Source organism: Aethalodelphis obliquidens, unplaced genomic scaffold, assembly GCF_003676395.1.
Source record: "Aethalodelphis obliquidens isolate GAN/ISIS:26980383/991018 unplaced genomic scaffold, ASM367639v1 scaffold2, whole genome shotgun sequence".
NCBI classification, from domain to species: domain Eukaryota; kingdom Metazoa; phylum Chordata; class Mammalia; order Artiodactyla; family Delphinidae; genus Aethalodelphis; species Aethalodelphis obliquidens.
In genome coordinates this window covers 34,626,598-34,770,776 of record NW_020837946.1, presented here as the reverse complement: position 1 = coordinate 34,770,776, position 144,179 = coordinate 34,626,598, and the positions used below count along the sequence as shown (strand labels likewise).

The following is a 144,179-nucleotide window of genomic DNA, read 5'->3' as shown; positions in this document are numbered from 1 at the left end:
AAAGCCTGCATATGACCTTTCTGCTTCTCCAGTAGGAATGGGGACAGTGACACTGCCTGTGATTTTTCTGTGAGTCGTCTCCTCCCTCTGTGCCATTCCTCCCTCCTGCCCTCCATATCTGCTAACTCCCTACTGGGTTTTGCCCAGCACCCTCCTCTTTTATCCAGCCTGCAGAGTTGTTCTGTATCAGGCAGCACTTCAGTGCGTATCTCTGTCCTGGGGTCTCTAAGAAGATTCAGTGGGACTTGTAAATGGCACTGATGAAGTTACTCAGGAAGCTGGGTGTGGCCCCCAGCACTGCGGGCATTTAGAAGGTGTGAGACACAGGGAATTCCCTGGCGGTCCAGTGGTTAGGACTCTGTGCTCTCGCTGCTGAGGACACAGGTTCGATCCTTGGTCAGGGAACTAAGATCTCGCAAGCCCCGTGGTACGGCCCAAAAAGGTGTTAGGCGCGGCCTTTCCTCTTGGACCTTCCTTTGGTCTGGCTCTCAGCTTGCTGTGATGCTGGGTCCTCACTGTCTGACAGCCTGCCAGAGGACCGGCTGGCCTCCGCTACTTCATCCTCTTCATCTTCCACATCCTCTTCTCTTAATATTCCCTCCCACAAGCCTGCTGCCTTGAAAGGAAAAAAAAAAAATCCAGTGAAACTCTGAGGTGCACCTTATTGAGACTCTCATGGGAGGTCCTGGGGCACTGCCTCGAGCTAGCACCTTGATGCTGGTTTGCATCCAGTTCGTGGGTCCTGAGCAGGGTCCTGACTCAGCAGAGATCCCTTGGATTGCTTTTATGCATGAGTTTTGAAAGCAATCATACATAGCAGTGCTTGAATTACTAAGATGCTTGAGGACAGTGTTTTGCCGAAATACCCAGAGGAATGGAAGCATGGTTTGATGCCAACTTCAGAGGCTTTTCACATCCTCCAGTGGGCATTAAGCAGATTAACAATTGATTGTGTAGAGCCTTCATCCCTCCTGTTGCTAGCCCAGGAGGCCTAAACTAACCATTGTGTGCATATCCACAACGTTTAATGTGTTAGACCTGGGGATACGGTTGCACCCCAAATGTCCATCTTGTAAACTCTCTGGGCACATAATTATATCAACAAGTTTAAGCAACAAAAATGCACTATAATCTTATAGCTGGTAAAGAAATGAGCAAAGGCCCCTTCCTACACCATCCTTCTCATCCAACACACACAGAGGCTGCAGGGTCCGTGGCCCTGTTTGGGGACTGAGGGCATGGGGACTACATGAGACTGTCTTGGCACTCTCACTGTGGTCTACCCCCTCCTGCCCCCTGAAGTCTAAAGTACCCCATCTTGTATCACGTGCATGTATTTGCTTTGGTTGTGCACCTTGCATGCTCTCAAATCCTGGAGACTAATTACAGCCTTCTGGTTGATGGAGGGTGGGGAAATCCTAACTTCTTCCTCCTGCCATCATCGTTTTCTTCCCTCTCCACCTGTTTTGCGCCATTTCCCCAGCAAGTTCGGCAGGTCCTTTCACCCTCTTCCTCTCAGCTCACCCCAAAGAATGGAGGCTCCACAAGGATGGCAGGAATCTTTTTTTTTTTTTTTTTTAATCCACAGCTGTATTCCCAGCTCCACCCTCGCCTGGCACGTGGCAGGCACTCAACCAATATTTGTCCAGTGGATGAATGTTTTGTCAGTCTCTCCAGAGACTGGAGTCTTCTAGTGCTCTTTGTGACATATTCTGTACCGTCACCCCACATGTGTGCAAGCCGGCTTCACTCCATTGATTAAGAGAATGGAGCAAGTCTCACCTTACCTGTAGCCCATAAGTCAGCAGAGTCCCAGCCCCTTGGACTCCCGTTTCATGTCCGCCAGAAGTCAAAAGACCTCTCTAAGATTTGTGCCGGTTCAGGGATACGGGTGAGGCCCAACATTCTTAATGCTCACTCTACCTTCAGGCTGTTGCTCTTCCCATTTCTCAGCCCTGCACTGACCCAGACGTGAAACCCAGCCACTTCCTGTGTGTGTGTGTGTGTGTGTGTGTGTGTGTGTGCGCGCGCGCGTGCGCACCCACACACATTCAGACCATTCACGCCAAGCGTGGTGAAGGTCTGGACATCCCAAGCAAGGCTCACATCACACGCCTTACAGTGGATATCGCACAGTAGCGTATGTGGTCCTCCCGCTTCTGCAAGCTCCTTTGCTTACCCCACTACTGGTGATTTCTCCCAGCCTCTTCACCCTACACAGCTCCCAGCGTTCTCGCTGACTCTCTCTCTTTTCACCTCCTTTTCTATAGGGAATAAACATTCAAAACATTTTCTCAGGTAGAATAGCTTAGCCATGTTGTTATAATTTGGGCTCCTGACTCCAAATCTCTAGGTTCTCACCTTATCTCCCTACCAGCTTATCCATTAGCCTTGTTTTTCTAAACTAACATAGAACTGCCCTCTCCAATCGCTTGTGGCTACATTTGTGAACTTGACAGGAAAGCTAAGTTCCTCATGATCGCCGGAGCACAAGCCTATTGACTTAACTCAGCATTTCGTACAATTAACGAATATATGCTGGTTTATGACTAGATGATCTCTGGAAAGAAACACAAGAAGCTGGTGACAGTGGAGACCTCCAGGGAGGGGGACTGAGTAAACTGGGACAGAGTTTGGATAAAGACTTCCTTCTCGCCGTACACCTTTCTGTATCGTGTATTTCCTGTGTTTAAAACACACTGACATCGTATGTGTTTAATGTCAATAAATAAGGTACAATTCTCTTGATACGCTAGTTACACCAAAGTGGTTATAGCCAGTGACCTAAAACCACATGCGTCATGGGGAGAGCTGATGTCTATGCCTGATGGATTAGGCTTCGAGCCCAGTTCTGGAGAGTTTGCCGTTCCTTGTTCACGTCAGCTCTTTCCATTAGGATTTCCTGGTTGGAAAGAGCCAAGCTCTTCAACACACAGTCCTTACTGTCCACGTGTTTAGGTTACATCATTTGGATGAGGAGACCCAAACTCCTAGAGATACATCCCAGGAGCCGCTTCGTACCTTGACAAATACTACAAAATATTTCCTCTTAAGGGGAAATAGATTTTCAACACACTTTAAATTTTAAGAATACATCTGATGGAGAAAAAAATGTACATCTGTTGGAACAATCTGAGTAGTAATAAATAAGGATGTTTTAAGGATAATAATTGCAGTGTATTGAAGCACATTAAATATGAGTTCACAGTTAAACTATACAAACAAGCAAAAAAAAATCTCGTTGGTTACTTTTGGAGGAAACCAACTACCGTTTTGAAAACTGATAAATAAAAAGAGAGAATCAAGCATTTACCCTGCCTATGCAAACTGTACTTCATGATAACCAAATAGTTGATCAAGGAAAATTTCTCTTTATGGAAGTTTTCAGTAAATAAACCAAGGAGTGAGAGAATTTGAATATCCTCATTTCTCAAATCCTCTTGATCTAGGCAATGATCACCAATAGCTGCTAATATCATAAAAAATAGAGATGTTCTTTGTATTTCCTGTACATTTATTTTGAGATGTATAAAGTTGAGTACCTTCAGGTTTAATTTTTTTTCAGGAGCAGTATTTATAAGTGTGTCCTGTCATGTGTCTGCTGATGGAAGTACATAACATAATTTCTCCTGAAATAAAAAACAAATCTGAATTTAATCAAATTTCTGTATCTCATAACGAATTTATAGAAAATATAAAGGAATGGGTTACATAATACCATGGCCGTGGAGTCAGCAAAATTCAGACCTTGGACAACTCTACAGGACCTGGTTTCTTTAACAAAGGGAGGAAAAAGAAGGAAGAGAGATGGGAGGGAATGTATAGATTAAAACAGGTTTAAGAGACAGTCAACAAATTGTCACGAACAGACCTTATTTAGATCCGGGTTCAAACAAACTGTTTTAAAAAAATGTATGGGGCAATTAGGAAATTTTGAATATTGAGTAGATATCTGATAACATTAAATTATTGTTCATGTTTTTAGGTATTATAGTAATACTATGGTTATATTCCCCAAAAGTCCTTATCTTTGAGATACCTATATTGAAATATTATGGTTGAAGTGAAAAATTTTAAAATCTGGCATCTGTGCTTATTTACACATAAAAATCTATGAAAGGATACATAAGGGATTTGTGATGATGTGTTGATACTGCAAGGGGAGCGAAGAGTCAGGATGGGAGAGAAATGAACTTTTGGACAGAAAATTATTACTTTTGCAGGTAATACCTTTTCAAAGGACTAACCAAAAATATATTAAATATAATGGAAAAAAGTTAATTTAACCTTGAAAGGCTTATCTGGGGGAATGAGAAGGCATAGACTCATTATAGAGCATGTGGATGGATTGACCCAGAACCATATTTCTCAAAGTGGGTCCTAGGACCCTCTGCATCAGCATTGGGCCCACCTCTCTCCCTCCCAGCCCAAATCTGGGAGAGTGAAGCAGAGACATTTGAGAATTATAGGCCTTGATAACCTGAGTGCCACCTTTTAAATACTTATTATATTGTTCTGGAACTTCAAAAATTCATAGGGCAAAAATACTCCCAAATTGAAATTCAAAGCAGTGCAATTCTGAAAGTCTGAAAAGGCTTTTTTTTTTAGATTTGCTGACAATGATTTAATCAGCAGATGTCACTATGTAACACTGGGAGCATCCCTTCCATGTTGCCTCATTTTTGGAAAGGCAGAGTCTGCTGCTGGCAATGTAACATAGAAATATTTATGGTAATCTTGTATTTTGTTTAATGAAAATAATTTTCCTTTTACTTCCAGTGCTTATTAAAAGTTTATCTTTGATTAAGCATTCTTTGCTTTTGTTTTTGTTTTTTTCCCCCAGCATCATTGACAAAGAAGTTTCATTAATGGCAGAAATGGATAAAGTTAAAGAAGAAGCCAGTAAGTAGACACATGGTTGTTTGATTAGGAGCCTCCCAATCAGAAGTAGTCCATAGGTCAGATTGCCAATGATACAGATTCTGAGTGGGGTCCAAAAGGATGGAGTAGTAGCACCCACTGAGCGGAGGACAGAATAGGCATGCAGCAAAGAATAGGTGCCAGTTGAGTTTATTTAAAGTCCAGGGAGACTTTTGTGCCTACAGAGGACTACTTATAGTTAATTGGGTTTAAAATGACATTGAATGTAGTATTAAATCTTAAAACATAATTTTTTATGCCTTCGCACCCTACAAATCTTGCTATACTACTTATGCAATCCTTTTCACTTGTTCTTTCAACTAACTCAAGTTTACCAAGTTAAGTTCCCCTAAAAATTGTGTTCTATTTGAAAGTTACTTCAATTCCCCTTAACATTTTGAATTACATTTGTAAATTTAATATATCTTATTTTTTTCAAACACTTCAGATACCGGACAAGGCGAACTCACAAACCTAACCAGCAAAGTATTCCAAGCTCTTAAGCAACTCTTATAAGATTAATAATTCAAACTTAGAGATGTACTAAATGAAGTTCTCTTAAAACGCTCCAATTCTGTTTACAAACTCAGCCAAATTCGCTAACACCTGCCAACTTAACACCTCAGAAGAAAATCAGTTACGTGTTTGAAATCACAAGCGAGATTGCGTAATATACAGAATACTCTATATTTAAATAATGAACACACGCAGACAATCTTGATCATTGCAAAACTTTTTCTGAATTTAACACAATATATTAGTACTCTGGGTTTGATTTATCTTACTATTTTTATACCTATTTCTAAACCTTTCCACTGCTGTAAAGTTAACCCAACAGCCATTAGGGTGGATTTGCCATCTCAAATAGGCTGAGGTTCATGGGTTGGAAATTTCAACTGAGACAAGATTGCTCAGTCAGATTCAACACAAGTGTACATGCTGACCCCTCTTTTATTTTTAAATTCATTTGCTATGTTAATGGGAGCCCTAAGACCATTTTTTTTCTTTTTTTTTCCCCTAAGACCATATTTTTCGGCTGGGATTTAGTTTTACAATCCGTATCTCCTAGGCATTTTAAATTCTTCATCCTTACCCAAATATTATCTCATAAATTGGATAAATGGCAGTCTGCACCCCCAGCCAGGTTTCAGCTAAATTCCTTTACTTTTGACTTCAGTGCTTTCCTTTTAACAGTGAAGGATCAGACCAGATCCTTCATTCTTTTAATATTTTTCTTGCCTGGCCCTTGGCCATAAATTCAGTAGTTATTTTATGGAAAATAGCTATCATTATTTTTGTTAGACAATTTTTCCAGATAATTTTAAACAACATTTTAGAATCTAAAATACAGCAGGTTTTATTAAACAAAACTAAATGTGATCCAGGGTTAAGCTGTGGAATATATAGATAGTTACACAATTCCTTTGACTGTGAAATTATTTTGTTTTATTGACATTTGTTGATTTCTTCAGTAGCAGTAGATTACCCCATGACTTGGGATCTTCCCTGTTTCTCAGGTACAACTTATTTTCCCTTTTCAGTTTCATATCCTAATGATAAAAATGTAACAGCCAACACAAACACAAATGTTTCTCTAGCACCAAATAGAAAGTTACCAGCACATCACTTTCTCAGAGTTTAACAGAGGGCCTCAGATTTCAAGCGCTCATTCTTCCTTCTTGGGACAGTAGTATTCAGTCCCAAGACCTGTGGAATTTGGGCATCTCTGGAGAGCATCCCCATTTTAAAACTCATTCAATCAGTAAACATTGACTGTGTGCTTCCTTGTGTGCTAAGCACTGGCAGAGAGAGGGACAAACGAGCAAACAGATGAATCTGGGACCTGCACTCATGGAGCTTTCAGGCTAGCTGAAACGGCTAGCTTGATTGACAGGGTTCCCCTAACTTCAGGAATCGGTCCTGGTTTAGAACTGCCCAGCGCCCTGGGGAAACCAATTTGCTTACCTTGGAGGTGAACAGAAATGAAATCAAATCCAGGTTCCATTTAGTTACTGGCTGTGTGACATTGAACTATTTTGTGAATTTCTAAAGTCAGGCTCCTAATCAGAAAATAGGGCATAAGAAGAGTGTCTATATCAAATAGTTATTAGCACAGTGCCTGACACGGTGTGTATAAAAAGAGAAAAGCTCATCTTAGTAGAGAGGTTAGTCCAACCCCTCAGAAAACAGAGGTCAGGGGGGTTATGCAGCCTCTCTCAGGTGACACACCTATGTCAACCATAAGTCTTCTCCATCGATAGAAAGAACCATTGAATTTCTCCCCACAAAGTGCTGAACTGTCTTTGCAACCACCATTTTGAGCTTCCTTATCTATGGTCTCAAGAGTATTTTCCACGTTTTCCATTTCCTGCACATGATATAAACCATATTTCCCCAATTATAACATAAGCTCCTATATCCCTCATGGCACCTAACACAAAGCTGAGAAGACTGTGGGTACTTCATTGTATTTCTTAAAAGAATTATTGTAATTAATTCAGTATCTACAGGCTGTGGGATCCAATATTAGTGAACGTGAACGTAATTGCAACAAGAGGGAGGTATATTCTAGATAAATATATCTCACTTTAATAATAGTATTTGTGGGCTTCCCTGGTGGTGCAGTGGTTAAGAATCCACCTGCCAATGCAGAGGGACATGGGTTTGAGCCCTGGTCTGGGAAGATCCCACATGCCACGGAGCAACTAAGTCTGTGTGCCATAACTACTGAGCCTGCGCTCTAGAGCCTGGGAGCCACAACTACTGAGCCTGTGTGCCACAACTACTGAGCCGGTGCTCTAGAGCCCATGCACCACAACTACTGAGCCCACGTGCCACAACTACTGAAACCCACGCACCTAGAGCCCGTGCTCCTCAACGAGAGAAGCCACCACGATGAGAAGCCTGCGCACTGCAAGGAAGAGTAGCCCCCGCTCGTCGCAATTAGTGAAGGCCCGCGTGCAGCAACGAAGACCCAGTGCAGCCAAAAATAAAATAAATAAAATATATAAATTTATTTTTTTAAATTAAAAAGAATAATAGTATTTGTAGTTAGGGTTTTTTAGGGTACTATTCTAAACAATTCACATAGGTTATTTCATTCAGTTCCACAATAACCCTGTGAGGGGCATATGATTATTACATTTTACAGATGAAGAAAGTAAGGATGCTGTCGTGCTATGATCTCAAACTTTGCCTGCCCAGGGAATTGGAGGCCTAGACAGGTGTGTTCTCAGAGTGTCAAATTTACTAGAGATGGGAAGAAAACATTACTTTATATTAACAGGAACATAGATCTATTATGAAGTAAAATGCAAAATTCACAAGAATTTTTAAGGAATTAAAAGGATTTCAAAGAACCTTTGTGCTTGAAGAGCTACTTGGGCCCCAGATTCTGGCCCCCCATCCCCCAGGATTTCAAGTATACCCTCTGCTAAGACATATTATTCAAGAAGCCCTAAAATTTTCCATGGTTCAAGTAATAAGAGCAAGCTTCTAATGTGTTCCAGAAACTTGAAGGAAATTATAAATCCTACAGAGCGAATGGATTTCAGCATACCAGATACTACATAAATAATACTAATCGAGTGTTGAATGCAGTGAAAATCTAAAGCCATATGGGACTGTCTCCCTCTACAAATTTCCAAAAGGATGGTGCTTTCAAAACATACTTACTATTCTATTTGAAATTATAGGATCAATGAATTTTAGGAACTGATCTGTTTCGGTTTTGCTTTCTGTTTCTGTGATTGATGTTTTTGAGGTGAAAATGTTGGCTTCCCCCCAGAGAATATTGGCTTTTGATCTCAAGTTTTAGGACTTTTTCATAATGAAAGTCTTTGAAATGTTAATGAGACTATATGTAAAACTCATCCCAACACTTGCTGATGCAAAGTGTTCATTCCCATGCACATTTGCATGAGTGTAAACTCAGAATTTATTGGTGATCTTGCACCTGCATTTCTATTTTAGGGCCCATTTATATCTATTTCTACAAAATCTTTTGTTTGGTATGAATGCTCAAATTCTACTTAATCAAAAAGAAAAATTACCCCTAATTGTCACCAGTCCCACAAATGATCTGTTAAGAAAAGTCAGATCTGTTTATCCATGTAGTCTCTCAGGGTCTGTTGACCCCTTTACTAGCTGCTCATCAAAGCTGAGCCCTCAGCATTCTTATTTATCTTACTTTGCAAGAGGAAAGTACCTCATTTCATCTTCCTACTCAAGAATCATTTTCTCATTCTCCAGGCTTTAGTCCCATCCATATGTTGAATTATATTGGGAAATAAATAATCAGTCAAAGGTATGAGTCCTAGATATTCTCAAGTGGTCCCTGTAGAAAAGGAACTTCTGCCTTTCTTTGCATATTCCTTTTAAGTAATGCATTGATTCATTCTTTGCATATTCCTTTTAAGTAATGCATTGATCCATTCGTTGGAATCGTTCATTCAGCAAACATATTGGGCACTCACTGTGTACCAGGCCCTAGGTATCGCAGACACAAAGAACTAAATGTGCAGTTTTTGCCAGGACTAGAGATGCCTGCTGTAGCCAGAAGTAACAATATTTTAAGAGCAACCAGAAATCCAGCTTTTGAATGGAATCACTTAACTTTCAAGTGTGGGTGATTTATTTGGAAAAGTAATGTGTGGACCAAACAAAATATATGTACCCTGTCACTGAAAGTGATAGCTGGCTACCTTTTTGTGACCTCTGGTCTGACTGGGTGACCTGGGACATCACTCAGTAATACATTTTCTACGTTCAGATGAAAATTCCTTTCGCTCCCATCATCAGGACAAGTTTTTCACTAGCTGCTCTGTACTCTGAAATGCTAGCTAGGCACAATTCAGTCTGCCTAGCTACCTGGAATTGTACATGGGAGGCAGGGGGCGTCCCGGTAAATAATTAAAGCGTGATTAGAGTAGGTTGGCAGATGGTTAGGCTTTATGAGTTATAGATTCGTTATTTTCTTGACATCTCAACATTGGTATCAGCATAAAAAGATATTTCTCATCCTGTCTGAGGAATGGCTTATGGTTTGCAGGAAATCTTAACTCTTGATTGACTCTGAACTTCTTTTGGGGCTTCTGAAGCAACTATTTTTGACATTTATAAATTAAGAACTCTTAAAGTCAGAAAGCACCTTGTTTGGGCATTGGGCTGTGAATCTGGTCTAATAAAGCAGTTGACCCTTGTCCAGCCAAGAATGGAATGTGAATTCCATGTGCACATCGTATTAGTTAGGTGGACTTTTCTTTTGTTATAACTCAAAATCTTTGTCCAAAAGAAATGAAGGCAATTCATATGTGACTGGAATGAGAGAACTACAAATCTTATCTATTCTAAAACCAAACTTCTTGTTTAAATCTCACCCAATGTATTTGTATTCATTGCCTTTGAGCTCCATGGTCTTTTGGGAAACACACACACACAGACAATTAACCTGTGGGCTCCTACATCTACTTGAACCTTGAGTAGTTCATCTTGACAGGTGTGTGAAATGTGATGCCGAGAATTCCCTTGTGACTTCGCTGCATGTGCAGATGCTAGAGTGCACACGAATTCAGCTTAAGCAAGCTTTGACTCACCCTTGAAATTTTTCCATTGTGGACACTTATAACAAAAACTCTGGTCTGCAACTTCTCTCTGGTTGCAAAATGGAAACATATCTGCAGAGTAGCAAAAGCAGAGGCATTTTTTAGCTCACAAAAAGCTAATAAAGGAAAACTTCTATGTCATCTTCCAATAACACAGCTAGTTGCCCTAAATGAATATGTGTTAAAGTTCAGAGGGTCTGATGTTGTTAGAATTTGATAGTACAGCACATACAGAATAATGGTTTTTGCTGAGTGGACTCACTGTCTTTGCATTAGCATTCAGATAGGATTTTAATGGTTTTTTTTCTTCTTCTTCTTGGAGATAGTTGTTCTGAGTAATGCACAAATCTAAAAGTCCAAACTAAGTAAGTGAGATCAGATGCCAGTGGGGAAAATGAAGAAGATTGTGGGTGTACAGTGAATCCGAAAGGACCGTGTTTGGTTTGGGGCTTGGTGGATAAAGACATAAGGAAATGAGTGGTTGGTGATGAGCATCAAGGGCCAGCCCAGCTTAGTGACCAACTCAGAAAACAGCCATGGCCCAACAAAGCGATCCGTCTGTGGAGAGAGAACTGATCCAAGAAATTAGGTCGTTTAATATGTTTACATCTTTGGCCTTAATGTATTATTCCTTCTTATCTGGCAGTGGAAATCCTGACTGCTCGTCAAAAGAAAGCAGAAGAACTAAAGAGACTTACTGATCTAGCCAGTCAGATGGCAGAGATGCAGCTGGCCGAACTCAGGGCAGAAATTAAGGTCAGTTCTAAAATATCACAGCCTGAACCCTGAGCCAGAGTTCTGATCCCCATTATGTCTATTCTGCATCCATAGAGTGCTGTTCTCTGAGGATCTAACATCAGACACCCAGCTGTCTTTCACAGGGTTGAAATCAAGAATACAGAAGGGTTAAAGAAACACCTAGTCACTATATTTAAGTAGACTATGTGTTGAAGGGCTATATCATTACAGAGGAGAGGTACAAGCTATTCTTTTAGCCAGTGGAACTGACCCAAATAAAATGTATTGAACCATAAATTATAGCTGGGAAGGGGAACATTATTTTCACCATATGTAATTTATGCATATGTATATAAACACACACACATGTGAACACACACTAAGTGTGAACTTAGTATAACAGTAAGGATTCTAAAGAATGTACAATGTGTGGAGACTTCTTTCCTATATCCTTTTCTAGCTTACTTGCCCTTTTATTAAGAATACCACCCACAAATATGTATTTAGTGGATTTCTTTAGTTGCACGCAACAGAAGCTGACCCTGGCTAACCTCAAGAACAAGTAGAATTGGAAAGGACATGAGGGTAGCTCACCAAAGCAGAGTGTGCTCTGAAGACTCCAGGTTATAACTGGGCAGAAATGTTGGCAGCAGTAATTACCAGACACTCTTCAGGGCACCATCAGAGTGAGTGACCTCCAGATGTCGTCACCCCTTGGGCCACCCCACTGGATTCAAATCCCAAACAGAGATACTGATTGGCCTCCACTTGGGTCACATCCACCATTTGGCCAAGAGAGGTCTTGACTGAAAGACCCACCAACGCTGTGAATCTTGGAAACCGCATTGGGGTACAGTTACCAGAAGGAGAAATTGTTAGCAGAAAGGCAAAAACAAGTATCTACAACAAAATAGGAAGTTACAGTTTATAAATTTTCCCTTATCCTCATTTTCCCCAATACAGTAAACATACACACATGCACACGCACTCCAGCTTCTGACCGACTTCTAGGGAACTAGCGTACTTTGAAGTCATATTTGTTGCTAGCTTTATAAGTAGGATTGTCTGCTTATCCCAGCATAACCACTGGTTGGGTATGGTAGAAAGTGGCAAGTGAGTTTGGTCCCCTCCATCCTGGTTAGGCATAAAAGAGAGCCCCATGGGGATGAGGATTTCCCCTGAAGGTTCTGAGAAGTTCTGTAGGTCTTTCCCTTCTCACCTGCTCTCCTGGTCTTTGTTTCCTCCAACCCAGTCAATTGCAGTGGCATCCTGACTAGTCTTCCTGCATCCACTGTCTCCCTCCAGCCTGGTCATTCACCCTGAGACCAGAGTTATTAGAGCAGGTCTGGTCTCCCCCACTATCATCTTCTCTTCCCTTCAAAATAAAATCCACCACTGGACTCCAGTATATATTTATTATGGCCACTGCTAATTAGTTTCAGTAGAACAAAACCCTTCATCTTGTGGACACAGATGCACTTCTAATGTCACAGATGTTCCCTGGTCCCAAAGGAGATTAGAATGGGGAATGGGGCTGGTTGGCAGAACCCATCTTGATACCCAGAAAAACATCCTGGAAAGCCAAACAAACAAACACACACTTGTTTTGATAAATATGAAGTTGCCAGCTTCCTGGTCAACTGAAATCCACTCATCTTCCAAGTTTCACTTCTACCCATCAAAATCCCACTCATCGTAAAATGGTTGATAGCACAGGCTTTGGAGTGCAACAGTCCTGCTCTTGCAACCTTGGATAAATTACATATTCTCTTAGATTCTTAGAACCTCGATTCCCCCTTTGTAAATTACAGTTAATGTTAGTACTGACTTCATAATAATGTGATCAGCTGAAAATGAGATTATCTGTTAAGAATTTGGCCCATGTCTGGTAAGTGTTCAATATTTTTTTTAATGTTCCAGCTCAAATGCTTCCTCTTACATAACTCTTTACCCATTCCCCTCAGTAGGAAATAATTTCTTCCTCTTTCATATTCCTAAAGCACCTACTACATTCTACGTTATATTGTATCTTGTGGTATCTGTCTCTCTTGCCATGTGGTAACCTCCCTGGTAGATCACAGAGGGACTGACCCATAGTTATTTCTGTATTTCTCACTCTGTCATCTACACATAGATCTTAATTTTAAATGAACTGAAAAGTAATCTCTTTCCCACTTCCTTTAACAGCACTTGAAATTCTACCATTCAAGATAATGGTTTCTAGTTATCGATACTGAAGGCTTTTTGGACTTCCTGGTACCCTATTAAAATGGAGACGGACGTCTAGGAAGGATGACATGCTTTCTCATGAGGAGTGATACCTTAGGAGACCATTGGCCAGATTAGGAAGACTGCCAGAAGGCAATCCCGTAATTTACAATAGGACAGGAAGTGCTAGAAGGAGGGCGTGGGGTGCTAAAAGGTTTAAGTAGATGAGTCCAGACACACATTTTGCCTGTACAGACAGGACCCACACGTGTTTCCCAGAAGAAGAAGGTGAACGTGCTCCAGGCAGGCCAAAACCAAGCCTGCTTTAACAGAGCCTCCCAGTGACAGAGCTGGCATGCTTCCCCACCCGGGGATGCTTTCACGTCATCAGTGGTGGCGGGAGAGCCGAGAATGGATCAGCAGCATGCCTCAGTCATTTCTGCAATCATGGGTCTCCTGTCTCTTCCCTACAGCACTTTGTCAGCGAGCGTAAATATGATGAAGAGCTTGGGAAAGCTGCCCGGTTCTCCTGTGACATTGAACAGCTAAAGGCCCAAATCATGCTCTGTGGAGAAAGTGAGTTTTGCATACTTGCTAAATAATTCTGTGTGCATAAGCCTGGTGCTATTTGGAGTTGATATCAGAAATGTCAGGTGTGCGGTCCCCCAGGGGGCTAAAGTGAGGTCTAAAGAGATTTAATGATCTAAGGTCATGACACAAGTCGCTAAAAATGTCAAGATCCGAACTTCGAGTCTTCAAATGCCACTGCCCCATCAGTAAATCCCTAGGATTTATTAAGCGGAACAGAACAGGTCAACTAGTTTATATCTTTCGCAAACTTTTCTTAAGCACTGCCAGATCAACTGCCTCTCTGATTCAAACTGCCTGGTTCTATAGAGACCTGTTACAGGGAGAGGGAGTCTCCCTAACGAGTCTGAGAACAATGGGCTACTGTCGTGAAGGGCCCAGCTGTCCTGTGTGTGTGTGTGTGTGTGTGTGTGTGTGTGTGTGTGTGTGTGTGTGTGTGTGTGTGTGTGTGTGTCACACACGCTGCTCAGCAGTGCCTGACTGAGCCTCTCCCTTAATTAGAGCAGTTAACATGCAACAAAATTGCCTGATCCTTTTTCCCCTGCTCCAGCCCACCCACCGGGGAGGTGGGAATGAGCACCAAAGTGGCTTCAAGGACGCCACAAGGAGGAAGGAACAACTGGTGAAGGACATGGAATATCTACAGCCTCGTAGTGAACTGAAAAATTGAGATTTGGCTTCACTTTTTTTTTTCAAAGTGGAAATTGCATTTTTTTCTGAGTATAAAAAATATAAGCTTGATCTAAAAATTACAAACTATATAAAATAGAACATGACATTAGTTTTGTGGCCCCATCACACTTTTTATGCACATAACTCTACTGTGTAAATTATACAGTATACTTAATTATACTACATCATTTACTATACTATACAATATACATATATAGTAAGAGAATTTGCTTTTATCATTTCACAATATATGGCTGACATTTTTCCATGTCAATGTATTTAACCCGTAATTTATTTAAATATAATTGGCATAATCAGTCCCTTGATTGTGGACATTTAGGTTGCTTCCAGTTTTTCACCATTAAAATAACACTGCTGTGAGCATCCTTGCTCACATATCTTCGGCAATTATCTGAATTTTTGACTGCATTTCTTTTAAATTATTTTTTTTCTATACACTCCCTCCCTTATGAATCTACCCCACTTGCCATTCTCCATCCCCAGATTTTGCCTCACCTCTAAAAAACCAGACTCTCTGATTCACAGTTGGAAATGTAACTGCCTATCCTAGTTGCCACTCCAGGCTGATAATGGGCAAGACCCTGATGCCAAGTGACTCTGCCACCATCTGAGGAGGGGAGGGCGGTGTAGCGTCACCTGCTCTCCTCCAGAGCCCTCCAGTGCCATCTAGTGGGAGGAACCATCCCTTACCGAATCCCAGGTGTCCACATTGGAAGCCAGCCTCCCTTGTTGGAGACAGGAGTCCTTGAAAGGCCCTTTTCTTCTCAGCTTTGTTGAGAGCACATGGAAAGCCCACAGCTACTGAACCGGAAATAGTAATGACCCCTGTGAAAGTGAATCTAGTTAGCAAAGAGCTGCTAAAATCCCCTCGTCATGTTTGGACAGTACCCGACGTGCCATCACGCCTTACCTGTCAAATGAAGGGACTGGAGATTCATCCCTGTCCTTTCCATTTCTAATGTCCTGTGATCCCTATTCACACTCCAAATCCTCAGGAAGAATGCTAGGATTAAGTCTGATCCAACACAGGTAGCAGAGAAAATTGCTTTTAAAAACTGGTGACAATTTTTTAAGATTCAGAGATCTTGCTGTCCAGACGGGCAGTCAAATTCTGGTGAACTACGAGAGGAAAGTCATGATTATGTCCTTAAGTTGATTCCCTCCGGCCCTGATTCAGCATAATCGCACAGAAATATCCCATCAAAAACCACCCCTTTCAAAACCAGTGGGAAGGGTGATAATAAAAATTGAACAGACCTGTCCGAGCCCTGCCGGGGATCTGATTAGCCTGCGTGGACTTTAGCATTGGAATTGTTGCAGATTTGCAGTGGGGCTGTAGAAAATGGAGTTGATAAAAGGCCAGATAATGTAACTCTAATGGAATATAGAAGATGCTTTGAGGCATCTTTTGGGCCGGCAGGCATGGCCGTAAGGTCAGGGGATATATACCACCCCAGGGTGACAAAATTCCTGACACCTGGCATCACCCCATTCTGAAGCTCTCAAAATATTGTGGCTCTGACCAGCCAAGTGTCCGTGTACCTCTAGGTTTTTCTGCATCTCTGCAACACCAACGGGTCTAGGGATATGACAAGAACAGCAAGAACAGGTTTGGTAATGGGGAACCCAAGAGGCAGAGTACCTTTGTGGACAGGGCTGAGAGGGCACTTCGGGGTTTCATTATCCCTCTTCCCTTGGTGGTTCTTGACCTAAGGCATAATATTAAAGGTGCTCAGATCTGTCTCATTTCCTACAAATGTCTCCCAACCTGAATGATTATGCTATTCAGTGATTCTCACAGAAGACATTTGGTGGTCTCCAAGCACCTAGGTGCTTTTTCAAACGATATCTTTCCAAAAGAAAAACAAAAACAAAAACTTAATGTTTTTATGAAGCTCCTGCCAATTTCTCCATCTCCTAATGGGTTACCGAGGCACAGCCCCTAACACCAAGTGCTTTCTTGTTGCAGTTACACATCCAAAGAACAACTATTCCTCAAGAACTCCCTGCAGCTCCCTGCTGCCACTGCTCAACGCTCACGCGACCACCTCTGGGAAACAGAGTAACTTCACCAGAAAATCATCCAATCACAACAAGCCCTCCGAGGGTAAAGCAGCAAACCCCAAACTGGCGAGCAACCTTCCCAGCACCGCTGACAGCTCTCACCAGGCTGTGCCGGCTAATAAGCAGGTAAACTGCTCCAGGGAGGCCACCTTGCCCTGCTTCCAGGAGTCCCGCAGACCCTAGTGCATTTCCTGGGCAAGAAACCACTCGTTTGCAAAGAAAACAGCCACCACTGGTCACACCCAGGTTCCGCCCACCCCCAGCAGCAGCCCGACCTCCAGAGCCTCCTTCTGCCAGCCCGGCCTCCCAGAGCTCCCCCGGTCCCATCCGGTCCCCATTTCATAGGCGCTGTCCCCTGTGGAGGAAGTGGTCTTCACACACTTGACAGCATCAGCAAAGAGTCCACCTAAATGAGACGGTGCTTCTCATGCCTTGAGTGCCACCCAGGTCCTCGTAACTGGCCCACATGTGGAAGGGACTCACACAGACATGGGAACAAGATTCAGAATCTGGCCACTGACACCATTAGTGAGAAGAAATCTGACATGTTTTTTTATGATCCTTTAACTCCCATTTATGTCTAGTTTTTCTGTAAGAGGCCAAAGTTAGTTCAAACTGCACTTTCTTCTATTGGGCTTTCAGTAAAGAGAATACATTTCAAAATGACATTATTAATTCTTATCTACTATGACCCTTAAAAATAGAAGTATCCAAAAGGACAGTCTTCTCTCCTTCTGCTTCTCCACTATATCCTTGAGACGTGATTTCCTCCTTATCATTAGAGAATGACCAAGAAATGGGTTTTGATGATTCAGAAGCTGGGAATGCTATAAAGACATTTTTCCTGAGCTCTCAGAAAGAGAGCTTGAATAAAGAGACTTTTTTTTTAACGCATTCCAAAATGCTGGTTTTCTAACAAGTGCCCTGTTGGATTTTGTGGTCTTGGTCTTTTAGAATTCTCATTAGTGACTGTGACAGGCATTTCTCTGGCCCCAGATATCTTCATGAACTTTAAAATAGCACTTGGACAAGGAGTATTTCATACAGTCATAGATTCAAGATCATAACCAGATCTGTTTCACTTGTCTAAATACAGCTTCATAGCTTTTTTTCTTTGCTTATTATTGTTGTTGTTTTTTTTTTTTTTTGCGGTACGCGGGCCTCTCACTGCCGTGGCCTCTCCGTTGCGGAGCACAGGCTCCAGACGCGCACGCCCAGCAGCCATGGCTCACGGGCCCAGCCGCTCCGCGGTATGTGGGATCTTCCCAGATCGGGGCACGAACCCGTGTCCCCTGCATCGGCAGGCGGACTCTCAACCACTGCGCCACCGGAGAAGCCCCGCTGCTCTTTTAAGCTCGAGGATTCTATCAGCTTGACCTCATTTGCATGTTGTCACATTCTTCTGGGGTGTAAAAAAGCTTACCTGTGACTTAGAGATTTGGTTTCCCTGATGTCTACTGATGTCATCTGAGGTTTGTTGGCATCTAATACCTCTTTTTTTTTTTTTTTTTTTTTGGTAGAATGGGTCTTCTAGCCAAAGACGAAGATTTAATCCGCAGTATCACAACAACAGGCTAAATGGGTCTGCGAAGCCCCAGGGCAGTGGTAACGAAGCTGATCCGATGGGGAAGGGCAACAACCGCCATGAACACAGAAGACAACCACACAACGGCTTCCGTCCCAAAAACAAAGGCAGCACCAAAAACCAAGAGGCCTCTTTGGGAACCAAGACCCCCGAGGCCGCAGCCCATCCGGAAAAGCCCCGACGAAGGCAGCACGCTGCAGACAACTCAGAGGCCAGGCCTTTCCGGGGAAACGTCTCCAGGGTTTCACAGTGCAATCTCTGCCCCACGAGAATAGAAGTTTCCACAGATGCCGCGGTTCTCTCCGTCCCAGCTGTGACGTTGGTGGCCTGAGCTAGGAGAGAAAAAAAAAAAAAAGCTGTTTTCATTCAGTTTCTGTTCCCTGCCCGAGGTGCTGACCCAATTCGCTGCCAAAAGAGAGTCAATCCGAATATACAAACCCTGTACGGCTGTGTCATCCTCTCTTAATCATTTTTTCTAATTCTAATAATCAGCTCTAGCTTGCTTCATAACTTTCATGGCTTTGCTTGATATGTTGGCGCTTTTTCTCATCAAGACTTTGCAGCATTTTAGCCAGGCAGTATTTACTCATTTGTTAGGAAAATCAAGTTGTGGCTAAAGATCAGAGGCTCAGTAGCAACCTATGTTGTAGCAGTGATGTCAGTCCATTGATCGTCTTTAGAGAGTTAATGTTGAAAACAAAATTCTTATTGATCAGACAAACTTGATCTGCTGAAGACACGTGCGCTTTTCTAGAGTTTAACATCTGGTGTTTTTCTGAAAAATATATATATACATATATTGCTTTATTTGAAACAAATTAAAATATGCTGCATTTGACACCTGGCTTGTTTTTTTTCTTTTTAATTTATGCCCACTTTATCATCCAGTGTACTAGGTAGTACTTTCAAGAAAACTTTAGAGACTAGAAGTTTTGTGGCACAGAGCTCTGAACAATACTGTTTCTCTCGGGACAGGTAACCTTTTGGAAAAAACAATGCCTGACAATGGCCCTGCCAGTACGTTACACGCATATAGATGGATGTGCACCCCGATCATCTTAGACACAACACGGTAGTTTGGAAACCTTGGTTGCAAGTAATATAAACCTTAGCCTCGTGGAAACAATAAAGAAAAGGTATTGGTTTAGTGGCTGCAAAGCCCAGTATCAAAGTATGCCTTGGGTCCAAATGGATCAGGACTCTAGCCCCTTTCTCCTGGTTATCTCAGCTCTCCCTTCCTCCTTGGGCTGACATTGTATTCAGAATGGTGGCAAATAGCTGCCTCACTCCTAAGAGTCATGTCCACCCCTACACTTTCCAGAAGAAAAGAGAAGCTCTCCAGGTAGCGTCCACATGGATCAAGTGTCTTTCTCAAAAGTCCCAGCGAGGGTCTTGCATATCATTGGCCCAGACTACTAGTAGGCTTGTCCCTCAACCAATCAGCAAATGACGTGCTAATTAGCATAGACTAATCAGAGCCCACCCCCAAGCTGGGTTGGGGTCGGCTGCCCAGAAGCACAGGGGCTGTGTCCAGCAGGGCTCCTGTTACCTGAGGAAGGGAGAGGGGATACCGGGGGCCCACATCCCAAGAAGCCCCAAGTCCCCTGTCTTGGAGGGCAAGGCAGCTCAGTTTGGCCACTGCTTCCATCGAAATTCCATGTGTCCTACAGATGTGTTGGCCTCTTTCAAGTTCAAATGCTTATTTTCAACTCAAAGTTAACATTTTTTCTGGCAGCCCAGGTTCAGTGGCTCTCTTCCACAGAGCAGCCCCGAGCACCTGAGCCTGCACACCACGCAAGCATCCGTTTCTTCTTTTGCCAAGTGCAGGGAGGATGTTTGCTGTCTCTGGAGAGAACCTTCTGAGGTCTCTGGGTGTACCCAGAGATTTAATAGGAATTTTATTTTTGAATTTATTTTATTTTTTTTATACAGCAGGTTCTTATTAGTTATCTATTTTATACACATCAGTGTATATCTGTCAATCCCAATCTCCCAATTCATCACACCACCACCACCCCCGCCGCTTTCCCCCCTTGGTGTCCATACATTTGTTCTCTACTTCTGTGTCTCTATTTCTGCCCTGCAAACCAGCTCATCTGTACCATTTTTCTAGGCTCAATAGGAATTTTAAATGTTAAGTCACATTCCAGGAAGGAAGGAAGGTTTGTTCGTTCAAATAAGAAAGATGAATGTTCAGGACTGCAATCTCCATTTATTCCATCTGAGGCCCTAGATTTATATTTTATAAGACAGGAGGACTTTGCACAAATTTTGTGTGCCAAGATTTGGCTCACCACAGAAAAATGTCAGTTCAAATATAACAGCTTTAAAGATGAGTCAAATGATTATTGCAACAGGAAAATGACGGGTTTGCCAGGTCAGGAGCACACCTGCCTTTGTCAGGGTGGACCCTCCACCCTCAACCTTGACGCACCCATCATGCTGTTCTTAGGGTTAAGAAAGCTCAGCCACATTCCTAAGCACGTAGCAAACGCTCCGGGTCACTGAAAAGAAACAAAAAAGAACGCTAAGAAATATTCAGACCTGTTTATGTTTTTTTCCTAGATTTTTGCCTTTCTTGTAGACCCTGGGCATGTAAGCATTCACCAGTGTGCGTCTTTGAAATGGTAATTTCAATATTTTAGTCCCAGTGTCAGTCCACTGAAATACTATATTACATATCTTCATCTGTTCCGGTGGAATCATTGGTGTGATCCTAGGAATCTGGGTTGAATTCTGCCATTCTTTTAAGATATTTTAAACTTCTTCAAAAAAAAAATCCACGGGCTATGGGCACTCTAATCTCTCTACTTAATGCACAGTAGCCAGAAGAATAGATTCTTTTCTCTTAAACACTTCTCTAGTAGAGATTAAACCATTTTGATACCTGTGAAGATTGAATAACTTCAAAACTCACCTACATTGTACCACCAAGACTCCATCCGTTAAAGGCAAAACCTCCCTGTTGGGTTCCCAATTACATTCCAAATTTACATTTCGTTTGAGAATCTCTGCATACACCAGCTCTGTGCCGTTGACCCTATTCTAGGGGTGCTGAGTACAGCAAGGCTCAGAAGGTTAAACACAAGTTGGTGCAAAATTCACCCTCAATAAAGGCCATACAAGAGTTTGTGGGGAAGAAATTAGCCCATACTATATCCAACTTAGAGCTCAGTTCAATTCTGCTGGCATCAGAAAACGAGATTTTAATTTAACATTCTTAGGGAAGCAACATCAAATGAGGTTAATGATATAAGTTAGCAGAGGAAAGCGACATGCAGATTTTTACTGAAGTAAGAGATTTGGGAATTCTGACTCTGAAAGCCTCAATCTCGATTTAACCATGAGAAGAGGGAATCCAAGGCCCGGACAGTTCTTTTCCTAGGGCAAGGTGGGGGTGGGGTGAGGTGAGGGGCGGGGAGAAGGGGGAAAAACGGAGACAGCTAGGGAGATGCCTGAATTCAATAGTACCTTTGACTAAGCTTCCTCCTTCCCTCCATCCCTCCCTTTTGATGCTGTATCCTACGCTGTCCGTTTACAGTGCCCTCTTGTGTCTGGAAACGGGAACGTTTTCATTTCTCAGCAGACATTCTGGTGGCAGCATCCATAAAATATGCAATGGCACCTTTCTTTTAACCACACTTGCTTCAGAGCCTATACCTAGAATTCAGGCACAGGTGGGCTAGGGTTCCAGATTGCCCCCAGGTGCCAAAAAAATGAAGCAAAGGAGAAAGAAACAGTCACTCCCAAATTTCCTAAACAAACCATAAAATAGCAAAAGATAATAATAATAAATAATAATTATTCAACTGATTAATACATTGCTCTCGCATTTTCCTGAAAGTACTGAGCCACCTTAACTGATCTAATTTTGTGAGAAAAAATATGAAGAGTTGCTAGGTCCCAGGATTTCCCTTGTTAGCTCAAGAATTTGAGGCACAATTTTAATACTATTCATTGTAAACTGTTAAAAGGATTTTTTTTTCATCCTTTTCCCAACAAACCTTTATAACGCCTAAAGAAGTTTTCTGTCTGTTCTTTGTTTCCAAGAACCAAGTCCCCAAGCCTTGGAGGCAGATCAGCCCAAACCAGAGTTTAATCTCATTACAGCAGCCCCTCAGGCAAAGGAACTCCCATCTGTACCCAGTCATGCTATCTGAGAAACACACAAGTTTCTCACAAATTGTTTTTGGTGATTGATTTTCAGAAGCCCCTTTGTTTGTGAACTCTACAGCTCAGAAGAGTTTTCAGTGCTACCACTAAGTTCAAGTTTCACAGGAGAAATTACTGCACACAGTTTTTAGAGAATATATAAATTCAATGGCAAAGTTATATGCTTGAGAGAGTATGTAGATTCTGGCAAAAAAAAAAAAGTATTTCAGAACCATGACTACAACCAGGACCAAAGACTCTCTACAGAAAATAAGTGTAAAACACTTCCTGGAGCGGTCCCACCCCCTGCGCCCAGAACGGAGCCCGCATTTCCGCAGAGCTGGAATTTCTGGCTTGGGGACTCTTCCCTCTGCCGTCACTGAACTGCCCTGGAGCTCTGGAGGGGCCTCAGCAGCCGAAGCCACGACAGCCCTGGGGACCGTGGGCCAGGAAAACAGCAGAAACAAGAACTACAATCCTGCAGCCTGTGGAACAAAAACCACATTCACAGAAAGATAGACAAGATGAAAAGGCAGAGGGCTATGTACCAGATGAAAGAACAGGATAAAATCCCAGAAAAACAACTATATGAAGTGGAGATAGGCAACCTTCCAGAAAAAGAATTCAGAATAATGATAGTGAAGATGATCCAGGACCTCGGAAAAAGAATGGAGGCAAAGATCGAGAAGATGTAAGAAATGTTTAACAAAGACCTAGAAGAATTAAAGAACAAACAAACAGAGATGAAAAATACAATAACTGAAATGAAAACTACACTAGAAGGAATCAATAGCAGAATAACTGAGGCAGAAGAACGGATAAGTGACCTGGAAGACAGAATGGTGGAATTCACTGCCACGGAACAGAATAAAGAAAAAAGAATGAAAAGAAATGAAGACAGCCTAAGAGACCTCTGGGACAACATTAAACACAACAACATTCGCATTATAGGGGTCCCGGAAGGAGAAGAGAGAGAGAAAGGACCCGAGAAAATATTTCAAGAGACTATAGTCGAAAACATCCCTAACATGGGAAAGGAAGTAGCCACCCAAGTCCAGGAAGCGCAGAGAGTCCCATACAGGATAAACTCAAGGAGAAACACGCCGAGACACATAGTAATCAAATTGGCAAAAATTAAAGCCAAAGAAAAATTATTGAAAGCAGCCAGGGAAAAGGACAAATAACATACAAGGGAACTCCCATAAGGCTAACAGCTGATTTCTCAGCAGAAACTCTACAAGCCAGAAGGGAGTGGAATGATATAATTAAAGTGATGAAAGGGAAGAACCTACAACCAAGATTACTCTACCCAGCAAGGATCTCATTCAGATTCTATGGAGAAATCAAAAGCTTTACAGACAAGCAAAAGCTAAGAGAATTCAGCACCACCAAACCAGCTCTACAACAAATGCTAAAGGACCTTCTCTAAGTGGGAAACACAAGAGAAGAAAAGGGCCTACAAAAACAAACCCAAAACAATTAAGAAAATGGTAATAGGAACATACATATGGATAATTACCTTAAACGTGAATGGATTAAATGCTCCAACCAAAAGACACAGGCTCACTGAATGGATACAAAAACAAGACCCATATATTTGCTGTCTACAAGAGACCCACTTCAGACCTAGGGACAAATACAGACTGAAAGTGAGGGGATGGAGAAAGATATTCGATGCAAATGGAAATCAAAAGAAAGCTGGAGTAGCAATACTCATATCAAATAAAATAGACTTTAAAATAAAGAATGTTACAAGAGACAAGGAAGGACACTACATAATGATCAAGAGATCAATCCAAGGAGAAGATATAACAATTATAAATATATATGCACCCAACATAGGAGCACCTCAATACATAAGGAAACTGCTAACAGCTATAAAAGAGGAAATTGACAGCAACACAATAATAGTGGGGGACTTTAACACCTCACTTACACCAATGGACAGATCGTCCAGACAGAAAATTAATAAGGAAACACAAGCTTTAAATGACAGATAGATTTAATTGATATTTATAGGACATTCCATCCAAAAAGAGCAGGTTACACTTTCTTCTCAAGTGCTCACGGGACATTCTCCAGGATAGATAAAATCTTGGGTCACAAATCAAGCCTCAGTAAATTTAAGAAAATTGAAATCATATCAAGCATCTTTTCTGACCATAACTCTATAGGAATAGAAATCAATTACAGGGAAAAAAATGTAAAAAACACAAACACATGGAGGCTAAACATTACGTTACTAAATAACCAAGAGATCACTGAAAAAATCAAAGAGGAAATCAAAAACTACCTAGAGAAAAATGACAATGAAAACACGATCTAAAACCAATGGGATGCAGCAAAAGCAGTTCTAAGAGGGAAGTTTACAGCAATACAAGCCTACCTCAAGAAACAACAAACATCTCAAATAAACAATCTAACCTTGCACCTAAAGGAACTAGAGAAAGAAGAACAAACAAAACACAAAGTTAGTAGAAGGAAAGAAATCATAAAGATCAGAGCAGAAATAAATGAAATAGAAACAAAGAAAACAATAGCAAAGATCAATAAAACTAAAAGATTGTTCTTTGAGAAGATAAACAAAATTGATAAACCTTTAGCCAGACTCATCAAGAAAAAGAGGGAGAGGACTCAAATCAATAAAATTACAAATGAAAAAGGAGAAGTTACAGTGGACACCGCAGAAATACAAAGCATCATAAGAGACTACTACAAGCAACTCTATGCCAATAAAATGGACAACCTGGAAGAAATGGACAAATTCTTAGAAAGGTATAACCTTCCAAGACTGAACCTGGAAGAAATAGAAAATATGAACACACCAATCACAAGTAATGAAATTGAAACTGTGATTAAAAATCTTCCAACAAACAAAAGTCCAGGACCAGATGGCTTCCCAGGTGAATTCTATCAAACATTTAGAGAAGAGCTAACACGCATCCTTCTCAAACTCTTCCAAAAAATTGCAGAGGAAGGAACACTCCCAAACTCATTCTATGAGGCCACCATCACCCTGATACCAAAACCAGACAAAGATACGACAAAAAAAGAAAATTAAAAACCAATAACACTGATGAATATAGATGCAAAAATCCTCAACAAAATACTAGCAAACAGAATCCAACAACACATTAAAAGGATCATACACCATGATCAAGTGGGATTGATCCCAGGGATGCAAGGATTCTTCAATATATGCAAATCAATCAATGTGATAAACCATATTAACAAACTGAAGAATAAAAACCATATGATCATCTCAATAGATGCAGAAAAAGCTTTTGACAAAATCCAACACCCATTTATGATAAAAACTCTCCAGAAAGTGGGCATAGAGGGAACCTACCTCAACATAATAAAGGCCATATATGACAGACCCACAGCAAACATCATTCTCAATGGTGAAAAACTGAAAGCATCTCCTCTAAGATCGGGAACAAGACAAGGATGTCCACGCTCACCACTATTATTCAACATAGTTTTGGAAGTCCTAGCCATGGCAATCAGAGAAGAAAAAGAAATAAAAGGAATACAAATTGGAAAAGAAGAAGTAAAACTGTCACTGTTTGCAGATGACATGATACTATACATAGAGAATCCTAAAGATGTCACCAGAAAACTACTAGAGCTAATCAATGAATTTGGTAAAGTGGCAGGACACGAAATTAATGCACAGAAATCTCTTGCATTCCTATACACTAATGACGAAAAATCTGAATGAGAAATTAAGGAAACACTCCCATTTACCACTGAAACAAAAAGAATAAAATACCTAGGAATAAACCTACCTAGGGAGACAAAAGACCTGTATGCAGAAAACTATAAGACACTGATGAAAGAAATTAATGATGATACCAACGGTTGGAGACATATACCATGTTCTTGGATTGGAAGAATCAATATTGTAAAAATGACTATACTACCCAAAGCAATCTACAGATTCAAGGCAATCCCTATCAAATTACCAATGGCATTTTTTACAGAACTAGAACAAAAAAATCTTAAAATTTGTATGGAGACACAAAAGACCCCGAATAGCCAAAGCGGTCTTGAGGGAAAAAGATGGAGGTGGAGGAATCAGACTCCCTGACTTTAGACTATACTACAAAGCTACAGTCATCAAGACAATATGGTACTGGCACAAAAACAGAAATATAGATCAATGGAACAGGATAGAAAGCCCATAGATAAACCCACACTCCTATGGTCAACTCATCTATGACAAAGGAGGCAAGGACATACAATGGAGAAAAGACAGTGTCTTCAATAAGTGGTGCTGGGAAAACTGGACAGCTACATGTAAAAGAATGAAATTAGAACACTCCCTAACACCATACACAAAAATAAGCTCAAAATGGATAAGAGACCTAAATGTAAGACCAGACACTATAAAACTCTTAGAGGAAAACATAGGAAGAACTCTCTTTGACATAAATCACAGCAAGATCTTTTTTGATTCACCACCTAGAGTAATGGAAATAAAAACAAAAATAAACAAATGGGACCTAGTGAAACTTAAAAGCTTTTGCACAGCAAAGGAAACTACAAACAAGATGAAAAGACAACCGTCAGAATGGGAGAAAGTATTTGCAAACGAATCAACGGACAAAGGATTAATCTCCAAAATATATAAACAGCTCATGCAACTCAATATTAAAAAAGAAAACAACCCAATCCAAAAATGGCAGAAGATCTATATAGACATTTCTCCAGAGAAGACACACAGATGGCCAAGAAGCACATGAAAAGCTGCTCAACATCACTAATTATTAGAGAAATGCAAATCAAAACTACAATGAGGTATCACCTCACACCAGTTAGAATGGGCATCATCAGAAAATCTACAGACAACAAATGCTGAAGAGTGTGTGCAGAAAAGGGAACCCTCTTGCACTGTTGGTGGGAATGTAAATTGATACAGGCACTATGGAGAACAATATGGAGGTTCCTTAAAAAACTAAAAATAGAATTACCATATGATCCAGCAGTCCCACTACTGAGTATATACCCAGGGAAAACCATAATTCAAAAAGACACATGCACTCCAATGTTCATTGCAGCACTATTTACAATAGCCAGGTCATGGAAGCAACCTAAGTGTCCACTGACAGATGAATGGATAAAGAAGATGTGGTACATACATACAATGCAATATTACTCAGCTATAAAGAGGAATGAAATTGGGTCATTTGTTGAGACGTGGATGGATCTAGAGACTGTCATACAGAGTGAAGTAAGTCAGAAAGAGAAAAACAAATATCGTATACTAACGCATATATGGGGAACCTAGAAAAATGGTACAGATGAACCGGTTTGCAGGGCAGAAATTGAGACACAGATGTAGAGAAGAAACGTATGGACACCAAGGGGGGAAAGTGGTGGGGGAGGGTGGTGGTGGTGTGATGAATTGGGAGATTGGGATTGACATATATACACTAATATGTATAAAATAGGTAACTAATAAGAAACTGCTGTATAAAAAAAAAGAATTTGTTTTGCCAATAAAAAAATATAAATAAAAATAATAAATTCTTTTTCAGCTTCAAAAAACAAAAAAGCACTTCCTGTCAAAAACAGAAAACTATTCTATTTTTTTAACTTAAGTTTGAGTTAGATTTACCTATTCCCAGCCTTTTGAGAGAACACACACTTTTTGTAAATTATTGTCATCAAGCTGTCCAATAATGTCATTACCCCTCTGCTAATGCCTGAGACACAGTAGGTACTCAGTAAATACAAGGAAGAGAGAGCAGCTATGAAAGAATGACCCCTAGTATTTCTCTCATACTCCTAGAAAATTCTGGACTCTAAGTGGCTCGTGCAAAATAATCCAGTACATCAATTCTAGAGAAGGTGGGAAGAGAGCAGCAGCAAAAGTTCTGACCCTGGTGCAGACTGCCTGGATTCACATTGGGCCTCACCACCTGCTGGCTGTGTAAACACGTTTCTAAACATCTCAATACCTCCATTTCTCCATGGGTAATTGAGACAAATAACCATACCTACCTGGAAGGATTGTTACAAGGATTGAATAAATTAATCTTTGCAAAGCACTTGGAGTAATGCCTGGTACTTTGCAGGGAGACAGCAACCACAGAGTAATGTGACTGGAGACACTTTATAAATTTATATGGGGAAGCTTTATATAGAGAGAAATACATGTATATACGAAGTAATTATTAGTAAGGGGATTAGCTACTAAAGAAAACAGGAATAGCAGGTACTGGGATGGCTATTACTAGAGCTTGAGGCAGAGGAAAGAACAAGTTTGGGAGAACTCCCTGCCCCACCCACCCCTGCCCCCAAGGCTGAGACTCTGACCTTGTGAGGGAGGGTGACCCTGTGGCCCCAGTAGAGGCCAAGAAGCCCCCTGAAGTACTGGCAAGGGAGAAGCCCCGCCCCCCAGGGCACTGGAGAACCGAGGAGCTTTCCCTGGAGGAGCTGGCCGACTCACCAGGGGGCCACCTGCAGGGGTGCCACGGAACCCACTGGGAATCCTGCTGGGGCGCCAGCAAAACTTGCCAGGAAGCTTCCTGCAGGAGTGTTGTTGAATTATCTGGGGAGCCAGCCAGGAGACCCACGGGACAGGAAGCTGCTGCTGCTGAAACTTGGACCCGTTGGGGTTCCTATATCCCAGCCAAGCACCCGTTGCAGGAGCAAGAACACAGGGACACTCATGGAACCAGGAAAAAGCCCCCTCCTGCTGCAGTGTCCCTCCAGTGACAAAGCCAGCTGGCTAAAGGGAAGTGCTTAGGGGGTCCAGCTCCAGGATCACAGCAGGGCAGTGAAGAGTAGATTTGGAACCAAGAGGCAAAGAGTTGATACCTGGCATACCCTTAGAAAGCACTAGAACAGTATTTGATAACTAAATCTAAAACAAATAAACAGTATTTGATAAATAGCTATGAGGCACACAAATTTTCTAAGTCCTGGCTAGCTCATCTCTGGGAGGAATGTCAAGCTCCTATAAGAAGGGGCCTAAAATAGTGCTTAAAGGCCTGGACTCGAGTAAGATGACATACACGTGAATCCTGCCCTTGCTTCATACTAGATGCAAGGCGGCTTACCAAACCCCTCTGTGCTTCAGTTTCTCCATCTGAAAAATGGGGATAATAATAATATACCTACATTATTGGGTTGCTGTATTAAATAAGTTAACAAATAAAGGGCTTAGAAGGGTACATCTTAGTTTTTATTAGATAGTTGCTTGGTTAGAACAGCAAACAAAAATGTTTCTAATATTATACCAAAACCAGAAATGTAAGTGAGAGCTAACAGGATCGAATTCTTAAATTGGCAGGCTTGAGACATCCTTCAGTATCATTCTCCCCCTCAATTCCCAGGGTTCCACTCTTTCCTGTGATTGACAGCTCTAATATTCTCTTACTCATCCACACCCCGCAATTAGGAGAAATAGTTACCAGTATTTTGCACAGGTTAAGTCACCCAGCTAATGCAATGGTTCTCAACTGGGGGTAATCGATTTTGTGTCAACCCCCCAACCCCAGGAGACATTTGGAAAAGTCTGCAGACATTTTGATTGTCACAACTGGGGCAGGGATGCTGCTCAATAACCTACAGTGCACAGTACAGTCGTCCTCAATAAAGAATTATCCAGTCCAAAATGCCAATAGTGTCACAGTTGAAAAGCCCTGATCTGGAGGGTCCAGGGGCTTTGGAGAAAGAAAACTGAAACGGTGGATGAGCAGAGACACTGTGCCTTGTTCCTCCAGCTACTCTGGGTTCCTGGTTGGTTCAGCCTATGTCATCAAATCCAGACTGTCTGGCCCACAGCAGGAGTCTAAATGTACAATTTCTGATGTCCTTGGGCTATTCATGTCATCTACATAGAAGCTGGGTTTCCACATCTTCCAAACCAAGAAATTAGGGCATAAGTTCTTGAAAGAGCTGCTATTGAAGCAGAATGTCCAAATTTTTAAGAAATCTTGGCAGAAGGAAGCAATATTTGTCTTTTTCCAACTTTAGCAAACCTTTCCAACTTTTTCCAATCTCTTTCTTTCCATAAAGTGCTGTTTAAAACAAGTTTCTCTTCTAAGCTTCAGGCCCTCAGATTCATTCCTGTAGCTGAGCACAATTTTACTAAGGTAATGAAGGTTTTAGGGTCAAAGAAAGGAAAGTATGAGAAGCAACATTATAAAATGAAAAGTTGTTAAATAAACACGTAGGACAGAATATTGATTGACAGTTACTGTGAAAGTATGTTTGTCTTAGCCACAGCTTACATCAGGAAGTGTCTAGCCAGCAAATATGAAATGTGTATGGGCTGTCTGAGGCAACACATGTGAACAAAGAAAAATTAGCTTTTCTGTAACAATATAAACCATGTGTAGCTCATGAGGCTGACAGGACTATAAGTGAAAACGTTTCTTTGGCTGCTCTACCAACCAAATTCCGTGGATATGAAATTCTGAAAACAGCTGGAAACCAATCTTTTTTTTCTGTTAGTTATTCATGATGTTTCCTTTTCTGGCTGTACTACATGCTTGAAATCCTGCATTTGATTTCATCTGAGTGAAAACTGCAGCCCTCAACAAAGAATCACTCATCCACTCCTCACTGGCTGAGGAATTCAGCAACTTGTTGACAGTTTCCAAGGGAGAGTTTCAGCATATGGGAAAATGACAGTATTTCCCATAATTAAAAAGTTCCTGGTTAACTTAGGAATACACATATGTAAATCATTTAAAAATATTTTTCATTTGCTATAGTAAAAGCTCTTTCCCTTCATTTTATTAAGTTCATATTTTCTACTTAGTTTCTAACCAACATCCTACCAAACGTAGATTAAAGCTGTTCAAAGGGATTGCAGGTATAAATAAGGCAATCCTTTATAAGGTACCTCATATTCATATAACTGTTAGCATTTTTCCCTTTACTGAACAATTTACTACCTCAAGTTTTTGTGCACATTCAAAATGCTATTTAAATAAAAATTCTTCTATGAACAATTTCTCAGGAAAAGCCAAATATGCTTGTACATTAATTCCTTCTTTAGAAATCAAAGTATAGTTGATAATAATTACACTGTATTTAACCATAGATTGGGAAGTGAATCAACAACTTTTTCAATGTTAGCACTCGCTAAGGAAGCAATAGGATTCAGTCTGTGAATGAAAAAGAAATTGCATCAGCAAGTCTAGCAGGGGCAGTAAAGCAGGAGGAGAGGGGCCAGACTGCTTTTTTCCTTTCTCAGAAGTCAGGCAGTATCTGTCTGACCTCTCTGGGGTCTCACGAGCCAAGTCTCTGAATTACTTTAAACAACTTGACAAGTTATATAACTGTTACCATCATTACTAACGGTAATTGTGGTCATTAGCAACAATCACCAAATTAAGGGATTTCCGCCAGCATCTCCTTTGTTCTGACAGGATAAATTTTGCAAGGTCGGAAATCAGTTTCTGCGCCCCCAAAGACCGCTACCAGGTACAGTTTATAAAATAATTGCGGGAGGGGGCGTTGCCCTGTCAGCAATTTACCCGAGGCCTACGGTGTACCAGGCATTGCAAGTACAGAGGTGGCAGTCACTCTCTAGTAGAAGTCAGACATGTGATCCTAACACCATAATACCTTCCTGTTCAAAAGCTTTAAATATTAAACAAATCCACAATTTGACATCTACTTCCTCCCTCTGGCTTTTCCTTTGATCAGTGCTGCTGTGGCATTCTGTGAAATTAGATTACGTGGCTAAAATGTGTGTGTGAAGGGGCGGTCATTACTGTACAGCCTTTATGTTACTGAACCTCATTTTCTCGATCTCTAAAGGACTGGAAAAGACTACCTTCATTATGTTGTTCTGAAACTAAAAAGCAAACTGAACACAGTGAAATAAAATATATGAAAATACTTCATAAACTAACATAAAGCAATATTGAAACAAAAACTTATTATTTAAAAATACAAATGAAACAAATCCTTCAGTAGATTCCTACTGCCAGCCTTAACCTCTCCAACTTATAATTTACCAGTTTTAATCAGGGCAAACCAGATTTCAACACAGATTGCCTGGAAGGACATAGTCAATTATCTTTTTTAATATGAGCGATACCTAAATACTCTACTTACCATTCAGAATTTCTGTTGCGTCCTCTGATCCAACAACTGCACAAACCTACTTTTCCAAAGTAATGACACTGAGTCACTGTTTATAAAACATGCTTTCCTTTAAAAAAATTTTTATTTTCCAGGAAGACCAATGGGTTATGATGAGTTACCAACTCTTATGCTTACAGAGTCTGGTATTAGGAAAAACGTGTCTTCATGCGAAATGAACCTAATCCCCAGGGAACCACACCCAAATAAAGTAATGTTCAAGTTACCGGAGCATTCTGAAGTTGATTTTGACTCCTGATACCCATAAGGGATGGTTTGTCCCTATCCACCTCAGCTGAACCATGGCCCAATAGTTATTCCAAAAACTCTCCTCTTATAAAAGCCAAATGTGCTCAATAGACGTCCCTTAAACTACTTGATGTAAAGAAATGCAGGCTGTTGACTGAATCAACCATGATTAACCTTCAACATGTTTCCTTTCCAGACAAATGTTTATTATGTGTAAAATACACGTCTATTAGTATAAAATTTTCTTACATGAATCAGCAATTCAAAATGTTGTAGATCAAACAATACCAATAATATCCTAAACGGAAGTTCTCAAAACTCACTATGGTCTTTAATTTTCAGAAGACCTGGATTCTATGTAATAGTATTTTGCAAGGTGACTGAATATTTTATATATTCCCCAGGGGAATATCATTCATGAATCTTTAGTTTTAAATATTCACTTTTTCTAGCCAAATAAACCACTTACTTTAAAAAGGCTGCTGGTATTTGGATAGCTATCCAAATCGGTTTAACGATTTCATACATTAACTAGATAAGAAAGCAATTTTGTGAGCAGAAATAGATAACCTATATAAACGAACAAGCTTTCAAACTACCAAAGGGCTCCAAGGCTTAAAAATAAGTACAGTCACAGAAAAATGTCACTTTTTACGGAAAGGGTTTTTTTATTTTGTAAAAAGTAATGTTTTGAGTATATTTACTTTACTCTTTTAAACCAGTAAAAGTACAATGATAAGCACTGAGTAAAAAGTACCTTGCTTTATGAACTTATTTTTAACACACTGACGGCATACTGCTCACTGAAGATAGAAATATGTGATCCAATTATAAAACATAACATGTACGTGTAAACACATACAACTAAATAGTTGTGAAAAAATAGAAGATTAATCAAAATACTCTGTTTTAAAATATTAAATTCAAGTTATGTGGAAACTGTATGATAAAAAATCATATTGTATCATCAGAATAACTCTTTAATGGTCATTTCTGAAAAAAAATATTAACTTTAGTTAAAAAGTTAAACTTTCTCTTCAAAGTACTTTCAAAACTTCACTACTCAAATGAAAAAATATTTTAACAGTTCATTCCATGACATGTTATATAGTTCTTATTCCAAGAAATCTTCTTGCGAGGTATAACTAAATCTGCTAGGAAAAGAGTAAGAAAAGCCAATCTAGGAAAGAAAATTGTTCCATTAAGTGGAAGTCAAAGTGTGATCTCAAATTATTGTCTTTTTTTCCCCCTCCCCCTCATTTCTTTTCATGCTACCTTTTGAGACTGAGAGTGCCCTGCAGGGAGTTCACCTTGATCTACATTTTCTCTCAAATCTCCCCCCATCTGGGACATAGCACTGGGAAGCACTAATATCACCCTCTCTATTTCACCAGACTGAAAGCTAAGCCCAAATCTCACTCCTATCCCTGGGCTGCAATGAGTAACATTAAATAAGTGCCTAAAATCTATAATTATTTCAGCAACAAAGTGGACTTGCTAGGGATGATTTTGCTCTACTGTTTTGTTGCCTTAATACCAATTAAACATTAAAAAAAAAAAAGCCCCCACACATTAAAAAACCTGAAATTAAAACCATCCCTAGACAAATAATTTAAACGTTGGGAAAATGAGAAGTAAAAATAGGCCCAACCACTTACAGTCTCCCTCCTCCATTCCTACTTCACACAATTCACCCTAAATAGAAAGAAACAAGTTTTCATCCTGACTGCATCGGGAAAGAGTGCCGCTTATTTGTATTAAACAGGTTGTAAGCTCGGAGAGGCAAACGGGACACCCTGAGTCCCCGTTTCCATCAATCGGTCTGGCCCTGCCCGTTCTCAGTCCGCGTGCCCAGGGCGCTGGCGGCGTCGGGGTTCGGCTCTGGGGGCCCTGCCGGCCTGGCCACGGTGCAGGCGGGCGTTGAAGGCCCCGTAGCGCACAAGGGAGTCCGCTTCAGTTTTATCACTCGGTGCGGGGTGGCCTTTTTGTCGCAGATCAGAACCTTAGCTGGAGGTGGGTGCATGGCCCCGTTCTCAGCACCTCCGGTCTCGTGGGCAGCCTGGGGATGCCCGGGCAGGCCTGTGCCCACCGGGGACGGGGCTTTCAACGGTGCAGAGCGCTGAGCTGCCCTTCCTCCTGCAGCCGGGTTCACGGATGCCCGGGACCAGGACTGCGGTACACTGGCCGGAGGCACCCTGACGGAAGCCGAGTTCTTGACTTTAATTTGGGTGCTGGTGGAAGGCCCCAAAAATCGTACTGGCTTAGGACCAGTCTTACAGTTCACGCCTCCTTCTTCCTCTTCATTGGGCGCTATCAGTCGCCTGTAAATAGAGAAGCAGGTTCTTGTCAAACAGCTGGTCCTGTAAACCAGCAGTTACAGATTATGTAACTAATGAAAACGTCTCCAAAGTCTACCTTCAGGGTGAATAAAAAGGTTTTCGTCAAGAATTTGAGCCAAGAGGTATCAACCTACTTCATCTCTCATCTCCCACCAAGGTCAATAAGTAAATTAGCAAGTTTACAAAAGATTGTTTCAACTGGAATACACTCTTTCAAACTCACACATAATGTTAATACCAGCAAGTTAAAATTTGGAGCGTGACACTGGAATTACACAGCACATTACTCAGTTCTCACAAATTCTGATGTGATCCAGAGGATAACCAGGAGTATCTCAAGTTGTTTTTCCCAGAATAGCAGTTTCAAGAGATTTACTGAAGAAAAAAGGGTTTCACAAATAAACTTGAGAAATGCTACTGCATATGTTATTCTCCTCCTAAAGCTTTAAACTCTATATTAACAAATTAAAGATTCTATGCTAAAGACACCTGTTTAGCTTTGTTGAATCCATATTTCCCAATCATTCTGTAATGCACCCTTTGGCACCCAGTAAAATTATCATGCTATGGAACACATTTTGGGAACTGCTAGAATAGTCGAACTCATGGTATAGTTAGACGGTTTTTGAATTCGAGAAGTATTGGACAAACCTTCAAAGATTCCTCAGCTGAGCTGCCATTCACTATAAAAAGCCTGAAGTGGAAACACTGTTTTACCTTATTTAATTTATTTTTTATTCATTTTGTTTAAACTAAAACAAACAAACAAAAAACAGTTCACCCATTTCTCCCACTGCCCCCCCCCCACCTCTGGCAACTACCAATCATTTCCCTGTTTTTTTGCTTTGGATTTTGTTTGTTTGTTTGTTGTTTGTTTGTTTTTAAGATTCCACATAAAAGACAGCTCATATGGTATTTGTCTTTCTCTGTCTGACTTATTTCACTTAGCATAATATCCTCAAGGTCCATTTGTTGCAAATATATATATATATACACACATACCACAATTTCTTTATATCAACATCCATCAATGGACACTTAGGTTGTTTTTATATCTTGGCTATTGTAAATAATGCTTTAATGAACATGGGGGTACATATATCTTTATGAGTTAGTGTTTTTGCTTTCTTTGGATAGACACCCAGAAGTAGAATTGCTGGATCATATGTTAGTCCTACTTAGAATTTTTTGAAGAACTTTCACATTATTTTCCATAGTGGCTGCACCAATTTACATTCCCACTAACAGTGCACAATGGTTCCTTTTTTTCCACATCCTTGCCAACATTTATTTCCTGTCTTTTTGATGACAGCCATTCTAACAAGCATGAGGTGATATCTCATTGTGGTTTTGATTTGCATTTCCCTGATGATTAATGATGTTGAGCATCTTTTCATTACCCATTGGTCATCTATATGTCTTCTTTGGAAAAATGTTTATTCAGATCTTCTGTCTATTTTTGAATCAGATTGTTTGTTTTTCTGCTATTGAGCTGTATGAGTTCTTTATATATTTTGGATATTAGCCCCTTATCAGATATATGATTTGCAAATATTTTCTACCATCCAGTAGTTTGCCTTTTCATTTTGTTGATGGTTTCCTTTGCTGTGCAGAAGCTTTTTTAGTTTGATGTAGTCCCACTTGTTTATTTTTGCTTCTGTTGCTTTTCATGTCTGATTAAAAGATCATCACTAAGACCTATGTCAAGGAGCTTACCACCTATTTTTTTTTCTAGGAGTTTTATGGTTTACATTCAAGTCTTTAATCCATTTTGAGTTAATTTTTGTGTAGTATGGTGTAAGATAGTGGTCCAGTTTCATTCTTTTGCATGTGGATATCCAATTTTCCCAACACCGTTTATTGAAGATACCTTTCTGCATTGTATATTTTTGGCTCCTTTGTTGTAAATCAGTTGGTCTATATATATGGGTTTATTTCTGGTCTCTCTCTTCTGTTCCACTGATCTGTGTGTCTGTTTTTATGCCAATACCATACCATTTAAATTACTATAGATTGGAATATAGTTTGAAATCAGGGAGCATGATGCCTTCAGCTTTGTTCTTCTTTCTCAAGATTGCTTTGGCTATTTAGGGTCTTTTGTGGTTCCATACATATTTTAGGATTGTTCGTCCTACTTCTGTGAACGTCATTGGAATTTTGATAGGGATTGCACTGAATCTGTATATTGCTTTGGGGAATACAGGCATTTTAATAATATTAATTCTTCCAATTCATGAATAGGGACTATCTTTCCATTTATTTGTGTCTTCTTCAATTGCTTTCATTAACGTCTTACAGTTTTCAACATACAGGTTTTTTATTATCTCCTTGGCTAAATTTATTCCTAGGCATTTTATTCTTCTTGATGCAACCATAAACTGGATTTTCTTAATTTCTCTTTCTGATAGTTCATTATTAGCATATAGAAATGCAACAGATTTTTGTGTACTGATTTTGTTTATTAGTTCTAACAGTTTTTTGGTGGAGTATTTAGGGTTTTCTATATATAATATCATGTCATCTGCAAACAGTGACAGTTTTACTTCTTCCTTTCCAATATGGATATTTTTAATTTACTTTTCTTGCCTAATTGCTCTGGCTGGGACTTCCAATACTATGTTTAGTAAAAACAGTGAGAGTGGGGGTCCTTATCTTGTTCCTGATCTTAGAGGAAATGCTTTGAGCTTCTCACCACTGAGTATGTTTGCTGTAGGCTTGTCATATAAGGCTTTATTATGTTGAGGTACATCCTCACTATACCTGCTGTGCTGAGAATTTTTATCATAAATGGATGCTGAATTTTGTCAAATACCTTTTCTGCGTCTATTGAGATGATCATATGATTTTTGATATGATATAAAAACCATTTGATAGATTGTTTCCAGTTCAAGATGACAACATAGGAAGATACTGAACTCACCTCCAATGGACACCCTGAGTTTACAGTTATATATGGAACAATTTCCTCTTAAATAAAACCTAAAGGCCAGCTGAGTGACAACTACATATTGGGCAACTGAGAAGAAAACAACATTGAAGCAGGTAGGAGAAGCTGGAACACAATCTTGCCATAAACCCGTCCCCCAATGCAGTAATCCGCAACCAGGAAGAAAGTCAAAACCTGCATCTTCTCCCTAAGGAGGGAAAGATTCAAACCCCATATCGGGCTCCCCAGTTTTTAAGACATGCACTTGAGAGATGAGCCCCCAAAACATTTAACTTTGAAAATCAACAGGGTTCAAGTCCTGAGGCCCACAAGACTATAGCAATCTGATAAACAGCTCTTCAAGGGTCCACATGCTCAGATTCACCCACCCCAGGGCCCAGTTCAAAAGCGGCCAATTGCACTCAGACTTAAACAGTAAAGTAGCTCACCTGCTGATAGAAAAGTGCTGGCCTGAGGGGCAGGCGTCTAATTTAACACACACATCTAGAAGCCTGCTGGAACACTCTCTGGGAATGAAGACTAGCAGGTACCATCTTCATGCTCTCCCTTTGCTGTGCTCCAGAGCACCAGTATTTCCCGGAAGAGAGCTTTTACACTCATCTGGAACCCTCACTTTTTATGGCTCTTAGCCAGGGGACAACTCCTGATTGCCTGGCTCTGGAGGCCAGTGGAGCTTGCATTCCTGGTCCCATGGGACTGTAACAATTGGTGTTAACCCAGAAAGGAGCTCATAGCCTTGTCTGGTACCCCAATTTTTGCAAATGCTGCCAAGAGACACCTCTACGTTGCATGGCTCTGGTGGCCAGTAGGGCTTATGCTTGTGGGTCCCACAGGACTGTAACCAATGGAGAAAGAGTTCTTAAACAGCTACCACCCCAGCACACAACAAGAGGCAACAGATCCAGAAGCTCAGTCTTTCCGTGAAGGAGGTCTGTTAGCTGATCATCATGACTGCAGCCTGAGGGGCAGACTTCTAATTAAACACGCATCTAGGGGCTGACTATAATCTTTCCCAGAGACCTCATAGGGTGGGTGCTATCTTCGCACCCACCTTCTGCCACACTCCAAAGTGCCAGTGTCTCCTGAAGGGGAAATTTACATGCAGCTGTAGAATACAATAACTGAACTGATAAACACACTAGAGGGGTTCAACAGCAGACCAGATGAAGCAGAAGAAAGGATCAGTCAACTCAGTCAGGGCAGTGGAATTCACCCAATAAAAGCAGGAATAAAGAAAAAGAATGGAAAAAAAGTGAAGATAATTTAAGGGACTTACGGGACAACATCAAATGGACTAACATTCACATTATAGGGCTCCCAGAAGAAGACAGAGAGAAAGGAGAAGAAATTTTCTTTGAAAAAATAATAGCTGAAAACTATATAGCTGAGAAAGGAAAGAGACATCCAGATCCAGGAAGTCCAGAGAATTCCAAACAAGATGAACTCAAAGAGACCCACACTAAGACACATTATAATTAAAATGTCAAAAGTGAAAGACAAGGAGAAAATCTTAAAAACAGCAAGAGAAAAATAACTTGTTATATAAAAAGGAACCCCCATAAGACCATCAGGAGATTTTCAGCAGAAATTTTGCAAGCCAGAAAGGAGTGGCATGATATATTCAAAGTAGTAAAAGAAAAAAATCCAACCAAGAATACTCTACCCAGCAAAATTACCATTCAGAATTGAAGGAATAATAAAGAGTTTTCCAGACAAACAAAAGCTAAAGGAGTTCATCACCATTAAACTGGCCTTACAAGAAGTGTTAAAGGGACTTCTTTAAGCTGAAAAGAAAGGGCACTAATTAGTAACAACACATATGAAAGAATAAATCTCACTGGAAAGGTAAATATATAGTAAAGGTAGTATATTAATCATTATAAAGTTAGTATAAAGGTTAAAAGAAAAAAGTAATAAAAATAACTATGATTACAATAATTAGTTATGGAATACACAATATAAAAAGATGTAAAATATGACACCAAAAACCTAAAACGTGGCAGGGGATAGTATAATGTTGAGCTTTACAATGGAATCAAACTTAAGTTGTTATCAACTTAAAACAGACTGTTATAGATATAAGTTGTTATATGTAAGCCTCATGGTAACCACAAAGCAAAAACTTATAGTAAATACACAAAAGATAAACAGAAAGGAATATAATCATACCACTAAAGAAAGTCATCAAACCATAAAGGAAGAGAGCATGAGAAGAAAGGAACAGAGACGAACTATAAAAACAATCAGAAAAAATCAACAAAATGGAAATAAGTACATATCTATCAATAATTACTTTAAATGCAAATGGATTAAATTCACAGAGTGGCTGAATAGATCAAAAAATAAGACCCATCTATATGCTGCCCACAAAAGACTCACTTAAGTGTAAGGACACACACACACTGAAAGTGAAGGGATGGGAAAAGATATTCCATGCAAACCAAAAGAAAGCTGGAGTAGCTATACTTATATAAGATAAAATAGACTTTAAAACAAAGACTGTAATAAGAGACAAAAAAGGGCATTACATAATCTTAAAAAGGTCAATCCAACAAGAGGATATAACATTTGTAAATATTAATGCACCCAAAATAGGAGCACCTAAAAAATAAGGCAAATATTAACAGAACTAAAGGAAGAAACAGAGAGCAATACAATAATAGTGGGAAACTTCAATACCCCACTTACATCAATGGATAGATCCTACAGATAGAAAATCAATAAGGAAACATTGGCCTTAAATGACATGTTAGGCCAGATGGACTTAACAGATATTTACAGAACATTCCATCCAAAAATAACATAGTACACAATCTTCTCAGGTGCACATGGAACACTTTCCATGATAGATCATGTGTTAGGCCACGATATGAGTCTCAGTAAGTTTAAGACAACTGAAATCATATCAAGCTCCTTTTCTGACCACAATGGTATGAAACTAGAAATTAATTACACAAAGAAAACTGGAAAATTCACAAATACATAGAGATTAAACAAGTTACTGAACAACCAATGGGTCAAAGAAGAAATCAAGAGAGAAATCAAAAAATACCTTGAGACAAATAAAAATGGAAATGTAACATACCAAAATTTGTGGGATGCAGTGAAAGCAGTCCTAAGAGAGTTCATAGCAATGTTTACCTCAAGAAATAGGATAAATCTCAAATAAACAACCTAACTTTACACCTCAGGAACTAGAAAAAGATCAAACAAAAGTTAGCAGAAGGAAGGAAATAACAAAGATTAGAATAGAAATGAATGAAATAGAGACTAAAAAGACAATAGGAAAGATCAATAAAACTAACAACTGATTTTCTGAAAAGATAAACAAAATTGACAAAGCTTTAGCTAGATTCACCAAGAAAAAAGAGAGAACTCAAAATCAGAAATGAAAGAGGAGATGTTGAAACTGATACCATAGACATACAAAGGATAATAAGAGGCTACTATAAACAATTATATGCCAACAAATTGGACAACCTAGAAGAAATGAATTAATTCCTAAAAATATACAACCTACCAAGACTAAATCATGATGAAATAGAAAATCTGAACAGACCAATGACTACTAAGGAGATTGAAATCTCCTAACAAACAAAAGTTCAGGACCAGACAGCTTCACTGGTGAATTCTACCAAACAAATTCTTCAAAGAATTAATACCAGTCCCTCTCAAACACTTCCAAAAAACAAAAGAGGAGGGAACTCTGAAATTCATTAAGACCAGTAGTACCCTGATACCAAAACCAGACAAGGATGCCATAAGAAAGTTACACACCAATATCCCTGATGAACATAAATGCAAAAAATCCTCAAAAAAAAATACTAGCAAACTGAATTCAACAATACATTAAAAGGAACACACATGATGATTTACTCCAGGGATGCAAGGATGGTTCAACATCCACAAATCAGTCAATATGATACACTATACCAACAAAATGAAGGAAAAAAGTCACATGGAACATTATTTTAAATGACCTTAAAACTGTCAAACTGTCAAGCAACCACTGTCAAAAGCCTGCCTGCTCCTTCCACTGCTTCCATCAGTTTCACTTCATGAAGATCACCTTCTGAACATGTGTAATGGCAATCCTCCAAGTCTTCTTCCTCTGACTCAGCACTGTTGTGTTTTCAGAGGCAAATGTAAGATACTGAACTCTGATTTTTGGAAATGGGATCATAATAGCATAGTGATTTGAAATATAATATATTCAACCTCAAAACTCTACTGAACATAACTAAAATTTTGTAGGTGAGAAATGGTTCTTTGGGACCTCACAAGTGCTTCCAAGTCATCGTTACCTGGTCCATGAATCAAAAATGATACTTAATAAAATCCCAGAGGAAAAAGACAACTAACACAGAGGAGAGTTTCCATAAAACCATTTCTGCTTGCTTTATATTTTGTACACATCTTCCACTGGACTCTAGTCCAAGGTTGCTCCACCTGAGCACTATTGCCATTTGGGATTCAACAATTCTTTGTCATGGGGGGCTGCCCCCTGCATTCTAGGACGTTTAGAAGCAACCCTGGCCTCTACCCTCTGGATGCCAGCAACATCCCCCACCTGACAGTGTCTCCAAACGTTACCAAATATATCCCCTGGGGAACAAAACTGTCCCCAATGGAGAACTACTGCTCTAGACCCAAATAATATTTGCTAACTATAAGTTCGAACACCAAAATAAATGATAATAAAATGAGAGCCTTTAAGCAAAAAGATCTGTTTTAACGTATGATTTACTACTAAAAACTGAATAAAATTCTCTGCACCTCTGTGAAAGATCCAGAGGGCAAAAGTAAGAAAGCAGTCTGAAATTTCATACGGGCCCTGAATCAAATTCTAGAATAGATGATCAAGAAATCAGAATGTCTGAAAGTCATGAATACTACCCAGACAATGAAAATGAAATATAGTTTTAAATGTACGTAAACCACAGTGAAAGACACAGATGTGGAGTGAATTCAGTGCTAATGATTTCATAGAACACAAGATAATACTACTAAATAAAAATGTTATTTGTGGTAACAGGAAGGAGAAAGGGATTCAGAATAAATCACAGGAAATTTCAAATATTAAGTCTAATAAATTTCTTGACTATTGCCAGTAAAATCTGGGATTTCACTTTAGTGGGGAAAAATACTTACCACAGCATTCTCACTGTGTCCAGCAGTATTTTTAAAATCATAGGCTCCCAAAAAGAACATACCATATAACTCAGTTTTAAAGAATTACTTCCACTTTTTACATAGTTCTGGTAACTTTGCATTTGATTTTTTTTTTTATTTTGGCCACGCCACACAGCTTGTGGGATTTTATTTCCCTGACCAGGTATTGAACCCGGGCCCTCGGCAGTGAGAGCACAGAGTCCTAACCACTGACTGCCAGGGTATTCCCTCAAGATTTACATTTTGGGGCTTCCCTGGTGATGCAGTGGTTGAGAATCCACCTGCCAATGCAGGGGACACAGGTTCGAGCCCTGGTCCGGGAAGATCCCACATGCCGTGGAGCAACTAGGCCCGTCCACCACAACTACTGAGCCTGCGCTCTAGAGGCCGCGAGCCACAACTACCGAGCCTGTGTGCCACAACTACTGAAGCCCGCACGCCTAGAGCCCGTGCTCCGTAACAAGAGAAGCCACCGCAGAGAAGCCTGTGCACCACAACGAAGAGTAGCCCCCGCTCACTGCAACTAGAGGAAGCCCACACTCAGCAACGAAGACCCAATGCAGCCAAAAATAAATAAATAAAGATTTATACTTTGATGGTAAGGCAGAATATTCACCTAGGTGATTAATAAGCTCAATGAGGTCAAGAACCATTATTCACTCCCCCAGTAGAGGCAGTAAAAATATAGGTCATAGATTAATTTTTTAAAAATCAACAAAGAACAGATAACCTCTTTCGAATTGGGGCCATGTGACGTAGGCTTCCATGTAAAGGCCGCTCTTCCAGAGTCCAACATTCTATCAGTTCATGAGGCACCCGCCAGTAGCTAACACCTGGAAGATAAAAAGACAATTTAGAGAACCACTGTCCACTGCCAAAGGCTCAGCAACACTTTTGTATAAGACCGGCCAGAAAAAGTTTAAGGTTCATGACTCCCATTTGATGAAGAGAAGTATAAGCAGGAAGTGCTCCCAAGAAGAGCCAGGGCAATAGTGGCATAGCTCATGACCCGGGTCCAGAAAGAGCTGGCTACCAGCCGCCCCAGCTCTGCCACTGATAACCAGAGGTCGTTATACAGACCTTGGGCAACTGAGTGTATGCTGGTTAAGGGCACAGGCACTGGAGCCAAAACTGCCTGGGTCTGGATCCCATTTCTGTTATTCACTAATCATATCACCTTGGGAAAATTTTCTCATCTGTGAAATGATGACAATAATAGTACATACCTTGCTGCGATAATTAAATGAGAAAATAAAAACAAAATGCCTAGAACAGGGCCTGGCACAGACTTAGCACTCAAGAGATGTTAGGTGCCTTTATTATAAGTCACAGTGTTGGTAGTAATGTGAAAGGATTGGACAGTAGGGGTTCTAACACTTGCCCTGTCTACCTCACTAGGTTGCTGCAATCATCAAATCAGATAAATTTCGTGAACCACTCTGTAAGAGGCAACCACTATATGAATATGAGGTATCAATACCTTATAGGCATCTTTTCAAACAAGAATAATCTGTGTTAATGTGGCAGGCCAAGATTCCAGTCAAATTCACTTAATTTTTAAATCTGATACGTTTCTTTGTTTAAATTTATTCTATTGAAGTATAGTTGATTTACAATGTTGTGTTAATTTCTGCTGTACAGCAAAGTGATTCAGTTATACATACATACATATGTGTATGTGTATATATATATATATATATATTTTCATATTCTTTTCCATTATGGTTTATCACAGGATATTGAATACAGTTCCCTGTGCTATACAATAGGACCTTGTTGTTTATCCATTCTATATATAATAGTTTGATATGTTTCTGATTGAAAGCTGAAAATGTATTCCTTTTTTTTTAAAATTTATTTTTGGCTGTGTTGGGTCTTCCTTGCTGCACGCGGGCTTTCTGTGGTTGCAGCGAGCGGGGGCTGCTCTTCGTTGTGCTGCGCGGGCTTCTCAGTGCGGTGGAGCATGGGCTCTAGGCGCGCGGGCTGCAGTAGCTGTGGCACGCGGGCTCAGTAGTTGTGGCTTGTGGGCTCAGTAGTTGTGGCACGTGGGCTCAGTAGTTGTGGCTCGCGGGCTCTAGAGCACAGGCTCAGTAGTTGTGGTGCACAGGCTTAGCTGCTCCGCGGCATGTGGGATCTTCCCGGACAAGGGAACGAACCTGTGTCCCCTGAATTGGCAGGCGGATGCTTAACCACTGCGCCACCAGGGAAGTCCCTGAAAATGTATTCTTATGAAGCTTAAAAACCTTATGCTAAGTGAAAGAAGCCAGACACAAAAGGTTATATATTGTATGATTCCATTTATATAAATATCCAGAATACACAAATCCACTGAGACAGAGAGCTGACTGGTAGTTGCCAGGGGCTGAGGGGAGAGGGGAATGCAGAGTAACTGCTTAATGGATACTGGGTTTCCTTTTGTGGTGACAGAAGTGTTTTGGAACTAAATAGAGGTGCTGGTTACACACACTGTTAATGTAGCAAATGTCACTGAAATGTATACTGTAATTAATTCTATGCTGTGTGAATTTCACCTCATTTTTAAAAAAAAGAACCATAAAAATTATACATAGACACATTAAAAAAGGCTTAAAGAATGATGCTGAATAAAAACTGCTTGGTATTAAAAACAACAGTAACCTTTAAGTCCCAAGAAGGAATCTGGTGTCTTCTTTTTTAATCATTAAAGGGCTAGTAATAACAAACAACTTAGCAAGCTGGGCACATAAGTTATTATATATAATAGACATGTCCAAATACTCGAAGTCTATGGACCTCATTTTAAGACAACAACTTTCTAGAACTGCTTGATCATACTCCCAAACCTACTTATGCTACAAAGCCATCACCAAATCTCATCCATTAAGTTTTTATTTTTAAGTCAGGTTTATTGAGATATAATTTACATAAAATAAAATTCACTCTTTTTAAGTACACTGAGTTTTGACAGATGTATACAGTCATGTAACTATGGCCACAATCAAGATACAGAACATTTCTATCATCCCCAAAAAGTTCCCTCCTACCCTTCCACAGTTGATGCCCTGTCCTCCATTCCTTAGTTTTGCCTTTTCCAAAGTATCATATAAATGGAATCATACACCACATAGCCTTTTGTGTCTGGCTTCTTTACCATGATGCTTTGAAGATTCATCCATGTTGATATATGTATCAATAATCATCTCTTTTTCTTTCTGAGTATTCCTTTAAATGGATATACTGCAGGCTTCCCTGGTGGCGCAGTGGTTGGGAGTCCACCTGACAATGCAGGGGACACGGGTTTGTGCCCCGGTCTGGGAAGATCCCACATGCCACAGAGCGGCTGGGCCTGTGAGCCATGGCCGCTGAGCCTGAGTGTCCGGAGCCTGTGCTCTGCAACGGGAGAGGCCACAACAGTGAGAGGCCCGCGTACCGCAAAAAAAAAAAAAAAAAAAAAGGATATACTGCAATTTGTTTTTAAGACTTTCATTTTTTTCCTGCCTATAATTCACATTCATTGTACAAAACTTGGAAAATATAGAAAAGTATATATAAAAAAAAATAAAAATCACTTCTAATCCTAAAACTAGGAATCGTGGCTCATGACATTTTGATGTATCTCATTCCAGTCTTTTTTCTATTCGTATGATATGCACATAATTGAAAACACATTATATTTAATTTTGTTTTCTGCTTTTGACCATTTCTTACTTTATCATGCGCACTCATCAACATAAAAAGTTATTCAAAATAATTTTATTTTATCATTATTATTTTTTCAGCCACGCAGCATGCGGGATCTTAGTTCCCCAACCAGGGATCGAACCCATATTCCCTGCAGTGGATGTGTGGAGTCCTAACCAAAAGACCACCCAGGAATTCCCTCAAAATAATTTTAATAGCTATATCCATCTACAACCTGTGGATGTGCCAATGTGTATTTAACCCTGTATTATAGACATTTAGATTGCTTTTATTTTTTCCCTATTATGAATAATGTTTAGTTGAACATCTCTGTTCATAAGCCTTTGTCTGCATTTGATTTTGTCTTTAAGGTAGATTTCTAGAAGTAGAATTATTGGCTCAAAGAATATGAACAATTTTGATGCTATTGATACATACTGATAAATTATTTCCAAAAAAAGTAATATGAACTTTATTCCTGCCAAGAATTCATGAGATCTTTACTAATCTGGTATATAAAAAAATAGTTCTCATTTAATGTATAGTTCATTGATAATGAGTTTGAACCTCTGCCACATTTATTTCCTTTTCTGGGAATTTTATGGCCATGAACCTTATACATTTATTTGTAGTAGGGTTGAGCTGGTTTTCTAATGAATTTAAATAAACCCTCTTTATTATAAGGGTAATCTTTGTCCAGTTAATGCAACACTTTTATCCAAGTTTTTTATTAGTTTCTAAATTTTATTTATAATGTTTTATGTTTTAAAGTTAATACATTAAATATTATGTAATCAAACTTCTTTGTCTTTATGTTTTATTTTAAGCTTATAATTTCTTTCCCTATTAAGAAATCAGTTATTTGCTTACATTTCATTATAGTCTATAATAGTTTCATTTTTCATTCATAAATCTACCTGGGATTATTTTCATAAATGATGTGAGGTTAAAGTTCTGTTTTTCTCCCAAATAATCTATCCTTTTTTATTGGTATTTAATGCTTTCTTATCACATAGTGATTTTATTCTTATAAATTTAATGGATTTTACTCCTGATCTCTGCATCTATTCTTGTACCAGAAAGACATGGTTTTATTAGTATAGAGCTACATATAGTATTTTGGCCATCAAACAGAGTTAAACTCATCCCTCTAATGACTTCTACTTCCCAAAATGTTTTGGGGTATTTCACCTGTTTATTCTTTCAAAGGAATTTTAGGATCATTTCCTCAAGATTCCCAAAGAGGTCCATTGATATTTTGGTAGGAATTGTGTTAAACCTATAATTTAATCTGAGAAACACTAACATCTTTATAATATTCAGATTTCTCATTCAGGATCATAGTATGTCTCACAGTAATCTTCATCTCTTCTTTTTTATAGATGGATAGATGGATGGATGGACAGATAAATACATTTTAGCAGTTTTCTTCGTAAAGGACCCAAGCATTTCTTGGTGGCGCAGCCTAGTTATTTTTGTTTATTGCTATTGTGAATGGGATTTTCTCCTATAATTTCTAATTAATTTACCATAAGTAAGCTGCTAATCTTTATTTATATTGTATCTAGCTAGTTTAGTCTACTAAACTCATCATTTGAAATACCTTTAGTCGATTATTTTCGGGTTTTCTACAAAGACATACCGTCCACAAATAACAATAACTGTCTTCTTCCTTTCAATAGTTCTTTCTCTTACTTCTGTTTCCTGTATTATGGCTTTCCACAGGCCTTCCAGAACTTTGTTAGATAACAATGTTACTCTATTGCATGCTTTCTAAAAAGTTAAAATCAGTCACACGCTTTGTTAAAGTCAGTGATCCCAGCTCTCTGCTCCAGCTTCCTGAGTCAGTGTAGAAAGAAACCCAGCCAGGCCCTCCCAAAGCTTCCCAGGCAGCCTGCTAGTCCAGCGGCACAAAAGGAGACAAGAACACCAGGGCGGTAGTTCTTCAACTTAAGCCCAAGTGTCTCAAAGTCAATTCAATCTCAAGTAATAAGCTTAAAGAGAATAGCATTTTGTTCAACACACTTCATCCTATCTGTTTGAAGGGCGTGATATGAAAAGAAAAAGGAGGAAAACTGAGTGGGGCAAAGTTGAGGAAAAAAAGGATTGGTACTAGCATCCTGCCTGAAAGAGGAACAGCTGATAGTTTTAAAAAGCCTCTTCCTTTCCTTATTCAATCTTACATGACTTGCAATGTCTGTCTCTACCAGCTTTTAAGATCATTTGAGGACTGAGATGTATCTTATTTATCTTTGGACAATTTTAGGACTTAATTATAGTGCTTGCACCTAATTGACACTCAATACATGTTAATTAAGAAAAAAAACTTAGGCATAGAACAGTTAACCCTCTGTGATCTTTAAGCAAGTGGCATGTCTCTCTGAGACTTCTTCTCCTCTTCAATAAAATCGTAAACCAGCATACAGGCTTGTTTTAGGACTAAGAGATACTGAATGTAAACTACATATCACACTGAATATCAAGCAGCATTACTATTATCAACTCACATAAGCAGCTTGGTAAAGACAGTCAAATTTCAAAGTGTGCATTTAAAGAATATTTGTTTTCTAAGGGCTCTTTAGATATCTTCCCAGCATGATTTTCATTTTCTCTCTCTCCCTTTATTTTTTTTTTGATTACACATTTTATGCTTAATTTAGAGGTATACTTCCTAGGACAATGCTAGGTACACAGTAGGTGCTACAGAAACTCTTTTTATTATTTTTTTGTAATAAATTTATTTATTTATTTTTGGCTGTGTTGGGTCTTCGTTGCTGTGCGCGGGCAGTCTCTAGTTGCAGCAAGCGGGGGCTATTCTTCGTTGTGGTGCGCGGGCTTCTCATTGTAGTGGCTTCTCTTGTTGTGGAGCATGGGCTCTAGGCGCGTGGGCGTCAGTAGTTGTGGCTCGTGGGCTCTAGAGCGCAGGCTCAGTAGTTGTGGCACACGGGCTTAGTTGCTCTGTGGCATGTGGGATCTTTCTGGACCAGGGCTCGAACCCGTGTCCCCTGCATTGGCAGGCGGATTCTTAACCACTGCACCACCAGGGAAGCCCCAGAAACTCTTTTTAAATTGAACTAAATAAGCATAACTAACAAAAGTGTATTTTAGGTTACTGTATTGTAGATTATTAATAATACCTAGCAATTCATGGGGTTTAAAAATTTGTAAGTAAACTGCCTCAGTGTTACTATAAGGTGACAACTACCTGGACCCACACCAAAAACATTTTCTCAAAAAAAGAAATGCTGTATTTGAACTTGCTTTGTCTTATTAAGGAAAAGTCTACTTTCTGCCATGAAATGAAAGAATTGTACTGTACCTTTTCCTTCCCAGGCATCAAAGGCATCCATCATTTCCTTCAATTCTGCTACTGAATAATAGCTCCAAATATACTGAACATTATTTCCTGCCTCCCTAGAAATATTACAAAAGGTAATGAAAATATACTACCTAGGTATATATACAGCTAATAGACACTCAATAAGTACTTGTTAACTAAGGGAAAAAAATATGTAGGTAATGAGTAGTTGTTCTTCTGTGATCCTTAAGCATATATATATATGTGTATATATATATATATATATATTCTATATACGACATACTAGATGAGTATAATATACTACACTTACGTACTAACCTACATTTAGTCTCTTTTTACTGCAGTAAAGTATTTGTTAATTCCACAATATAAACTGTGCAGACAAATCAACAAATCCTTAAAATAAGTTTTCTTAAAAAAATCACCTAACTCCAGTAAAGTTAGAAAAGGTTCAACTTTGACTAAACCTTTCCTAGCACTATGTCAGGCACTTATATATCATATACAAACATCCCTGCCTGTAAAGAATTCAGAAAATGATAACATATTAATTATCTAAACAGCAAGCTCATGTGGTCGTGCATTAGTCACTGGCATGTGACCCAATCCAATCTCTCAGAGAATTAAAAAAAAAAATTTTGCTAAGTGAATTGACTGGTATAAATGAGATTACAGGGAAAATATTAACAGAATAACCCTTAAGAATTTAACATGTTCAAGGCATAGAATTTTAAAGTTGGGAGGGACCAGATGAAAAGTCTTTCAGCATTTCTCAAACCAGGACACCAAGACACAGGCCAGTGCTGGGTCCCTCAGTGGGCCTGCTGACTTCTAGGCCAGGCTTCTGTCCCTGGACTATAGTGGAGGGGAGATACCCAGGCATGTGGCTTTTCTTTTCTTTCTTTCTTTTCTCTTTTTATAATGCCTCTCAGGGGATTCTGATGACCACTCCCAGTTGAGAACCACTGTACTAGACCACGTAGATGGCCTATTGCTTATACAGATGTGAAATGGTCTGAATTACAACCTCCTCATGAAACAGGCCTATCTCGACAGCTATGAGATTCACTCTGTCTGTTGAGAGGTACTGGCTTCTTTCCTAGTCAACCACATATTCCATTCAATAACACCTCTTAGAAGAGACCAAGACTTTATTTTGTTCCTTTTCATATTTAAACGTAGACATACCTTTTAAAAACGCATTTACTGTGAATTCTTCCTCCCAGCTGCTTATCAATTGCATCTGTTCCATCAGTTTTTGTGGAATATACACCAATAATTCTACTCTCACAGCTTGCACCAGATGTGTTAAGATAGTGGAGAACCCAAACTGTTGGTTTATTGCAAACTAAACCATACGAATCACAGAAGTCTGTTAAAGCCTGGGGCAAAAAAATATATAAAATTTGAATTTAATTCTGGAGTAAAGTCAAAATGAATTTGCTCTATTACTTTCATGTAAAGCTGTAATTTCAGCTGGTCATAACGGAAATAAAAAAAAAAAGATTATATATCTCAGCCTACTGTTTATGCCTTTAAAAACCAAACCATTTGTTGAATTTGGGATATTGGGGGAGGTGAGGCAAATTACCACCCAAAAACCCAAAACCTTCTCAGCTAGAGAATCTTTTTCCACATGGAAATTATGTTTTACTTCCTCTTCCTTTAGACTCACTACCAACATCATTTTAAAATCTTCATATAATAAGCAAAAGTTAAAATTATTTCTTTTCCCTTTCTTTTCCCCCCAATTTTCCATTTGACTCAATCTTCCTTTTACCTCCTACTGACTTGCCCCATAGTTGATGCTTATTCTTAACTCCAAATCCAATCATGGATTTACCAGATTAACTTGTTCTTTTACACTGAAAGATATGAATATATGAACTCGATATATACTGTCTGAACTCATTTGGCATTTATCCACCTATTCACTCAATCACTTGAATACTAAGTACCTATGTGTGAATAATAAGCACTGTCTAAGGCCTTGGAGACATAATGGTGAGCAGGAGACAGGGTCCCTCCTTGAGTTTATAGCTGATGCAGAAGACAGACATTAAATAAGCCATCAGCACACAGTGTAAGAAGTGCTACTAGGTAAGCCTACGAGGTGCTAAGGGGCACAGAGGAAGAGGGCTTCACCCAGTGGAGTGGTACAGGCCCTCCCTGGGAGAAACAGCATTATTGCTGTGAGCTCTCTGAGGACAGGCACTCTTTTCTGTTTTGTTTTGTATCCCAAGTCCCTAGAAAAGTACCTGATACAAAGGAGATGCTTAATATTTACTGACTCAGTGAAGGAAAAGAGGACCCTAACATGTGTTGCATTTTCATTTAATATTGCCATCTAACTCCTGTATTGGCTTTTATCTTCACTTGCACATCTATGAAAATCACCAACAACATTATAAACCATTCAAGGGCAAAAACTGCATGTCATATTTCTTTGTGTCCCACACAGTCCCTAGAACAGGGTCCTATATGTCAAAAACACTTGAAATAAATAGGAGTTGGCTGGCAGAATGAATGTTCGCATGCTGTGTCTGTTGTGCATACAAACCAAGAATGAAAGACTATAAAGGTGAATGTTAATCTGTCCCAACTTTCCAGTTAGGCTTTTTCAGCCCCACTCTGCAGATATGGCAAACAGCATCAAAAGACTGTTCGACAACTCAGTTTATAAATAATTCCAATAGCAGAACCCATACAACCATGCAAATTCCCAAAGGGGATCTGGAACCAAATCAACTTTCTCTTCATGCTGCACTCCTAATAACCATACTGTCAGCTTGCTCTCCTGAACACTGACATCCAACTCAAAGAATTCAAACCAATTCAAACCACTTTTCACTATGAACAATTATCTAGGAAAAATATTTTTCTTAGATGTTCAAGGTGCTAATTAATAGTAAATATAATACTTATCAATAAGACAAAACAGATGAAGCTGTTCAAGTCATGTAAAGACATTTCAAATGTGATTTAAAACAGAAGCATCTTAAAAAAAGATTTACTGATCTCAAGGTGAAGGAATCAAACTAATGTTTTAGCTTAGTAACAAACTGCTACACTCACTAAATCAGGTAAGGGATTTTATACAATCTTTTATTTATCATGACCATCCTTTTAAAATATCATTTCAGTAAATGAATTAATTCCACTATACCCTCACATACTACAGTACTGCTCTTAATTTAAGAAGAACTTCAAGAGCAGAAGAGTTCTATTTAAAAAAGCCATCAGAAAGTGTTAAACATTCAATGAGGAATAAAAACTCCATAAACTTTTGGGTGGCGTGGTAATACACTTTCCTAGAATACAATTTTGGCCTTAAAAAATGAGTAGTGGTAATTAAGAAACATGTCTTCAAAAACTGTAGAGAAGTAACAATATGTTACTAAATAACCAAGAGATCACTGAAAAAATCAAAGAGGAAATCAGAAAATACCTAGAGAAAAATGACAATGAAAACACGATGATCCAAAACCTATGGGATGCAGCAAAAGCAGTTCTAAGAGGGAAGTTTACAGCAATACAAGCCTACCTCAAGAAACAACAAACATCTCAAATAAACAATCTAACCTTGCACCTAAAGGAATGAGAGAAAGAAGAACAAACAAAACCCAAAGGTAGTAGAAGGAAAGAAATCATAAAGATCAGAGCAGAAATAAATGAAATAGAAACAAAGAAAACGATAGCAAAGATCAATAAAACTAAAAGCTGGTTCCTTGAGAAGATAAACAAAATTGATAAACCTTTAGCCAGACTCATCAAGAAAAAGAGGGAGAGGACTCAAATCAATAAAATTAGAAATGAAAAAGGAGAAGTTACAACAAATACTGCAGGAATACAAAGCATCCTAAGAGACTACTACAAGCAACTTTATACTAGTAAAATGGATAACCTGGAAGAAATGGACAAATTCTTAGAAAGGTATAACCTTCCAAGACTGAACCCAGAAGAAATAGAAAAAATGAACAGACCAATCACAAGTAATAAAATTGAAACTGTGATTAAAAATCTTCCAACAGGACTCCCCTGGTGGCACAGTGGTTAAGAATCCACCTGCCAATGCAGGGGACACGGGTTCGAGCACTGGTCTAGGAAGATCCCACATGCCGCAGAGCAACTAAGCCCGTGCGCCACAACTACTGAGCCTGCGCTCTACAGCCCGTGTGCCACATCTACTGAGCTCACATGCTGCAACTACTGAAGCCTGCGCACCTACAGCCCGTGCTCCGCCACAAGAGAAGCCACCGCAATGAGAAGCCCGTGCACTGCAATGAAGAGTAGCCTCCGCTCACCACAACTAGAGAAAGCCCACACGCAGCAACAAAGACCCAATGCAGCCAAAAATAAAGTAAATAAATTTATAAAAAAGAAAACTAAAATTTAAAAAAAATAAATTAAATAAATAAAAAATCTTCCAACAAACAAAAGTCCAGGACCAGATGGCTTCACAGGTGAATTCAAACAAACATTTAGAGAAGAGCTATCATCCATCCTTCTCAAACTCTTCCAAAAAATTGCAGAGGAAGGAACACTCCCAAACTCTTTCTATGAGGCCACCATCACCCTGATATCAAAACCAGACAAAGATATGACAAAAAAAGAAAACTACAGAGCAATATCACTGACGAATATAGATGCAAAAATCCTCAACAAAATACTAGCAAACAGAATCCAACAACACATTAAAAGGACCATACACCATGATCAAGTGGGATTGATCCCAGGGATGCAAGGATTCTTCAATATACGTAAATCAATCAATGTGATACACCATATTAACAAACTGAAGAATAAAAACCATATGATCATCTCAATAGATACAGAAAAAGCTTTTGACAAAATCCAACACCCATTTATGATAATAACTCTCCAGAAAGTGGGCATAGAGGGAACCTACCTCAACATAATAAAGGCCATATACGAAAAACCCACAGCAAACATCATTCTCAATGGTGAAAAACTGAAAGCATCTCCTCTAAGATCAGGAACAAGACAAGGATGTCCACGCTCCCCACTATCATTCAACATAATTTTGGAAGTCCTAGCCACGGCAATCAGAGAAGAAAAAGAAATAAAAGGAATACAAATTGGAAAAGAGGAAGTAAAACTGTCACTGTTTGCAGATGACATGATACTATACATAGAGAATCCTAAAGATGCCACCAGAAAACTACTAGAGCTAATCAATGAATTTGGTAAAGTGGCAGGACACGAAATTAATGCACAGAAATCTCTTGCATTCCTATACACTAATGACGAAAAATCTGAATGAGAAATTAAGGAAACACTCCCATTTACCACTGGAACAAAAAGAATAAAATACCTAGGAATAAACCTACCTAGGGAGACAAAAGACCTGTATGCAGAAAACTATGGGACACTGATAAAAGAAATTAATGATGATATAAACAGATGGAGAGATATACCATGTTCTTGGATTGGAAGAATCAATATTGTAAAAATGACTATACTACCCAAAGCAATCTACAGATTCAAGGCAATCCCTATCAAATTACCAATGGCATTTTTTACAGAACTAGAACAAAAAATCTTATAATTTGTATGGAGACACAAAAGACCCCGAATAGCCAAAGCAGTCTTGAGGGAAAAAAACGGAAGTGGAGGAATCAGACTCCCTGACTTCAGACTATACTACAAAGCTACAGTCATCAAGACAATATGGTACTGGCACAAAAACAGAAATATAGATCAATGGAACAGGATAGAAAGCCCATAGATAATCCCACGCACCTATGGTCAACTCATCTATGACAAAGGAGGCAAGGACATACAATGGAGAAAAGACAGTGTCTTTAATAAGTGGTGCGGGGGAAACTGGACAGCTACATGTAAAAGAATGAAATTAGAACACTCCCTAACACCATACACAAAAATAAACTGAAAATGGATTAGAGACCTAAATGTAAGACCAGACACTATAAAACTCTTAGAGGAAAACATAGGAAGAACACTCTTTGACATAAATCACAGCAAGATCTTTTTTGATCCACCTCCTAGAGTAATGGAAATAAAAACAAAAATAAACAAATGGGACCTAGTGAAACTTAAAAGCTTTTGCACAGCAAAGGAAACTACAAATAAGACGAAAAGACAACCCTCAGAATAGGAGAGAGTATTTGCAAACAAAGCAATGGACAAAGGATTAATCTCCAAAATATATAAACAGCTCATGCAGCTCAATATTAAAAAAACAAACAACCCAATCCAAAAATGGCAGAAGACCTAAATAGACATTTCTCCAGAGAAGACATACAGATGGCCAAGAAGCACATGAAAAGCTGCTCAACATCACTAATTATTAGAGAAATGCAAATCAAAAATACAATGAGGTATCACCTCATTGTCAGAATGGGCATCATCAGAAAATCTACAGACAACAAATGCTGGAGAGGGTGTGGAGAAAAGGGAACCCTCTTGCACTGTTGGTGGGAATGTAAATTGATACAGGCACAATACAGAACAGTATACAGGTTCCTTAAAGAACTAAAAATAGAATTACCATATGACCTAGCAATCCCACTACTGGGCATATACCCAGAGAGAATCATAATTCAAAAAGACACATGCACCCCAATGTTCATTGCAGCACTATTTACAATAGCCAGGACATGGAAGCAACCTAAATGCCCATCAACAGACGAATGGATAAAGAAGAAGTGGTACATATATACAATGGAATACTACTCAGCCATAAAAAGGAACGAAATTGAGTCATCTGTAGAGACGTGGATGGATCTAGATACTGTCATACAGAGTGAAGTAAGTCAGAAAGAGAAAAATAAATATCATATATTAACGCATATATGTGGAACCTAGAAAAATGGTACAGATGAACCGGTCTGCAGGGCAGAAATAGAGACACAGATGTAGAAAACAAATGTATGGACACCAAGGGGGGAAAGTGGTGGGTGGTGGTGGTGGTGGTGGGATGAATTGGGAGATTGGGATTGACATATATACACTAATATGTATAAAATGAAAAATAAGAACATGCTGTATAAAAAAATAAAATAAAATAAAATGCAAAACAAAACAAATAAAGGTATATAATACAGTTAAAAAAATATTGTAAGAAGTAAAACGGTCTCATTTTGGTTTATGTTACAACATGGGCTATACAAAATAACATACACTGCTTTGTGCATAATAAATGTATAATAAATGAATATTAGATAAACATTCATACATATATTGTAAAATTAAGAAAATGCCAAGACCTTTTTAAGTTCTATATTTGACCTTAAAGAATATGTCTCCATTTCATTGGCCAAGTGGTCAGACAGGCTGTACGGATAAGGGATGCCAAAGTAATCAGCCTCTTCCTGCAGAGCAATGCGGGTTTGCTCCTCTGTGGGAATGTGAACTTCTCCGTGAAGATAATCCAAAAGGTATTTAAATAGATGTCCATCACGGTCAATAACACAAGCCCCTAGAAAATATTCAGTTCAAAAATGATTGAATAGATACAAATGACCACGGTAAAATTTCAACATGTCAAACTAGAATTAGACTGAAGACCTCTACAATTAGAAATGTTTCTTTCTCAAAAGAAAGTTAATATCTAGTGTTCAAGTAGGTTTAGTCAAATTTGGGGAGCCTCTGTATTCTCACCTACAAGGAAAACGTATTCTGAGTTCCATTAGAAATCAAGGACTATATTCCCACTATGGCCTCTGCAAAAGCCATGGAGACCTTAGACTGCTGGTAGAAACAGAAGCTTACCACTAATCTCAACCCAGCTGGGCCAGGAAAGGTGTATGGAGTTCCTCCCTAATGAGGGTATAATGAGGTCCAGCATTTGTATGTCAGTGACCCTACAAGTCGACCTGCAGTGTTGCCAACAAATAAACCCTGGGTTCCTAGCTATGGGCATGCCATTTGTTCAGACTTATTAGGTTAGTTCCTTTGTATGAAACTGTAGAAAAGAAATGCTATACTGGTACTACTTTATGATAAAAGACTTTTTGTAGACAATTCAGCAGAATTAAGAAAACAAAAAAACACTTCTGTGTGAGGTTACTCAATGATTTCCTTCCTCCCTTGATTAGTTTAAGACGGGATTAAGAAGGTAAAAACTTAGGGGCAGAGGAAACAGCTCAGTCCCTGCTTACCACCTTTATACCAACAAACTTTCTGTCCAGATGGACATCCAGTCCTGGGCACCAGACATCAGTGAGTTTTCCATTCTTCCAACTGCCATTCATCTGGCAAAGCAATCTCTCCAGACCCAGGGTTACTGACAGCCCCTCATGCTCTGAGCTCCTCAATCCCTTTTTTCTAACACAGACCAAGAGTGGGTTCTACGAGCCCCAGAATGCCTAAGATGTACAAAAAGCCTTACTTGCTCTGCTGAAGTTTCTTTACCACCAGTAGTAGGTTCAGTGAACCCCAGAGCACTCAAAGCAGAGAGTGGCCCCAGGACCCTAACCCTTGTATTTTACGGTTTCTTCTGAAACACCAATTTTCAGTCCTGGGTGACTGACGGTATCACTGAACTGATGTTTTCTTAGGCATACACATCTGCCCACACAAGGCTCTGCAGCTGGACTAGGTGTGAGTTTAACACTAATTCTACACTGACAGTACCTGCCCTGTCAGCTATGAGGGCAGCTCCTTTCTTCAGAGAAATACATTTTTTAACTTGAAGAACACAGAGAGAAGCTAATATATTTAATCAGGCTCAATATCTTTACCCATTGAGTTGTATGAATGGAACAACTTTCAAAATATGATTAATCCCCATAATTAGGTGATGGTTGGCCTTTACACACATTCACTTTTTTGTCAACTTTTAGCGACAGCATCACAGATTCTAGAAACTGGTATTCAATTTCTCCATGTACTTAATGAATCTCCATACAGTCCCAATGATCTCAGTAATTAACAGAGTAAGCTAATACATTCTGTTGTAATTAGAAAAATTAAAGGGAATTTAAACTAGACTCCTATTTTAATGAACATTCATGATAATGCTTACAGACTTTAGATATTTACCTGATTCATCTGTTTTTAGAGGAAAACGACCACTGAACATGGATGCCAGCATTGAGTCCTTAAAGCGGCACAAGGACTGCCGCCTGGCTGTGTAAATACAGCCACCCACGTTCAGTCGAAGAATATCCAACACCTCTTCTTCTGCCTTGTGACCTTCCATTGGTCTCTCCGACGCCTGAAGTTTTGCCTCGAAACACTTTCAGAAACTGCAAAACAATGGTGGTCACAGTACCCCTCTGTAAAAACAAAGGACAATCACCATTGACATTTCCAACAATACATGAAATAGGTAATAAAAATAAATACATTCTAAAGTGGTTTAAGACAAATTCCTCAGCACCGGCAATACTGAATCGAAGGACTTAATGTAATACAAAAGAAGTTTGAGATATGCTGAGAAGCTGGAAAACTCTGGCTCAGAGGATTTGTAAATGATAATAAAGTATTACCAACCAAATCAGAGCTGTTGAAATGACTGTTTAAAGAATTAAATGAGATAATGCATTGTCTGTTACATATAAAGCAAAGGTGAGGCATGCTTATGATCTTCAGTATTCACATATCTTTTTAAACTACAGTAAGTCTGAGGGAGCTGTGTAGACTTGCAGAGGGGAACAGCATGTAGCATGGAATCAGGCTATTAGGCTCTACCACTTACTAGCCTGGGACCTTGGGCAAATGCTTATCCTCCTCTGCCTGTTTCCCCATCTCTAAATTGGAGGGAAGGATGATGCCTACCTCAAAGGACTATCAGAGGAATAACTGACAGAAAATATAAAAAGCATATAGAACAGTCTCTGGCTCAGAGTAAGTACTCAATAAATGATAAATATTATCTATAATAATATAAAAATTTACAAGAGGGTATATACTGAAGGACTTTATATTGGCTCTGGAGATTTAAGGAAACATAAGAGCAGAAATTATTAACAACAGTAGTTGTAATTCTTAAGTTAGGTAACTAAGGAATATATAATTTATCAACTGAGATCAGAATTCCATGTATACCAAAAGCCAAACTGGTCCAGAAGAACAACAGATGACATCTCTCAATCATGTGGCTTCTTCCCTCTGAAATAGCTGAACCTTTAGAGACATTTTAAGGATTTTATTTCTTAATCCATTCTGGAGATAGATGAACCACAGCTGACTGTGGCATTCCTACAGAACCTAAAACAATACCCTGAGGAAAAGTGTCCTCCCAATGTATCTTCACATTTCATAGCAAGTGTAAAATGGCTACCAATAGGCTCAACTACATGCGTGGCCATTCACTTTGCCATCAACTTTGAGCATCTTTTCATAGATGCTCCAGTTTAGCCAATTTCCAATAAGAGAAGGAGACCATTAGAGTCTGAGGAACATCATGTGTGTGAAACACAGTAGACAGAAACTATTATGGGCCAACAGTCCAGCCTTCAGAACCCACTTATCAATGTGACTTTCTACACTGCCTAAAAGTCCAAGGAGCAGCCCAACAATGAACCATGTGAAAGAACCACTTCTGAGGCCTGGAATGGAACTGGTTCACGCTGTCCCTGTTACCAGCTCCCTGGAATCCTATCTATTCTTCAAAGCTGCAGGCAAACCTCACTGCTTACATGACCTTCCCAAGCACCCCCAGTTAGAATCCTTGCACAGTTGTCCCAGATATACTTTGTACCCCTGTCCACATATTATTCCACTTGACTAATCCCTAATTTGGGGGACTAAATTAGTCCCCTAAATTAGCATCACCCTTAACAATTCCCATTTACTGAACGCTATGTGCCAGCCACTGTAGGAGACACTTGACAGACATTACCTCATTCACACAAAAGCCCTACTGGGTAGGAGTTACTGTCCCTACTGACAGGTGAGGACACTGGAGAAAGAAACAGTAATGTGTGCAGGGCTAGGGCTGCCCTGCCATAAGTGGTGGAGTCAGCCCCAATCCAGGTCAGCAGGACCAACTCCAAGTTCTTCCAGCTGCACCCCACACCGACTCCTTCAGCACCGTTTCACTCCTAAGGCTCCTGACCTGGGCACTTCACTCACTAAGCGTCTGTCCGTCTGAAGACTCCGGTGGATGGCAATAGGAACATAGCAGCACCCTAGGCGCAAGGATTCAAGAGATACCCCTAAGGCAGAGGACCATCACCATTTCAAGGCCAGTCACAGGGCCCCACCTTCAAACGCACCCACTTGCACTCCCTGCTGGGTCGACAGTGCCCAGCCCGCGGTTCCGTGACCACCTGCACCAAAACCATCAGGGACACTTTGCTGAAAATGCAGATTCCCGGACCACGACATAGACTCTGGTTCAGAAAGTCTTAGGTGGGGTCGGGAGTCCCCCCCGCGGACACTACTTTGAGAAACGCTCAAGGGACTCCCACGACGCGAGACGAGAGGTGAGGGGCTGGGACACCACAAAGCCCCGCGGGGGTCTCCCCGCGGTCCTGGGATCCCGAATCGGCCCGAAGCCCGAGCCTGCAGCCCCGGGCGCCCGTGTTAACAGCGCGGCCCGGGCCCTTCCTCAGGGCGCCCTGCCGCCTCCCGGGTCCGCGGCCCACCCGGCGCTCCGCTCCTCCGCAGGGGCTGGGCGGGGTAGGCGGCCTCCCCGACTGACCTGCGGCCCGCCCGGCCCTTGGCAAGGGCGCCGGACGCCACGGGGCCCGACACGGAAGTGAGCGCCTCCCCGCCTGCTCGGCAACTCGTGTAGCAGCGAGGCTCCAGGGCCGCCTCAGCGCGTCTCAGCCTGGCGGCGACCGCCGGGAGACGAAGGCCCCACCCCGGACACGCCCAGGACACGCCCCTCCAGGGCCCCGCCCCCGGGCTGGTTCCCCCACCTCCGGCCGCCGCCGCCTGCTTTGGGGAGGGCGCGAGGTCTGGCAGTCTCGGTACAATGCCGGGAAAGGAAAGGACACGCAGAGAGACGCAGGCTGGATCCCCGAGGGACGGTCTTGTCCGTTCAGAGGCGGCTCTTACACATGAAGAAAACAGCACCGAAGTTGCGATCGTCTAGGGTCAGTTAATAAGCGGTAAGAGTTAGGATGAGTTAGGTCTTTTCACTTCTAGGTGAGGCAGGGCCCTTCCCTCCAAACTGGGTTGCTCAATGCCAAGAGTCATTCATATATTGCACTTGAATGTTTGTGCATTTGGATAGTGTTTGTGGCTTACAAAGCTGTTTCACACAGAGCATTCTTGTTTTATTTAGTCTGTGTGACAGCCCTATATTTTTATTCCTGTTACAGTAAGGAAAATTGAGGCAGGAGCAAACCTTTATTGAATACTTCTGTACCCCTGAGATTCTGCTAAATGCTTTGCGTGCACTAATTTCCTCTTAACAGTAACCCCAAGAGGAGTTCTTTTGGTTTCCAGCTGCAGCCTACCTTGTGCAAGAGACTTTGCTAGGTATTTCAAAATGAATAAAACACAGTCCTATTCTCAAGGTACTCTCCCAGACTCAATAATAATTGGTTCCTAATTTTTCTCACTGTGTCTTAGAAGGGAATAAGCCAGTGAGAGGTAAACCCCTCAGATATTGATAGTACCCAGGAGAGGAGGAAGGTTTGTTCAACCTACAATTACTGAGCACTAGCTATGGACCAGACACTGGGAGTGGAGGACTGAACAGGACAATCAATGTCCCTGACCTAATGTCCCATGGCATTTCCATTCTAGTGCAGCAGTCAGAAGACTTTATCTGTAAATATTTTAGGCTTTTATATATCTATATATAAAATATTTTTAAATATTATGGGTCATACATAACTACTCAGCTTTGCTGTTGTAGTGTTAAAGCAGCCATAGATAATACATAAACGAATGAGAGTGACTACGTTCTAACTTTATTTATGGATACTGAAATTTGAATTGCATATAATTTTCATGTGTCATGAAATATTCTTAAATATTTCAAACACTTAAATATGTAAAAACCATTCTTAGAGCGTGGGCCACCCGTGGATCATAATTTGCCTACTCCTGTTCAAGTGGCAGAAACAGACACTAAGCAAAATAGTTACAGACAGTGATAACCACTTGGGAGGAAATAGGATAATGTTGGATGGAGATGATGGCTTGGGAGAAGTTCTCACTGATGAGGGGACATTTAAGTTGAGCACTAAGGATGAGAATGAGCCTATCCTCCGAAGAGATGGAGGAAGCATATTTTAGGAAAAAGGGAGACCAAGTGGAAAGGCCCTGAGGCAGGAAAGGACTTGACAGTTTGTAGGAAGGGAAAGGACACTAGTTTGTCTGGAGATTGGTGAGCTTGGGGACCAGGGGGAAGGTGATAAGAGATGAAGCTGAGAAGAGAGGCAGGAACCAGCTTTTAAAGCATCTTGTGTCAGAAGTAGTTTAAATTTTACTCTAAGCATATGGGAAACCATTAAAAGGTTTTAAGCAGTGAAATGGCATGATCAATTTAATATTTTTTAAAACTCACTCTGGCTACTGTGATGAGAATGGATTGAAAAGTCATAAAATGAATGTAGGCAGCTGTTGCAGGAATCCAGGGGACAAATGGCATAGCTTCTACTCAAGTGGTGATGGTGATAGAAGTGGATGAGTGCAAGAAATGTATTTAGGAAATAGAAATGACAGTAAATTTGCTGATGATCAGCTATGATGTGTTAGTTCAGGTTCTTTGTGAAGTGGACAGCAAGATCAGATTAAACCTGCAAAAAGTTTAATGGGGAGACACCTGTGAGGAAAAAATTAGGGAGGGGTCTGAAGGGGACTGAGAGAGCCTTTAGACTAGATGCAAATTAGGAAAAGTGGATATGATGTAGTTCAAGAAAGTTTCAGGAAAGCCAATGAGGAGTTTTCAAGCCAATGTCCCTCATCAAAGGAGCCTTATGTCTCCTAGGAATAGGCCTGCCTTAGTATCCCTGCCATACTCAGTCACTGGCTGGGAGCAGTCAGTGGGAAGTGCAGCCTAGAACACGGTGATAGATTTCAGAGCACAGTATGTGGAGTACATCAGTCAGTAATGCTCCCTGTAATCAGACATCTGAGAGGTACGTTTTCGTGGCTGCCACATATGAGGGAAAGGGGAAATGCAGGATTATGTGTAAATTGTTGGCTGAACAGCTGAATGATGGTGCCATTTACTGAAATGGTGAATTATGGGAGAGATCAGAAGCTGTATTTTAGACTATTAAGACTGAGATGTTAAACAGGCATACAAGTAAAGAGATCAAATAGCCATTGAATGAATCTGGAGCACAGGAGTGAAGTACGGTGGTGCTGAAGGTGTGAATTTGGAAGGCATCAGCATTTAAAGCCATGGAACTGGATGAAATCACCCACGTAAAGGGCAGGTAATTAAGAAGAAATAGGATGGAACACTGACTCCAATACTTAGATTTCAGGCTTAGAAGAAAGAGCCAGAGAGCCGGAGAGTATGAAGCTACAGGAACCAAGAAAGTAAAGTGTCATTTATGTGAAATGCTGCTAGGAGATCAAGAGTCCACCAGATTTGATAATATAGGAGTTCTTGGTGACCTTGACAAGAGCAGTTGCAGTGCGCTGATAAGGATGCAAGCCCAGAGGAAAGTGGGTTGAAGCGCGAATGTGAGATGGCAGACTGGATATAACTGTAGATAAGAAAGAGAAGGAGAGAAATAGGGCTGTGGTTGAGGTGGGAGACAAAGTCAAGGGATGGAGTTTTAGGATGAGAGTCACTAGAGCAGGCTATGCTGATGGAAATGATCCAATAGGTAGGTAGAGATTGGTGACGCAGGGGAGAAGGAGGGACAACTGAGGGAATGAAATGCTTGAGAAGGCAAAAGGGTCCTGGAGCCAGAGCAGGAGGAATTTCTGTTTGACAAGAGCAGGGATAGGAGGTAAAACAGACAAGATAGATTTCAGTTCAGGTAAAGTGGTAGATTTCACAGTGGTAAAATGAGGAAATTCTGACTGAATGGCTTCTACTTCCTCAATTAAGTCTAAAGCAAGGTCAGAGGCTAAGAGTAAAGCTGATGAGGGGTGGAAGAGGTTTGAGGAAGGAGGATAATGTATGAATTAGTTTTCTTGAGAAATTGAAAGGGCAGACTTTCTATAGAAACATGACAGGATTGCTTGGAGAGAACTAGAGCCTGTTTGAAGATTATAATCATTATATATGGATGGCAAACTAGTCATCCCAGTGATGTGACTTTTACCCAGCAACACTCAACAGCTTCAGTGTAGGTGCTGCTGAGGAAGTAGATCATTGGACTCAGCTAATGTTGAGATTTAATCAAGTGATGCAATACAAGGAGAGAGGGGTGAGAGTTGAGGATGTTTGTAAGTGATTGAGTCCCATGGAGGACCATGGACTCTATGCTGGATAAGGAGGGAAATAACTATATAACGGTGGTGATGGATAGTGAAAAAGTAGTGAAGTTAATGGATTGGAGATCTCAGAGAAATTGAGGAATTATTTAAATAAGAGTACAAGAGTAAGTGAGCTGGAAGAATTGGAGGCAGTAGTCAAAGAATATCACACTTGAATTCAAGGTTCTGGAGGTCATTCAATGACCATAATGCCAAGGTTCCATGCTGAGATGGGGTGGAAGAAAAGTTAATGGAGGTGAGAATTTTAATGAATGATTATTATTAGATGAGTTTCCCCATAAATAGCAATGTCCACAAGAGTGGAGCAGGTGTAGAGAGAAAGATGATGAAACAGAAGCTAATGTCATCAATAATGGATGATTAGAAGAACCTTAGCAGACTACATTGCAGAGACAAAGAGAGATACTGTGTCCAGACGGCTACAGTTCAGATCAGCTAGGGCTTAGAAAAAGGAAGGAGGAAAAATTGTTTGTTAGCAGTGATGGGAGAAGAGAGGACACCAACCCTGGCCCTGAAGTATGTGGGGAGTGGAAGGAAAAGCAGTCACTTCTTGAGAGGGCTACAGACTACAGAGGAAGTAAGTAGGTCCTCTAGGAGCAGAGAACATGCATTAAAAGAAAGATGGGACATTTAAAAAAGGGAATTTTAAAGGGCTCAGAGGAAGTGTTCGAGAGGAATAGGAAGAATGGGGGATTGGCTCAGAGGGGCAGACATACTGGCAATATGGGACTAGGACCCCAGATAACAGTGGACAACTTGAGGGTTTGGAACTATTGGGGTGATTAAGGTAAACAGGGATCCAAGCCATGATGAGAACACCTAATGTTCTATTAGTGCAAAGTTGAAGCCAAAACCCAGGTATTTAGCTGAGTAGTATTGGGTCACCTCACTCTCTGGCTGCTCCCAATTCTATGGTAAACTGAGTGAATGTACAGGTCTTATAAGGAACCCAAGCGTTAAGAAAGCCTTTGGGTGACTATTCTCTCCACCAGCTCTCACAGAAGTAAAAGATAATCCTAACTCTGATGCATAGGAGCTTGAGGGGAAGGGAAATAGGAAGCACCAGATAAATCAGAGCCTGAGTCATAGACCTGATCAGACTCAAGACTACCCTCCTCTTCTGGTTCTTCCTGGAATGGGAAAGATAGGGACTTGTCATGACTGAGGAGGAGTAAACAACTTTATGTTCATCCTTTAGGAAAAGATTCCCAAACCATAAGCAGCCCCCTCCTTCCAACCCAGGACAAGGTATTGGAAAGAGAATGAGGTGTCTGGTTGCCCCTTTACTCTCAAAACCTGGATGAGCTGCATTGTTTTTCTTTTAAAAATTCCTTGTGCAGAGTGTTATTTTTCATCAAAATAACACTAGGGGTGGAATTCCTGGGTAGCCAACATAATAGCAGACATCACAGCGTAAATCTGAATCTCCCAAATCATTCTCCAAAAAGCTGAACACAGAATAGATAACAAATAAAACTGCACAAAACCCATGCCATCTGCATAACTAAGAATGCCCAAACTTCAAATTATCTGGAAGTAGAAAAATAAAAACCAAATCTTGGCAAGCTGTGTCCCATTCTCCTGCCACAAAAAAAGAAGAAGGCTCTTGGTGGACCTATGATTGATCTAAGATAACCACAAAAAAGAGAAAGTCTGCTTTTGTGCTAACATACTGGTAAAGAACCCTCGTAGATCAAAGCACTTAGTATGTATTTTTAAAAATTAAAGCTGCACATAATTCAAGGTGACAGTGTGTGAAAACCATTGCTTCTGGTATCGAAGGGAAAAAAAGGAATGGAGAGGCACATTTTGGAACCTGGTGAAGAGGAAAAGAAGTAAAAGGAAATTTAGGGTCAAGTAAGAAAAACGAGATCCAAAGCTGTGAAAATATGCAATCTTTAGCCCATATCACTCACACACACACATACACACATACATACATACACGTAAACACACAAGAATCATCCATTAAGAAAGTATTTCACTGCAGAAGAGGATACCCTTGAACCTGAAATCTTATAAACCATTCAAAAATCTTTGAAATGAATAGATGAAAACAGAGTAAATATACACAAAGCTATTATAAGAAGAAAACAGAAAACAAGACAACTTCAGCTGATAAAAAGTGCTTCCCCCCCAAAAAACTAACCCAAAGCAGAAAACAAAAAACAAACTACAACACAAACTCCAAAGTGAATTAAATATCCACTTTGGGAATATGAAAAACCACCTTGAACCAGAAATTCAAAAATTCAAAAATAGAAACAAACAAAGAAACAGGAAGAAATGAGAAGAGAATAGGTTGAATCCAGGAAAGAAAATAGGAATAAAAGACAAAAATTATCACAGAAGTGAAGAATAAATTGCAAAGATTCTGGGGGAAAATAAGATCAAGTGAAAATTTAATAAGGGAAATTGAAAAAGGCAGAAAAATAACCAAGATAATGAAAATGAGATGCAAAGTTAAAAGTAACTAGGATCAGAGAGAAGTGGTTGAAATGAAAGAGAAAGAAGAAAAAACATACAAATAATGGCAGTCCCTAAACTGCCTAAACAAAATGGTGAAACAGAACTATATTTAAAATCCAAAAAATGTTCAGAATGTGAAAGAAGATATATTGATAATTCTATATACCCGTAAATTACATGGGGAAATTAAACCAGAATTGTCAGCTCGCAAACATATGCAAGTAAAGCTATTGGACTTCAAAGATAAAGAAAAAATACCTAAGCCTTGAAACAAAAAAGATAAGAAATGACAAGGACAAGAGAATTAAACTGGGACCAGCCTGCTCAAAAATAACATACAAGAAAGGCAGCAGTGGAATAGCATTTTTATAAAAACACAAAGAAAAAAAGTGTAAATCAAGGATATTCAGTCAACCTGTCCTTCAAGTATCAAGGCAATAGAAAATGAGTTTTTTGTTTTTTTTGCGGTACGCGGGCCTCTCACTGTTGTGGCCTCTCCCGTTGTGGAGCACAGGCTCCAGACGCGCAGGCTCCGCGGGCAAGGCTCACAGGCCTAGCCGCTCCACGGCATGTGGGATCTTCCCGGACGGGGGTACGAACCCATGTCTCCTGCATCGGCAGGTGGACTCTCAACCACTGTGTCACCAGGGGAGCCCAAAATGAGTTTTTAACATGAAAAATTCAGGGAATTTTGTATACATGAGCCTTTCTTGAAGAATCTTTGAAAAAGTGATTTCCATTCAACCAAGTAGCAAAACTTCATCAAAAGACGTGATGGCAATCATTCACTATATTTAATGTAGACCTAAAACTAAAACCAGGTGAGAACAAAGCTCAAAGAATATGTTATATGTAATGTGTAACCGGTTCTAACATAGCAGAAATAATGCAAGTAAAAATGGGAGGAGGGAGAGAGAAAGAGGAAAGTAGAATAAGTTCATTGATTGTGATATAGCAGTAGGTGGGGGTTAAAGGATAATATTAAAATTGACCAATCAGATAATAAAAGGTTAAGTCAGAAAGACAACTAAGGGCTTTATAAAAGGTATGAGGACAAAGATAACCACTAGAATAACACTACAAACTTTCCTAAATACAAAAAGAAACTTTAAAAATCAAAAGAACAAGGAAAAAGCATTATGTACAGAAAGAACTATAACAACTATAACAATATTAATATCATTAATATTAGATAAAATAATTTAAACAAAATAATATGACAGTGGGACTAAATATATGCCATATTAATAAATATGGATAGGTTTAACTTATTAAAAGAAAAAAAATTTTCAATTTGATTCACAAAGAAAGCTGCTGAAAATGAGACATGCCTAAATCAGAATGTCAGAAAGTCTAAAACTAAAAGAATGGGCAAAGGTTACTAGGCAACTGGAAATGATAAGTAAGTGGAGGTTATGATCCTGATATCAAAGTAGAATTTAGGGCTTCCCTGGTGGCGTAGTGGTTGAGCGTCCGCCTGCCGATGCAGGGGACACGGGTTCGTGCCCCGGTCCGGGAAGATCCCACGTGCCGCAGAGCGGCTGGGCCCGTGAGCTGTGGCCGCTGAGCCTGCGTGTCCGGGGCCTGTGCTCCGCAACAGGAGAGGCCACAGCAGTGAGAGGCCCGTGTACCGCAAAAAAAAAAAAAAGTAGAATTTAAACGAAAATGCATTAAATTAGACAATGAAGGACATGTTTTAATGTCCCAATTCACAATGAATATATAACAGTTATAAATTCTATTCACCAAATGACTCAGCAACACATTTACAAAGCAAAAATCATAGGACATGCAAAGAAACATGGAGAGAAATACGTTAGTAGCAGGAAACTTTTAATATGCCACTTTCAGTACATGCAGACCAAGTAAACAAAAAATAAGTGAGGGAAAGAAATATAGATGTAAATAGCATAATTAATAAGGTAGATCTTATGGATATTTTTACTTTGGACCCAGAAAGTAGAGAATACAGTAGTAACAGAAGATAAAATGTTTTAGAATTAAGTTATCAAGAAATGTGCAAATCTTATATGAGAAAAATTTTAAAGCGCTCCTGAAAGATACAAAAACAGACTTGAAACAAATGAAAGACATTCCTTAATGTCATAAAGATACCAGTTTTATCTAAGTTATTTTATAAATTTAACAAGTACCAATAAGATTTTTATGGAGTTAGACAAGTTATTAAAGTTTATGTGGAAAAATAAGCATGAAAAAATAGCCAGGAAAACACTGAAAAAGAAAAGTTTATGAGGGATACTAGCCCTACCCGTTGTTAAAATACACTATAAATCTGGTTTGTCTATCTACTCATGGTACTGGTGCATAAATTGACAAATAGACCAGTGTAATAAAATAGGAAGTCCCAGAAATAGATTCAAATACATATGGAAATTTAGTATGTGACAAACATGGTATCTCAAATCACTTGGGAAAAGATGGACATTTTAATAAATACTGGTGGGACAACTGGTTTGCTATTTGGAGAAAGATAAAATTAGAACCAAGTCTCACATTATAATCAAGAATAAACTCCAAATGGACCAGGGATATAAATGTCCAAGATGAAACCTTGTAAGTACTAGAAGAAACCATGTATGATTTTCTCTATAGCCTGGATGTAGGAAAAGACTTTCTAACTATGACTTGAAATTCAGATGCAATAAAAAATAAAATTGATACATTTGACTATGTTAAAAAAAAAAACTTTTGAACAACAAAAATAATGATGAGACATTACTAACAGGGAGACAATTTGCACATACACATTTCTCAAAAATATGAAAATATCTTCAAAAATCACTCATTATGGGCTTCCCTGGTGGCACAGTGGTTGGGAGTGTGCCTACCGATGCAGGGGACGCGGGTTCGTACCCTGGTCTGGGAGGATCCCACGTGCCGCGGAGCGGCTGGGCCTGTGGGCCGTGGCCGCTGAGCCTGCGCGTCCGGGTCCTGTGCCCCGCGACGGGAGGGGCCGCAGCAGCGAGAGGCCCGCGTAAAGCAAAAAAAAAAAAAAAAAAAAAAATCACTCATTATAAGTGAAATGCAAATTAGATCTACCCCGATGCTACAACTCCAACAGTATGAAAATTCTGTACACAAAGTCACTGTAGTATTATTTGTAATTGCAAAATATCAGAAAAAACCTAAATCCCTATACATAGGAGAGTGTGTGAATAAACTGTGGTACATCCATACAACAGAGTACTCTGAAGGTGTAAAAAGAATGAGGTCATTTTCTGCGAACTAATGTAGAGTGATTTCCAGGATATTTTGTTAAGTGAAAAAGACAAAATGCAAGCGTTTTTATACTATGTCACCTTTTGTGTAAGAAAGAATGGGAAATGAGAAAACACACATGTATCTAATCATTTGTACAAATAGAAACACAGGAAGCATAAACAAGATACTATTAAGATTAGACACCTATAGTTGGCTAAGTAGTGGCCACCAAAAATGGCCACCCTGGAACCTGTGAATGTTACCTTATATGGAAAAAGGGTCTTTGTAGATATCATTAAATTAGGTATCCTGAGGGAATTCCCTGGCAGTGCAGTGGTTAGGGCTCTCCGCACTTCCAGTGCAGGGTGCAAGGGTTCATTCCCTGGTAGGGGAACTAAGGTCCCGCATGCCCTGTGGCACGGCCAAAAAATAAATAAATAAACAAATAAATAAGGTATCTTGAGATGGAGAGATTATCTGGGATTATCGAGGTAGGTCCTAAATGTAATCACAGGTATCCTTATAAGAGGCAGGCAGAGGGAGATTTGACTACAGGCAGATGAGAAAGTCTTATGATGGAAACAGAGGGAAGCAGAGTCAGAAGCTGTTATGCTGTTGGTTCTGAAAATGGAGTTGAGGAATGTAAGGAATGCAGCTCTAGACACGGGAAAAGGGAAGGAAACAGATTCTCCCCTAGAGCTTCCATGGGAGCTTGCTCCTGCTGTCACCTTGATTTTAGCCCCATAAGACTCCTTTCAAACTTCTGGCCTTCAGAACTATCAAAGAATAAATTTCTGTTGTTTTAAACTACTAAGTTTGTGGTAATTTGTTACAGCAGCAATAGGAAACTAACACAGGTGGTAAGGAATTAGGAGTGAGAAACAGAAAGAAGAAAGGAAGAGAGTGACACTTTTGAATACACCTATTTATAAAGTTCTGGCTTTTGAAACTAGTTAATGTTTCGCATACTAAAACATAAGAAAATAAACATACGTGCACATAAAGATAGGGAAAAACTCTAAAACTATATACAAGTAGACCTAAGTAAACCTAACCGTAATTCAAATGAATAGCGTAGTCACGCTGAAGCGAGGGGGGAAACTAATGAATCCAAGTAACTTTAGATCACTGTATTTGATGACATACCCTTAAACTTAAGATTTTAAAAAGAACAGTAAATAAATTTTCAAATCTAGTTAAGTTTTCACAGAGGTATGGGGTAGCAACTCTGAAGTTACTTTCTATGTATTCTAGGACTGAGCAAAAAGTAATATATTGTAAATAATAGGAACCATATATCTCACTGTTAGAAAAGTAGTTATATACATTAAAAAGGAAAATGCTAGAATGAACCCTATGGTTTTTATTTGGAATGGAAAGTATTGGTGTGAATGCATGGGTTTTCAAATAGATGATGGATAGGTGGATAGATAGATAGGAAGAAAGAAATGTGGATATGTTTATATTCATGCATGTATGTATGTACAAATGTATATAGATTTTCAAGCTCTGTCCCCTGAGTGAACCTAGAACCAATGACACTCCAGTAGCAATGGGCATATCGAGTGCCTAGATTTTGGTTTCTAAACTCATTCTGCCCCATTCTCCAGTAAAAGGAAACAGAGCTTCTTGGTGAAATGGTTGATTGACTGAGGCTGGGACTGAGAAAGTACAAAATGAGGCAGAAATATCCTGCTGTTTCAGAAAGTAAGAGTGTTCAGTGAATGATGGGGGCTGTCAAAGGGACACAGGAATCATCTTGAAGGGCTACTGGCCAAATATGGGACCATTGGCTTGTGAAAATTAATTATGATAGTAATAGATTATAATCTATTGAATAAAATAAGAATCCATGAGTCCATACTGATAAATACTGATAGGTGGTGATAAATACTGATAGATGAGCCCATATTGTTGGATGGATAGGTATACAGACAGATAGGGGTGGAGAGGAAATCTCTTGCCAATCAGCAAAAGAAATAAGAAAATAAGAAAAATCACCATTTGGCAACTATCACAGAAATACTTGATTCAGGCAAGATACATCAGTAGATGTTAAAACTAGTGAGTGAAAATTTTGATTAGTAGCAGAATAGTTATATACACTCAACATGTCTCCCTACCAGATTCTTATTAATCATAAATAATAGCAAGTCTACAGTGGAGAAACCTGGCAGACAGTACTTAAATCAAGTGATCAAGGTAACGTTGCAAACCAACATTATGTGCTCTTGATATATACTGAGAACTCAACATCACTTCCATGCTACTTTTGCCCAATAAGAACCTGAATTTAATCCTGAAGAAATATCAGACAATCCCAGATAGAATGACATTATAATTTAGTTGGCCTGTACTCTTAAAAATGTCAAGGTCATGAAAGACAAAATAAGAATTTGTAACTTTTCCAGATTAAAGGAGTCTATAGAGTGAAATTGTCAGAATAAAAAGTATCATAATAAAAATACAAGTTTATTTCAAAATAAAAGGTTAAAAAATGTAAATATAATTCCATGTTATATAGACTGTCTGTAAATTATTCTAACAAGTCCAGAAACCTTTCTGCAAGCTGATAGAAGTATATCTTCTTCATAGCGCTGATTATGTCCTTTTTCTGCTCAAAAATGTACCTGTGTCCTTATTGCAAAATAACTGCCCCATCTTTCTTTTCCTACCTAGCCCTCTATATTTACATCATACCTGAGCTGAACTATTCGTTAGAAAATTTACTCATTTTTATCCATATTATTGCCTTTATCCTACCCTTCTCTCAAAATAAACTGCCCCTTTCCACACGCTGTAGTTCTCATCTGGTGAAACCCTCCTCATCCTTCAAGACCCCCGTATTAGTTTCCTGTGCCTACTATAACAGATTCCCACAAACGGGGTGGCTTAGAGCAACAGAAATTTATTCTCTCACAATTCTGGCAGCCAAGAATCCAAAATCAGGGGGTCAGCATATCTGCACTCCCTCTGAAGGCTCTAGGGGAATCTGTTTCTTGCCTCTTCCAGCTTCTGGTGACTGTTGGCATTGCTGATTGTGACTGCAGCTCTTTCTGTTCCATCCTTCTCTGCATGTGAGTTTGTGTGTCAAATTTCTCTCTGCCTGTCTCTCATAAGGACACTTGTGGTGAGATTTAGGGCTCATCTGATAATCCAGGATAATCTCCTCATCTCAAAATCCTTAAATCTTCAAGGACTCTTTTGCAAAATAAGGTAACATCCATGATTTTGCCTTATAAGGTAACATTCACAAGCTCCAGGGATTAGGAAGTTAATATATCTTTGGGGGGGGGATTTTTTCAACCTACCACAACCCCCAGGTCACATGAACTGTCCCGTGTGGCTTCCTGGATCTACAACCAAATAGGAATCATTCTTTCCTTTGCTACTGTCGTGGCAATGAACCTGGACCACCTTGTGTTGTTATCATTGTATGTGTCAAATCTGGTTGTCTCTAAAATTCTTTGACAGCTCAAACTTTCCATCATTATAACCTCATAGGACCTAGCACCTATTAGCTGTTTATCCTTTTTTCTAACTTCTACCACTCTCTATATAGTGCATTACTTACACATTAAAATGGCAAATACGATCTTAAGAAAACCACCTATGTCATCAACCCTAATAAAATTAGGATGATAGAGAAGATACATGATGTTTTGTGAGTTTAAAAAATTATGAGTTGTCCTTTAATTGAGAAAAGTACTTCACATTTGCTTTAACGGTGAATGTAGCAAAGTTTTCTACAGCCAACTGTTATGATAAATATTTAGCTACTTATAGGCTCCTGCCTTGGCTGAGAAAAGTTTGATTTGATGACCCTATTTGTTTGAGTTTATTTATACTCATCGTCTAAATTTTTACTTTGGGAGAAATCTGCAATCTAGCGTATTTATCTTTTCCCTCTCAAATTCCACAGTGTTTTAGTCAGCACGCAACTGAGTTTGAACCCAGTGCTTTTTATATTTCTTTCCGTGACTAACTGTATCTCCAGTTAGTCCTAACCTTGTATAGTGATTGATATGATAGCAGCTGAGAGTTTTAGGCACAAACTAATTATTTCCTTTCATTCTGTTAGAGAAACGGTTTACAGAGATGGGGAAGTTTTGGTTCTTGTCTAAATAATGTCCCTGACCTTAGTTTTTACTAAATTAAAGCATCAAAATGTTTTAAATGTAGAGATGGCTTTTTAAGGAAGCAACTGTTCTAAATAAAATGATAGGTAATAGTCTTATATTTGTATGACTTTGAAAGCTTACAAAGCACTTTTGTTTTTAAACTCATCTATGTCTACATCTGGTCTTTTATCTTTTCTTCCTGCCTCAGAGGAAGAGGCAACCCTTCAGCCCATGGCTTAGCCCTTGTTCCAACCTCTGCATCCATGGAACTCTGCTCCACCATCCTGTATCATCCATTCTCCTTTTCTACCAACACTTCCTCCAGCCTATGCAAAGAATACAAACCCTCCTTCCACCTGGATGCCCTGGAGCTATTGTCACTTCTCTTTTCATCTTCAACGAATTGTCTGCTCTCTCATCTTTGCATCCTCTCTGCTGCATCCTAACTGTTGACCCGGGAGCTGTTTGTGCTCACATCTCCAGCTGCTTAAGACAAAGTTGGCTGTCTCCTCATTGAAATGAGCTCCTCTCTTGGCCTCTGTGAAGCCTATGTCTCCTCCTCCCTCTCACTGCCTTTCTTGCTGCCCTTTCATCTTTCCTCCCTGCACTGATGCTTACCAGGGTTCTACCTTCTACTGTCCCTGTGCTTCTAAACACTCTCCCTCCTTAACTTAATTGATTCCACTGATTTCTGTTACTGTTCACTGCCGACTCCCAAGTCCAGACATCTCTTTTGAGCTCCATGTTTTATACCTGTGTGTCTGCTGGACGTTACCTCCCACACATCCCAAAGGGACTTCAAAACAGCAGAATTCATTATTATCCACAGCTGCTATTCCTTCGCATTTGCAGTGAGGGGTAGAAGGGAGACGGGATATGTGATAAGGAAGGGTGTGGATGGAGACCTCTTGGGACCCTCTCCAACAGCCAGGGGAATGTCCTCTGGGAGAGAACTCTGGAGATGTGGGCTTCAGGGCCTTGCGTTGTTGGATGGTGCATGTAAATGTAAGCCCCTTAGTAAAGCTAGTGAGAACAACAGCTGACTTTGCAATCCCTCCCCAAGCTCCCAGCTTGTATGGTTTGAATCTTATCACTGGAAATCTTGAGGAAAGAAATGCTTAAGTCTTTCTGGAATTCCCTGTGGAGGCACAGAGTAGAGGTTGGGAAATAGACACTGCCCCCATCCCCTCCCTCTCTCTCAATATAGTCCAGCACGTGGACTAGTGTCGTGTAGGTGAAACAGCTGCAATGAGAACTACTGCTAGAGGTTATGCGGCCAGACAAATGATAGACCAAGACCCCTGATTATTTTATCCTTCCCCAGAGAAGCCTCCTTCTACACATACATATACCTAGAGCAGAGAGAAGAATGCTTGGTGTCCCTATTACATCTTCCCTGTCCTTGCATAAATCAAAGAAACAGTGTCAAATCACCTCCAGTCTCTACTTAATAGAAATGTATGGGAATGGATAGTTTGCCTGTCAGCCTCAATGATCTTCACCTCTAGCATAATGCCAAAAGGGACTCCCCAAAAATGTATACTGAAGAAAAAGAGGAGGCTGGCAAGCCTCGAAACCGAAGTGGCAGATGACAAGTCACTTATCCTCTTTCAAAGAGGCCCAGGCCAGACTGCCTGGTTTTAAATCCCACCTATGCTGCTTACTAAACTTTGCAGAAGTTACTCAGATATTCTGTGCCTCAGTTTCCTCAACCATAAAAAGGAAATAATAGTACCTACCACATAGGATCGTTGTGACAACTTAAAAGCTATATAAAGGGCCTGACACAGGGCTTAGGAAATGGTAAGCACTTGATAAATGTTATCTGTTGCAATTATAATTATTACCTGTCCCTCACCAGGCATAGCAGGAAGTCTTCTCATTAATGAGAATAGAAATAATGGTTGTAGTAAGGTAGCATCAAATACTGAAACAAACCTTTGTCATTCTTTTGGTTGCCCAGCTCAAAATGCGCTTCCTGAGTCTAGGTGGGAGGCAGAGATGGCCTCTCACTAAGAATCTGATAAAGCCAGGTACAGGCTGAATGTTCAGGACTCCCTTGCAGCTAGGGTTTGTAGCCTGTGATCCAGGCTTGACCAGTCAGGCACACCCAACCCAGGCCTAGCAACAGGAGCTAGTGATGCCAAGTGGCAGGGGTGTAGGGCACTGACATACAGTATGCCCACTTTTCCTGGAGGTAGCAGCAGTGATGGTCCCAACAGCAGCATTCAAAGCCACTGCTGGCTGTGCAGGATCAGCAGCATCTTCACAGGCTGTGACTGTGGCTGGATCCTTGTCCGCTGCCAGAGCCCCTGTTCCTGCCTGTTTTCCAAGCCTGTATCTCTATACTCTCCAGAAATCCTTTAAATAACCCAGTGTCCTTTTCTGCTTCTATCAGATTAGGTTAATTTTTCTTGGGCTAATTTTCAACCTGCCAGACTGATATGGATTATCAGATCAGATGGTTTAATAAAATATACGTACACTATTTCTACTTTGTTTTATTGGCTTATTGATTTGCAGTGTGCTTCTACGTGGCTCCTGTTCAGGGACTGTTTTTCTTGGATGATTTTTGTTTTAGTAGTGCTGAGATGGTAAAGAGGATTGTTCATTCTTATTGTTGTTTGGCAGGAAGCTTTCCTCTTCTCCCTTGCCCTCCTTCCTCTTTTTTGGTGTGTGTTTGGGGTGTGGGTCAGGACATTCAAATTTTAATTGACTGGAATCTACTCCTAGGTAGAGAAAATTAGGTAACTAATGAGTACGGAAATTAAGGAGATGGAGAGGAGCAAAATCAGTGCCCTGTGCAGGAGAGTATCCCAACACAACTGTGAGCTCGTTTAATTTATAGATAAGGAGCTTGGAACAAAGAACCCAAAGGTAATGTGTGTTCAAGATACAGATAACTGTATCTTCACACTCCTAGCCCAGGGCTTCTGGTTCTATCCATTTGCCTCCACCCAAGAGGCAAATGACCTAAAAGCAAGCTGAGGTCAGGTTAAATTCAGCCCAGTCAATTACACTTTTTAGGTTTATGATTTTGTATGATAAGAACTTACATTTTCAAGAGCTTTTTATAATTTACAGGCATTTGGTTCATGAAATTCCCTGAACTGCTCTGAAATAAAGTACATATAATATATATTGAGCATTTAATGTGTCAGGCTGGGTACACAAGATAGAGAGCTAGTTAACCCCTTGATAACCAGAAATTTCTATAATTGATATATTTCATTTTAAACCACTATTATTGAAGTTTTTACTGTAGTATAGACTTATTTTAGCAGGCGGCCAATCAATACAAACTGTTCTACTTACACAAGACTCAAGTAGCTAGATCTCTATGGAGACCAATCTTGAAATATATTTAAGATCTAACTCGAAACCATGTTTTGCATCATTTGTCTAGATTCTGTCAAGTAAAATGGAAAGTTGTGATTCTCAAATGTCCCCAAATGAACAAAATATTGACAAGAATATGAAGTTGACTGCATCACTGTATAATTAATTATTAAAACCTAGATCTAACAAGCTATTTTCGTTTTCAGTCTAATGGCATACAATGAGGAAATTTTATTCTCTGTATAGTTTTTCTAAATTCTTTGTATGGAATATGAAAGTCACTTGTGAAAGGAAACTAAGCTAATGGACCTGTAACATAACGTGAGGAACATGTATTTTTGTGTAGCTCTGAATCACGGAAAATGCCATTCTTGTATATTAGCTAAAACAAACCATTAGTATAAGACCTAAGTATTAATGAGATCCAGGATTTTCAACGAAATTTCATTGCCGCTTTCCCCTCGAAAAATTAAAAGAAAAATGGGGAGGGCTTTTAAGTGGAAACTAAATGACGCTGCTGGCATCATAGTGCAAAGATGCAGAAGAACTGGTAAAATGTGGGCGGGCAGTCTCACAGTAACGTCAGAAACAACAAAAACTTTCCAACAGGCTTCAGGTGGTTGTCAAGCCTTTTAAACATCTGACTGACAAAGGTAGCTTTGTCAAAGGAGCGTTTTCTTTTTCAAAAACATTAGGCGACAGCGCAACAGAACCTGCTCAAAGCCTTGCACCCAGGCGAGGTCGCCCCAGGCTTGCCTGGCCACGTCCCCTTCGAACGCCCGCGGCGAGGTCCCGCCCCTTCCACCTCCCACTTCCTGGTAACCAAGCTGCTTTGCGCCGCCTTCTCGGGATCTGATTGGCTGACGAGGCAACCGCTAACGGCTACGGAGTTTAAACCCAAGCCCTGACCCCGAGCGCCGGGCTCCGGGAGCTGAGTGGTGGTCCCACCACGCTGAAAAAGCGGTAAGTCAGTGATCTGTGACATTTGGCGTGGCCTTGCCCTGTCTGGCGGGACCCATGCCCTTCCCGAGCTGAACCTCCCGGCGCTGCCCTCCCGGGTCTCTGGTCCGCCGAGCCGCGCGCGGCCCCGCCCACTCCGCCTCGGGTCTCCCGGCCCCCGGGCCCAGTGCTGGCTCGGAGGGCCTTCTTGAGGAAGGCCCTGGTTTGGATCTAAGTCACTGCTTCTTGCCCCTGGGATTTGAGCTCTCGGCTCCGTGAGGGGGGCCAGCCGCCAGGCAGAAACCCAGCGCCTGTAGGAAGGAATTTCTGTCTATATGACTGCTCTACTGCTTTTAGAACAGTATCTGGTTCACTGTGAGCGCTCAGTAAATAGGCTGAATGAATGTTAGAGACTGCTTTTTTCAAGTTCTTGGAGGAGCCCTTTACTTTGGAGTGCTCGATTAAAAGGGAGACTGACTGAAGGCGAAGCGGTGATAGACGACTGGGAAGAACTTAGAACCAGAACTAGGTCTTGACGCACAGGTAGGATTTCGGTAGGCAAATAGGGACTATGAGTTTTCTAGATGAGGAATCCAATTCAGGAGAATTGAATGTGGGATTGAGTAGTTCTGCTTTAGCCGAGATGCTAGCCAGACAAGAGCTACGGAGTAATAATACATAGGTAATGTTACTGAGCGCTCTGTGCTACGTCCAGTACTAGGCACTGTATATGCGTTGGCTCATTAAGTCCCTACAATGAGATGCTCTGACTTTTTATAATTTTCTAAGTCTGGAAATTGAGACTTGGAGATGCTAGGATCACGTAGCTGTGAAATATTAGAACTGGGGCACCAACACAGTCTAACCACTATTTATAATACAGTCAGCTCTCCTGTCCGACTCTCGGGTTCCGAATCATCTCCTTCAACCAACCGAATCACTGAAGGAAAAAATTGGGGAAAATTCCAGAAAGTTCCAGAAAGCAAAGTTTGACTTGCTAATTGCCGAGCAACTATTTACATAACATTTATATTGCATTTACAACTATTTACATTGTATTAGGTACTATAAGTAATCTAAATTATGCAGAAGGATGTGCCCAGGTTATATGTAAATACTATGCCATTTTATATAACGGACCTGAGCATAGTGGATTTGGGTATCTGTGGGAGTCCTGCAACTAGTACCCTGCAGATACCAAGGAATGACTGTACCTCAATCTCTGTGTGGTAAGTCACCCTGGAATGGGTACTCCAATACAAGGGACCTGAAGCTGAAAAATGCCTGGCATATGTCAGGAGCAGTTAGATCTTGGTGGCCACTGTGGCTTGAGAGTCATGGACTAGGGGGGAGAGAAGGAGGAGTTTAAAGTTACAGAAATGGGAAGAAGAGCAGATGGTGAAGAGTTTTAGATAGTATAGATTAATACACTGTAGTGAGGGCAGGAGTGGAAGTAGGGAGGTAAGAGGCTATTGAAATAATTCAGGTGAGACATGTTAGTGCCTTAGTCTAGGTTGGTAGCAGTGGAGATACTGAGAAGTCGTCAGATTCTAAATGCATTGTGAAGGTAAATTGGGATGTGAGAGATTTTTGACTAGAGCAACTGGAAGGATGGAGTTGCCATTAACTGAAGTGGGGAAGGCTCTGAGTGAAGCAGTTTTGGGCAGGTTAAGTTTGATATGCTCTTTCAGTTATCCAAGTGGAATTGTGGAGTAGACAACTATATGAATCCAGGAAAGTTCAGAAAAGAGATCCAGACAGAGGACATAAACTTTGGGGTTCTTGATATCTAGGTAGTATTTTAAGCCATGACTTAAATACATAAAATACACCAAAAGATTGAGGGTAGATAAAGAGAAGAAATCCAAGGAGAGAACTTATTATAGGTTGGAAGAATCTGTAAAAGAGACTGGAAAGAAGCAGCTAGTTAGCTAGGGAAAAAAAACAAAAACAAAACCCAGGAGTTTGGTGTTCTGGTAGCTGAGGAAATATTGTTTTTGAGGAGGAAAGAGAAATTAACCACATTAAATGCTGCTCTTAGATCAAGTTAGATGCGGACTGAGAACTGACCGTTAGATTAGCAGTGTGGAGGTCATTAGAAACCTTGGCAAAAGCAGTTTTGTTGGAATTGAGTGAAATAGGTTACAAGAAGATTGGAAACTGAGTATAGGCAATTTTTTAAGGAGTTGTGCTGTAAAGGCTGCAGAGAAATGGAGTGTATGTCCGAGGATGAAGTGGGAACAGTCCCCATAGGATTAGGTACATCTGTTCTGTGCATGTCTCTAAGGTTACACTTCTTACTTTGTATCACAATAGAGTCTGTGCCCACACTGGACTGTGCATTCCATGACTGTGCATTCCTATGCAGCTTTATCCTGTTTTTTGTCCCCAGTGCCTAGCCTAGCTCCTGGCAAGCAGATATAATGATATAGGTTTAAACGAAAAAACAAAGTCATTTACCTTTTTAGGATTCTACTTTTAAACCACTTTTGATTATACTCATACTTTTAGATTTTATATGAAGGGTTCTGCAAATACTTATGTACAAAGTATATTATTTAAGTCATGATTTACTTCTTAGAATGTATTTCTCAGTTATCCTTTTTCCCTTTATTAATCAATACTGTGATCTCCTGCTTTCTTTTTTTACTTCAGTGATGGAGTACCCAGTGATGGAAACTGGTTCACTTTTTACCGCAGGAATTAAAAGACATGTGAAAGAGAAAAGAATTTCAAAGGCTGCTAAGTTGAATGTTTCTCTTGCTTCAAAAATCAAAACAAAAATACTAAGTAAGTGTTATTAGTCTTAAAGTATACTCACATTTTTACTTTTTTCTGGAGAATCGATATAGTATTTGATACTTTTTCAAGTATAGAAAATGACTAAAATGACTATTTTGTTAAATGAGACTTTCTCTATTCAATTCTTCCTATCTCCTTCAACTCCTGTTAGTTGGGTGGTTATGATGATTTACTGTCAGTGGTGACAGCTGAATTTTCAGCAGTGAGGCTGGGGTGGCCCAAGGCAGCTACCTCCTACACTGCAAAGAAAATACCAACATGACATTTCTGGAAAAGAGCTGAAAAAAAAGTGACGGATTGTCCTTCTGACATGTTGCAGCATTTGGATGATGGGTAATCTAGAGGTGGTTGGCCCAGATAGTGTGCTGTAGTGGGTGATTTTATGTAACCAAAGCTCATCATGAGGGCACTGACCTCTTTGGAGATGGTGTTTCATGGATTCTGGAGCTAAGATGTCAGAAGGCAAAAAAAAAGAAAGGGAAACACCCCAAGATAAATTTTCATTACTTCTGAAAATTATCTCAGTGATTCATTTCCATCTTAGCAGGATTGGGGGAGGTTTCCTGTTGATCAACATGTGTGAAAAGTAATTGTGCCTTGTGAAATAGCCCAGCCTCCTGAGTGTCTTTAAATCGTAATGTTGCTCCTACCCAGGTCTCTAGGACCATCTTTTGTATTAGACCACTTTCTATAGTGGCAGTTTCCTATTCTCTTTGGCAGGACCATTGCACGCCCACTGCTATGAAGGAATACACTGAGTCTGAGGAGTGCAACAGGAAAATGTTATTAACCTTTAGCTTCTGCAAGTCCTAAACTGGTTCTAGTCTATTTCCACTTGATATGTCAAAGGTGGCTGTCTGAATCTACTTTCTTTGTGCCAAAAATAAAGTACTTTTTGGACTCTGTTTTTTTTAGACACCCAAGCTTTCCCTGAGTATTTTAAAATATATTATTAGTATTATAAACTATTATTACCATTACTATTACTATAGCTATTAATACTATTACATAAAAATATATATTACTATTATAAAACATATTACAGGGCTTCCCTGGTGGTGCAATGGTTGAGAGTCCGCCTGCCAATGCAGGGAACACGGGTTCGTGCCCCGGTCTGGGAAGATCCCACATACCGCAGAACGGCTGGGCCCGTGAGCCATGGCCGCTGAGCCTGGGCGTCTGGAGCCTGTGCTCCGCAATGGGAGAGGCCACAACAGTGAGAGGCCCGCGTACCGCAAAAAAAATAAAAAATAAAAAAAATAAAACATATTACATATACTATAACTTTAAATCCATGGGATGTGTTATTGAATAGTGGCATGTAAATCAAAATTATGAAAATACAGTTATGCTTTCGGTGTACTAAGGGAACACTATATGTAAGGTGAGCGTTACCAAGGAATTCACAATTAAATTTCTTTTGCTAACAACGGGAAGCATTCTGATTTAAATTATATTTACATAGTACTTGTAAAGAGAAGGGGTCAAGTTTAGATTGCAATAGATGCCTAGAAATAAGAGGTAGGATATCTAAGGTGGAGGTAGAAGATCCCACAGGGTTTAGATGATCTGTCCAACATTACAGTAAGTATGCTGCCTTTCGACTTGAGGTTTTGAAAAATGGACTTTGGGAGCATTAATTCAGTTCTGGAGCCACAGAAACTGGCTCTAAAATTTTCATGGATTGGCTACCCCAATTTCTCTAGGACATCTTTAGTTATAGCTGTGGGATCAGCTTCTCCATTCTACCTCCTAGTCAAAGGTAGGAAGGAAGGCAGAGCAACAAGTATCAAGATTTAGTTTTTGTGACTGATCTAATTATCTAGAATACTGTGTCTATATTAGAGTCCTCTTATTCCTAACTCTGTATTCACAAACATTCTGCATTTCTCACAACTCTTATTCATCTTCTATCTAGCTTTTATTTCTGCAGCTCCAAACTCTGGGTACATTTTTTTCAAAACTCCATCTGTGTTGTCATGCTCTTCTTTTCTAACTTCAGCTAAAACAAAGTGAAATATGTTTTGTCCAAAGTAGTTTTATTAAGGAATATGAAAATGTATTAAGATGTTCAATATTAACTCTTAAAATTTTTTTACAGATAATTCTTCTATTTTCAAAATTTCTTTAAAGCACAACAACAGGGCATTAGCTCAGGCTCTTAGCAGAGAGAAAGAGAATTCTCGAAGAATTACAACTGAAAAGATGCTATTGCAAAAAGAAGTGGAGAAACTGAATTTTGAGAACACATTTCTTCGTCTAAAGCTAAATAATTTGGTATGGAAACTATATTGTGTTTGAATTCTAAAACTGTATTATTTTAGAAGCTCTAAATGTTTTTCAGACCTGTAATTAATGTAAAAAATTTATTGAAAGAGTGTGCCATGTTAATGGACAAACTGTTAATGGGTAATAAAATAGGTGTCTTGAATCTACATTCTAAATGTGTACTTGTGGCTCTGCAAACTAATATAATACCTTGATCAACATTTGATTGCTTATCATAAGCAAAACTTGATACATTAATATATTATAAGAAGATGGGCATAATTCCTCTAGTGAATTGAAAGGAGGGAAGTTCCCTGAGTGTTTGTATTCTCTCTTAATGGCAACATTCCACTGGCTACAAGCCAAGTAGAATGAAGATTGTAGTCCTTGCTTTTCCTTCCAACTTCCAACTTTGTCCACAGCAGGGCAGTAACAGCCAGTGCTTAGCTAGGTTACAGCTACAGCTATAGCTCTAACTCCAAAATGAGTAGAAATTAATTTAAAATGGAAAAATGACTTACTATACTTCTTGGAGGTTAAATTCCTGTGGCTGACAAACTGTGTTCAGTTGCCACATGATGTATTATTATTATGAGAAGATTAAAAACTGTAGGAAGGGACTTCCCTGGCAGTTCAGTGGCTAAGACATTGTGCTTCCAATGCAGGGAGCTCGAGTTCGATCCCTGGTCAGGGAACTAAGATCCCACATGCCGCGTGGTGCTGCCAGAAAAAAAAAGTAGGAAAATTTATGACTGATAGCTCAAAAGCATTCAAAACTTGTGCGTATGTGTCTGTGTCTGTGTCTTTTTGAACTATGCAGTGTAGCACCATTTTAGCCTAATGTGATCTGTTATTTTTTAAGTCTTCTCAACTGATGGTATTTGTAAATGTATATGGTATAATAAACTCCAAATCTTAGTTGATTAGAAGGCTCTTTCTTTATTTCAGAATAAGAAGCTTATAGAAATAGAAGCACTCATGAACAATAGCTTGATAACTGCAATTGAAATGAGCACTCTTTCTGAGGTAAGTAGAATTTGTGTCTAAATAGTGTAATATTTTTAGCATTACTGAGGATAATTCAGATTAGTTAAGTAGCATCAAGGTTAGAGATGCATATCTTAAACTTTGTACCAAGGAATGGAGATAATATTAATTTTAATTGGCTAACAGCACATTATTATTTGATATAATTGGTTATTGAAATTTTTATATAAAAATTAGCTTTCGATTAAAAGTAACACAGGATTAGACAGCTCATGGAACACAAGACAAAACAGGCTCAAAAACATAAAAGATATTAGTAGAAAAGTCATTTCAAATTAGGGAAGAATTTGTATTATTTTTAAAAAGATGGACACAATCGAAAAACTATTGGGGAAAAAAATAGAGGTAGATCCTAGATCCCCATGTTCTTCAAGGGTCAAATGTATATGTAGAAATATTGTATATGCATGAGTATAGACATGTGTATATATTCATAGGCATAGAATAAAGTTTGGGAGGTTATACACCAAAATATTAGTAGTGATTATCTTTGTATGGCATGATTAAGGAAGAACTGTGTTTGACCTTATCATGACATTATTCTCATTAAACTATTGAAGGCTACACATAAGAATTGTTCTATTACTGTTGGTATCTTGTATAATTTGGTACTTTAATGACAAACATGATCTAATGAGATTAGAAATTTCATTCATTTTCTTTGTTCTTTTCAAAAATAGTTCCATGAGAGTCCCTTTCTTCTGCCAAGTAGCAAGAAGAAACGGGTTAGTAAACAGTGCAAATTGATGCGTCTTCCATTTGCAAGGTAATTGCTCCAAAACTTGGTTAAATACTGACTGGTGCACTTTTACCTGAATTGGACTTCGAAAAGTTTTTATTTGGTTTGCTTCCTTGAAACAGAAAAACATTTAAAAATAAATAATGAAATACTTGTCAATATTGTACCAGTGAAAGAAATTGAAGATATAATCTAATAGAATTCAGTTTTAAACTTTGAAATAATATTCAGCTTTCCCATAGTTTCTAGAGAAGAAAGAGACACAGGTAGACCTTGAGTTACATAGGTTTGAATTACACTGGTTCAGAATACTTAGATTTTCATACAACATAATCTGTGTGTGTTATGCAATGTTCTGGTTTCATCAACCTGTAGTTGCCTGTTAAGGTAGAAATGAGATGGTTTGTGGTATCTTGCTACAGGTTGTATTTCCAGGGCTCCAAGGAAACTTACCCATCAATTCAATAACCAAGGTCATCTATAGAATCCTGCTACTCTTCAGTTCTTTCTTTTCCTCCAGGTCACCACTGGCCTCATATTTTCTGCTGGGTAAATCTCATAACTATTTCTACCTTTATTATCTTGCATACTACTCAGACTTTAAAATAAACTTTCATCATTACTATTCTCCTGACCAAAATTCCCATTTCTTGATTAATTTGATTATAATCTTAGTAAATACTCTATTTCAAACCTATCACTTTTACCGTTTTTTTTTTGTTTGTTTGTTTTTTGCGGTACGCGGGCCTCTCACGGTTGTGGCCTCTCCCGTTGCGGAGCACAGGCTCCAGATGCGCAGGCTCAGCGGCCATGGCTCACGGGCCCAGCCGCTCCGCGGCATGTGGGATCCTCCCACACGGAGGCACGAACCCGCGTCCCCTGCATCAGCAGGCGGACTCTCAACCACTGCGCCACCAGGGAAGCCCAAACCTATCAATTTTAAAGACAGTTACTGAGGTCCAGAGAGGTAAAATGACTCAATGAATTAATAGCATTGATCAGAATTGTCTTGTCTCTTTTAGACAGTGTTCTTTCTGTTACATAAATTATAGGTTTAATGCATTTTTTTAAGTGTACAAAGTGCACTTATGTATTGAAGTGGTATCTGTACTATAGTAAAAAAAAAAAATTCTTATATCCACTGTGTCATTTTCTATTCATTCCAGTTTGTTCCATTGTTTTGTCTGTTCTGTACTGGCGCCACATTGCACCTGTACATTTTAATTAATATAGTTTTAAAATAGTACATTTTGTTGTCTTGTAGGTGCTCAGGTTTTTTTCAAGAAAATCTTGGCCGTCATTATGCATGCATTATTTCATGTAAATGTATGAATCAAGTGTTAACTTGCCCTCCAGAAAATTTTACTGTGTTTTTTTAAGTAAATTTTTTTTTTTTTTTTTTTTTTTGCGGTACGCGGGGCTCTCACTGTTGTGGCCTCTCTCGTTGCGGAGCACAGGCTCTGGACGCGCAGGCTCAGCAGCCATGGCTCACGGGCCCAGCCGCTCCACGGCATGTGGGATCCTCCCGGACAGGGGCACGACCCCGTGTCCCCTGCATCGGCAGGCAGACTTTCAACCACTGCGCCACGAGGGAAGCCCTTAAGTAAACTTTTGTTTGAAGTATAATGTACATTTTAGAAAAGTGCAAAAATCTTTAGAGAATGGTGAATTTTCACAGTGAACACTATATGGTATAGCCAATACCCAGACCAAGAAACAGATTATTACCAGTACCTCAGATAGCCTTGTGCCCCTTGCCAGTCACTACTCATCACCCACCCGAGGATAAATATTATCCTGACTACTAACATTGTAGATTAATTAATTTTGCCTAGTTTTGAATTTCCTTTAATGAAATCATACAGGATGTATGATTCTGGTCTCTGGCTTCTGTAGCTCAACATTGTGTTTGTGAGATTTCGTCCATATTGTCCTATGTAGTTGTAGATCAGTCATTCTCATTGCTGTATAGTATTCCATTGTATGTATTCCATAATTTATCCATTCTTCTGTTTTTAGTTTTTTTGCTAGGTTTGGTCTATTATAAATAATTCTACCTTGTATCTGCCTTTTGATTAATATATGTATACATTTCTGTTGGGTATATACTTAGGAGTAGAATTGCTGGGTTTACATGTATTTGGCTTTGGAAGGAAATGCTAAACAGTTTTCTAAAGGGATTATGCCAGTTTACATTTCTAACAGCAATATATGAGAATTCCTGTTGTTATGTATCTCCAACAACACTTGTTATTGTCTGTCTTTTTCATTTTAGCCATATGGGGTGTAGAGGTATTACACTGAAGTTTTAATTTCCCGATACTTAATGAAGTAAGGCATCTGTTTATATGTTTATTTTCTTTCTATCAGGTTATCTTTTTTTTTTTTTTTTTCAGATTTGTAGGAGTTCTTTCTATACATTGTGTATAAATTCTTTGTGCATACAATTGTCTGTTACTCTGTGGCTTGCCTCTTTGCTCTCTTAATGGTATCTTTGGATGAATCCAATTTATATATCTGTTTGTCCCCCTCCCTCTTATGGTTATGCTTTCTGTGTCTTTTAAGAAAGGCTTTACCAATTGCAAGTTCATGACGTGTTCTCCTATGTATGTTTTCTTTTAAAAGCTTTATTATTTTCCCTTTCATATTTAGATCTTCAGTCTACCTAGAATTTTGGGTATGATGTGAGAGAAGAGTCATTTATTTTTTTAGTGTGAAATCCTGTTGACCTTGAACCATTTATTGAAAAGACCATCCTTTCCCCACCTCATTGCAGTGTCATCTGTATAAAAAATCAAGTGACTGGATATGTATGGGTCTATTTCTGAACTCACTATTCTATTACATGAGTCTTTTTGTCAAAACCACACTATCTTAATTACTAACTTTATAATAAGTCTCGATATTTGATAGTTTGAATCTCTATTTTAGTTATTTATGCTTTAAGAATACATATTAATTGGCCATTCTTGGCCTTTTGCATTTCCATGTGAATTTTAGAATTAGCTTGTCAGTTTACATACACACACACCTGGAATTTTGATTGGGATTATGTAGAATATAGTTCAGTTTGGGGAAAATTGACACTTTATAAAATTGAGTATTTCTTCCATGACCATGGTATATCACTCTGTTTTTTAGATATTATGTATGTAGTTTCAGAGCTTTTAGAATACAGTTATTGCACATCTTACATTTATTCCTACTTATTTGATGTTTTTAGTGCTATTCTTGATAGTTTTCAAATTTTCTTTTTCTTTTTGATGATAGTATATAGAAATACAACTAATTTTTGAATATTAACCTTGTTTACATTGACATTGCTATTAATTTTAATAATTTATCCATAGTTTTTAAAAAATTTTATATTAATAGAATTTTATTATTTGTAAATAAGAACTGTTTTCCCTTCACCTGCCTCTCCAGTTTATAGGCCTTTTATCTTTTGTTTCTTACCTTGTTGGACTGATTATTTCTTGTTCAGTAATGAATAAAAGTACTAACAGTGGGTATTCTTATTGTATTCCCATTATTTAATATGTTTGCTCTTAGGTTTTTATAGATTCTCCTTATCAGATTAAAATAGTTCCATTGTACTCCTAGTTTGCTAAGAGTTTTTTCATCAATGGCTGTTGGATTTTATCAAATGCTTTTTCTGTCACTATTGAGAAGATAATATTTTTCTCTTTTTTTCTATTAATGTAATGAATTTTTAATATTTTTTCTACTAAGGTAATGAATTATAATTGATATTTTTAATGTTAAATCACTTACAATCCTGAAATGAATTGCTCCTGATGATATATCCCTTTGATATATATCACTAAGTTTATTTTGCTAATCCTTTAAAGGATTTTTGCATGTATTTTAATAATGAAGATGATGTATAATTTTCCTTTATTATAATATATTTTGTCAAGTTTTGATATTTATATTATGCTGGTCAAAGTAAATGAATTGATAAATACCCCTCTTTCTATTTTCTGGAAGTATTTGTGTAAAAAATTTTTTTTCTTTAAATATTTGGGAGAAGTTATCTGGACCTGAAGTTTTTTTGTGGAAACATTTTTGATAACATCCCATTTTAATAGATGTAAGAACATTCAGCTTTTCTATTTCTTCTTTTGTCAGGTTTGTTAATTTTTAAAAAGATTTATCCATTTCATTTAAAATATCAAATTATTGGCATATAATCGTTCAGAATAGCTTTAGTTACACGTTTAATGTCTGCTGTAGGGTACATAATGATGTTCTCTTTCAATATTGGCTATTTGTTTTTTCTCACTTTTTTCTTGATTAGTTTTGCCCTAGAGATTTATCAATGTTGTCATCTTTACAAAGATGAATCATCTTTGGGGTTATGTTGATCGTTCTTTTAGTATATTTATTTTCTATTGCATTTATTCTGCTTCTTATTATCTCTTTTCTTTTTTAAATTTTATTGAAGTATAGTTGATTTACAGTGTTGTGTTTCTCTTTTCAATTTAAAAGTTTTATTATTACTGTAATTATTTGTTTCTTAAAATGGTTTAGATTATTGTTTTTAAGCCTTTTCAAAAATATGAAGTTGTTGGGGTATAGCTGCCTACATTTAAGGCTATTTTTTTCCTTTAGCTGCATCCCACATTTTTTGATAAGCTGTATCCTTATTATAATTTATTTCAAAGTAGTTATTACCTTCAGTTCAGATACATTGTTTGACTCATGGATCATTTACAAGATTATTTAATCTCCAAGCAGCTGGGTGTTTTCTTCTAATTACTTTTTGTTGGTTTCTAATTTAATTCCTCTGTGATTACAGAATATAGTTCAAGTGATTTTAGTCGTTTTAAATTTATTGAGACTTGCATTAGAACACAGCTTGGTCTAATTTGGTAAATATTTTTGGTACACATGGAAAGAATGTGTATTTTGTGGCTGTTGGATGCAGTATTTTATATATGTCAATTATGTCAGGTTTGCTGATTATATTGTTCAGACTTTCCATATCTTTCCTGCTTCTCTTGTCTATCAGCTGTTGAGAGAAGTGCATTAAAGTCTACCACTGTGATTATGGATTTATCTATTTCTCCTTTTAGTTCTGTCAGTTTTTGCTTTATATATGTTAAAGTTGTTACTAGATGCATATAAATTTAGGATTGATTTGTTTTCCTGATAAATTGTTTTATCAATATGAAATATTTCTGGAAATGATACTGCTTTAAAGTCTACTTGTCTGATATAACATTGCCATGGTATGTCCTTTTCTATACTTTCAAACTCTCTGTTATATTTAAAATGCATGTAGGTTTACCTTTTTTAAAAAATGAATTTAATGTAATATCATCTCTTTTAATTAGAATAGCTGTTATGTTTACATTTAATATAATTCCTGAGAGTTGAGTTTATATCTGCCATCTAGTTATTTTCTGTTTGAGCCACCTGTTTTATGTTCCTTTTTTCTCTCCTTTCTTTATTTCATTTGAAATAAAACATTTTTCATAATTTAATTTTCCTTGTCTATTAACTTCTATTCCTTTATGATGACCCTAATGATAGCAACACTCATCCTTGATTTATTATACTCTAATACTGATTATTATATTAACATTCCTCAGTAATGCTAGCATCTTTGAACACTGACTCGACATTCCTGTGTCCTGCCTTTATGTTATTATTATGTATTTTCATTCTGCATATATTTTAATCCCACAAATTAACTACTTTCACTGTTTTGTGTAGTCAATATTCATTTCCAATTTCTTCATATTGCTTCCTGCATTTTTTAATTGTATGCTCCTTTTTAATTGTATTTTATTTTTTGTTTTTCCAGCTTTATTGAGGTAAAATTCACAAATAAGCTTGCATTTTATTTCCTTCTGAAATAATTTTCCTTCTGCCTGAAGAAATCCTTTATTATTTAGTTCAGGTACTAGCAATGCATCCGCTCAGCTTTTATTTTTCTGGAAACATATTTATATCACCTTCATTTTTAAAGATTATGTTTGCAATGATAAAACTTTAGGTTATTAAATTTTAGCAATTTAAAGGTATTATTTCATTGTCTTCTGTCTTTACTGTTGAAAAGTTGGCACCGTTTCTGCAAGTTGAGGAAGTTCCTTTTTATTCTGGTTTGCTGAGAGTTTTAATAATGAATTTGTATTGAATTTTGTCAAATTTGTTTTTTCTGTATCTGTGGAGAGAATCATAACTTTTCTCCTTTGTTCTATTAATGTGACTTTGATTTGCTTAATGTTAAACCAACTTTACATTCCTAGAATAAATTCCACTTGGTCATGGTGTATAATAATGGTGTATTATTATTTCTATGTGTTGATGGATTTGATTTGCTAATAATTACTTAAAGAATTTTGTACTTATTTTCATAAGGAATATTGGTCTATAATTTTCTTATTATATATTTGATAGGTTTTGATAATGGTTATGCTGGCTTTGTAAAATGAGATAAGAAGCATTCCCTCTTCCTCCATTTTCTGAAAAAAATTGTACAATTGGTATTTCTTCCTTAAGTATTTGAGAGAATTCATAAGAGAAGTGGGTCTGGAGTTTTTAATTATTAATTTCATTTTTTAGATAGATATGGAGGGCTTTTCAGATTTTCTGTTCTTTTCAGGTCAACTTAGAAAATATTTGTCTTTTTAGAAAATTATCCATTTCATCTAGACAGTAAAGTTTGATCAAACTAGTTAGAGTATTGTCAATTTTACGGATCTCTTAAAAAAACTCAGCTTTTGGTTTCATTGATTTTTTTTTCTCAATTTTTTTTCGGTTTCATATTTCTTTGGTGTCTGCACCTTATTATTTCCTTTTTTCTACTTATTTTTTTAAAAATGAGATATAGTTCACATAACATAAAATTTCTCATTAATATGAAGTTTATTTTTTAAAGTATACAATGCAGTGGTTTTTAATATATTTACAAAGTTGTGCAACATTCACCACTTTCCAATTCCAGAATATTTTCATCACTCGAAAAAGAAAACCTATATCCATTAGTAGTCATTTCTCATCTCTTCTTCCCCAGCCCACAGCAACCACTTATCCACTTTCTGTCTCTGTGGATTGCCTATTTTGGACATTTCATATGAATGGAATCACACAGTATGTCACCTTTTGTGTCTGGCTTCTTTCACTTGGCATAACATTTTCAAGTTTCATCCATATTATAACACATATTAGTATTTCATTCCTTTTAATGACCGGTTAATATTCTGTGGTATGGATAAACTACGTTTTGTTTATCCATTTATCTGTTAATGAGCATTTGTGCTCTTTCCACTTTTAGACTGTGAATGAGTAATGGTACTATGAATATCCATATAAAAGTTGTTGTGTGGACATATTTTTCACTTTCTTGGGTGCGCCCTTACCAGTGGAATTGCTGGATCATATAACTCTATGTTTAACTTTTGGAAGAATTGGCAAACTGTTTTCCAAAGGTGCTGTACTGTTTTACATTCCCACCAGCAAAGTATTAGGGTTCCAATTTCTCCATATCCTCAATAACACTTGTTATTACCTATCCTTTTGATTATAGCCATCCTAGTGGATATGAAGTGGTATCTCACTGTGGTTTTGATTTGGATTTTTTGGGTGACTAATGATACTGAGCATGTTTTCATGTGCTTATTGGACATTTATTTATTTGGATCATTCTCTGTTGATTGTCTTTTCTCTTGAGTTTGAATCATGTTTTTCTGTTGCTTCATATATTGAATAATATTGGATTGTACCCCCGACGTTGTGACTCCTGTGTTGTAGAAAATCTAGATTCAGGTATATTCCTCCAACAAGTTTGATGTTTTATTTTAGTAGATAAGTTACCTTATCTGAACTCAGACTTGTTAATACTTCCCTGTGATGAACAACATATGAAATCTCATTTCAGTTCTATAATCCTTAGCTGGGCCACTTGGAATCTTTCTCATATATGTGATTCAGGAATGAGCTAGAGATTTGGAGAGAGTTTATGCACAAAATTTGGGGCTTCCCTGTCTACTTTTCCTGTTTTTTCTCCCATCACACACACTTTACAGCAGTTGTAGTTGCCCTGAATTCTGACCTTGAACTAATAATAATAAGACTGGATTTCTAACTTCTAGAAAAGGTCGCACTGACTGAGGTTTGTAAACAGTGAGAAGCTCACCCTTTTTCTAAGTGCCAACCCCTCTTCTGTATCTAGTTGCTTTTTATTCACTCTCCAGTGACTTTGGGTAGTTGTTTTTTTTATATTTTGTCCAGAATTTATATTCATTATGTTTGATAAGGTTGATTCAATAGTAGCTATTTGGCCATTACCTGAAGCAGAACCTCTCCTCTGTAAAATAAACAATTTTTGCTAACCTGTTTCTTCAAGTGGTATAGACATTTCTTCCCAATGGCTATTCTACTGATAGGTGCCTTTAAATTTTTAACAAATATTTTCTAGTATTTTCATTATCAATAATTTTTAAATATCTATGATTTGTTTGGCATACAAAGCAAAATCCTTATCATTGGAGCATATTACTCTTTCTTCTTTGAATTCAAAAAGGTCATTTTGTCTATTTCCATAGATTTCTTTTTCCCTCCATAGATTTAACTACTCTAGGAATATGGCTTTAGTTTACATGGATACCTTTTGGAAACATAGCAGACTTTATTACACACAAAACTTTACATACAAGTTGTACTTGTTTGAAACCAGAGGAAGAGTTTTGGGTTTTCCATAGAGTTAATTACAGGAAAATTATAACTATTATACACGAATATTTATAAGTATGTTTGAACTTTATTCATTTCATTAATTTTATTGTCCTAATAGCTCAACCAGTGATTATATCATTTATCTCCTTTTGGAGTCACTGGAGATAAGGGAATAAGAAGCATTCCTGTTTTACTCATCCGTACTATTAGAAACTACCTATTTCCTACCTTCATTGAACACAAAATGGTATCATTGCCTTCATTGAACACAAAATGGTATCAGGGTGGGTTTGTGGTTGGATCTTAAATAAATCGAATATAGAAATAACTATCCATGTAATTTTCTAAATAATTTTTGTAAAATACAAAATTCCTCATTCATTCTTACTTGCTCTTAGGGTTCCATTAACTTCAAATGATGATGATGATGAAGATAAAGAAAAAAAGCAGTGTGACAATATCATGTCAAAGACATCACCTGATAGCCCCTCTTTGGTATCAACTCAGCATAACTTGGAATTGTTATTTCTTAAAGAAAATGATCAGAATGTTTGTGGTGTAAATGATTCCAAACACATTTCTTCTATTGTTGATATACTTCCCAAAGGTGAGATTTTTTTTAAAATTCATTTTGAGTGTCAGTATTAAATAGTTAACATTCATTGGATTTTCTTCTTGGGGGCCATCATGTATAAACAGTTAATAAGTTAGACTTCTTATGTTACAGATTTCCTAACTTCTACTATTTAAAATTTCTGGTGAAAAAATTAGTTTAAAGGTAAATATGCCAGGACTTCCCTGGTGGTACAGTGGTTAAGAATCTGTCTGCCAGTGCAGGGGACATGGGTTCAGTCCCTGGTCCAGGAAGATCCCACATGCCATGGAGCAACTAAGCCCATGCGCCACAACTGCTGAGCCTGCGCTCTAGAGCCCGTGAGCCACAACTGCTGAGCCCATGTGCCACAGCTACTGAAGCCTGTGTGCCTAGAGCCTGTGCTCCACAATAAGAGAAGCCACTGCAATGAGAAACCCATGCACCGCAATGAAGGGTAGACCCCGCTCGCCACAACTAGAGAAAGCCCACGCGCAGCAACGAAGACCCAGTGCAGCCAAAAAAAAGTAAATATGCCAACAAATGTCAGGTCTACAGTGGCCTAATACTACTACTCTGGAAACAGTATTTAGAAGTGAGCTGGCCTAAAGAGCTTTTCTTGGTATCTTAGCTTATGAATTGAAAGACATGATATATTATTTAGTTATATCTTCTCTTTTTCAGAGATATAAAAATTGAGGTTCTAGATACGTGTAGTGACTTTTTCAAGATCATAACCAATTGGTGATAAAGCAAGAACTTGAGCCTAGGTGATGGTTGAGTAAGAAAAAATGATGACACTTAAATTTTAATTATGTGGTATTTTAAAATAATAATCCTGTGGTGTAGTCTGGTTTATATATTTGACATAGAATTTCAGATTGGGATATGGAACCATAACTATATTGAATTTGGAGTTTGAATTATTTTTCGTTTCTAAAAGGTATATGACTGTGTGTATATAATTTTTATAAACTTTAGCTACTTGCTGATAACATTTTGATAGTAATCCTTATCAGAGTTATCACTGTTACTTGGGTTCATTTCCCAGATTCCTCTCACTTAGAAACATATGTTAATGTTAATGGCTCTGTTGTTGGCTATTCTCCACTCTACTGCTGAGGCCAAGGCAGAGTGAATTCCCAGTATATATTTTCTGTAGATAGAAATGTAAAATGTGACTTATGACTACTCCATTCATTTCTACTTTATTTATTTGTTAAATATTTTTTTATTTTTGGCTGTGTCGGGCCTTAGTTGTGGCACGCGGGATCTTCATTGCAACATGTGGGATCCTCTGCTGTGGCACGCGGGCTTCTCTCTAGTTGTGGCACACAGGCTCCAGAGCACGTGGGCTGTGTAGTTGTGGCATGTGGGCTCTGTAGTTGGCAGCACGTGGGCTCTCTAGTTGTGGCCCACTTGCTCAGTAGTTGCAGCGCACGGGGTTAGTTGCTCCATGGCATGTGGGATCTTAGTTCTCTGACCAGGGGTTGAACTCTCATCCCCTGCATTGAAAGGCAGATTCTTAACCACTGGACCACCAGGGAAGTCCCCTACTTTATTTTTTATCAGCATAGATTCTTCATAATATTAGTATCTGAACAGAACATATTGTCAGAAATCCTTTCTCTGAAACAGTTTGATTCCTAATCTCATTTGTTTAAAATAATAAATTCCTTGTTACTACTTATTTCTGAATTTTGTTTCCCTTTATTTTATAGAAAGCCATTCCCACTCAGACCAAAGTTCCAGGAGTTCTCTAATGAGTGAGATGAAAAATGCCCAGTCAATGAGCCACAGAAAGAAGTCATCTCCTAGTAATGTGACTAAAAGGAAAAAACGTGTATCATCTTGGGAATCAAATAATCCTGCAGACACTCCCTGTGTAACAGATTTGGATCAACAACAGATTTCAAGTCCAATATTAAATTGGAATAATGAAATAAAAGATTGTACTAACGAAGCAAATATTAAAATGCAAAGAAACATAATGTGCCTTCCTGCCTCATCTGAGTCTGCAAGTGAACCTACTACAGAGGGCCTGAATCCAGTTCAGGGTAATGATGACTTTCAATTGCAAAAAACTGTGTATGATGGTGACATGGATTTAACTGCTAGTGAAGTAAGCAAAATTGTTACAGTTTCAACAGGCATTAAAAATAAAAGAGATAATAAAAAACCAAATGATTGTGGAATAAAAACTTTCAGAAAAGTGAAAGATCCAAGCTCTGGAAAAAAGAGAGAAAGATCAAAGAGACAATTTAAAAATAGTTCAGATGTGAATATTGAGGACAAGATCAAAAATGGACCAGAAAGAAGATCTGTTGTCCTGGATGGCAAAGAGGATTCAGAAGAACCAAATTTTATTTTCAGTACTGAACAGCTGACTCAGTTGAACATGCCGAAGAAAATAACCCTTCACAATGGCTTTGATCAGGATGACAGACCAAGTACACAGTATAACAAAAAGAGGAAAATAATTCATGTAACAGATGATCAAGAGGAAATATACTCTTTCTCCCAAAGTTCAGATAAAGTCGAGCAGGACAGTAAATTTGATATGGGTCCTAGTTCTCTAGCTTATAAGAAAAGTAAAACTTCTAGACAGACATTTGTGATTCATACGTTAGAAAAAGATAACTTATTCCCAAACCAAAAGGTTAAAGAAACCACCTCTGAAAACCTAGGAGTCACAAGTGAATTTCAAACAGTTTATCTTTCCAGCAAAGATAATGGAAAGTTATGTGATTATGAGACCCAAAATATGTTAGATTTGAAAAAGCATGTCACTGATAGGCAACCTACTCAGCAAAATGAACCAAAAATAAATAAGAAGCTTAGGCAGAAAATAAATCGGAAGACAGAAATAATTTCTGAAATGAACCTAATACTTGGGGATAATGCCAAAGATGTGCAAGGCCCAGAAAAAGGTAACTTTTCCTTTCAAACCCAAGAGGATAAAGAAATCATCTCTGGAAACCTAGAAGTTTCAAATGACTTTCAAAAATCTGGTGTTTCCACTAGCAATAATGGAAACCTGTGTGATTGTGAGACCCAGAATGTATTGGGTCTGCAAAAGCAGATCACCGACGTGTACCCTGTTCAGCAGAATGAATCAAAAATTAATAAGAATCTTAGGCAGAAAGTAAATCGGAAGACAGAAATAATTTCCGAAGTGAATCTTTTAGATAATAACAGAAGTGGGTATTGCCCAGAAAAGGGTAACTCTTTCTTCCTAACCCAGGATAAAGAAGTTATCTCTGAAAACCTAGAAGGCACAAGTGCGTTTCAAACACCTGCTCTTGCTTCCAAAGATAGTAGAAACCTATATGATTATGACACTCAAAATGTTTTGGGGATGAAAAAGCATGTTTATGATATACAACCTGCTTGTCAAAATGAATCAAAAATAGATAAGAAGCTTAGGCAAAAGGTATGTCGGAAGACAGAAATCATTTCTGATATCAACCAAATATATAAGAATCATGACAAAGGAATGCATGACCCAGAAAAAGGTAACTTATTTTCTCTAACCCAGAAAGATAAAGAAATTATCCCTGAAAACCTAGAAGATGAAAATGAGTTTCAGATAGCTGATCCTTCCCTCAGAGGTAATAGGAATCCATGTGATTATGAGACTCAAAACCTTTTAGGTGTGAAAAAGCATGCTACTGATACTGGGAAGCAAAATGAATCAAAAATAAATGAGAGTCTCAGGCAGAAAGTAAGTCAGAAGACAGAAATAATTTTGGAAATGAACCAAAAAAATGAATTTAACGACAAAGATATACATGACACAGTAAAAGGTGCCTTCTTTTCCCTAACCCCAAAGGATAAAGAAACCATTTCTGAAAACCTAGAAGTCACAAATGAATTTCAAACGATTTATCTTCCCACCAAAAATAATAGAAATTTATATAAGACCCAGAATATGTTGGATTTGAAAAAGCATGTCACTGATAAGCAACCCGCTCAGCAGAATGAATCAAAAATAAATAAGCTTAGGCAGAAAGTAAGTCGGAAGACAGAAAGAATTTCTCAAATGTACCAGATATATGAGGATAATGATAAAGATGTGCATGGCCAAGAAAGCTATACAAAAGATCTTAATTTTAAAATAAATAAATCTAAACAAAGACTTGAAGGCCAAGGTATTAGTGGATACTGTATGGAAATCAACAGTAATGAAAAAGAAAATTGTGGTCAAATTTCAAATCCTTACAAACCAGTTAAAAAGCATGGGGAAGAATCATCAGGCAAGGCAAAGAACATTTTGGCAAAAGGTAACAACAAACCTATTTTGCACTTAACAGGTTCTTCACAGACGTCTGTCTCCTTAGAACTAGGTTTAAAACACACTACTGATGAGACAGATTCTGACCCTGGAAACCAAATGGAACTACATAAGAATCCAAAGCAAAGCACTACAATGCTGAATAAAAAGAGAGATATCCCCTTCATGGAAGTGACAAAGGAAGGAGAGTGCCAGGTCAAAAAAATAAATAAAATGACATCCAAATCAAAGAAAAGGAAGACCTTCGTAGATCCTTCTCCAGATAGTCATGAACTAATGGAGATAATATCTGACACCATTCAGGGAATATCAGTTGAATCTGAATATGCTGTTAAGGAAAAAAAATTGGAAAATGAGGAAATTGTCAAAATTAAGCCAGACTTTCACACAAAAATGTTGAAATCTTTATCTCAGATATGTTCACCTAACAGACAAGATTCTTCCTTTAACAGTGTTCCTGAGGGTTCAAAACCTTTGAGTATTTCTTCTAGTAAAAATCTGAAAGAAAATTTTGCTCTGGAGAGCTCACCCGTCTTTCAAATAAGTGATGATGTGCATGAGAAGATGAAAAAGATGAATTTTAAAGTCAACCAAAGAACACAAAGATCAGAAATAGGTATGTCCATACCTGAAGTGATCAAGTTTCAAAATTCTATATATTTTTTCATTTAACCAGTAAAGCCTTTCCTGTTATAACATTTTTATGGAATTTTAAAACAATGTATAATTGTGTAGCCCGATCTGTAGAAGCAATATGGAGGAATTTAAAGAAAGTTTAATACTTTGAGAAGATAACAGTGAGAGTGGCTTGGACATTTATACACTAAAAAATGTATTTGGCCTTTAGCACAAAGTTGTCTGATAATGACATTAGGCAGATAATTTCATTTTTCATAGTTTTGAAGGAAATTGGCTGCTTTAAATGTATATAATAATGAATTGCCCTGGTTTGATTTTACCAAAGACAATTGCAAATTTCTTAAGGTTGGGACTCTCTCCAATAGCATATATTTAATATGATCAAAACTTATTCTAGGTATTTTAGAAGATTAAAAAATAATACCAACTCCCTTTCCTCAGAGTACATGTATGGAAAAGTAACAGGTACAGTGTTTAAATATGGCAAATGCTTTAATAAAACCACACATGTTAAGGGATGTAATGACAGGGAATAATTTTGGCTAGAGGAATCTGCAGAGGCATCATCAAATAGATAGCATTTTAAGCCCTAAAGCATAGGTAGGATTTTTACCTTTAGTGTTTATTTCTTATTTTCCCCAGTTATTAAAATAATACTCACTCATTGCAGAAAATTGAAAGTAGAGAATCAGAAAATAGTAGAAAAAACAATCACCCAGAAGAACTGCAGTCAACATTTTGGCATATGCATGCAGGCTTGAATCTATGCATTTTAAAATATATACTTGAAATCATTCTATATATAACATTACTTACCTCACTTTTTCCCCTTAACATTGACATTCTTTTGTTATTAGCAATTTTGCAACATTAGACATTCCCATATCAATTAAAGTTTTCTACTGGGAGCCTAACATTTCAATGTACATATGTAGAACACTAGGATTTTTATGGATAAGACTTCATGTAAAGGGAATACTGACGCAAAAGAAGTGCCAAGGTCTAGAGTTGCAGGACATTTTAGAGACTGGTGAGCCGTCTTTCATCTCTGTTCCTCATGGTGCCTTTCATAGCGTGAGCAATCGATGACAAATGTTGAATGAATGTGCAGTAATTTGCATGATTCGGTGACTAGAGTTGAATTCATGAAGAATTTCTGTCAGCCTAAATGTGATTTCAGAATAAAAATATTGCAGGCTACTACTTTGCTAGTTTGTCTTAAATGGTAGGTCTCTTTTCCTCTCATTATTGCTAGAAAAAAACTGATTTACAGATAATTTCAGTGCTACTTTCGTAAAATTTAAAGTTATAATTTGATTATTAAGTTTAAAAATTTGCTACCAATAATTTACAAACCAGTAAATATCCTATGTGTAGTTCCATATCTCTATATATACTGTTAAAAATATTTTTGAAAACAATACTCCTTTCAGGTATTAGAATGCTACAGGACTTGACAAATACCAGTTTTGTTTCAAATAACACTGCTAAATCTGAAAACAAGTTAGAAGATCTATCTTCGGAGCTGTCAAGCCGAAGAAGAAGGTGTACTCCTCTCTCTTTAAAAGAGCCAAGTCTCAAAGGGTGAGTATTCAATGACATAAAAGCGATTTCAGTGCAGTACTGTAAAATACGTGCTTTCAAAAAGATTCCTGCCTGAATTAGTATTTGAACACTTCTGAGTATCAGTGAAGCATGTATTGTTGACATGTAACAACCACAGTATGATCTGGGTAAGATTTGAAGAAATGTCTTCTTTTATTCTTTGAACAGGCTTAAAAGGTTTTTTTTGTTGCCTATAATTTGCAAACCTCATTATTTATTACCCCCATTTATTGATTCAGAGTGTTTATATGTCCTTTGGCCTCAAAGAATAATAGTCCTTTTTCTTTTTCTTTTAAACCTCAAACATATACCCCCAAAGAGGGAATAGTACTCCCCCCACCATTTATCCATCCCTCAGCTTTGAGAGTTACCAATATTTTGCCATATTTACTTCCACTATCTGTTTTTTGTTGTTGTATCTTTAAAGCAAGTCCCTAATATTGAGTCATTTAATTCCTAAAACACTTCTGTATATATCTCTAGAATATAAAAACTTAACAAAACTGGACAACAATGATCACAACTAACAAAATTATCAATAATTCCTCACTGTCGTCTAATAGCAAATCCCAATTCACATTTCCTTGATTATCTCAAAAAATGTCCAAATGCCTTTTACATATGTTTTATTCAGAATCTTATTTTTCCGAGGATAAATGAAGTTGCTATTTCAGATAACCTGATCATATTTGAGATGGTATTTCCAAAAGGATAGAGAGAAATATCCTCAAATTTTCTCTTTGCATTTGTTTCAGTGTTTGCTTCTATAAAATTAAAAACATTGATCGTTTTTGACAGGTATTTTAAAACAATAACCAGCAGGTGGCAGCAATGCAAGAGAGGGTGCAAGAGAAGCCAGTTAACCAAGGGCTTTTTTAAAAAACAGCTTTATTGAACTATAGTTCACATATCGTATGTTTCACCCATTTAAATGGTACAATTCAGTGGGTTTTAGTAGATTCACAGATACGCACACCATCACCACAGTCAATTTAAGAACGTTTCTTCATTTCAAAAAGAAACCCCATGCCCTTTAGCTGTCACTCCTGTGTCTCCCAGCCCTAGACAACCAACCGATCACCTACTTTCTGTCTCTATAGACATCCTCTTCAGACATTTCATATGAATGAAATCATATAATATGTGGTCTTTGTGACTGGCTTCTTTCACTTAGCATAATGTTTTCAAGGTTCATCCCTGTTGTAGCATGAATGAGTAGTATTTCATTCCTTTTTATGACTAAATAAAATATTCTATTGTATATATACACCACATTTTATTTATCCGTTTGTCTTTTGATGATCATTTAGTTGTTTCCACCTTTTGGCTATTATAAATAATGCTCCTATAAACATTTGTGTGTTTTTTTGTGTACATATGTTTTCATTTCTCTTGGGTATTTGCCTAGTCGTGGAACTGCTGAGTCATATGTTAGCTATGTTTAATCGTTTGAGGAACTGCTAGACAGTTTTCCAAAGCTGCCGTACCATCTTATAGTCCCACCAACAGTGGGACTCTGTTGGGTCCTGATTTCTCTATATCCTCACCAGCACACTTGTTATTATTTGACTTTTTGATGCTTCTAGCCATACTAGTGAGTGTGAAGTGGTATCTTATTATGGTTTTGGTTTTCAGTTCCCTAATGACTAATGATGTTGAGCATCTTTTCATGTGCTTATTGGCCATTTTTATATCTTCTTTGGAGAAATGTCTATTCAGATCCTTTGCCCTTTTTTCAGTTGGGTTATCTTTTTCCTATTGAGTTGTGAGTTAAACTTTTTATTTTGAACTAATTTTATACTTACCAAAAAGTTGTAAAAATAGTAAGAGGTTTCTCATATGTTCCTTACCCAGCTTTTCCCAATTCTAACATCTTACATACCTATACTACAATTATCAAAGCTAGAAAATTAGCAGTGGTACAATACAAGATCTGGGCACTAGGTATTCTCACTGCTTATGTTGTGTTGTATTATCTGTTGTTGCATAACAATATTATCATAAACCTGGTGGCTTAAAACAACACACATTTATTTTCTTTTGGTTTCTGTGGACCAGGAATCTGCACTTAGTTAGCTAAGTTGGGTACTCTGCTTAGTGTCTCACAAACCTGTAATCACAGTGTCATCCAGGCTGATTTTCGTCCGGAGGCTCTCCTGGGGGAAAATCCGCCTCCAAGGTCACACAGATTGTTGGCAGAATTCATTTCCTTGTGGTTATAGGACAGAGGGCCCCAGCTTTTTTGCTGTTGGCTGGAGGCTATCCTCAGCTCCTAGAGACCACCATTAGCTCCTTGCCCCATGGGCCTCCCAACATGGCCACTTACTTCAAAACCAGAGAGAGTCTCTAGAGCAAATCCTCTGGCAAGATGGAGTGCTATAAAATGAAACATATACTCAAAAGGGAGACACCCCATCACTGTTGCCATTTCTGTTGGTCAGATGCAAGTCACAACTCCTGTCCATACTCAAGGAAAGGGTATTATACAAGGGCATGAACACCAGTAGGCAGGGATCATGGCAGGGTCCTCCACAGAGTCTCTCTACCACAGGGACAATTGATATTAGGCCCCATCAGCAGACAGAGCTAGGAAATGTATGTATTATACTAATCCATGAATATGCATACTTTTATATTTATCTATCTGTGTGTATAGTGAAAACCTTGAGTTTAGACTGATACCTCTGATTCCTGTTCAACATCACAGGGTTCATTTTAGCTTTGCTTATTTGTAATTTCTTTCTCTATTGGTAAGTAGCTTGGCTCTCATTATCTATAACATATTTATTTATTTATTTGTTTGTTCAATTCTAGCATACACATAAAGTAGTTTCAGAATTGCTGACCCATATCCCTATGAGAAACATACTAACTAGATCATAACATTTAGGTACAGTTCTTTTTGTCTTAGGTTAGTTCTTTTCTTACCACCCACCTTCAACATAATTATGTTATTCATTTGTTATTGTTTGTATTCCATTTTCTTCTCCCACATCTTGGTAGGTTTAGTCATTTACTTTTGGAGTATGTGAGTCATTTCTTGGGTTGTACAAGTCAGAGCTATACAAAGTGGTATATGCAGAGAAGTGTCAACTACTTTCATTCCTGCTACCCCATTCCCTTTACCCCTCCTTTCTATCCTATTTTCACCACCTCCTGTGGATAATCAGTTCCTTTAGTTTCTGGTTTATTGCCCCTGTGTTTCTTTTGCACAAATGAGCAGATATATGTATATCACCCTTTTTCTTACATAAAGGTAGCATACTTAACTACTTTTTTGGGCTTTGCTGCTTATCATTTAACAGTATGTTCTGGAAATCACTCCATATCAATTTGTAGAGACTTTTCTCATTCCTTTTTACTGCTGAATAATACTTAATTAATTCTTTTAAAAGAGCTACCTATTCTAAACTAAATATAGCAAAATGCTGTAATGAAATAGTATTCTATTTTAGTTTAGATCTTCTGGGCATGCAGATTATCTGGTAATCAGTTTAGTTGGCAAAATTTTTTTTTTTGCGATTCGCGGGCCTCTCACCGTTGTGGCCTCTCCCGTTGCGGAGCACAGGCTCCAGACGCGCAGGCTCAGTGGCCATGGCTCATGGGCCCAGCTGCTCCGCAGCATGTGGGATCTTCCCGGACCGGGGCACGAACCCATGTCCCCTGCATCGGCAGGCGGACTCTCAACCACTGCGCCACCAGGGAAGCCCAGCTGGCAAAATTTTTAAAAGCAAATATCACAATGTACATTAGTATAAATACTAAGAGTAATAACAATCCAGCTGCTGTTTTTTTCCTTTTGGATTGGGAATGGCATGCAGCAGGTACATCACAGCTTTTGATAGGCCCCCACTGAGGATAAATCCTGATGGAAACTGCTTACAGTATATTATGGAGTGGTCATCATAGGCATTGAGAGTAGGAGCAGCAGGAGTTACCAGGAAGGTAATACAAATATATTTTTTAAAGTCTTTATCTCTTAAGTCCCAAAGTACTGAATATAACAAAAGGGGACATTTTAAATAGTAAAAGCCCTAATCCACAAAGAGTATGTAATAGTTATGATATTTATGTACCAAATAGCAGAACAACTACTTTTATGAAGCAAAAACTACAGGAGATACATGGAAACAGATAGGAACACACTAATAAGTTTTAATATACTCAGTATAAAACAAATAAAGTGGGCAAAAAATAAGTAAGGAGATAGAAGGTCTAAACAACATAATGAATAGGGTAAATCTTATGTATACATATCAAACTCCACACTCTGATAAGAGAGAATACATATTCCTCTCAAGTGTTCATGGCACAATTACAAAAGCATATCCACACCATGCTATGAAAAACATATACCATGACTGAGTAAGGTTTATTCCAGGAATGCAAGGTTGGTTCAGTATTAGAAAACCTATCCTCATATACCATATTAATAAACCTAAGAAACTAAAGCATATGATTCTTTCATAGATGCTGAAAAAAGCCTTTGACGAAATTCAACAGTCACTCATGATTAAAACACTCGATAGACATTGAGGGATACTTTCTTATAATGATAAATTGTATATACATACCTTAATCCTAAAGGCAGTATCTTGTTTAATGAGGAGACAATGGAGGTATTTCCATTTAAATTAGGAACAAGGCAAGAATGCCCACTGTTTCTGCTACTATTCAACAAGGGATTGATGAACTCAATTCAAAATGGTGGTTTCTTCTCAGGAGATGAGAGAACTGTGATCTCGTCTCACAAAAAGGAGCACACTGGAAAGGGGCACTGGAGGCTTGTGAGGTGTGGTAAGAGTTTATTTTTTAACCTGGGTGTAGGTGTATCAGCATTTATTTGAGTTTTTAAATTGTACATTTTGGGCATCCCTGGTGGTGCAGTGGTTGAGAGTCCGCCTGCCGATGCAGGGGACATGAGTTCGTGCCCCAGTCCGGGAAGATCCCACATGCCGCGGAGCAGCTAGGCCCGTGAGCCATGGCCGCTGAGCCTGCACGTCCGGAGCCTGTGCTCTGCAACCAGAGAGGCCACAACGGTGAGAGGCCCGCATACCAAAAAAAAAAAAAAAAAATTGTACATTTTTATATATTCTTATATGTATGCTAAAGTTCATTAATAAAAAGGAAATATATAGTAAATCATGAAATGTGTAAAATCTATGTTGATTAATTTCTCTTAAACCTTATTTATAATTCCCATTATCATAGAGTATTTTAAATATATGACGAAGTTTTGTGGTTTGAGAAAACTGCTTTCTACTGGTATGGTGCAGCAATTTTCCTCTCCGTACTTTGCAGCAAAAGCATTAGCTTTAGGTTGTTATTATTGTTAATCTTCCTTTTTTTCCTACTTTGCAGGAAGATGAGAAGATGAGTGAATTTATACATTCTGGTTTTTCTGAATTCTCAAACCATAACAAGTCAAAACAAGGGTATAACTAAGATCAAGAAGATGAAACGTATGACAAAAAGTTTTGGGGTTTTTTTTCTTTTTCATTTTCTGCCTTTTCATGGAGTGTTTATTCTTATGTATAGATAATATGCATAAAATAGCTATTTTGTAATACTAACCTTTTAAAATTATTATGGTCATCCTATAACATCTTCCTGCTCATTTAAGCTCCTTTCAACCAAACAACCTTTAAGTAAACAATAGCTATTAGCCTTTTAACCAAATAAAATGTATTATAAATACTTTTGTATTGGTTACCTTGTTGTACACCAAGCTATCTTGTTTTGTTTTGTTTTTAAAACCATTCAGTAAATGTGAACACCTGTAAGATTTTAAAAGTCACCTTCTGCCCTGGCCAGTTGTCTTTCACCCTTCGTTCTTCAACTTTCAAGATTACTTCTTCAATTGCAGCTTCTGTATTACTTCCATTATATGTAATCTGATGAGGGGTTGGCTGAGGGGTTAACCTCTCAGGCTCTTTTGAATTTGGTTTTTATAACTTTAAGTAGTAAATCCTATTCCTATCTGAGATTAATGAACATAGCTTACTGTATTCAGATGACTAGTCAAATTCTATTCTGCCTATATGGAAAAGTTTTCTTAGACAATATCCGACAACGAAAAGGGTGGGCCCAGAAATCTGCATTTTTAACAAACACTGCAGATAATTCTGGGGCAGATTGTCCTAGGACCAAACTTTGAGAAACTGCTGTAGGACTACAGAGTCCCACAGAACTTACTCATTATCAACAGTGTTGGCTGAATGGAGGCTAGAGGCTTTATTAAAGGAACAGTTTACACAGTGGTTAAGAGCTTGGCATCCTGACAGTCTGTTCCTTTCCTGTACTCCTATTACTTTAAGGCTTCAGACCTCCTAGAGTCATTCTCTGGTATTATGTTTCCTATTGTTTAGTTCTATTTTTTTCTCTTTTCCATGAGGTTTGTCTTTTCTTTTTTTCTGTTCCCATGCAAATTATTTTTCATTGTATGTATCACACTTATAAACCTTTTCTTTTATTGTTGGCGGAATTTGGTCACAGCAAGAAACAAATTTCCTATTCCCATATTATAAAGACATTTACCCATGGTTCCATTTTGTTTTTACATTTAAATTTCTGATTCATATGGATTTTGTTTCATGGTGTGAGTTAGGAATGCAATTTTGACCTTTTTCCAAATGATTCCCCATTAATTAAAAAGTCTGTGTTTTCCACTACTGATTTGAAGTGCCGCCTTTTTCAATGTTGTATTTCCATGTACACTTACATTTATTTCTCAATTTTCTGTTCCCTTTACTTGTCTGTGTTTCTTTTGATGCCCCACTACCATCCTCTTTAAATTATAGAGACTTTGTGGGAGTTTCAAAGTTTCCCTCATGAATGTTTTCCACATTTCTTGATGCCTAGGCATTCTCTCTTTTTTCCTGGTAATATAAATGGGAAATAAACTCTGTTATTGTTGCAGTATTTTCTAGATCTATCTCCTGAAAACCAAGCTATCTTTACTCCCTTTTTCTCCCCAATTCTTAATGCCTCTTGTTGCTTTCTCTTGTCTAATTGCATGGCTGCTACCTTATGTTAAATGTTAAATAGCAGTGACAATAGTGGTATCCTTGTCTTGTTCATGATTTTCATGGGAATGCCTCTGGTTTTATCCCATTAAGTAAGATGCTGTGGTTCTGTATGTTATAATCACATTAAACTATTGATTATTATTTTATTGAGTGCTTTTTAAAAAAATTATGAATGAATGTTGTTTTGTCAAGTGACTTTTGACGCTGATGGAGACTATTAGTTAGGGTCCAGCCAAGAGATAAAAACCACAGATATACTGGGCTTCCCTGGTGGCGCAGTGGTTGAGAGTCCGCCTGCCGATGCAGGGGACGCGGGTTCGTGCCCCGGTCCGGGAAGATCCCACATGCCGCGGAGTGGCTGGGCCCGTGAGCCATGGCCGCTGAGCCTTCGTGTCCGGAGCCTGTGCTCCGCAACGGGAGAGGCCACAGCAGTGGGGGGCCCGCGTACCACAAAAAAAACCCCACAGATATAAATTGTTAACCATATTCTAGAGAACTGAACAAGAACTGAAAAGGCAAAAGGGACTAGGGGAGTATCATAGAGGAAGTAACTATGGGAAGCACCCACCATCTCTGAGGCTGAGGGAACACAGAGAAAAGGATGGAAGTATTGAAACTTAAAGACTTAGAGGAAGACTTTCAGGAAGACTTTAAAGGCTTAGAGGACTCTAGGGGGAGGGTGTGCAACTGGTTGGTGCTGTTTCCCTAAAGGGCTACACAAGACTGGCCCGATAATGTGGAAAAGCCGCGAATTGGAGCCAGCTGTGGCTGCTGAAGTCAGTTGTTCCCGCCGCGTGAACCACTCTGTGGTGACCCTGACAGGAACAGGAAGCAAACAGGAACAGCAAATGTCCCTCTCCTCCATCCTTCCAGTTCCCCTCTATCACCTATCGCCAGAGACTGGAAGGGAACCTGGCAAAGGAGAAATGTGGTTTGTCAAGGCTTAGCCTTAAAGTGGAGTAGAGAAGTGTGGATTTGAAGTCAAAACATAATAGCTTAATATGAATCAGCACAAAAGAGATATATGATTATCCTCCTTTGATATATTCACATAGTGAACTATATTCATTAATTTGTTGATCCTGAAACAAATTCTTGCTCTTGTGGAATAAACCCCACTTTTTAATGTGTGCCAGCTCTTGTCTCAACTCTAAGCCCATCTCTATACTTTGCCGTGTGATGCCAGAACTCTGCAAATCACGTTTCTTCTTTGCTAGCTGACTTTGAAGCTTCTGTCAATAGGGGACGATAGAAGGAGATGGAAAGTCATGTGAAATCTGAGTGCCCACTGACCCCCGGAAGCCCTTTTCCTACATCCTGAGGTATTAACAGCAGCTGAGCAGTGCCCTCCCCTCAGAGGTCTCCTCTTAAGTTTCCAAGTTCTAATAATCCCAGCCTCTTCCTTTTTTCCCCGGGGAGGTTCCTGTTCATTGCTGGAGGGAATGCAAAATGATACAACATTTATAGAAAAGGTTTTGACAATATCTAGCAAAATTATTCAATACATATGTGTATAAAATCATTTGATGCAGCAATCCCACTTTTAGGAAACTATACCAAAAATTCTCTTGAAAAGAATACAAAAATTTCACTATGGTATGGTTTGTAATAAAAACAACAAAAAAGGAACAACATAAGTAGCAAGAGGGAGCAGCTAACTTGAAAAACAAGTGAAAATGAAAACTATCAAGATGGTGACAAACACAGAGATAACTGACCTTAGAAAAAGAATTTTAAATGTGTATCTTTATTAGGGTATACTCTAAGAATAAAAGAACTGTAAAGAAATCTTAAACTTTTATTCACTAACCTTATTGTGGCCATAGTATTGATGTGGTTGTTTTGAAATCGATCTAAGGACAAGATAAAGCAATTATGTTGAAGTTTTAGAACCAAGATTTTTGGCATAAGCGAAAAGAGATACAATTGTAAAACCCAAGATGGTTAAAAAAAATTGAACCTGAATTAAATCAAGGCTTTAGATCCGTAAGCAGGGTACAAGAAGTCAGTAGCATGGAGGAACAAAGAACACCAGGGAGAAGCAACCAGTCATATTCAAAATGTGGTTCATTCTATAGGACAACTGACCTAGGTTTCTTCTTCAAAGCGTTGATAGCTTTAGAAAGGAGGAGTGGATGAGGAGACTATTCTAGATTTAAAAAGACTGAAGAGACAACAAGGACGTACATCAAGTAGAAACCAAATGTAAAAAGACATTTTTTTAAGACACTGGGAAATTTGAAGATATTAAAATACTCATTTTGTTATATTTGATAATGGCATTTTCCTTTGTAAGAACAAAAATTTTAATGTATACTGAAGTATTTAGGGGTAAAATAATGTGTTTGACATTGGCTTTAAAATACTCCAGGAGAGACATGGGAGTGTGGCAAAATCTTGCGAATTTTTAAAGCTCAGTGAGTCAGGTGTATGGGGATGCTAGTTGTACTCTTTTATGTACAAATTTTAGAAATTTTCACAATAACGTATACGTTTACATAAATGAGATGGCAAATGTTCTAGGTATGTTAAGAGAAGTCTGGAAAAGAGTGTGAGTCCATTTGAGCTTTTAAAAGGTGTGATAGTGCAGATTTCAAAAATGTAAAAATAGACCCAGAAAGTTAACAGTGGTAAGTTCTAAGTTGTGGACACAGGTGACTTTTCTTTTTATGCTTTTCAGTATTTTCCAAGTTTTATTTTTAAAAAGTTTTTCAAGATGTTTTACATCACTATTGACACTCATCAGATAAACTTTATAGTGATTTACTGGATAAACTGAATAACGATAAAACTTAAAAAAGATAGTTTATATCAAGGTAGCTCTTGATATAAAAAACTGGAATAATTGTTTGTAAAACTGTGAGGTAAAGTTGTAAAACCATCCATTGTCCTTAAGTTTCTTTCCTGCAAAGCTGGAATGAATGTGATTGTTTATCAACTGTTAAAAGCACAGGATGAGGCAGGCGTGGTGGCAGGAAAGGTACAAAAAAAACCCCTACTGTTCCCGGACTTCAAATCTAGCTGGAAAGCCATTAAAATACGTACTAATATAAGAGACCGTAGAGTCACAGGACCCACCCTACCTGCTAAGAGGCGGGGGAGTGGGGCGCAGACGCCCACCGCCGCAGGCGAGGGAACGAGGGTCTCAGCCAATGGTCTCAGGCCGGAGGGGGCGCGGCGGTGACGTCCTGATATCCGGGGGGAGAGCTTCCCTGGCCGGGCGCTCACCGCACTTTGGATTTTAATTGGGACTTTATCCCTCGGCGGTGGCTGGACTTTAGGCCTCTGCAGCCCGGTCTGCGTCGTCGTGTCGGGTCCCAGGTGCCGGCGACTCTTCCTCGGGATCCTCGGACCGCGGGCCTGCGCGGTGGGACCGCGGGACGCCACCATGGACGGGACGACCGAGCTGCTCTTCTACGTGAACGGACGCAAGGTGAGCGCGCCCCGGGGCTGCCCGGCCGGTCCCGCCGGGCCTCCCCGGTGCTGGAGCGCTGCTCACGCGCCGGGCCCTCGGCTGCACGCGGGTTTGCCTGCGCGTCGGGGCACGGAAAGGATGCGTCTTAAGGGACTGCCTGGACCTTTGGGTTCCGCCTTCCTCATGTTCCTTTTTCCTCTCCTTCCAAGACGCACAGTAGCAACCGCACCCCACCCCATAAACAGGAAGAGAAATGACTGTCCTTATTCGGCAGAGTCAGCGCTCCCAAATCTTCCCTCCGTCAAACCCACCCCCAAACGGGAACGTCTTTCATTAGGCTTCAGCTCTTGGGTGTGTTTGGATGAGCAGAGAGCGGTTTGGAGTCGGGACAGGACCACAGAGATGAATTCATTGAGATCTCTCACTCCCATCGTTTCCAAAGTCACAGCTAGTTCCTGGCAGCACTGAGCCGACACCCTCCTCTGGGGACTCGAAGGTCCTTAGTGGGTCCACTGCTGGCGCGGCAGCTGCCCTCTCAGAAGCCGTGCTGGCTCTGCAGATCCTCTGGGGCAGTTCCAGCGATTGTCCGATGTTTGGAGGCAGCAAAGTGCCCGGGGAATCCTTTAAAACACTCCCACGGACGTGACCATAGATTGCTCACTCTTCATGTTGTCCCAGCATATTGCCGCCACTTTGCAAGGGGGAAACTGAGGCAGGAGTGTTAAAGGGCATCCTTAAGAGCAGACAAAGGAGCAAGGGCCGTGATAGCGGCCTTTCCACACGCCAGCGCCTTCAGAGCCGCCCTGTGATCCCTTGGGCCGGGGTAGGCCGACTTTCCCTGACTGGCACAGGGACTCACCAGAAAGCTAAGGAAGGTCAAGCGTCAGGGCCTCTCACTTGTGAAGCCTCTTCTAAAGCCCTGAGCCTAATTTCGAATTTGGATTTTGTATTATTTTTCTTAAAGAGGATTCCCTCCCCCAAACTGTGCAAGTTCTAGGCTCTATAAAACCTTCCTCTGTTCCTGCTGCCTGGATTCCACCCTGGGTAAGATGAGCTTGTTTTTCCTGAACTGTGTTGGGGGCCGTTAGGACCCCCTCACAGGACTGCTATGAGCGTGAACCATGATAAGGGCGAGGATGGCAGATGGGAGTTGGGTTTGAAGTGATCACGTGATGTCATTTTTTTTTCTTTTGCATAACTGAATGGTATAGTAGGCACAGCTCTGGCCTTTATATTTGGACAAACAAGTATTCATTTCCAGCTCCAGTTCTTATGGAGACAACCTAACCTAGCCTCAGTTCCTCTGTTAAAGAGAGATAATACTGCCTACTTCACAAAGAGTGATGGTGAGTTTTTAATCCGTTTATTTAAGGGCCTGCTATATGCCAGTGTTCCAGTGCCCTCAGGGGACACAACAGAGCACAGAAATGACCAAGTCCCTGTCTGCACGGAGTTTATGTTGTGCTGGGGAGACAGACGACAAGCATATAAATAAATAGAAATGTATCAAGCCAGGCAGTGATAAATGCCAGGATAAAAAATAAAGCAGAGTGAGGGGCCAGAGAGTGGCGAGAGCTGGTTCTTCAGGCGGGATGGATGTTTAAGACTTTCTGAGAGGCTGACATTTGAGTGGTGGCCAGTATGAAGTGAGGAACAGACGTCTGAGGGAAAAGCATTCCAGACCGAGGGAGCGGAGGTGCAAAGATCCTCAGACACGAGGATTTCTTCGTGCTCGGGGGGTTAGCAAGGAGGCCGGTGGGGCTGGAGATGTGGCCAGGGGCTTTGGAGGAGATGGTAAAGGTTTTGGTTAAAGGAGGAAACAGGTGTTTGAGTCTAGCTTCTTCTCCCCCTCCTCCCTCCCCTGCTCCCAAACAAACTGTAGTGGAACTTTTAACAGAATGGCTAATAATAGTTTGTGCTCTGTTGATTTTTTTTTTTTTTGCGGTACACGGGCCTCTCACTGTTGTTGCCTCTCCTGTTGCGGAGCACAGGCTCCGGACGCGCAGGCTCAGCAGCCATGGCTCACGGGCCCAGCCGCTTCGTGGCATGTGCGATCTTCCCAGACCGGGGCACGAACCCGCGTCCCCTGCATCGGCAGGCGGACTCTCAACCACTGCGCCACCAGGGAAGCTCGTGCTCTGTTGATTTTTAAAAATAGATAAGCTGGTTCTTATCTATGGGCTTGTTTTATCTATGAGCCAAAAGTCCTGTGATCATTTGGAAAGTGCAGGCTAGAAATATTGATTTAGTTTTTGCAATTACCCTGTTAAAAGAAATTATGTCACCCCTTCCCTTTCCTGCCCCTCCCTTCCAAATTCTGTTAGGTGTGTGCTTCAATCCCAGCAAGCAAGCCTGATTGCCACATGGATAGAATTAGAATAAAGTCTCTGGTTCAGAGGGCGAGTGGATGTCGAGAAAAGTGAGAGAAGAAAGCCACCAGGAGAGGGGGTCTTGAAGTCAAACATAACCTCTGGGATTAAAATCCTGCCCTTGAAAGGAAGCTTTGAAGCCAGTTAGGAGACTCTGGGTGATGTGATTGGCCTCCAGTCTGGGTTTTTTGCAGAATCCCCCCAAGTCACCAAAAGGTGTCGTTGGGTAGGGGCTGAGGCCATGCAGGTTGGTCAGAGATCGGGCTGCAGAGAGATTTCTGAAATCTTACTCGCTTCACCAGCAGCCTCCAAAGCAGGTGACTCAGTTAACATGGAGTTTGCGGGAGGCAGAGCCCAGGAATAAATTACATCCTAGATGCCACTCTCAACACATCTCAGGAACCGTAGCAACTCGTTTTATGAAGCAGTGAGGTGTAGAGATCAAAGGTGTGGGCTTTGGAAATGGTTAGGCGTGGATTTGAGTCCTGTGCTGTCTGCTCTAACGCTCAGCAGCTCTGGGGCCTTGAGCAAGTGTCCTCATTAGTTGTCCCCTCAGGCCTCTTTCCGTCTTTCTCTCCTCACCATGTCCCACAATACACACCTCTTCTGTCTTCTTCCTCTCAGCTTTCCTTGTTTTCTGTTCTTTTACCCCTTTCTCTCTCCTCCTGATCTCTTTCTCTTTCTTCTTTCTGCCTCTGTCTTGTATCCGGCAAGGCCCCCTTCATGCACTAGTCACAAGCCCTGCACAGAGGAAAGTGATTTGTCAACCTTGTGCAATGTGAACTTATCTCCCAAAGGGCCAGTGGAAACACAGAGGGACACATGCCACCCTTGCAACATGCAAGGCTTTACTGAGACAAAAACATGCAATGACCCTGAGCTGAGAGCTGGCATCATTTCTCCCAACCAGAGTCAGTGAGAATAACTCTGTTCCTCATTCCCTCCCTCCCTCCCCACCCCCTGCCAGCTACCATCTGAGTCCTGACCTCCCTGTTTCACTCCAAGACCTGCCGGGACAGGGTACGTGCCAGATCCCTGCCCCACTTCCCTCCTCCCAATGTGCCATCCACCACATCAAGAAAAGTAAACACATTTCAAGCCAGGGGCACTTTGAGCCAAAGTCCGATCTCTTGAGACATCTCCGGGAACAAATACCAAAGCAAGCCAGGCCTGCTCTTCCATTAATTCCTTATGAAAATACAAATATCTCTCAAGCCTAAAGTGCTCTTTATTACCCAGATCCTGTCTCTCCATTAAAATTGGGCTTCTGAGGATTCATCATCATATGTATGAATTAGAATTAGTTTCCCCTGCAAATGGCACAAATTCAAAACTAAGTTAGTTCAAAAAAGATATAATTCATGTTTACTTTTACATAAAGGATACTGTATCTGGGGATAGACATTGCAGAGCTGGTCTAGAAGCTTCTTGGTGTCATCTGAGACCCAAGTTTCGTTTCTTTTTTTTCCCCTGTTGCCGTTAATGTGTTGCCTTATGGTCTAAAATGGTTGCTGGCATTCTAGCCACGTCATCTTTATTACAGGCAGCAGGAAGGAAGAAATGCAGAAAGCATGCTGAGATAGACAATCAGTAGTTTCTGCCACCATTACTGGGTCTTCTGTTTTTCTTTCTTTTCTTCTGTTCATAAGTCCCAGCCTGTGAGAAATCATCCCTCCTTTCTTAGTGTTCTCATAGCAAATTGTACATATCAAGTTATTCATTTAGATTAATTAACATTTATTATGTCCTTATCATATATCCCCAGCACCTAGTTCAGTGTTTGACATAAAGAATAATGGAAGGTGGTTTCTCTCAGGATCAAGAGAGGCTTATACATAAACAACTAATTATGCTGCAGAGTAACACGTTCTGTGAAAGATGTGTAGATGTTGACCATGGGAGCACAGAGGAGGACTGTTTCTTGGAGCAGAGAGTGGGAAGGATATATTAAATGGCAGCAAATCCCACAGGAGAGAACACTTGAGCAGGGCTTTGAGTGGCATACAAACTTCTGCTAAGTAGAGAAAAGAGGGAGGACTTTCAGGACAGAGGGAATCCTATAAGCAAACGTAGTTAAGGGTAAAAGTCCCTGCACTGCTGGGACCAGCCAGTTCTCCCATGTGACCAGAGTTCAAGATGCATGGGTTGAATGACAAATGATGGAAAGTTTCTCAACGAGGCCTTGTAGGCTATGCTAAGGAGTTTGAGTTTCTTCTTGTGTTCCAGGAGCTCTTGAGTAGAAATTCACCTAAGACCCACTCAGTGTATTCATTAAAGATGCACATTTTCTAGTTCCCTCTCCCAGAAATCCTGATTCGATAGGGGTTTCATTTTAACAAGCACCCTGTGTGATTCAGGAATTCCCAGCAGAGCAGTTTGGCATCCAGGAGCCAGTGTTGGATTTAGGCAGATACAGGACATGATCAGACTTGGATTTTAGAGAGGTTGCTCCAGTGGTGGTATAGAGGGGGACATTGCAGGTGCCCGGAATGGAGGCAGGAGACTTGTTAGGCAGCTGTTATCGTTGTTCAGGCTGGAGGTAATAAGGGTGGATTTCAGGGAGTGACAGTAGAAGTGAAGGGTGTTTAGAGAATCGTTTTGGAAGTTTAAATGGCAGGACTTGGTGATGCTGACTGTGGTGGATTGAAGGAAAGAAAATGTCGCAGATAGCGCAGTTTTTTAAGCTTAGGTGACCTAGCAGATGGTAAGGCTATTAAACAAGTTAGGGAAAAGAAAGGAAGAAGTAAGTTTGGGAAATAAAGAGTTCCATTTGAGGACCAATTTAGTTAGGGATGCCTGGGGACGTCCCACAGTTTTCCTTGTATTCTAGTATGTACACACACACACACACACACACACAATCACTTGTCTGTTACCATATTGCACATTCCTCTAGGGCACAGATCTGACCTTGGTAATTGGCACGTGCCTCACTTTGCCCGGCCTATGGCCACTTAGAATTGAGGGTGAGGAAGCATGTGTCCCCTCGTCACCTACTTTCCAGAAGGGAAAATTAGTATAACATGGTGAAGGATGATTTCTAGTTCTGAAATTGTGAAGCAAATCATGCTTCTATTTGTGAATGTAAAAGAAATCCAAATTTGTCATCAAAAAAGAGAAAACACGATCACTTTGGAAAACATAACCAATCGTGACATTTCAGTCATGCCATCCATTGGGTGCTGCTGTCCTAACTGCCATGCTGCTAGGCTGCCCACACAAACTTACTTCTTAAGTGTGTCTTTGCTTGCACATCTTTGTATCATCCTTTGTATCTTAGATTTGGGAGCCATGGTTGGTTGTGATCTCTTTCTGGAAACTGTAATTCTTTGAACATGGTGAACAAATAAGTCTTTAAAAAAAAACTATATCAATTTCTCAGAGACTATTCTAGTCCAGGAGACCTCCCCCACCTCTCTCTTTCTCTTTCTCTCGCTCCTATATTCAGTTCTACTGTTACCTTTACCCTCACTTGCTTCAGACTTTCTAGGAGAAGTTGGACAGGAGTCAGTAATGTTTTGTTAGTAGAAACAACCACCGCCTTAGAGAACAGTGATAATTCAGGACCAAGGACAGTGGCAGAGTAGTGGCCGGGGCTCAAGATGTAGACTTCACACTTCAGAGAGGTGATTTGTATATCACAGGTGTTCCGTAAACATTAAATCAAGTTTAGAATATGAGTAGAAGAGTGCATGTTCATGAAATCACCGATGTAAATATTCTAGTTCTCTCAGCTTTGTGAGTTAAACTCTTTCTTTTGGTACAGGTGATAGAAAAAGATGTCGATCCTGAAACAATGCTGTTACCATATCTGAGGAAGAAGCGTATCCTTTGCTTTGAGTGTGCATATGTGTGTATGTGTGTATATCCCTGATATCCTCATCAAGTGTTATTTCAAATATCTTTTTAGAGCCACAATGAGTCATATTCCCTACTGGGGTTTTATGTTCATCTTTAAGAAAGTCCTAGATTGGAGTTTTGTAGGCAGTGAACAATTGTGCTTATCAGAGAACCAAGTTCTTTCTAATCTCTGTTTCGGCATTAAATATATTGAATAAAATGGAGAAGCTAACAATGGGAATTAAAACAATGGGTGCTAAAATGGCTTAATTAAACATCCTTTAGAATTGAGTCACAATATTGATATTCTACCTTCAAGGACTAATCATCATGCCCATTAGAAAAAGAGAGCACAGGAACTTCCCTGGTGGTCCAGTGGTTAAGAATGCACCTTCCAATGCAGGGGTCACGGTTTGATCCCTGGTCGGGGAACTAAGATCCCACATGCGGCGGGGCAACTAAGCCCGCAAGCCGCAGCTACCGAGCATGCAAGCCACGACTAGAGAGAGAAGACCACGCACTGCAGTGAAGAGCCTGCGCACCGCAATGAAAGATCCCTCATGCTGCAACTAAGACCTGACGCAGCCAAAAGTAAAAAAATAGATAAATAAACAAGTAATAAAAGTTATTTAAAAAAAGAAAAACAGAGCACAGAAATCTCCTGAAATGAAAGTGAAAGACCAATAGAGACATTAAACCTGAAAGTGTTACCTTGGAAAAACTTTCTCAATAAAAGTCATCTAAGGAATGGAGTCTTATCCTGCTACGCATGAACTCCAGTGGGCTTCCAGAGGTCTGTGGACCCCACTACATTACATGCAAACTTGTGTGATAATGGGAATTTGTACATCTTTCCCCCAGAGAGAGTGAAATTCCCAAAAGAGCACACAACTCGGAAAATATCAATAGCTATCTTCTGAAAGTCATTCAAGGATTTATTATTATTATTATTCTATTAATTTTATTTATTTTTGGCTGCATTGGGTCTTCATTGTTGTGCACGGGCTTTCTCTAGTTGTGGCGAGCAGGGGCTACTCTTTGTTGAGGTGCACAGTCTTCTCATGCTGCAGTGGCTTCTCTTGTTGCGGAGCACGGGCTCTAGGCGCATGGGCTTCAGTAGCTGCAGCACACGGGCTCAGTAGTTGTGGCACACGGGCTTAGTTGCTCCGCAGCATGTGGGATCTTCCCAGACCAGGGATCCAACCCATGTCCCCTGCATTGGCAGGTGGATTCTTAACCACTGTGCCACCAGGAAAGTCCTCAAGCTTTTTGGACATAAAAGTAATTAATACTAATTTCCTGATTATCCATGGTACCAATGTGATATTTAAGATTTGGTTCACTTGTGAGTGACAGAAAATCCCAATAGCAGTAAACAAGATAGTTTATTTCTTTCTCATTGTGTTATTTCAGGTTCTCTGGGAAGCACACACTAAAAAATGAGATTAAATATTCAAGGGTTTTATTAGGAAAAATGCCTGAGTGAAATAGGGAGGCAGCCACGGAAGACTGAGACCTGTATGGAAGAGCGGGAGAGAAGGCTGAGTTGAAGGGTCTCAGACTGCTGTGCAGTCTAAGGCACGTTCATCAAAGCCACTGAGAATGGTTGACAAGGACTCCCACACCTCTGCATACACTGAGCCATTGGTGGGAAGCACCCCATGCGAGGCATGGCCTTGATGCAAAGTGGGGTGATGGATATCAAAGTGCAGCAGTTGGCTCTCTTGGTCAGTTGCCCTCTGTGTTGAAGGAAGTCTCTGAGGCACATTCTCATGGTTGTCATACTCACATAAAGGAATCCCAAAGGTAGGTAGATCCAGGCTAGCAAAGCATTGTCACAACATTATCAGGAACCAAGCTCTTTCTGTCTTGCTGCTTCACCCTCCTCAGCAAGAAGCTTTCTCCTCATGGTCAGAGATAACTCACTGAGGTCCAGCCATCATATCTGAATTCCAGCAAATAGGAAGAAGTAAGGGATGAAGGAGGGGCACCCCTCTCCCTCTGAGGACATTTCCCTCCTGGACGTCAAAAACAGCCTTTATGTTTACATCCTATTGGCCAACATTGTTAATGACCCCACCAAGCATCAGAGGAGGCTGTGAAAATGTATTTTTTAAATTCTGGGCAACCGTGTGTGTAGCTCAAAAATGAGGATTTCTATTACCAAGAAAGAATGAGGGAAAAGATATTGGGAAACAACTAGCAGTTTCTGCCACTGAGAAGCAGAGAAATATGGCACATTTGTATAACATGACACTAATATTCTAAGAATTACTTACAATTTGACATTCTACTTTGTATGTCATCAAAGACACAGGTAAGGATAAGAACAGATATGCAGTGTACTCAGACCTTCAAATCCTCAAGGCCTTATATGTGTAGACTCTTCCTTTTCTTAAGTTTGGCCTTATTTTTGGCAACCTGGGGTCCAGTTGTTTTAAAAAGGAAGAGACTAGATATAGCATGCAAATGTAAATCAAGAATTTACAAGATTATAAATAATAGCAGCTAAGACATACATACATTATTTGATAAATAAGTATCAAGCTTAACTGTACATTTAAGAGTCTTTGATGGTGTTGTCTCCTAAGGTCAGAGCTATTTCACAAAGAGAATTATGGAAAACACATTATCTTTAACTGTGCTTTTTCCAGTCCGACTCACAGGAACTAAATATGGCTGTGGAGCGGGAGGCTGTGGTGCCTGCACGGTGATGATATCACGATGTAACCCCATTACCAAGAGGATAAGGTACCTTGCTGCAAAGTCCAGATATGGTTGAAATTTTGTAGCTTTGAACTTTGTTTTTCTTCTTCCTTTGGTAAATATGCATTGAGCACCTACTATGTGACAGGAACTGTGATAGGCATTGGGGATACACTGATGGGCATCAAATCATTCCGGTTCCAGCAAAAATGTTACATTCTCAGCCCTCCCTGATCACCTTCTCCATAGTAGTGCCCCATCTCACCTCGGCAACTCCCTACTCCCTTCGCCTATATTAAGGTATTCATAGCACTTCTCACCATATGTTTGTGTATGTATGTATTGTCTATGTACCTATGTATTGTCTATCTTCCTCAACTAGAATATATACTCTACAAAGGCAGGGATTTTATCTGTCTTGTTCACCAATGAATCCTAGTGCCTGGTACTCCACCTGGCACACAGTAGGCGCTCAATAAATATTTACATTTATTTAATAAATGAAAAATATTCTTCCAGTCTTTCTTTTGTGTGTATACTTAAGGAAGCATACTGCCTATACAGCTTAGAAACCTCTATTTTTTGCTGAACTTCTCATAAGTATCTTTTCAAAATAATAAATATAATTTTAATGGCTGTATATGTTCTGTTGTTTGGGTGTATCAAAACCAACCCTCAAATAGTGATCACTTAGATTATTTTTTGGTTTTCACTATTATAAGGAGAGTGAGCATTCATGTGTATATATATGTTTATATCTATGTTTCTGATGATTTCCTTATGATAGATCCATGGAGATGGAATTAGAGGATAAAAGAGTGAGTGCGTCTTTAAGTTTTTATGCCTTCCAGCAAAATGTCTCTCAGAAGAGCTCTATCAGTTTACCTTCTTTTCAGCAGTATGTGAATTCCATTTTCCCAAACCTTTGCTAATAATGCACATTACAATTTTTTTAACCTTTGTCATTTTCTTTGATAAAAATGATTTTTCATTGCTTAATTTGAATCTCTCTTGATTCCTTTTGAGGTTGAACGTTCATTTCATGTATTTATTGGCCATCTGTAATTTTGTTTGGTAAATGAAAACATTTTAGGAGTCGTTTTGAGTTAGACATTTTCTAGCAGTAGGTTTGTGGGATTGAGGAGTTCTGTATCCACACCCTATTTCTTCTTCTGAGGCACAATATCAATTTAACTTTATTGCCCAACTAACCCCTTGCCCATCATCTGCTTGGAGGATGAAATATGCTCTAGGTGATTGTCACATGTGACTGGAGAGGAGAATGTCAGCCCCTCAATCAAGAGAAAAAAACGTTAGTGGAAACTGTTCTTGAGTTAGAATTAGGAGGCCTAATTTGAATCCTATCTGACACTCCAGCTGTGATCCTGAGCAACTCACTCTGACCCTCAGAGTCTTATTCTGTAAAATGGCCATGAGCTAAGGACAAAATGTATATGCAAAGCCTAGGACATTATACAAAACCTGCCATGTTGGAGGTGCTCCTTTCCCCCTGGATACAATGTAGTTTGTGCTTCTCTTTTTCATTCTGAAGACATTATTCAGCCAACGCCTGTCTGATTCCCATCTGTTCTCTGTATGGTGCTGCCGTCACCACAGTGGAAGGCATAGGAAGCACCAAGACCAGAATTCATCCTGTTCAGGTGAGGATGCACCTCTTCTTCACAGGGTTTCTGTGCTTCGAAAACCATTAATGACATGATGAGCTCTTGAAATGAATACAGTAGATCAATGAGCCCTGCTGCTTGGTCACAGCTAACAGATGACACCAAGCTGGGGGCCAGGAGTGAAACCTGGGACATGTGACTGACTTCTTAGAAAAATACTTTTGAAAGACTAGAGAGCTTTCTCTTTAAAAAAAAAAAATCTTGACAGCACTAGCGTTGTTTTCTGTATTCTAATTATATGGGACCTGTCCATTTTACATTTTCCAAACTTATAAAGAAATGAGAGCCAAGTGCATTGGGGGATATAATCTTAATGTTTTTTTTTCTATAAAGAGGAAAATAACATGATTTTAAAGCTGAGTGAAAATCTCAGCTACCAAAAAGAGTTGTTAAATTTAGGGCTTGTTCGGAAGATATATAATAGGAGTTGTTAGTGAATTTTGAAGCTTTTCTCCTAAGGAGGCACCTTGTTAGAACTTTGCCTCAATGAAAGGGCACCTCAGACTCCTGACTCTTTCAATTATGTATACATTGCCCAGAAAAATGCTGTTGCTACTTGTTTTTATCTAAGTTAATGAGTACCACTTAAGAGGAGAGGGTGGAAGAGGAAAAAGATAGGGGCAACACAGAAAATGGCCAAAGTTCAAATTCTCTGTGCTTGAAGGAATCTTGGGTTCTGTTTATTTTCTATGAAACCTCTTTACCTGGAAGGAGCAGATTCTGCCTGGGTATGCTTGTGAGACACGGCTGTTCGGAGGCATGAAGACACCCTTTCATTTAGTACCTGCCGCCCATCTCCTGGCTGCAGTGTAGACAGATGACGGCTTCTGAAATGGGGTTGCACCTTTGAAGTTAGACTCCAAAGAGAACAGGCTGGGGGCTGGGGGGAGATTTGGAAGAGAAATCAAGGCAATGTTTCCTTCTTGATTGTTTTTTGGATTAAAGATGGCACTTTGTAAAAGAGTCCCTGTGTGCTGAAGTGTTAGGGCAATAGGGGCAGATAAAGGCACTTGGGAAATAAAAGGGTTTTTTTCCCTCAACTTGAATATAATTCAGTTCATTTCTGTGAAGGACTTCCTTTATCTCGGTGATTCCCATTCTGGACTACAGATTAAAACACCTGGGAATCTTTAAAAAATACATGTCTGTGCCCCACCGCCAGAGATTCTCAGTCAAATGGTCTGGGGTACTGCTTGGACCTTGGAAATTTTAAAGCTCCCCTGGTGATTCTGAAAGCTGAGAACCTTCAGTGAAGCTCAAAAGCTGTTGAGGACCAGTCATCACCGCCACCCCAGCCCAAGAAAGGGAGACACCAAGGCTGAGAAGGATTTTCCAGGGCTTCTTCTTCAACTTTAATGTGCATGTGAACCGCCCAGGGATCTTGTTAGAATGCAGGTTCTGATTCATTAGGTCTCGGGTCAGGCCCAAGATTCTGCCTTTCAACCTTTCTGTGCTTCCAGGAGAGGATTGCCAAGTGTCATGGCACGCAGTGTGGCTTCTGCACCCCTGGGATGGTGATGTCCATCTACACGCTGCTGAGGAACCATCCAGAGCCCACCCTGAGTCAGTTAACTGATGCTCTTGGTGGTAGGTTATATGTGTGTGTGCTTTAATTTTTAAATGATGTTGATAATGATAGCTAACATTAGCCATTTATCAGGTGCCACACACTGCATTAAGTGCTATATAAACATTACCTCATTTACTCTTTATGATAACTTTATAAGGTAAGCATTATTATTATCCCCCATTTCATAGATGGAGAAACTGAGGTTTAAAGAGAGTAATTTACTAAAAATTATGCCACCAATAAGTGGAGGAGTTAGTTTGTTCAAATCAGGATTCAGACACGTTCCACACATTGCACTTGGCTGATGTATTTCTCAAGTCTCTCTTAATCTATAGGAGTTGTCTCCCTTTTTTATTGTTTGCTTATTTTAATAATAATTACAAAGCCACTTTATTCATTTACCCTTGGAAACGGTCCAGTTATCTCCACATGCTGCTCTCTCCTATTGGGTGGGTGCTCTCAGGGCAATATGAAGTTATCAGAGGGCTCATGATGAATACAACATGAAATCAAAGAGACTGACATCTTCTGGTGATACTTATTTCAAAGAACTGCCTTTATCTGGAGCTAGTTTTTCAAGTTCAGGAGCTCTGTGTGTGTGTGTGTGTGTGTGTGTGTGTGTGTGTGTGTGTGTAGCGGGGGATAGGGGGCAGCATTGGAGGAGGCCTTCATTAACAAAACTCTGAACAATTCTAAAGAATAAGAGCCTCCCGAATCCTATTTCTGGTGAAATTCTCCATGGCTCTACTTGTCTGCTGTCTCCCAGGGACCTTATTTCTCTGCCGTGTTACAATGGCCTAAAGCTCATGTGTTCAGCTCCTCTGTGAAAGTGTTCCAGGGAAGACAGGACTAAACAGAAGTAGAAAGGGGAGGTGCATAAGACACAAACTGTCTTCTGTCTTATTTCCCTTAAGTCTTATTATGCATTTGATCTCGTGGCCGTTTGTGATGTGAACAAGTGACAAGGGGTTCTCAAATTTTCGGGTGCTTAAGACTTACATAGGAGTTTGTAAAGAATGAAGATTCTTGGGACCCAACCCCAGACAGCTGGCTTCAGTGGCTTTGTGTTTTAAATAGATGCCAGGTTTGGGGGTTGGAGGAGAACATATGGACCACTGTGGAGGAGCACTGGCCTAATGATTTACTGTAAATAAACTGTGTGCCCAGTTGCTTCCAGTGTTTAAAAATTATCTTTGCTGCTATATAATGCCTTTGATCTTTCTATCAACTGCAGCTTAGCTCTTTTTTTTAAATATCAAAAAAAAAATGACGTACAATGTAGCTTTATTTACATTGTCTTTTACTGCATATGGAAAATAAATTTTTTTTATTGAAGTATAGTTGATTTACAATATTGTGTTAGTTTCAGGTGTACAGCATAGTAATTCAGTATTTTTGCAGATTATATTCCATTATAGGTTATTACAAGATAATGGGTAAAATTCCCTGTGTTATACAGTAAATCCTTGTTGTTTATTTTATATATAATAGTTTGTATCTGTTAATCCCATACTTCTAATTTACCTTTCCTCTTTCTTCTCCCCTATGGTAACCACAAGTTTGTTTTCTATGTCTGTGAGTCTGTCTCTGTTTTGTATATTTGTATTATTTTTTTAATTCCACATATAAATGATATCATACAGTATTTGTCTTTGACTTATTTCACTTAGCCTAATATTCTCTGGGTCCATCCACATTGCTGCAAATGGCAGTATTTTATTCTCTTTTTATGGCTCAGTAACATTCCATTATATGTATATATACCACATCTTCTTAACCCAATCATCTGTTGATGGGCATTTGGGTTGTGAAGCTTAGCTCTTGAATGTGCCTATAGACCAAGAGTTCTTGGCTTGAAATCACTGTGTTCTTTGAGCACCTGTCACAAGCAGAGGATATAAAAACTGTTTACAGAGAGAAAGTACAAATAGCTGAGTTGTTAGATTACCTCAAGACTATCAACCAAGTATCCCAAGTAGCTGACAAAAAAAAATCCGACTTTGTGGATTTGGGGACCAAAATGTCAAACAGGGCTTCCTTCTTGGATGGGGTCCTTATTTCCAGCATGCATCTGGCAGACGGTGCCTCTCTCTAGGTTCCTTGATTAACGGAGTTGGGTTTTTCCCCTTCAGGTAACTTGTGCCGTTGCACTGGATACAGGCCCATAATCGATGCATGCAAGACTTTCTGTAAAGTGAGTAGAAAGGAACACGTTTTTGAGTATATTTTTTCCTCAATGAAACAAAATGGTGCGGGTTGGCAGGTGTGATTAGGAGAATAGCCCATTGTCACTAATGCAGGGCTACTTCTTATCTCAAGGTCCGTAATTGCTGTTTGTTACTTGATCTTGAGCAGGGCGCCTACCCTGGTTCATTGAGCTTGCCCTGTAGCCACACAGGCAGCACCTGAGCACTTCGACATTGGCTGTGGGTCATTGTTCCAAGGGGTCTTAACTGACCTGCTTGTCTGGGTTGGGTACCCTGCCCCGCTGCTCCCGCACCCCTATCACAGCGCTGGGCACACGGTGGTGTAATTGCCCATTCGCTCTTCCGTCTCTTCACCAGAATGTGGTCTGCTTGACGCAGAGGCTGAGTCACTGTGCACCAACGGAATTAGGCACTCAATCGATGCTTGTTGAATGAATAGATGAACAAACAATGTTGAAATGAGGGACATAAGATGGCCCTTTGGAATTTAAATGATGAAAGCAGTGTATCATAAGAACAGAGTGATAATAATAATACTTGTTAATATTTCTTTATTAGTAAATTATTAATAATAAATTATTTCTTGTTAATGAAATATTAAATCAACCATTGTTAATATTTATTGCCATGTGCCAGACTTTGTTATAAGATCTTTACAGCCTGGTGACTATAGTAATAATACTGTGTTGTGTACTTGAAATTTGTGAAGAGAGTAGACCTTAAGTGTTCTCACCACACACACACACACACAAATGGTAACTGTGAGGTGATGGATGTGTTAATTAACTTGGTTGTGGTCATCATTTCACAAAGTATACGCATGTCAAATAGTCACATTGTACACTTCAAATATACCCAATTTTATTTGTTAATTATATCTCAATAAAGCCGGGAAAATATTTAGTAGAATCAACAATCAATTCTTGGTTATTTGGTTTCTTCTCCCGCTAGGTTTCTGGCTGCTATCAAAGCAAAGAAAATGGGGTTTGCTGTTTGGATCAAGGAATAAATGGATTACCAGAGTTTGAGGAAGGAAATGAGGTCAGTGAAATGTAAATGTTTTATAAGATTTTCTCAGGACATGAGTAGAGACCAACTTACCTTTAGGAAGATTAAATGGCTGTGTAAGGTAGCTAATTTGAGGTGTGCAGCATGTCCCCTCCCCCATTCTCACCCCATGTCTATCAAAAAAAAAAAAAAATTCTAACCTAACAACTTCATCCCTCACTCCTGATGTTACTCTCGGTCACATACAACTACCTATAAGAGGGAGAACACATTGATCTCTTATTGTCTCTTAGTTTAAAAAAAGCCTTCTTCAAGTCTTTTTTCTAGTGGAGATGTTAGGGAAATGGAAGGGCAGGGAGTGATAAGAGAGGTGGCAATTCAGGAGAGTGTTCTGGCTCTCGGTTGTGTCTCACGCTACTGCCTCCTGTGCTCCCCCCAGACTCCAAGGAGCATGTGCAGGGGCTGAGGGCTTTGGACGCCCACCAGCATCTGCACTGAGATGCTGGTGACCTGGTCTGTGTTAGAGCCCTTGGCTTAGAGCCCAGGTACCATGGCTGACCAGTGGGGTTTTTTGTCTGTCTGTCTCTTCTGTGCCTATCTTCATCTGACCTTATTCCACAAAAGGATTTAAAGTAGGGAGAATTGCCTGATGACAATAACTTCTGGTACTTTCTCTTTTTAAGACAAATCTAAAACTCTTCTCAGAAGAGGAGTTTCTGCCATTGGATCCAACTCAGGAATTGATATTTCCTCCTGAGCTAATGGTGAGTAAGACAAAGTTGAGCTCATCCTGGAGGAATTCACGGTGAAATGCCAGGAAGGATATTTGCTTATAGATCCTCTCGAAAGCTGATTGGCAAATAGGTAATATCCACCTGCCATTCTCAGTCCAAGGTCTAAAGAGTATGGGACCAGGGCAGAGATGGGGGAATGAGGGTGGAGTCACCACCAGGGGACAGTTGAATGTAAGAAGCAGCAGATGGTATGTATTAAAAAATGTCCTGAAAAGACATCACAGCACCTGTAGATTTAGACATGTTTTCTATTTCCGGTTTTGCTGAGTTTTATTCTTCCATTAAATGTTTTGACGAAATTAAGCATGTAAAATATTTTTAAGCATAGAAATGGATTCTTTTGAGATATAAAAGCACCAAAGGGAGATGTATTGGAATAGTCTCCAGAAGGAGTAAAATATTGTCACATTTTATCTTGTACTCTGATTCCTAGTAAAGCTCTACTTTTAGGTGACTTTTATTTTATTTTGTTTTGTTTTTTCCAATGATGATTTTTTTTTTTAATATTTATTTATTTGGCTGAGCTGGGTCTTACTTGCAGTGCATGGTCTCCTTAGTTGTGGCATACGAACTCTTACTTGTGGCATGTGGGATCTAGTTCCCTGACCAGGGATCGAACCTGGACCCCCTGCATTGGGAGCGCCAAGTCTTATCCACTGCGCCACCAGGGAAGTCCCACTATTATTTTATTTTTTAAAAAGATCTCTATCTCCTGTCTCTGTTCCCGTAAAGACAGAGAAGAAACAGGTGGAAATATTATCACGAGATGATCTTGAATCTTTACTGCTTTTTCAATAGACAATGGCTGAGAAACAACCTCAAAGGACCAGGATTTTTGGTGGTGATAGAATGACATGGATTTCTCCAGTGACCCTGAAGGAACTTCTAGAAGCCAAAGTCAAGTATCCCCAGGCCCCGGTTGTCATGGGGAACACCTCTGTGGGTATGTAGATCCCCAGGGACTTCTTATGAGGAAACTGAGGAAAAGGGCTTTGGGGAGGAGAAAACCTCATATATGCATGTTCTCAGAAAAAGCAGTCTGAAATAACATTTTAAATCATTTATACTTGACTTCTCTTGAGCACTGCTCAAGAGGCTTTTACAATTTCCATCACATCAGTGAATTCCTGTTGCCCTAACCGGAGCAGTGCACAGAGCTGTACCCAAGAGGCCTGCTCCATGACAAATTAGCAGCAGCAGCTCCAGTGACAGCTGTCCTGTCTTTCCATGTAGAGACTGATCTGGGGCTTGTATTTGAAATTGTTGTTTCCTCTCTCAGTGGTGTCTCAATGGCCATAATAGGTTTTCTTAAACTGCAGGGACAGGCTCTTTCTATGGTGTCCATTGTAAACTCAGTTTGACTGCGTACTTCTTTGAGGAGTCTCCTAGAGTCTTCCCAAGGAGAATTTTGAGTATGCCACACGTGGTCTTGGACGTGTCTGCCAAGTTTTAAGGCTGACGAGTCCAAAGAGTTCCCCAAGTTCAGTGAAAATCCACCCGTCCATTCTCTGTGCGTGTGATTTGGCAATGAACAGACCAATAGATATGTAATTTTTTATATATTTTATATATTTATATATTATATATTTAAAGACATCAGTTTTATATATTTATATAAAATATATTTTATATATTTAAAGACATCAGTTTTATATATTTAAGGACATCAGTTTTGATCACAATTTCAAAATCTAAAAGGCAGTTAGCCCCCCTTCATCTCAGTCTGCTTATTTTTTTTTCCTAATCCTTCAGGGCCTGACATGAAATTTAAAGGCATCTTTCACCCAGTTATAATTTCTCCTGATAGAATTGAAGAACTGAGTGTTGTAAACTATACAGATAATGGTGAGTTCTTAAGGTCCCTATTTTCTTAGTTGAAATGCATTAATCAGCTTATTTGCTTTGATCAGCAGACAAGCAAAAAAAGTCTTATTCATAATTAGAATATACAGAGAGACTCCCTTGTAAGGTGATAACTGGAGGAGGCTCAGGGAAGAATTCTCTATGATTATACGAGATACTAATTGTCTGAAGAGTCGGGTTTTCACTGAAGAACTTTTATGTCTGCTGTATGAGGGAAATGTAACAGCTCTTCAGTGAAGGGTACTGTGCTAAGTGCTGGGTAGAAGATAAAGATGAGAGTCTTTGCTCTCCAGAAGCACAGTAGTAACCAAACAAGTTTACGTATGAAGCAGCTTACAAACTGGCTTTTCCATTTCAATAAAGGAAATTGATTTAATGACAATGATGAGAAGCAATGAAATGTGGGTTTGGAGGCTGGCTCTGGAGTCCAATTCCTGACCATGTCATATATTAGCTGAAAAACTGAGTCAAGTTACTTAACTGAATCTCAGTGTGTGGGGGGCTATTAATACTTCAAAGCTTTGTTAGAATTCAAGAAGATTCTGTGAAGCATTCAGCATAGTGCTTGACCCAGTGAGTATTCAGAAAATTTAGCCTCCATGACCTCCATCACTCTCAACCCTGCCTCTGTCACCAGCACCATCACCTCCTTCACCATCATCATTAACACCTCCATTACCAACCACTATTCCCACCGTCACCACCATGACCACCAGTACGCAGGGTAGCGTGTATCTAGCATAAAGATCCCATATCTGTAGTCTAAAATCTAATGGACATTTCCAGGTCAGCAATGATCACATTGCGTTATCTACAAATGATTTCATTTCAGGACTGACCTTAGGTGCTGCCCTCAGCCTGGCTCAGGTGAAGGACGTCCTGGCTAATGGGATCCTGAAGCTCCCGGAGGAGAAGACACAGATGTACCATGCCCTCTTGAAGCATCTGGGAACTCTGGCTGGATCCCAGATCAGGAACATGGCTGTATGTATCTGACGACTGTAACACCTAGTATGTGTCCCATGAATGACTGTCCCTGATAAATCATGACATTTTCATTCTTTTGGAACAGACAAAAAGAATAGTTTTCCAAAGTCTTGCTTGATTCTTATTTTACCACTTGTGTCTTTATAATTACATAAGTGGAGTGAAAATAACCCATTATTTTAAAAAGTCTTTAGGGGGCCACATAGTGAGCAGGCATCCAGATTCGGATCTGAACCCCCTCCTCGCCGTGGGCAACTGTACCCTCAACTTGCTATCAAAAGGTAAGTGACAGCTCCTTCTTAGGGACTATTAAACCCTGTTCCTCCTACCCTTTTGCCTCTCTAGGGATGCAGGAAGTCCAGTTTTGAAAACTACTATCCTTTATAATATTAATAATTCCTCTGCCTTTCTGGATGCTTGGAAAGTTGGTCAGTCTGGTCCTAAATGCACACACACCCAATGTCTTCATCTCTTTCTTTCTGAGGACTTGTGCTAGATGTTTTCCCATACTGGTCACCTGACATCGACCAGTGTTGGCTAGTGTCCCGGTGTGATCTGAATAGTGGAGAGAACTCTAGGCTATTGACAACGATTGGGCCCCTTTGTCAAAGACTTTCTCCAGGTGGTACAGGAGTGTGTGAGACCCACGTCATGCTATGTGCTCATGCTGTCATTGATGGAAGCCTGCAGACCTTTTTCTGTTGAACAGTGGTTGGGCTTCATTCTATATTTATTTACTTGAGTTTTGTTTTTTGAAACTAAGTCCAGGACTTTTCAGTTATTTCTTTTATTTTAACTTTGTCGACAATTATTAGGAAGTTTTCATTGGTCCTCTATACATCCGTTGTTTTTTTTTTTCATTTAGAAATATGTACTAACTTTCTGTTACCTGCATTGTTAAATGCCAACTCTTCATGTCCTCTAAACCACAAAATTATCTTAAGGAAGAAGGTGTACATTCAGTTATCAATTTAAGTAACATCCTTTAAAAAAATCATTTATTGAGAAATAGGCTTTGTGATGTAAATATGAACATCAAAACCTTCTTAGCTTTATCCCAAAGTCCTATTTCATTATAGCTTTAAACAGTTCCTCCCCCCAATATACTGATTAAAGAACAGAAATTCTTTTGGTGCTGAGAAAAGATATAAACAAATAAGACTGCATCCCACTAGTATAAAAATTCATTAAAGGCAATTTATTTATTCACTACTGCATCAAGTAGCGTTCTTGGTTATAAATAAATGTTTGTTGAATGACTTTATTAGAATATCAAAAGGGATATTAATGTCCTCTCCCTTCTTACAAAGCTCAAAATGAATCATGCTGTTCAGAAAGAGTGCTAAGGTCCGACTCTACCTGACCTCTGGTCTACTCTGCTAGATATTTTTATTTATAATCAAGCAAGGAAGCCAAAAAAAAAAAAAAAAAAAGGTGGGCCCTAGTTGGGAAGAAACATTGCAAGATGCCATTTCGTGGTGAAAGATTTTTACACATAGGAAGAGCACTTTTTCCCTCAAACAATAAATTTCCTGTGATATTTGGTAGAATTATTTCCCAAGTTTTGGGAGTTTGATTGTTTAATAGAACAGATTCCAGGGAAAGTGTCATTTCTTTCCACAGAAGGAAAACGACAGATTCCTTTAAATGAGCAGTTTCTCAGAAAGTGCCCCAGTGCTGACCTTAAGCCTGAAGAAATCTTGATCTCAGTGAACATCCCTTATTTGAGGAAGGTGAGAATGTCCTTTCAATTTCTTGGTTTTACTTGTGAGTGCACAGCTTGTTAATTCCAACATAGGGTGGGTTAAGAAAAGGTGTTGAGTGTTTGCAGTGGAGAATATGAGGATTTGTGAATAGTTAGGTTTCACTTGTGCTATATAACCCCCATCATTGCTAGAATCTGGAGACCTTTGACTCTACCTTCCTCCCCAACCCTGCCCACCACCTCTCTCTCACTCTCTGTGTCTCTTTCTCCCTCCCCACCTTCCCCCCACCCAAACCAGCCTCTAAAGTTACTTTCTTATAGATTTTTAAAAATACTTTGTCCCATGAGGCTTTTTCCTAAATAAGACTTAAAACTATACTTCTACTTATATCTTGAGGTTTTGAAGAGGCTATAAATTTGCAACAGAACTTAATGGTAAGAAGAAGGGCTTTGGAGTCAGACTCAAGAGTGAATCCTAGTTTTAGACCTACTTTGACCCTGAGCTCATTACTGAATCACTCCTAATTACAGATGCCTCATCTGTAAATGCGAATAATCAAGCTTGCCTTGGAGGGTGTATGAATTTGCTAGGGCTGCCATAATAAAGAACCACAGCCTGGGTGGTTAACTACACTCTTACTTGTGGAGGCTGGAAGTGTGATATCCAGGTGCTGCAGGGTTGGTTTTCCCTTGGCTTTTCTCCTTGGCTTTTAGATAACTATCTTCTCCCTGTGTCTCCGTGTGCTTTCCCTCTGTTTGTGTCCGTGTCCAAATTTCCTCTTCTTGTGAGGACACCACCATGCTGCATCATCGTCCACCCTGATTATCTCATTTTAACTTAATCACCTCTTTAAAGACCCTATTTCCTGATACAGTCACATCCTGAGGTACTGGGAGTTAGGACTTCAACTTGTCAATTTTGAGGAGGACACAATTTGGCCCATAACAGAGAGTGTGGCAAGGGTCAAATGAGGCAACATAAACAAACCGCCTTGTGCACAGTTGTCCCTCAGTGTGCTTTTATAGGTGCCACTTCACTTTTGCTTTCAGTGGGAGTTTGTGTCAGCCTTCCGACAAGCCCAGCGGCAACAGAACGCGCTAGCGATAGTCAATTCGGGAATGAGAGTTTTTTTTGGAGGAGGAGATGGCATCATTAGAGAGTTATCCATTGCATATGGAGGCGTTGGTCCAACCACCATCTGTGCAAAGAATTCCTGCCAGAAACTCATCGGAAGGTATGGATTCATGTCCTTAGTCTCCAAGTAATAGAGCAGCTCTTTCTGTGGTGTCATGTAATTACAAGAAGAAAAATGCTTACTATTTTCTGTTTAATGACATGGAATTCCAATAAGATCTCATGATTATTCCCATGTGTCTTAGTGAATTCTGAAGTGGACACCATATAGTGTGTGTGTGTGTGTGTGTGTGTGTGTGTGTGTGAACCCATCTCCCAATAGTATATAGACACAGTAAGCAAAATGAGTAAATCTGCATTCTTTATCATAAGAGAATAATTTACCTTTATGAAAGATAGATTATGGGAGTTTGTTTTATAATAACTTGCTAAATGCACATGCATACCTAACTTTTTTATTTCTATACGTAATACTAGTCGCCAGTATTTCTTGAGCATTTTCTAGGTACCAGTTAACATTTCAGAAGTAATAGACAAACGGTTAAAACCACGATCTTGACTGAACCACACTGCCTGCGTCCAGATCTCAGTTCAACTCTTATAAATTGCGTGATCTCTTTCAGCTTGCTTAATCTTACAGTACCTCAGTTTCCTTATCAGTCAGGGAGATAATCACACCTCATAGGACAGTTGAGAGGATTAAATGAATGGGTACAGATAAGGTAGGTAAAACAGAACCTGGCATGCAGTAAATGTTCTAGTGATCTAGGGAGCAGTTATTCCTGGGCTGAGGACTTAACATGAGTTGTCATTTCTTTCTCACGACCATTCCAGGAGGTGTGTTCTACCATTACTGCCCTTTTAGAGATGATGAACTGGTGGGCCCAGGCCAGACACCTTGAGAGTGGTGGTCTGTGATTTGAACTTGGGTTGCCTGACTCTGGAGTTTGTACTCTTTTTCTGCTGCATTAAACTGTTGCTATTTGTCTTACGAGCTCACTGAGCCTGTGAGGTAGTGAGTCCTGTTGGGCTAGGAGTCTTCTCTTTTGACGCCCACAGGCGCTGGGATGAAGAGATGCTGGACACAGCTTGCAGGCTGATTCTGGATGAAGTCTCCCTCCCAGGCTCAGCCCCAGGTGGGAGGGTGGAGTTCAGGAGGACTCTCATCATCAGCTTCCTCTTCAAGTTCTACCTGGAAGTGTCACAGATTTTGAAGAGGATGGTAAGTGGAACTGACCATGCATTACCTTTCCCAGTCTTGGGGGCTCTGGGGATACACAAAGTGGCGGCAACAACTCCTTGCCAAATAGCTGTGGAACAGAATAGAAAAAACAACCCAAATCCGAGACTCACGGGCTTGCTGGGCGTATGGCAGGCCGTCTGTTGATGGAGTGAGTGCTTGGGGAAGAATGGCAAGTAGAACACAGAGTTGTGCGGGATTTGGTTTAATACCACTCAGTTATTTTGTTTCTGACCTGTTGTATGTCTCCATTGTGTTCAGAAACTTGTTAAGGATTTGAATATATTTTCCCTTAGGAAAGCGTTTCCTCCACCTGTCGAGGTTTACCTTTGTACGTTTGGCTTTCTTCTCTGGGTTCATCTTTGTTTTCTCTCACTTGTAAGATGGCAATGGCAGCCACTCCACAAGGTTATTGAGAAATGGGTCATCATAGGAAAAAGCTTCATATGGTCCCTAATGCTTCAGAGAACCATGGTGAAGACTGTCTACTGGTAGTCATAATCACAGTAGTAAGCATCTGGGCATTCTTTCACCTGGCCTCCCTTATGACAAACAATTAGAGTTACAAGACTGTTGGCAAGGGAGGATACAACTGAAAAAAGTTTGGAATAAATTTGCTAGACCCAAAGGGAACTTCAGCCATATTGGTTCATTAATCCCAAGCTACAATCAGCAGACCAAATTAGACTAGAAGCCAAGAACATTCCTCATGTGGTATAGAAATTAGTATGATCACTTTTTTTGTTTAATAAAATTATTTATTTTTGGCTGTGTTGGGTCTTCGTTGCTGCATGCGGGCTTTCTCTAGTTGTGGTGAGTGGGAGCTACTCTTCGCTGCAGTGCGTGGGCTTCTCACCGTGGAGGCTTCTCTTGTTGCGGAGCACAGGCTCTCGGCACACGGGCTTCAGTAGTTGTGGCATGCAGGCTCAGTAGCTGTGGCTTGCGGGCTTTAGAGCACAGGCTCAGTAGTTGTGGCACACGGGCTTAGTTGCTCCGTGGCATATGGGATCTGCCCAGACCAGGGCTCGAACCCGTGTCCCCCTGCATTGGCAGGCAGATTCTTAACCACTGCACCACCGGGGAAGCCCTAGTATGATCACTTTAAATTAGAGGCAGAGTTCTCTCTTACCATTGTTTCTGACGGTATCTTCTTATTATATATGAGAACTAAGAACCAGAACACTTGTATCAAAGTTTTTAGAATAGAAGCTTGAAATCATATATAAGTGACATGTTGTCACTAGGTAATCAAAAGAGAAAAAGCAATAAAGCCAACTATACACTCCTCCAATTAATAGCAAACTAATACAATTTATTGGATGAATCAAATGATATAAATTACAGCTTCCATCTTATAGTCTTTTACTTTCTATTCAATTTCCTCTATTAATATTCCTCTGCTATTAAAAATAATAGCCTTTGTTGGCTTTAATTTTCTGTTAAAACTTTTAAATTGTAAAAAATAACCATTAGGTGCACTGTTTGAAGTCTTGCCTAAGGACCAAATTGACCCACTTTTCCTCAGCTCTAGGAGGTGTTCCTCCTGGGGCCCCAGAATGCTTACTGCTGTGAGGTTGTGGCAGAGGTGCAGCCGCCGCAGTTTCTCTTCTTCCTGATTGGCCAGGTGGTACAAAGCAGAGCTTGATGCTCATTTGCAATGGTGTACCTTGGCTCTGACTTTTTCCTGGTTTAACTACTCTCTTCCTTTCCGGTCATTTACTTAGCTTCTACCTTCCTGTTTTATTGGTTTGTAAGTCCTCAAATCATTTAGGAAGGCATGTGAAAGTATCATAAGAAACATAAAGATATTGGGAGTCAGTAATCTACTGTTTTCATGTGGCTGTTCATAATATGTGGTCATATGTGTGGACCTTCCAGAGTGTGTGTCCTGGAGGTCAGGGAGAACCCTGCTTCTACTTCCAGGATTCTGAATTAGGGAAGTACTTAACAAATTTAGACTTCATAGTAGAGTTGCTTGCTAAGAGCCATGTTAGCCTCCCTCCCAAGACCATTCTGGCATATTTTAAATATCTACAGTGGTTCTACTTTTCAGGACCCGGTTCACTATCCTAGCCTTACAGACAAGTACGAGAGTGCTTTAGAAGAGCTTCATTCCAGACATCCCTGGAGAACATTAAAGTACCAGGTTAGTGGCTTTTTTCTTCTTTTTAATTCAGAGGTCCTGGGCTAAAGCTTCTTCACTTATCTCTCAGTGATTGTCAAGATGTATTAGCCTGAGCTCGCCTTCTGGTGAACCCACAGCCTTCTTTACTGTTAATTAAATTTCAAAATCAATGCAGTATTGTGATTAAAAATAAAGCTAGCAGTGGTAATTTTTTTAAATGTCTGTTTTCAACTTGAGGACTGTGTGTTTTGTTCTGTGGCCTTGCACCACTGACATGAACAAGCTGCCTAGTTTGCCATGTGCTCTTGCCCTTGGCATTGTGGAAGTCAGGACACAACCAAAGGCAGAGCTGCTGATTTATTTTGTTTGGATGTGGAGATACTCTGCTCCCCCAGTCCCCATTCTCCAAGTGTTTTCTCTGTGAGTTAGAGTTTTAGAGTTGAATCAAACGTAAGTTCTAAGAGCTAATTTCAAGGTCTCCTAATGAAAGCTGCCTATTGGAACACAAGTCCTCATGACTTTCAAACAGAATTTTCAGCTACAACATCATAAGAGTATCGCCTGAAGTCCTCCTATTGGTAAACTAGATAAGATTCAGTGCTTCTCCTTGAAATTGTTATCAAGAAACTTTACCTTGAGAGTTTTATTAAGTCAAGAGCATGAAAAGGCTTTGTAAAGATGCTTTTTAAATAGATTCAGTTCATTGGATCTATTGTTGAACTTAGTTATAAAAGCTTACAGTATGTCGTAACAAACAGTTCCCTGTTGGTATATATCTCTTCAGTTTTTAGGTTCAGTATATTCAAAATTCAAATATGCCAAACTCCATTGAAAGTGTTGAAAGTGATCATTTTGAAAGTCAAAAATAGCTTCCCTCTTCCCCGGTGTAAAATACGACCACTGCAACGTTTGGCTCATTTATAAATACCCTAACACTGCCTTGACCATGGAATAAACTTCAACAACCACGGGGACAACAACAAATTAATGGGCTTTCAAGTCATCCAAAGAAAAGTGATAATCTTCACATAGTTTGTTATTATAGATTGCAAGATCAAGTTTTGGAAGTAGTGTATCTCTCACATATATATTTTATTTTTGTTTTTCCTCTGGGTTTTCACACATACACACACGCGCACAGGCGCACACACACACACACACAAATACCCACATTGCTAGAGGAACTTCAGCAGTCATGACCAATATTTTTTTTCCCCCAAATCAGTTAATTTGCTTAAAAGCCTTTTGACAGAGATCACCAGTTAGAGGAGACAACATTCTTTCCTCCGTGGTATCTTTAGCCATATAACAAACACAAGCAAGTAATCAAATACAACCTCTTTCATCAGTAGATTCATCACAACCGACTTTTTAAAAAAAATTTTATAGCTTCAGCTAAATTAATCAATTTTATATTTATAGATATATATATGAAAGATGTATTTTGGCATTTATCTTCAACCTTTTGGCAGGCAGGGCTCACAGCAAGGTTTCAAAAAGCAGTGATGCGTTTCAGTATTTATAGTAAAAAGTATTATGTCATAGAAAACTCCCAGAGCCTATGTAGAGACCTATGAATGTGTTTCCTTAGTGTCTAAGCTTATGGATTACCTGGAATTTTGCTCTTCAGGATAGAAAAAATCTCTTTGGATTAAAAAAAAAAAAAAGATGTGGGTGATTCTTCATTCAAATGTTGTTCAAATGGAGAACTCAACACAGCATTATAGGGCAGCACTTTGGGGGCATTTCACAGCGGAATCAGTCCCTACCATCTGAAACAAACCGGACCTGATACGTTTTTCTTTGGATCACCACCTCAGCTTCTCAGAGAAGAGGGAGAAGAAGCCTGCTGAGAGCACTTGGCCGTGAGGATGGGGCTGGTGTGCACTGGGGCTGATTCAAATTCCTGTTCATATTGCCTGAACCCCAACATGGAAAATTTTCTCTCATTTCCCGCCTTCCCCTACATTTGTGGCCTAATGTCCACCTTTATTTAACGGTGCCTAGTCCAAGTTCTAAATTATTTTTCTTCATAATCTTCTGCTTTCTAGTTGATAAAGTCAGGATGAACACAACCACCACAAAACAAAACACAAAGACTTAGCCAACATTCCTTTTCTGGTGCATTGTCTGGTACTAACTACAGAATTGAAGTTTACATTTAAGTGAAGCAAATATGGGCTTTAAAACAATAAATGTTTATCAGTAAGTATATATTTTACTGTAAAACAGTATATTTTATATGAAATAGGAGTAAGTTCAGAGCATCCTACACATATGTCTTATGCCAAATTCATTTGAGAAATGACTCTACTTTCTACATATAACTGTCAGGGAAAATTTGGCTGATATCTTACTTGTTGTCATTTATAGTATAAAAACAATAGGGTTTGTTTCCTCATTTCTCTAATAACCAATAAAAATGCTGAACGCGTTTTCGGATTACATGTGCCACTCTCCTTTTCCCTCTGACAGATCAGAGGTTTCTCCAGGTTCCTGCCTAGAGAACCTCTGATCTATCTCAAGCTGAAGGTTTATTTTTTGAGTCCCTCAAGTAGGTTGGCAGTGACTGACAACCATTCTTCCCGGATCTCGTGAGCAGCAGAGGGGCTTGGGGAGGTGTCTTTTTACAGATACCTTTATGTAAAGTTCCCATCGTAACCATGCTGGCTTTCCTCCATTCATGGTATTTGGTAAATGGAATCCAAATGTTCAGAAAGGCAAAACGCCTGCATGAGAAGAAAACATGACAGTCGATCAGTGGGATCCCAGACAACTAGGGTCTTTCCCTTCCATTCTGTGCAGCAAGAGCCTCAGTGCACTTTCGTTGAACCAAGGGAAGCGCTGACTCTGGAAAATCTGCAGCTATGATTGACATGAGCTACCACTCTAGATGGAATCAAACAGCTGATGTATTGTCAATATGTAACAAGTAGGCTTTCTCAAACTGCACATTCTGGGAATCAAATACAAATGTATTTACTTTTTAAAAATTTCTCAGATGCCTTACATGATGCTGAGCTGGAAACAGGTCAGCTTCTATGGCTTCTTTTCCTCTCAGTAGAGGTGCTGACCAGCATGTGTTCTGTTGGTGCCTTTTCTTTTCTTTTTTTTTTTTTTTTTGCGGTACGCGGGCCTCTCGCTGTTGTGGCCCCTCCCGTTGCGGAGCACAGGCTCCGGACGCGCAGGCTCAGCGGCCATGGCTCCACGGGCCCAGCCGCTCCGCGGCATGTGGGATCTTCCCGGACCGGGGCACGAACCCTTGTCCCCTGCATCGGCAGGCGGACTCTCAACCACTGCGCCACCAGGGAAGCCCTGTTGGTGCCCTTTCTGTCTTCCCTCCTACTGTGTGATGTAGTGGAGCACTGTGAGCCTCATCTCAAAGAAAGAGCCCGTGCCTCACCCAGGCTCAGGGTGACGCCGTGAAAAGCGGTGTGGAGCAGCAGATGGGGTGGGAAAGGGAGCCTCCATAGCTTTTTCCGGGCCTTACCTTGGCCAACCCTCCTCCTGCCCGGGTCTTCCTGAGAAAGCCTAGGGGGTCTGGCCTCAGCCCTGGTGCCGGATGCAGTACTGACCCCGCGAGGTGTGGACGGGGCAGCTCTGCACTGCCTCGCAGGCGGCTCCTCCCGCAGAGCTCCAGGCCCCAGAGCTGCCTTCTTTGAGAGGAGCCTTTTGGGAGTGGCCGCTTGGCTGGCAACTTTCCTGGAATTCCCACCTCCCACAGTGCCATCACCGGACCCCTCGGCAGCCTCAGCCTTGCCCCTGGCCTCTGAGCGTGGTCTATACCATGTCTCTTAACCCTTCTTTCTTCATATCTCCAATTCTTTTCCCAACCAAGAAAGCTAACAACTCTCTCATTTTAAAATACTGGAGGAGATGTTATGTTTCTTAATTTCGACTTTGGTTAATGAAGCGTATTTAAGGTATACCAGTGGCAAGACATTTTACTCCGTGGGTCTCTAAGAAAAAGTCTTATTAGTGAATCATTACTCAAAATGCAACTTCCTTTGTCCTTCATTCTTTATCAGGATTGTCTGAGTTGAGTCTTACCAATTATTTCTTAGACTTCCTCACTCAAAGAAGAAAATAACAAAAGCTCTTGTGGTTGAATACATGCACTCATTTTCTATAAACATGGTCATCAGGCTTTTCTGCAAAATAGTACATGTACCATGCTTAGCTACAACAGTAAAATAATTTTGATAATAAAAGTTAAAGAAATACATGAGCATTTGCAAGAGGACATCATTTTCTATTGTCAGGAAGAAAGATTTATATTCATTTACTTACACAAATAGAATTTGCGTTAGAGACGTTTGTGGTCTGTATCAAAATAGTGGGGAAAAAAATAAGAACAACATCATGGCTATACATCCCAGTTTGCCTACTGAATTATTGAAGTAGGCTTACTGTCCTGGTGTTATTAATAGTGACGTTTTTATTTTCGAAAGTGTTCTGGTTTGGATGTAAATGATATAGCTCCCCTCTTATGAGAGATGTGCATAATATGATTATAAAAATGATATGTTGATTATTGATTAAACAGAATGCAGACCCAAAGCAGCTCCCTCAAGACCCAGTTGGCCATCCCATCATGCATCTGTCTGGTATTAAGCATGCCACAGGTGAAGCCATCTACTGTGATGACATGCCTGCAGTGGACCGGGAGCTGTTCTTGACTTTTGTAACAAGCTCAAGAGCTCACGCTAAGATTGTGTAAGTGATAAGGTTTTTACCCAGTAGACAGAAATGATTGCCTTTTTTGGCCAAGTCACATTAGTGAAAAGTAATGGTTTGAAGAGGGTAAGCTGTTTGTTGGCAATGTCCAATGTATTAGATTTGAAGTGAAATGGGATCAAAGTGTAGGCTTCACCACAGTTTGTCCCTCCGTATAATAACTTCATTGTCCCAGGAATTTTTCCCCCATTGTCTGGCATAGAACTATTGGAGGGTTTTGGATGTATCTTCCCTCTCTTGTATCTTATTCTCGGATTAAGCAAGTTCTCTGTGGTCTGCAGGCTGCGGGGCCACCCTGAGTAGCCCTGTTCTGTGTGTTCTCATCTAGGTCTGTGGATCTGTCAGAAGCTCTCAGCCTGCCAGGTGTGGTGGACATCCTGACTGAGGAACATCTTCATGGCATCAACTCCTTCCGCCTTTTAACCGTACCTGAGAAACTTCTATCGACAGATGAGGTACTGCATTTTTGCTTTCTGTTTTAAAAGTAACTTCCTCAGCTTATGACACTTCGTATTTTCTTAAAAGATAACATTGAACTTGGCACATCATAAAGGATTCCAGTATTCTTTGAATGCTTATTATAAATCACTATATTCTGGGCTTCCCTGGTGGCGCAGTGGTTGAGAATCCGCCTGCCGATGCAGGGGACACGGGTTCGTGCCCCGGTCCGGGAAGATCCCACATGCCGTGGAGCAGCTGGGTCCGTGACCCATGGCTGCTGAGCCTGTGCGTCCGGAGCCTGTGCTCCGCAACGGGAGAGGCCACAACAGTGAGAGGCCCGCGTACCACAAAAAAATAAATAAATAAATAAATCACTATATTCTAATAGTGAATTAGTTCAAAAATATTCATTTTCCATGTAAGTAAAGAAGTTGACTAGTTATATAAAAGATACTTGAGTGTTTTATATTTTCTAGTAGTAAGATCATGTGTTGCTTTCATACTTATGAAAGGATATATGAGAAGAGAATAATGACTTTTATTTTCTGATACTTTCCCTGAGAATCCCTTGCCATTGCCCCAGTCTCAGTCCAACGTCCAAGTTCAAGGGGTAGCTCCACCATGAAGTCTTTCCTTATCCTTTAATCCAGGAGTTCTCTCTCCCTCTCGGAACTCACTCTCTCATTCATTCATATGCCATGTGTTCAACAGGCATCTTTTAAGTGAGCACCTACTGCCGTAGGTGAACAAGACCCCTGTGGTTCTTGCCCTTGCAGAACTTAAAGTCTGCAGGAGAAGGCAAAGTGGACCTTTATTGCACTGTCTGTCTTATATTGAGCTTATGTGTCTATGTCTATGTCTT

General features: G+C 39.5%; 4 protein-coding genes across 15 annotated transcripts in view; 3 read left to right on the top strand and 1 right to left on the bottom strand.

The window, feature by feature from the left end:
- SPATS2L (spermatogenesis associated serine rich 2 like) overlaps nucleotides 1-19,237 on the top strand; it is a 168,842-nt gene extending 149,605 nt beyond the window's left edge. For all 6 annotated transcript variants that reach the window (XM_027124749.1, XM_027124744.1, XM_027124736.1 and 3 more), the window contains 5 exons: nucleotides 4,844-4,902; nucleotides 11,170-11,279; nucleotides 13,943-14,045; nucleotides 16,720-16,940; nucleotides 18,335-19,237. In XM_027124749.1, the coding sequence (XP_026980550.1) occupies nucleotides 4,844-4,902; nucleotides 11,170-11,279; nucleotides 13,943-14,045; nucleotides 16,720-16,940; nucleotides 18,335-18,730 (889 nt within the window). In that variant the 3' untranslated portion in view covers nucleotides 18,731-19,237. The remainder of the gene's footprint in view (nucleotides 1-4,843; nucleotides 4,903-11,169; nucleotides 11,280-13,942; nucleotides 14,046-16,719; nucleotides 16,941-18,334) is intronic.
- A 13,493-nt stretch (nucleotides 19,238-32,730) lies between these two features.
- Nucleotides 32,731-62,107, bottom strand: KCTD18 (potassium channel tetramerization domain containing 18). 5 transcript variants are annotated; one of them, XM_027124716.1, is made up of 8 exons: nucleotides 61,986-62,084; nucleotides 61,398-61,470; nucleotides 59,378-59,613; nucleotides 57,623-57,812; nucleotides 51,539-51,732; nucleotides 50,351-50,445; nucleotides 44,102-44,204; nucleotides 32,731-35,234 (listed from the first exon to the last, which is right to left on the bottom strand). In XM_027124716.1, the coding sequence occupies exons 6-8, from the start codon at nucleotides 50,382-50,384 to the stop codon at nucleotides 34,727-34,729; spliced, it is 645 nt and encodes a 214-aa protein (XP_026980517.1). In that variant the 5' UTR covers nucleotides 50,385-50,445; nucleotides 51,539-51,732; nucleotides 57,623-57,812; nucleotides 59,378-59,613; nucleotides 61,398-61,470; nucleotides 61,986-62,084; the 3' UTR covers nucleotides 32,731-34,726. The 5 variants fall into 5 exon arrangements, with proteins under 5 accessions (XP_026980517.1, XP_026980500.1, XP_026980492.1 ...); XM_027124699.1 differs by having other exon boundaries at nucleotides 57,601-57,812; nucleotides 61,986-62,081; XM_027124691.1 differs by lacking the exon at nucleotides 61,398-61,470 and having other exon boundaries at nucleotides 57,601-57,812; nucleotides 61,986-62,107.
- A 161-nt stretch (nucleotides 62,108-62,268) lies between these two features.
- SGO2 (shugoshin 2) lies at nucleotides 62,269-109,636 on the top strand. 3 transcript variants are annotated; one of them, XM_027124662.1, is made up of 10 exons: nucleotides 62,269-62,397; nucleotides 79,548-79,815; nucleotides 82,447-82,581; nucleotides 84,695-84,870; nucleotides 85,810-85,887; nucleotides 86,589-86,674; nucleotides 95,731-95,939; nucleotides 97,646-100,834; nucleotides 102,291-102,441; nucleotides 107,824-109,636. In XM_027124662.1, exons 3-10 carry the CDS (start codon nucleotides 82,449-82,451, stop codon nucleotides 107,837-107,839), a joined length of 4,038 nt encoding a protein of 1,345 aa, XP_026980463.1. In that variant the 5' UTR covers nucleotides 62,269-62,397; nucleotides 79,548-79,815; nucleotides 82,447-82,448; the 3' UTR covers nucleotides 107,840-109,636. The 3 variants fall into 3 exon arrangements, with proteins under 3 accessions (XP_026980463.1, XP_026980470.1, XP_026980479.1); XM_027124669.1 differs by lacking the exon at nucleotides 107,824-109,636 and adding an exon at nucleotides 107,185-107,337; XM_027124678.1 differs by lacking the exons at nucleotides 62,269-62,397; nucleotides 79,548-79,815 and having other exon boundaries at nucleotides 82,468-82,581; nucleotides 84,727-84,870.
- Nucleotides 109,637-112,878: 3,242 nt separating this feature from the next.
- Nucleotides 112,879-144,179, top strand: part of AOX1 (aldehyde oxidase 1) — a 71,092-nt gene continuing 39,791 nt past the window's right edge. Inside the window, exons 1-18 of the mRNA XM_027115866.1 lie at nucleotides 112,879-112,923; nucleotides 119,041-119,098; nucleotides 121,769-121,865; nucleotides 123,373-123,481; nucleotides 124,966-125,092; nucleotides 127,208-127,269; nucleotides 128,234-128,323; nucleotides 128,974-129,054; nucleotides 129,883-130,027; nucleotides 130,837-130,929; nucleotides 131,780-131,931; nucleotides 132,122-132,215; nucleotides 133,558-133,667; nucleotides 134,690-134,874; nucleotides 135,834-135,996; nucleotides 138,068-138,160; nucleotides 142,686-142,855; nucleotides 143,205-143,331. Of these exons, the coding sequence (XP_026971667.1) occupies nucleotides 112,879-112,923; nucleotides 119,041-119,098; nucleotides 121,769-121,865; nucleotides 123,373-123,481; nucleotides 124,966-125,092; nucleotides 127,208-127,269; nucleotides 128,234-128,323; nucleotides 128,974-129,054; nucleotides 129,883-130,027; nucleotides 130,837-130,929; nucleotides 131,780-131,931; nucleotides 132,122-132,215; nucleotides 133,558-133,667; nucleotides 134,690-134,874; nucleotides 135,834-135,996; nucleotides 138,068-138,160; nucleotides 142,686-142,855; nucleotides 143,205-143,331 (2,001 nt within the window). The remainder of the gene's footprint in view (nucleotides 112,924-119,040; nucleotides 119,099-121,768; nucleotides 121,866-123,372; nucleotides 123,482-124,965; nucleotides 125,093-127,207; nucleotides 127,270-128,233; nucleotides 128,324-128,973; nucleotides 129,055-129,882; nucleotides 130,028-130,836; nucleotides 130,930-131,779; nucleotides 131,932-132,121; nucleotides 132,216-133,557; nucleotides 133,668-134,689; nucleotides 134,875-135,833; nucleotides 135,997-138,067; nucleotides 138,161-142,685; nucleotides 142,856-143,204; nucleotides 143,332-144,179) is intronic.

What these genes read in the sequence shown, in the direction of transcription:
- SGO2 (XM_027124662.1), top strand. Translation starts at nt 82,449, where the DNA reads ATGGAGTACCCAGTGATGGAAACTGGTTCACTTTTTACCGCAGGAATT. An exon ending in TGTTGATATACTTCCCAAAG is followed by an intron (nt 95,940 to 97,645) that starts GTGAGATTTTTT and finishes TTTATTTTATAG; the next exon opens with AAAGCCATTCCCACTCAGAC. An exon ending in AACACAAAGATCAGAAATAG is followed by an intron (nt 100,835 to 102,290) that starts GTATGTCCATAC and finishes TACTCCTTTCAG; the next exon opens with GTATTAGAATGCTACAGGAC.
- KCTD18 (XM_027124691.1), bottom strand. Translation starts at nt 59,537, where the DNA reads ATGGAAGGTCACAAGGCAGAAGAAGAGGTGTTGGATATTCTTCGACTG. An exon ending in TCTAAAAACAGATGAATCAG is followed by an intron (nt 57,813 to 59,377) that starts GTAAATATCTAA and finishes AATATTTTCTAG; the next exon opens with GGGCTTGTGTTATTGACCGT. An exon ending in ATGGCCCCAATTCGAAAGAG is followed by an intron (nt 35,235 to 44,101) that starts GTTATCTGTTCT and finishes CTCTATTTACAG; the next exon opens with GCGACTGATAGCGCCCAATG.